The sequence below is a fragment of the Aptenodytes patagonicus genome, chromosome 20, assembly GCF_965638725.1.
Source record: "Aptenodytes patagonicus chromosome 20, bAptPat1.pri.cur, whole genome shotgun sequence".
In the NCBI taxonomy this organism is placed as follows: Eukaryota; Metazoa; Chordata; class Aves; order Sphenisciformes; family Spheniscidae; genus Aptenodytes; species Aptenodytes patagonicus.
Window position 1 is genome coordinate 6,165,727 of NC_134968.1, and position 140,771 is coordinate 6,306,497.

The 140,771-nt window shown below is 52.2% G+C and overlaps 6 protein-coding genes and 6 pseudogenes across 6 annotated transcripts; 5 read left to right on the plus strand and 7 right to left on the minus strand.

Moving 5' to 3' along the window:
* Positions 1-3,998: 3,998 nt before the first annotated feature.
* On the plus strand, positions 3,999-5,117 carry LOC143169305 (feather keratin 1-like). Its single transcript, XM_076356611.1, has 2 exons — positions 3,999-4,016; positions 4,359-5,117. The coding sequence occupies exon 2, from the start codon at positions 4,380-4,382 to the stop codon at positions 4,683-4,685; it is 306 nt and encodes a 101-aa protein (XP_076212726.1). The 5' UTR covers positions 3,999-4,016; positions 4,359-4,379; the 3' UTR covers positions 4,686-5,117.
* Positions 5,118-9,921: 4,804 nt separating this feature from the next.
* On the plus strand, positions 9,922-10,677 carry LOC143169306 (feather keratin 1-like). The gene has a single exon (XM_076356612.1). It carries the CDS (start codon positions 9,940-9,942, stop codon positions 10,243-10,245), a length of 306 nt encoding a protein of 101 aa, XP_076212727.1. The 5' UTR covers positions 9,922-9,939; the 3' UTR covers positions 10,246-10,677.
* Positions 10,678-28,729: 18,052 nt separating this feature from the next.
* LOC143169265 (feather keratin Cos2-3) lies at positions 28,730-29,035 on the minus strand. The gene has a single exon (XM_076356558.1). The coding sequence runs from the start codon at positions 29,033-29,035 to the stop codon at positions 28,730-28,732; it is 306 nt and encodes a 101-aa protein (XP_076212673.1).
* Positions 29,036-33,085: 4,050 nt separating this feature from the next.
* On the plus strand, positions 33,086-33,391 carry LOC143169529 (feather keratin Cos2-3). Its single transcript, XM_076356952.1, has one exon. It carries the CDS (start codon positions 33,086-33,088, stop codon positions 33,389-33,391), a length of 306 nt encoding a protein of 101 aa, XP_076213067.1.
* Positions 33,392-36,526: 3,135 nt separating this feature from the next.
* On the plus strand, positions 36,527-93,197 carry LOC143169211 (feather keratin Cos2-3-like). The gene is made up of 4 exons (XM_076356492.1): positions 36,527-36,562; positions 37,185-37,218; positions 92,415-92,515; positions 92,856-93,197. Exons 1-4 carry the CDS (start codon positions 36,527-36,529, stop codon positions 93,195-93,197), a joined length of 513 nt encoding a protein of 170 aa, XP_076212607.1.
* On the minus strand, positions 49,388-50,334 carry LOC143169179 (olfactory receptor 10A4-like). Its single transcript, XM_076356457.1, is given in 2 exon segments — positions 49,388-49,549; positions 49,552-50,334. Coding segments are annotated over 2 exon segments (945 nt in total).
* LOC143169180 (cyclin-Y-like protein 1) lies at positions 76,365-77,518 on the minus strand (annotated as a pseudogene).
* LOC143169418 (feather keratin Cos2-3-like) lies at positions 79,757-80,529 on the minus strand (annotated as a pseudogene).
* Positions 93,198-97,421: 4,224 nt separating the features above from the next.
* Positions 97,422-98,194, plus strand: LOC143169408 (feather keratin Cos2-3-like; annotated as a pseudogene).
* A 4,275-nt stretch (positions 98,195-102,469) lies between these two features.
* On the minus strand, positions 102,470-103,242 carry LOC143169496 (feather keratin Cos2-3-like; annotated as a pseudogene).
* Positions 103,243-107,466: 4,224 nt separating this feature from the next.
* LOC143169392 (feather keratin Cos2-3 pseudogene) lies at positions 107,467-108,190 on the minus strand (annotated as a pseudogene).
* Positions 108,191-123,372: 15,182 nt separating this feature from the next.
* Positions 123,373-124,202, minus strand: LOC143169394 (feather keratin Cos2-3-like; annotated as a pseudogene).
* Positions 124,203-140,771: the final 16,569 nt, after the last annotated feature.

Consider the following 140,771-nt stretch of genomic DNA (forward strand, 5'->3'; position numbering starts at 1 on the left):
AGAACCGATCCTAACCATAGCATTCTCAAAGGGAGGAACACGGTGCAGAGGGATGCCTTATCATAGAACCATGCTATCATAGAATCATAGAATGGTTTGGGTTGGAAGAGACCTTTAAAGATCATCTAGTCCAACCCTCCTGCCGTGGGCAGGGACATCTGTCACTAGATCATGTTACTCAAAGTTCCGTCAACCCTGACCTTGAACACTTCCAATGAAGGGACATCCCATCAGTCTCTGGGCAACTTTTTGCAGTGTCTCATCACCCTCATCGCAAGAAATTTCTTCCTTATGTCCAATCTACATCTACCCTATTTGAGTTTAAAACTGTTGCTCCTTTTCCTGTCACTACAGACCTTGATAAAAGGTCCCTCTCCGACTTCCTTATAAGCCCCCTTTAAGTACTGAAAGGCTGCAGCAAGGTCTCCCCGGAGCCTTCTCTTCTCCAGGCTGAACAACCCCAACTCGCTCAGCCTGTCCTCACAGGAGATGAGTTCCATCCCTCTGATCATTTTTGTAGCCCTTCTCTGGACCCACTCCAACAGGTCCATGTCCTTCTTGTGCTGCGGACTCTAGAGCGGGATGCAGTACTCCAGGTGGGGTCTAACGAGAGTGGACTAGAAGCGGAGAATCACCTCCCTCGACCTGCTGGACACGCTTCTTTTTATGCAGCCCAGGATGGGGTTGGCTTTCTGGGCTGCGAGCACCTATTGCCGGCTCATGTCCAGCTTTTCATTCACCAGTACCCCCAAGTCCTTCTCGGCAGGGCTGCTCTCAATCCCTTCATCCCCCAGCCAGTATTGATACCGGGGGTTGCCCCGACCCAGGTGCAGGACCTTGCACTTGGCCTTGTTGAACCTCATGAGGTTCACATGGGCCCACTTCTCGAGCTTGTAAATTTGATCCCTCTTCTTGGCTCAGCACTGCTGAGACCACAGCTGCCACAAAGAGTGTCCAGTTCACGGCTCTCCAGTATGACAGAGGCATGGCCGTACTGGTGCGAGTCCAGCAAAGGGCCACGGAGCCCATGAAGCGACTGGAGCCCCTGAGGCAGGAGGGGCTGTGAGAGGTGGTGTTCTTCACCCTGGAGGAGAGAAGGCCCCCTAAGTTCTTAGCGATGGGCAAAAGAGCTGATGGGAGAGAGTCAAGAACGTAGAGCCAGACTCTCCTGAGCCCCATCCAGTGAAGGGCCAAGAGGTAATAGGCACATATTGAAACACGGGAAATTCCACAAAAACATAAGAAAAGACTTTGTTAGTGTGAGGGTGCTCAAGTGCCAGCCGGGGTTGCCACGGACAGGTTGTGGATTCTCCATCCTTGTAGGTATCCAGAGCTTGACAGGACTTGGCCCTGAGCATCCTCCAAAGGCTGACCGCGCTTTGAGCAGGGACGGTTGGACTAGACGATCTCCAGAGGTCCCTGCCAACCTCAAGGATCCTGCGATTCTGTCATGGGCAAAAGAGGGGTGCTGCACAGCTGCCCCTAAGAAGGAAGAACTGGCTGGGAGCACTGGAATGAAGGGCAGCCTTGGTTGTCACACCTGAGAAACACTGGTGTTCAAGACCTGATGGCAGGGAGGAAAGCAAGTAGCAGAGTACAGCCCTGGGCTTCAGGCACGCTGACTTCAGCCTAGTCGGGCAGCTGGTAGGCAGGATGCCATGGAGGCAGCTGTGAAGCTCAAAAGAGCTCAGGAAAGCTGGCAGCGCCTTAGGCACCTCACGGTCGAAGAGCAAGAAGGGTCCAGCCCAACACTCAGGAAATCAAACAGACGTCTCAGCAGTCCGGCTTTGGCTAAGTGGGCTACTCAAGGCAAGAGCAGCAACGTCAAAAGGCAGCATCCGGGAGGTGGAAGGAGGGATGAGCTGCAAAGGAGGAATTTGGAAATAATTCCTAGGCATGTTGGGATGCTGCTAGGAGAGCCAAAGCTCAGCCTGCCTGGAGTCTTCAAGGGGCATCAAGAGCAACAGGCAACAAGCATCAGGAGCAACATCCACCCCTACAAGAGTAGCTGAAGGCTGATGGAGGAAAATGTGGGCCCACTGCTGGCTAGGGCGGCTGATTTCCTGAAAGTGGACAGAGAGCAGGCTGGGGGCAGCCAACGCCTTCTCTCTCTCAGTCTTCACCCACAAGGTCTCCCAGGCTGCTGTGCCCTCTGAAAGAGTTGAAGGAAGGAGGGGGAGCCCTCCCAGCAGTGGGTGGGCATCAAATCAAGGACTGCCTGAGAAAAGTCAACCCGTACAAGCCAGCTGATGTGCTCCAGGGCAGGGCTGCTGTCAAGGGAGACCTCGACCTGCTGGCGGACTGGGCCACAGGAGCCCCGTGGCATTCAGGAATGACAAATGGCGAGTCCTGCAGCTGGAAGGGAGGAACCTCTTGCATCAGTACGGACGGGGGACTGAACTATGCTACGATCTTAGAGCCCTTGAACCTCATCTGGGTAGATCTGCCTGCGGGGGAAGGGTCAGCCTTGGGGAGAGGCATGGAGGGTGGAAGGGAACAGACGCACAGGCCTCATCTTCCCGGCCAAAGAGACCGGGCTGCGGTGAGGAGCTCTCCTGAATGCTGAATGGGTGGAAAGAAAGGGTTGCAGAAAACATCTCCCCACTGGTTGGGACTCATCCCTGGGTCCCAGGCGATATGTCTTCTCCTGGCATCCGTGCTTCAGCATGCCTTCTTTACCACGCCCCAAAGGCCTCCTCAGCTTGGAGCACAACCCAGCACCACTGGGAAAGCAAGGAGGCTTCCCGCAGCTCCCCAGCGAGCGAGGGCTGGCAGGACCCTGCAGCGCCACGTGCCTGGGGATGCTCAGGGAGGGGACGTGGTCAGATACAAAACCAGCTCTCAGACTACATCAAGGAGGTGATGCACTTCCCTGCCTTGCAGACACGGAGGCAGCTGGGACGCGTCCCAGGAGAGCAAGGCAAGCTTTCTGGGATAGACTCTCCCTACCCATGGCGAGTCACACTCTAATTTTGGATTGGCCGTGTGTCAGCCTTTTGGCACGAGGCCAAGCCAGGAGTGGGTGCTGTCTGCAGGCCCGTGTCCCACGCAGGGCTGAATTCCCCTGCAGCTAGGGCAGCTCCATCCCTGACCGGTGAAATCGAGCTCTGAGCACTGGGCTGTACCCGAGTACAGAGCTCCAGGCCAGGCTATTGTGTGTCCTGCAGGTCAGCGTCCAAAGCGTGTGGCCAAAGTGTGCGGTGGTGCGAGGAGAGTGGGAGGAACAAGGCGCTGTCCCGAGCCCCAACACACCCCTCATGTAGTGAGGAGGGACACGACTCCATGGGGCTTGTTGAGGAATCAGAGGTTTTAGGAAGGCAACGTTCTCCTTCCGCAAGCCTGCTGACGGCACTGGCTGGGGACCCCCAGAGACTGCCATGAGAGGGGACGACTTTGCCAAAGAAACCAGCAAATGTCTCCAGCAAGGAGAGGCTTTCCTTGGGCGAAGGCATTTGAAACCAGCACCGCAGCCCACCTGCCTATAGAGGCAATGATCAGTGACTGCTGGAGCGAGCAGGGAGGCGGTCAGGGTGGGAGAAGGATGCGGCATGTCCTCAAGCCACAGGAGCCTTTGGGCACCCAGGAGAGGACTGCACTGGTGGGAAGACATGCCCGTCTTTCTTTCCAGGGAGTTGTAAACAACCTCACCAGATTTCCCCAGACCCATATTCTCTGTCTGCACAGCCACGTCTAGCACTTGGGGTCACATCTTCTGCCCATACTGACACGATCTTGCTCAGGAAAAACCTTGGGCCTCTCATCCCAATACTTCAAAAGAGCCTCTGTGGCGTAATGGTCATGTCAAAAATGAGGAAATGAAATGGCAGCACTGATGGAAACCAAAACACAACCAGTGCCATTAGGTAGCATATTTTGCTTTGGAGGTGAGTCTGCTGGAAAATTACTGCCCGCCTGCAGTGACTGTGGGCCTGGGGCGGTGCAGGAGCCGTATAAAAGCGGGCCCTTCTCCTCATTCTCTCACCCACTCCTCTCGCCTTCATCTCCTTGGGAACAACGTGAGTTTGCAGCCATTTCTTGTCTTCCTCCTCCTCCTCCTCCTCCTCCTCCTCCTCCTCCTCCTCTGCGATTTCTCAGCACATACCTGTCTCTTTGTCCTATGCTGGGTCTTGAGTCTGGTTGCCATGGGAGAGGGAAGGGAGAAGAAGGTGTGGCGTGGAGAGAGGTTGGAGCTTGGCTGGGGTGTCTCCTGAGCTATGGGCTAGGTCAGGACCTCCCTGGGCTTTGTCGCTCTTGGTGGGGCTCCTCTGGGCTGAGGGAAAGGGTCTCCCTCATGGTGGGCTGACGGGCTGCACTCCAACTACCCCTCGTGCTTTATTATCCCCTGCCCTCTCTCCCAGCTGCACCTCCAGCCACAAGACATGTCCTGCTACAACCCGTGCCTGCCATGCCAGCCCTGTGGCCCGACCCCGCTGGCCAACAGCTGCAATGAGCCCTGTGTCAAGCAGTGCCAGGACTCCACCGTCGTCATCCAGCCCTCCCCCGTGGTGGTGACCCTGCCCGGCCCCATCCTCAGCTCCTTCCCGCAGAACACCGCCGTGGGATCCTCCTCCTCCGCTGCCGTTGGCAGCATCCTCAGCTCTCAGGGAGTGCCCATCTCCTCCGGAGGTTTTGGCCTCTCCGGCCTCGGCAGCGGCTACTGCGGCAGGAGGTGCCTCCCCTGCTAAAGCTGCTGGCGATGGCCCTGGGGAAGGCCCCCAGGGACCCACAAGACGGTACCGGACTGGGGACGGACCATCGGCTTGCTGCTTTCAGAGGGGCCGAGCAACCCCAGCACCCCTTGCAAAAGGACGGGGCCAGCCTTGGTCCTCAGAAAGCACGGCCCATGCCTGCCTTTCCCCTCTTCCACTCTCTCCTTTCCCTCTTGCGTCCTGGTTCTCTTGTGCTGCCCTGGGCTGTGAGCCCCACAAAGCCAGCCTAGGGAGGACCTGCTGGCCCTGCTCCCTCTGTGGGGCAGGCAGATGGACACCTGGCGGGACCTCCGCCACAGCCGTGGGGCGCGGACTCCTTTCTGCCCCTGGTGCTCCCCGCACTAGGGACTCCAACTCAGAGCGGCCTCGTTTCCCTCTTTTGACTCATTAAAGTTCTGCTGCATCCCAGCCCATGCCTCTGTGTCATCCTCTCCCCTGAAGATGCTCTCCTAAGATGCCCAGGGGGAGAGGTGTTGCTCAGGGGTGGTTCTGGGAGGGGGTTGCTGGGGACAGTCGTGCAGTGATTGTCAACACAATTGTTGCATTGAGTGTGCTTAGTCATGCATTGAGTGACCCTATGGTTTCTAAGTTTCTCTGCCGATTTGGGTCGGGATAGAGTTACGCTACCTTGTTCAGTCACTACCGTCCACTTTGCTGTGTACACCTTTCCTTTCTCCTCAGTGAGCTCGACACTGTGATGCAAGCAGTCGGGAGGGAATGTGGTATTGACAAGACACAGGCACTAGCTTCCCGGGAGAGGCCAGGAGAACCGATCCTAACCATAGCATTCTCAAAGGGAGGAACACGGTGCAGAGGGATGCCTTATCATAGAACCATGCTATCATAGAATCATAGAATGGTTTGGGTTGGAAGAGACCTTTAAAGATCATCTAGTCCAACCCTCCTGCCGTGGGCAGGGACATCTGTCACTAGATCATGTTACTCAAAGTTCCGTCAACCCTGACCTTGAACACTTCCAATGAAGGGACATCCCATCAGTCTCTGGGCAACTTTTTGCAGTGTCTCATCACCCTCATCGCAAGAAATTTCTTCCTTATGTCCAATCTACATCTACCCTATTTGAGTTTAAAACTGTTGCTCCTTTTCCTGTCACTACAGACCTTGATAAAAGGTCCCTCTCCGACTTCCTTATAAGCCCCCTTTAAGTACTGAAAGGCTGCAGCAAGGTCTCCCCGGAGCCTTCTCTTCTCCAGGCTGAACAACCCCAACTCGCTCAGCCTGTCCTCACAGGAGATGAGTTCCATCCCTCTGATCATTTTTGTAGCCCTTCTCTGGACCCACTCCAACAGGTCCATGTCCTTCTTGTGCTGCGGACTCTAGAGCGGGATGCAGTACTCCAGGTGGGGTCTAACGAGAGTGGACTAGAAGCGGAGAATCACCTCCCTCGACCTGCTGGACACGCTTCTTTTTATGCAGCCCAGGATGGGGTTGGCTTTCTGGGCTGCGAGCACCTATTGCCGGCTCATGTCCAGCTTTTCATTCACCAGTACCCCCAAGTCCTTCTCGGCAGGGCTGCTCTCAGTCCCTTCATCCCCCAGCCAGTATTGATACCGGGGGTTGCCCCGACCCAGGTGCAGGACCTTGCACTTGGCCTTGTTGAACCTCATGAGGTTCACATGGGCCCACTTCTCGAGCTTGTAAATTTGATCCCTCTTCTTGGCTCAGCACTGCTGAGACCACAGCTGCCACAAAGAGTGTCCAGTTCACGGCTCTCCAGTATGACAGAGGCATGGCCGTACTGGTGCGAGTCCAGCAAAGGGCCACGGAGCCCATGAAGCGACTGGAGCCCCTGAGGCAGGAGGGGCTGTGAGAGGTGGTGTTCTTCACCCTGGAGGAGAGAAGGCCCCCTAAGTTCTTAGCGATGGGCAAAAGAGCTGATGGGAGAGAGTCAAGAACGTAGAGCCAGACTCTCCTGAGCCCCATCCAGTGAAGGGCCAAGAGGTAATAGGCACATATTGAAACACGGGAAATTCCACAAAAACATAAGAAAAGACTTTGTTAGTGTGAGGGTGCTCAAGTGCCAGCCGGGGTTGCCACGGACAGGTTGTGGATTCTCCATCCTTGTAGGTATCCAGAGCTTGACAGGACTTGGCCCTGAGCATCCTCCAAAGGCTGACCGCGCTTTGAGCAGGGACGGTTGGACTAGACGATCTCCAGAGGTCCCTGCCAACCTCAAGGATCCTGCGATTCTGTCATGGGCAAAAGAGGGGTGCTGCACAGCTGCCCCTAAGAAGGAAGAACTGGCTGGGAGCACTGGAATGAAGGGCAGCCTTGGTTGTCACACCTGAGAAACACTGGTGTTCAAGACCTGATGGCAGGGAGGAAAGCAAGTAGCAGAGTACAGCCCTGGGCTTCAGGCACGCTGACTTCAGCCTAGTCGGGCAGCTGGTAGGCAGGATGCCATGGAGGCAGCTGTGAAGCTCAAAAGAGCTCAGGAAAGCTGGCAGCGCCTTAGGCACCTCACGGTCGAAGAGCAAGAAGGGTCCAGCCCAACACTCAGGAAATCAAACAGACGTCTCAGCAGTCCGGCTTTGGCTAAGTGGGCTACTCAAGGCAAGAGCAGCAACGTCAAAAGGCAGCATCCGGGAGGTGGAAGGAGGGATGAGCTGCAAAGGAGGAATTTGGAAATAATTCCTAGGCATGTTGGGATGCTGCTAGGAGAGCCAAAGCTCAGCCTGCCTGGAGTCTTCAAGGGGCATCAAGAGCAACAGGCAACAAGCATCAGGAGCAACATCCACCCCTACAAGAGTAGCTGAAGGCTGATGGAGGAAAATGTGGGCCCACTGCTGGCTAGGGCGGCTGATTTCCTGAAAGTGGACAGAGAGCAGGCTGGGGGCAGCCAACGCCTTCTCTCTCTCAGTCTTCACCCACAAGGTCTCCCAGGCTGCTGTGCCCTCTGAAAGAGTTGAAGGAAGGAGGGGGAGCCCTCCCAGCAGTGGGTGGGCATCAAATCAAGGACTGCCTGAGAAAAGTCAACCCGTACAAGCCAGCTGATGTGCTCCAGGGCAGGGCTGCTGTCAAGGGAGACCTCGACCTGCTGGCGGACTGGGCCACAGGAGCCCCGTGGCATTCAGGAATGACAAATGGCGAGTCCTGCAGCTGGAAGGGAGGAACCTCTTGCATCAGTACGGACGGGGGACTGAACTATGCTACGATCTTAGAGCCCTTGAACCTCATCTGGGTAGATCTGCCTGCGGGGGAAGGGTCAGCCTTGGGGAGAGGCATGGAGGGTGGAAGGGAACAGCCGCACAGGCCTCATCTTCCCGGCCAAAGAGACCGGGCTGCGGTGAGGAGCTCTCCTGAATGCTGAATGGGTGGAAAGAAAGGGTTGCAGAAAACATCTCCCCACTGGTTGGGACTCATCCCTGGGTCCCAGGCGATATGTCTTCTCCTGGCATCCGTGCTTCAGCATGCCTTCTTTACCACGCCCCAAAGGCCTCCTCAGCTTGGAGCACAACCCAGCACCACTGGGAAAGCAAGGAGGCTTCCCGCAGCTCCCCAGCGAGCGAGGGCTGGCAGGACCCTGCAGCGCCACGTGCCTGGGGATGCTCAGGGAGGGGACGTGGCAGAAGGGCCCTGGATACAAAACCAGCTCTCAGACTACATCAAGGAGGTGATGCAATTCCCTGCCATGCAAATATGGAGGCAGCTGTGCGTTGTCTCAGGAGGGCAAGCTTTCTGGGATAGACTCTCCCTACCCATGGCGAGTCACACTAATTTTGGATTCACTGTGTGTCAGCCTTTTGGTATGGAGGACAAGCCAGGAGAGCATACTGTCTTCACGCCCATGCCCCACGCAGGGCTGAATTGCCCTGTGGTCAGGGCAGTTCCATCCCCACCCCATGAAAACGTCTCTGTGCAGTGGGCTATGCCCAAGTACACAGCTCCAGGCAGCTCCAGCGGCCATTGCTGTCAGCCTGACCCTCTTACCAGCACTCCCACAGCTCTGGGGTGGACACGTTATGGTCAGCATGTTTTGGAAAAGTGGCCAGGCCTTTGTGTCTCTTGCTCGTCAGCGTCCAAAGTGTGCGGAAAAAATGCGTGGTGGTGTGAGGAGAGTGGGAGGAACAAGGCGCTGTCCCAAGCCCCAACACAACTCTCTGGTAGTGAGGAGGAACACGACTCCACAGGGCTTGTTTAGTAATCAGAGGTTTGGGGAGGGCAATGTTCTCCTTCTGCAAGCCTGCTGACGGCACTGGTTGGGGACCCCCAGAGACTGCCATGAGTGGGGTTGACTTTGCCAAAGAAACCTGCAAATTTGTCCCGAAGAGCAGAAAATTTCCTTGGTTGAAGACCTTTTAAACCAGTGGCACAGCCCATCTGCCTACAGAAGCAATGACCAGTGGCTGCTGGAGCGAGCAGGGAGGCAGGCAGGGAGGGAGAAGGATGCGGTACATGCTCAGGACAGGAGCCTTTGGGCACCCAGGAGGGGACTACATTGGCTGGAAGATAGGTGTACCTTCCTGCACAGGGTGTTGTAAACAACCTCACCAGATTTCCCCACAACCATGTCCGCTGTCTGCACAGGACTCCTCCAGTGCTTGGGGGCACATCTTCTGCCTCTGTTGATGTGTTTCTGCCCAGGAAATGCTTGGACCTCTCATCCTGGTACTTGAAAGGACCCTTCGTGGCCTCATGGTCATGTCAGAAATGAGGAAATGAAATGGCAGTGTTGACAGAAACCAAAACACAACCAGTGCCATTAGGTAGCATGTTTTGCTTTGGAGGTGAGTCTGCTGGAAAATTACTGCCCGCCTGCAGTGACTGTGGGCCTGGGGCGGTGCAGGAGCCGTATAAAAGTGAGTCCTTCTCCTCACTCTCTCATCCGCTTCTCTCTCCTCCATCTCCTGGGGAACAAGGTGAGTTTGGAGCCCTTTTTCCTCTTCCACTTCTCCTCCTCCTCCTCCTCCTCTGCGATTTCTCAGCACATACCTGTCTCTTTGTCCTATGCTGGGTCTTGAGTCTGGTTGCCATGGGAGAGGGAAGGGAGAAGAAGGTGTGGCGTGGAGAGAGGTTGGAGCTTGGCTGGGGTGTCTCCTGAGCTATGGGCTAGGTCAGGACCTCCCTGGGCTTTGTCGCTCTTGGTGGGGCTCCTCTGGGCTGAGGGAAAGGGTCTCCCTCATGGTGGGCTGACGGGCTGCACTCCAACTACCCCTCGTGCTTTATTATCCCCTGCCCTCTCTCCCAGCTGCACCTCCAGCCACAAGACATGTCCTGCTACAACCCGTGCCTGCCATGCCAGCCCTGTGGCCCGACCCCGCTGGCCAACAGCTGCAATGAGCCCTGTGTCAAGCAGTGCCAGGACTCCACCGTCGTCATCCAGCCCTCCCCCGTGGTGGTGACCCTGCCCGGCCCCATCCTCAGCTCCTTCCCGCAGAACACCGCCGTGGGATCCTCCTCCTCCGCTGCCGTTGGCAGCATCCTCAGCTCTCAGGGAGTGCCCATCTCCTCCGGAGGTTTTGGCCTCTCTGGCCTCGGCAGCGGCTACTGCGGCAGGAGGTGCCTCCCCTGCTAAAGCTGCTGGCGATGGCCCTGGGGAAGGCCCCCAGGGACCCACAAGACGGTACCGGACTGGGGACGGACCATCGGCTTGCTGCTTTCAGAGGGGCCGAGCAACCCCAGCACCCCTTGCAAAAGGACGGGGCCAGCCTTGGTCCTCAGAAAGCACGGCCCATGCCTGCCTTTCCCCTCTTCCACTCTCTCCTTTCCCTCTTGCGTCCTGGTTCTCTTGTGCTGCCCTGGGCTGTGAGCCCCACAAAGCCAGCCCAGGGAGGACCTGCTGGCCCTGCTCCCTCTGTGGGGCAGGCAGATGGACACCTGGCGGGACCTCCGCCACAGCCGTGGGGCGCGGACTCCTTTCTGCCCCTGGTGCTCCCCGCACTAGGGACTCCAACTCAGAGCGGCCTCGTTTCCCTCTTTTGACTCATTAAAGTTCTGCTGCATCCCAGCCCATGCCTCTGTGTCATCCTCTCCCCTGCAGATGCTCTCCTAAGATGCCCAGGGGGAGAGGTGTTGCTCAGGGGTGGTTCTGGGAGGAGGCATTTGGGGATGATTGTGCACTGGTTGTTAACCTAGGCTTGCATAGAGTGTGCTTAGTCATGCATTGGGTTACTCTCTGCTTTCTAAACTTATCTGCCTTTTCCAAAACCAGCAGGCTAATAATATTCCTGCTGCAAAAGGATTTTACTCTGAATGACACCCATGGCCAACTTTAAACTCTGTGGAGGGCAAGCGCACACAGAGCGCCGCTGCATTTCTCTACTGCACCAGTATTACTTGCTCCACATCTGGCAACCCTTCCTATGCCACAAAATATGGCATACTGTCTTGTGGCTTGGGTGTCCACTTCCGATTGAAGCTGCATGCCAGGATCCCTTTTGTTCTGCATAAATGCTCCACCTGGGAACAATCCCTCCTTTCTGTGTTGTGGGAAAAATTCCTCTGAAGAGACCAAAAAAGTTTTTGACACAGGACTGCTGGACTTGGAGGAGCCTTTACCAGTTTCTTTCAGCCCTGGGAGCCATGCAGTGAGACCAGGTCAAAATAGCCCTGTGTAGCCTACAGTGAGTGTGGTCCTGACCCGGGATGTGGAGATAGAACGTTTCCACCACAGAGCCTTTCTCACCATTTTTTCCATCCTCTGAAGAGTGGCCACTTTCAGAAAGAGGTTCATTGACTGGACAGGCCTGGCTGTGGAGGTGAAATAGCACAGCCAGGGGAGAGCTGGCCCCAGAGTTCAGCCTTGCACAGAAACACCCCCTCCCTTTCCCAGGTTTTTGCCCAGCCAAGGAAGCTTCCTGCACCAGGGTGTCATGGACAGCAGAGAGGCACAAACCGGCATCAGAGACCTCAAATTCTCCCAGCTGCTGGAGTTTGTATTTCCCCGTGGTGTTCAGCCATGTGGTGAATTGGCTGCTCTGCTTGGGGCCAGCTGCTGTGTGATACAACAGTAAATGCAGGGCTTGGCCTCCCCTCTGCTGGTACCAGAGCATGGTACCGAAGTGGCATATCTAATAAAAGCAGGTGGTCTGGAAGGTGTCTCTTTCCTCCACCATGACTAGTCCCTTCTGCTGACTGACAGTGGTCTTTCCCATGGAATCTGGAAAAAGTGGGAGTCAGTGACTGCACAGGGAAAGGCTTCATGATTCAGATGATCCTGGAGAAGGCAACATGTTCCTGACTCTGCAGCAAGAACTGGAATGCTGGAGACAGCAAGAAGGACAGTTGTTTGGGGCAGGAGCTCAGTATTGTACTGTGGATCCCACAGTACAATAATGCCCATCACCTCTTGTAGGATGGCCTGGTAGGTGAGCTGTGCTGTGCCCTGCTCCAGGTCCCTGGTCTGCTGCTGCCCAGAGCCCCAGGGAACATCCTGAAGTGCCTGGCCCTTGCATGCTGGGACCAGGACACCTCCAGCAGGGTGAGAGAATCAGGAGCTGCTGTGAAAGTTACATCCCACTTCCCATTCCCTGTCATCTTGGGTTTCTCCTGGGTCTCTGAGTACTCACAAAGTGGAGCTGGAAGGGAGGGAATAGCAAGCCCTAGAGGTGTTGACATGCAGGAAGAAAGTGCTAGCCACAGTGTGTTGCATTGCATGTGTCAGCCACGACAGAGACTGGGATATCCTAATACTGTTAACAGGAAAAGAACTTTCAGTTTCCTGCTATCCCTGCAGAAGATTGATGTATCTGTATTGTGAAAGGAAAAATTCACATCTGCAGGACAACAGAGAGCTCCCACAGTGATACACATCTGTAGTGGGTTAACCTCAGCTGGCTGCCAGGTGCCCACCAAGCTGCTCTATCACTCCCCTTACTCAACAGGACAGGGGGAGAAAATATGATGAAAAAGCTCGTGGATTGAGGTAAGGCCAGGGAGATCACTTACCCATTACCATCATGGTCAAAACGGACTCATCTTGGGGAAAATAATTTAATTTAATGCCCATAAATAAGAGTAGGATAGTGAGAAATAAAACAAATCTAAAACCACTTTCCCCTCCACCCTGCTTCTTCTCAGGTTCAGCTTCACTCCTGACTCTTTTACCTCCTCCTTCACTGCCCTGAGCTGTGCAAGGGGGTAGGGAATGTTTGTGGTCATGTCATAACACTTTGTCTCTGCCACGCCTTCCTCCTCACGCTGCTCCCCTGCTCCAGCATGGGGTCCTTCCCCATGGGAGACAGTCCTCCATGAACTTTTCCAATGTTCTCATGGGCTGCAGTTCTTCATGAACTGCTCCAGCATGGGTCCTTTCCAATGGGTACAGTTGTTCAGGAGCAGACTGATCCAGCATGAGTGCCTGCAGCACCAACTCCCCCCTCCTTCTCCACTGACCTTGGTGTTGGTAGGGTTGTTTCTCTCACATTTTCTCACTTCTCTCTCTCAGCTGTTGCACAACATTTTTTTACCCCTTCTTAAATATCATAGAATCATAGAATCATTGAGGTTGGAAAAGACCTCTAGGATCATCGAGTCCAACCAGCAACCCAACACCACCACCCACTAAACTATGTCCCTAAGCGCCTCATCTACGCGTCTTTTAAATACCTCCAGGGATGGGGACTCAACCACCTCCCTGGGCAGCCTGTTCCAATGTTTCACCACTCTTGCAGTAAAGAAATTTTTCCTTACATCCAATCTAAACCTCCCCTGGCACAACTTGAGGCCATTTCCTCTCGTCCTATTGCTAGTTACTTGGGAAAAGAGACCGACACCCACCTCGCTACAACCTCCTTTCAGGGAGTTGTAGAGAGCGATGAGGTCTCCTCTCAGCCTCCTCTTCTCCAGGCTAAACAACCCCAGTTCCCTCAGCCGCTCCTCATCAGACTTGTTCTCCAGACCCTTCACCAGCCTCGTTGCCCTTCTCTGGACACGCTCCAGCACCTCAACATCCTTCTTGCAGTGAGGGGCCCAAAACTGAACACAGTATTTGAGGTGCGGCCTCACCAGTGCCGAGTACAGGGGCACGATCACTTCCCTACTCCTGCTGGCCACACTCTTTCTGATGCAGGCCAGGGTGCCATTGGCCTTCTTGGCCGCCTGGGCACACTGACGGCTCATGTTCAGCTGGCTGTCGACCAGCACCCCCAGGTCCTTTTCCGCCAGGCAGCTTTCCAGCCACTCTTCCCCAAGCCTGTAGCGTTGCATGGGGTTGTTGTGACCCAAGTGCAGGACCCGGCTCTTAGCCTTGTTGAACCTGATACAGTTGGCCTCAGCCCATCAATCCAGACTGTCCAGATCCTTCTGTAGAGCCTTCCTACCCTCGAGCAGATCAACACTCCCGCCCAACTTGGTGTCGTCTGCAAACTTACTGAGGGTGCACTCGATCCCCTCATCCAGATCATTGATAAAGATACTAAACAGAACTAGCTCGAATACTGAGCCTTGGAGAACACAACTTGTAACCGGCCACCAACTGGATTTAACTCCATTCACCACAACTCTCTGGGCCCGGCCGTCCAGCCAGTTTTTGACCCAGCACATAATACACCTGTCTAAGCCGTGAGCCGCCAGCTTGTCTAGGAGAATGCTGTGGGAGACAGTGTCAAAGGCCTTGCTGAAGTCCAGGTAGACCACATCCACAGCCTTTCCCTCATCCACTAGGCGGGTCACCTGGTCATAGAAGGAGATCAGGTTGGTCAAGCAGGACCTGCCTCTCATGAACCCGTGCTGGCTGGGCCGGATCCCCTGGTTGTCCCGCACATGCCTTGTGAGTGCCCTCAAGATGAACCGCTCCATAATCTTCCCCGGCACCGAGGTCAGGCTGACAGGCCTGTAGTTCCCCGGATCCTCCTTCTGGCCTTTCTTGTAGATGGGTGTCACATTGGCAAGCCTCCAGTCGTCCGGGACCTCCCCCGTCAACCAGGACTGCTGATAAATGATGGAGAGCGGCTTGGCGAGCACCTCCGCTAGCTCCCTCAGCACTCTCTGGTGGATCCCATCCGGCCCCATAGACTTGTGAGTGTCCAGGTGGCGTAGCAGGTCATTGACTGCTTCCTCTTGGATTATGGGGGGTTCATCCTGCTCACCATCCCTGTCTTCCAGCTCAGGGGGCCGAGTACCCTGAGGATAACTGGTCTGCCTGTTAAAGACTGAGGCAAAGAAGGCACTGAGTACTTATGTTATCTTATTATTATAAGATATAATAATTATAATATATTATAATATAATATATTATATTATATATTATTTTATATATATTATATATTATTATATATTATATTATAATATAATATATTATAATAATTATATATATTACTTATATATAAGTAAATATGTTATCACAAAGGTGCTACCAATGTCACTGATTGACCTAACTTTGGCCAGTGGCAGGTCCATCTTGGAGCCGGCTGAAACTGGCTTTGTCCAGCATGGGGGCAGCTTCTGGTGTCTTCTCACAAAAGCCTCCCTCCTCCTGCTTCCTTCCTTCCCCCCTCACTACCAAAACCTTTCCACATAAACCCAATACAACATCTATAAACATTGGTCCTGGGCCCACCAGAAGAGACAGTAAGAGAGAGAGGGATAGATCGAGAAAGGAAAAAGGAAGAAGGTTGTTTTGGGGATCAAGAAGGAAATGTCTTTTCTCTCTCCGTCTTCTCTTTTTTCTTTCCAGCAGTAACAGCACCTTGAGAAAACAGGCACAAACCCACACATGATCCAAAGTTTCACAGCATTTTCCCATTATTCAAGAGCAGCTCCCTGCAGACACCTGTAGCAAGCATGTGTGTGCATTTGTAAGAGAGCCTGTGTTGTGGTTTAATTTCAGTCGGCAACTAAGCACCACGCAGCTGCTCGCTCACTCCCCCCCCACCTGGTGGGATGGGGGAGAGAATTGGAAGAGCACAAGTTAGAAAAAACTCGTGGGTTGAGATAAAAACAGTTTAATAATTGAAATAAAATGATAATAATAATAATATAATAATAATAATACACAAAACAAGTGATGCACAGTACAATTGCTCACCACCCGCCGACCAATGCCCAGCCAGTCCCCGAGCAGCGGCCCCCCCGGCCAGCTTTCCCCAGTTTATGTACTGAGCATGACGTCACATGGTATGGAATGTCCCTTTGGCCAGTTTGGCTGTGCCCCCTCCCAGCTTCTTGTGCACCTCCAGCCTTCTCAGTCAGTAGAGCATGGGAAACTGAAAAGTCCTTGACTAGTGTAAGCATTACCTAGCAACAACTAAAACATCGGTGCGTTATCAACTTTGTTCTCATCCTAAATCCAAAACACTGTACCAGCTACTAGGAAGGAAATTAACTCTATCCCTGCCGAAACCAGGACAGCCTGTCACAGAGTGTTTGCCTGTGTCTAGAAGAATTTGGATGTCTTTGTGTCCTTAAACCACGACACTTTGTGATGGCTTTTCTGTTTTGCCTGTGCAGCTTGCAGTCACAAGAGACAAGATAAATCTGCTGTCATAGGTGGTTATGCTGACACAGCCATTGATACATGTGGAGGGAGAGAACAAAATACTCCACCTGGGACAGAAGGTTCTGGCCAGAAAAGAAATCATCCACCTTTTTACTATGCTCTTTTGTCTTGGTAATTCTGTCTTTAATACTAGGGAATAAAACACTGGGGCAGATTGGCAGTATAGGAGCAAATTTCATCCACAAGAAGTCACAGGTGACACATCCCCAACTCCCTATTAAAGTCCTGTTCTATGGGTGGAATCCCATCCTCTGGGCCAATGCATGTCCCTCTTGACCCAGAAGTCACACCCCTCTGCTGGACACATAGCCTGTTTATGCCACCTTTTTTTGCCCCTTAGTTGGAGAGGTCACCATTCTGTAAAACACTATAGTACACATGTTCACAAGATGCACAGAGCCCAGCCTGGCAGCTGTGCTGCTTATCAGGTTGTCAACCCCAGCCTGTACCAGTGAATGGGATTATTTCTGCCTAGGTGCAGGTGCAGGATTTTGCATTTCCCTTTGTTGAACTGCATGACTCTTGTCTGTTCATTTCTCCAGCCTGTTGAGGTCCCTCTGAATGGTAGCACAATGGTACCACCCCTCCCAGTTTTGTGCCATCTGCAAACCTGCTGTGGGTGCACTCTTACCCATTGTCCAGATCACTAATGAAGAGGTTAAACAGTAGAGAGTAGAAATGATGACTAGAATTGTTTTCTTCCAAGAAAATCCTAAAAGAGCTCAAAGGACCAAAATAACAGCAAAACTGTCCACAGATGGGATCTGCATTCTGTGCCATGCCCTGATTGGAGGTCTGTCTAATGCTATAAAACTTGGGGTTCCCAGCATCTGAAAGAATCTAAGATTGACAATCCTCTTTTTCTTTCTTCTGATAGGTCCAATAAACAATATTTTAACCAATACCTTGTAAGGAGGGGGGGCAGCAAAACCACAACCATGGACTTCCGGAGGGCAGACTTTGGCCTGTTCAGGACATTGGTTGAGAGAGTCCCGTGGGAGACGGTCCTGAAGGGCAAAGGGGTCCAGGAAGGCTGGACGATCTTCAAGAAGGAAGTCTTAAAGGCGCAGGAGCAGGCTGTCCCTGTATGCCGTAAGAAGAATGGGCGGGGAAGACGACCGGCCTGGCTGAACGGGGAGCTCTTGCTGGGACTCAGGAAAAAAAGGAGAGTTTACCGCTTGTGGAAGAAGGGGCAGGCGACTCAAGAAGAGTACAGGGATCTCGTTAGGTCGTGCAGAGAAGAAATGAGAAAGGCAAAAGCCCAGCTAGAACGCAATCTGGCCGCTGTCGTTAAAGACAACAAAAAAAGTTTTTACAAATATATTAATGACAAGAAGAGAGCCAAGGAGAATCTCCACCCTTTATTGGATGCAGGGGGGAACATTGTCACTGAGGATGAGGAAAAGGCTGAGGTACTCAATGCCTTCTTTGCCTCAGTCTTTAACAGGCAGACCAGTTATCCTCAGGGTACTCGGCCCCCCGAGCTGGAAGACGGGGACGGTGAGGAGGATGAACCCCCCGTAATCCAAGAGGAAGCAGTCAATGACCTGCTATGCCACCTGGACACTCACAAGTCTATGGGGCCGGATGGGATCCACCCGAGAGTGCTGAGGGAGCTGGCAGAGGTGCTCGCCAAGCCGCTCTCCATCATTTATCAGCAGTCCTGTTAACGGGGGAGGTCCCGGATGACTGGAGGCTTGCCAATGTGACGCCCATCCACAAGAAGGGCCAGAAGGAGGATCCGGGGAACTACAGGCCTGTCAGCCTGACCTCGGTGCCAGGGAAGATTATGGAGCGGTTCATCTTGATGGCGCTCACAAGGCATGAGCGGGACAACCAGGGGATCCGGCCTAGCCAGCACGGGTTCATGAGAGGCAGGTCCTGCTTGACCAACCTGATCTCCTTCTATGACCAGGTGACCCGCCTAGTGGATGAGGGAAAGGCTGTGGATGTGGTCTACCTGGACTTCAGCAAGGCCTTTGACACTGTCTCCCACAGCATTCTCCTAGAGAAGCTGGTGGCTCATGGCTTAGACAGGTGGACTCTGCGCTGGGTCAAAAACTGGCTGGACGGCCGGGCCCAGAGAGTTGTGGTGAATGGAGTTCAATCCAGTTGGCGGCCGGTCACGAGCGGTGTTCCCCAGGGCTCAGTACTGGGGCCGGTCTTGTTTAATATCTTTATTGATGATCTGGATGAGGGGATTGAGTGCACCCTCAGTAAGTTTGCAGATGACACCAAACTGGGCGGGAGTGTTGATCTGCTCGAGGGTAGGAAGGCTCTGCAGAGGGACCTGGACAGGCTGGATCGATGGGCTGAGGCCAACTGTATCAGGTTCAACAAGGCTAAGAGCCGGGTCCTGCACTTCGGCCACAACAACCCCATGCAGCGCTACAGGCTTGGGGAAGAGTGGCTGGAAAGCTGCCCTGCAGAGAAGGACCTGGGGGTGCTCGTTGACAGCCGGCTGAACATGAGCCGGTAGTGTGCCCAGGCGGCCCAGAAGGCCAATGGCATCCTGGCCTGTATCAGAAATAGTGTGGCCAGCAGGAGTAGGGAAGTGATCGTGCCCCTGTACTCGGCACTGGTGAGGCCGCACCTCGAATACTGTGTTCAGTTTTGGGCCCCTCACTGCAAGAAGGACGTTGAGGTGCTGGAGCGTGTCCAGAGAAGGGCAACGAGGCTGGTGAAGGGTCTGGAGAACAAGTCTTATGAGGAGCGGCTGAGGGAACTGGGGTTGTTTAACCTGGAGAAAAGGAGGCTGAGGGGAGACCTCATCGCTCTCTACAACTCCCTGAAAGGAGGTTGTAGCAAGGTGGGTGTTGGTCTTTTCTCCGAAGTAACAAGTGATAGGATGAGAGGAAATGGCCTCAAGTTGCGCCAGGGGAGGTTTAGATTGGATGTAAGGAAAAATTTCTTTACTGCAAGAGTGGTGAAACATTGGAACAGGCTGCCCAGGGAGGTGGTTGAGTCCCCATCCCTGGAGGTATTTAAAAGACGTGTAGATGAGGCGCTTAGGGACATGGTTTAGTGGGCATGGTGGTGTTGGGTTGCTGGTTGGACTCGATGATCTTAGAGGTCTTTTCCAACCTCAATGATTCTATGATTCTATGGTTTAGTGGGCATGGTGGTGTTGGGTCGACGGTTGGACTCGATGATCTTAGAGGTCTTTTCCAACCTCAATGATTCTATGATTCTATGATTCTATGACTCTGAGTGCTTTTCTTACCAGGATTGTAACAAACACTAGCCCTAGTGCCTTATATCAGTACACTGCAGTTGCAAGGAGGTCTGTCTGAAGCAGCAGTGACAGAGTTTTGCTGCACCCTATGGGCTGAGATTCCTGGATGCAACATTTCTGAATTGCCTACTTGGCTACTTCCTTGTAAGGAAAATTATCCCCAAGTCTCATTGGGAAGAGTTTATAATGAATGCTCATGCTGCCTTTTAGCTGTGATGCAAACCCTTGGGTGGGGAATTCCTTGTTGAGAGATTCCTTGCCGCAGCAGATCCTTGGTAAGTGACTAATGCATGCTAAACTTTGAAATCTTAGCTAAGTGATATCAAGGATTAATTGCGCATATATAATCCTATAGACAGAAACCGTTGACCAAGTCTGGGACTAGAATTGGTTCCAGCTGCATCTTGACTCCTCTCCGAGGAGTTTAGAAAGCAAGGTGATCCTTTCTGAACCTCATGACTCAACGGGAGGGTCTCTCTGACAGTTTTGTCTGACCCTGTCCTCTATGAAGTCAATAATCAAGCGTACCTTGCCATCGAATCTTGTTAGACCACTGTTGCATTTACCACTGAACTTTGTTAACTCACTGCTTTCTATCAATAAAGTGTATTGTTGCTTCTCTCTTATGAGTGAAGTGCAGTCTCACTCCATCTGTGACAAATTGGCGTAGTCAGCAGGATGGCAAGTAGTATCACCAATTATTTACTGAGGCATGGAGTGAATCCCAGTCCCAAATTCTCAGAACAATGGGCTTGTGACAATTGGCATAATTGGGAAGCCATTGAAGAGCACCTAAAGGTATGGAGGAATGCTCTAGTCCTAGGCATTCCCAGAGCCGTGATTCAACATCAGCCTACTGGCATTATCTTGAGTCTGATGGAAGGATTCCAGAAATGAGATAACAGTGAAACAAAGTGTATTTCAACTCCTCCGGCGCCAGTGCCCAGAAAGGGAGACAACCTGTTCCTCCCCCTTAGGGAGGAATTGCAGGGCATGAAGCCAAAAAATGAGTAGTGCCTGGAAGGCAATTGGGCCTGCCTGTCCAGGAAGTGGAGGCTTACCAGTGGATAAGTGATGATGGCTCACAGATTATAATTCCAGTTGATCCTCAGGAACAATTGGTGAAGTTTTTAATAGATATGGGAGCACAAATTTCAATGCTAACAAGATGCTGAGAACCTGGGCGTGCAATCTGGATGGCAAAGAGTTAAGATTACTGGTGTGAATGGAGCGAGCGTTGAGTGCCAAACTACCAAGGTCAATTTATGGCTCCCGGGTGAGAAGTGCATGTTGACTACTCGCTTTGCAATTAAAGATCACCATGAAAATATTTTAGGTTTTGATGTTTTAAATGGACGAACCTGGCACTTGCCAAATGGCAGCATGTGGTCCTTCAGCTCAAACACCGATCTCAACCCCAGTAGAAAGCGGGAGGCCACAGTGCGCGTACTTCGCTCAGCCCCTGCCCTCCCTGAGTCAAAAATTACTAATGTACTGAAATATCTGATTTCTGCTGCGGCACGGAATGGAATTTCTGAAGTCATAGCTGATATGGGGAAATGACAAATTATCTCCAGAACCCACTCCCCATATAACTCACCTGTCTGGCCAGTTCAGAAACCAGATGGGAGGTGGCGTTTAACAGTTGATTATGGGTGCCTGAATGCCAACACAGCCCTGCTAACAGCTGCTGTACCAAACGTCGCAAACTTAACGGCTATTTTGCAAGCAGCAATGGATGCCGTGCTAGATGTAAAAGATATGTTCTTTATGGTTTCCTTGAAGGAGGAGGATAAAGAGAAATTTGCTTTCACCTGGGAGGGAGTACAATACACCTTTAACAGATTCCCACAGGGGCATAAACATTCACCTACAATTGCTCATGCCGCACTTGCTGAAGTTTTACAGTCTCACTCCCCCAAGAAGTGAAACTGTACCAATATATAGATGATATTCTGGTTGGAGGAACTTCCACTGAGAAGGTGAGGGAAGTGGCAGTGGCACTATGGCAAGCACTAAATAAAGCAGAAATTGAGATTCCACCTGGAAAATGTCAGGGACCGAGTGAAGAAGTAAAATTTTTAGGTACTTGGTGGATAGCAGGCAGTGCAGCGATTCCTCCAGATACCTCAAGGAAAATCAAAGAGCTGCAAATGCCCCAATCGTGGAAGTGTTGTCCCACAAGCGGGGTCTGGTACCCGGTGTGCAATAAGCCAATCTTACACGCAGAGCCAAGATATTTATTTATCTCATGTTTGCACAAAGATGGGTGCTAGGTGGTAATTCCACAAAGCTAGCACTCCACACAAAAGAACTATAGCGTATTTATATTGTTACATGATTAGCAAAAACCCACCTAAGTTCATGCTCATCGGTTAGTTATGTTCAAATTAGCCTCACTTGCTATGTAAATTAGCACGCATGCTCCTTGCAGGTGTGGGGGGGCAAGTTTTTCCAGTCTTGAATTGAGTCAGTGGTCGTGATCTCCCCCTGCCGCCTTTACCTTTCCCCTAGTTACCGCAGTTTTTTGCTGACTTCTTGTTTTTTGGCAATCATCTAGCCTCCGATGCCTTCTAGGGCAGGATGTTCCCCTTTTATCAGTCTCTTAGTTCTTCTTCAAGGGCATAGTTGTCGTAAGGCATGAATTGTTTATACAAGGTAATCAGACTAGTACAATGAAGACTACAGTCTAGGATAAGTATTAACCCAAACATATGGCTACAGAAGGAGTTACAACAATTAATGGGAACTTTAGGATATTGGAGGAAGCATGTACCTGAATTTTCTATCATTTCCCGTCCATTATACTCACTCTTACAGAAAGGCAAACCCTGGGAGTGGAAATTAGGACATAAAAGGGTGGTCAAAACTTTAACTGAAGAATTAAAACATATCAGTCACTGGGACCAGTACACCCCCGTGACCCTATTATAGCCAAATGGGTTTTCGCTGAACATGCTACTTATTGTAACCTGTTCCAAACTGGCCCCGATGGGCCAAAGAGACCTTTATCGTTTAGCTCAACTGCATTTGAAGAAACAGAACAATGATACTCTGAATGGGAAAAGGGACTTTTATCTTTAGTCTGAGCAGTTAAACAAGTTGAGAAAATACATCAGGGACAACCTGTGCAATCTAGAAGACCATTTAATTTACTAGAAGCAATCCTAAAGGGGACTTCACCCCCAGAAGGAGTTGCACAAAACCCCACTATCAGAAAATGGTATGCCTACCTAACAGGAACTGCAGAAAATATGCAATTAACTAAGGACACGCTAAGGTTTCCAAATTGCAGATGCCCATAAACACAGACCGTTTAGCATTACAACAACCTTTTAAACCTTCACCCATTCTGGATACACCGCCCCTCACTGAAGGTACACCAACACAAAACGTTTGGTTTACAAATGCTTCAGCAAAGAGGGTAAATGGTAAATGGCAATATAAGGCCGTTGCATTAGATATTACCACCAACAAACAAGTAATAGAGGAAGGTGAAGGCAGCGCACAAGTAGGAGAAATAAGAGCAGTTGTTTTGGCAGCACAGAATGGAGCAAAAATCATATATGTAGACCCTTACGGTGTGTGGGCCGGTGCCACACAGTGGCTTTGTCAATGGGAAACCTTGAATTGGGAAGTAAATAGATCCCCAGTTTGGAGAAACAAAGATTGGCAATTATTACTAGATATAGCCAGGAAAACACCTTTCAAGATGGGATGGGTAAAAGCTTCTGCTAAGGATAATCAACCAACCACAAAGTGGAATCAAAAGGTAGATGGGCTAACTAAAATTAGGAAAATTACTTTAAATCCTGAGGGGTATCAATTGGGAGAATGGTTACATCAAAACCTAGGCCACACAGGTAAAGAAGCACTTTACTTTGCCGCACAGAGTAAAGGCTGGCCTATAAACAGAAAAACTTGTGAAACTATTCTTACAGAATGTCCCCAGTGCAGATTGGAATTACAAGCAGATCATCCTGCTAAAGCACCACCGCTACATATCAATGAAGGGAAAACTTTATGGTCTACATGGCAAACTGATTATCTCGGACCATTCAAATCCTCTGCGGGATATCAATACATCCTCACAGGAGTGGAAGCAGTCTCCGGCTTGCTTATGGCGACTAAGTGTTGGAAAGCCAATGGGCGAAATACAGTGCGAGGGCTATTGTTTTGGTTCTCAAATCTGCCTACTCCTGATGTTATCCAAAGTGATAATGGCTCACATTTTTCATGTAAGGAAGTGCAAGATTGGGCAAAACAAGAGGGAATTAAATGGGTGTTCCACACCCCATACTACCCTCAATCAAATGGGATGGTAGAAAGAGCTAATGGCTTATTGAAAAGGAATCTTAAACTACATGAGGCTCAATGGGATATGTGACTCCCCAAAGTATTCCATCAATTAAATAATCGATACGGGCCTATTGGAAGCCCTGTAAGCCGAGCATTCTTTGTAAAAACTGAGTACTCATAAATAAACTAAGCACAACAACAAGTGATTTAAACAAATTAGAACACCCATTGCGGTCTTCTCTATTAGCATTGGAAACTAACCAATGGCTCTTATCTGATATATTACCTCAGTGGGAAAGAATTAATGAAAGGGACCACCATTTGATTGTGGATGCGCTTGGTGCAGCCCAAAATAATGTTTCTCTAGCTTTTAGTTGTATCCAAGTTCAATTGTGGATGCAATCTATGGTAGCAGCAATTATAAGAGAAGGTGAAGAGGGTACCTTACCCACTGAAATTCGAAAGGCAATTTGGGATAATGCAACTAAATTTGAGAAAGAATTCCAATCCTGGTGGTATTTAGTCAATTTCACTTATGACCCCATCAACAATAAGGCCACAGCTTTTGTCTTAACAATACACAATGCTTTGGTATACACCATATACCCAATCATTACATTAGGATTAAATCACAATGGAGCTATACTCTATCCACTAGAACATAGAGTGTGGGCCCAACGAAATGGAAGCAAATGGCAAACCTTTGATGTTAACGCATGTGTTGTATGGGAACAACGAGGATTTATTTGTGAGAGTAACACCATCAAAACCTAAGACATTTGTCTTGACACTGAATAAAATATTTGTCATTTTGGAATACATCCCAATGAAGCCCCTGAAACTGTACTTGTATATATTGGAAAAGGATGTGTTTGTATGAGAACCCTTTGTGATTTTATATTCGTAGATAACATTACTGTAGATACAAGCAATCACTCAAATATTTATGTTTGTAACTTTACTAAAGTTATGGGATGCAACTTTAATTATTCAACTCCTGTTACATCTTATCAATTGTTACAATCTAATTATACATTGAGTGAAGATTTATTGCCTACCCCCATCGGAATGAATCTTACATTAGTGAAGAAACTACTACAACAGGATGACCTGTGTCAACTGCTAGAACGTGTCCGGAAAAATGGACAACTCAAATCACCGTTCATCATGATGCAGAAGAGGTACACCATGTCTTGGAAAGAGTGAAGAAGGATGGAGAACACCATTGGTGGGAAACTGTTCTTGGATGGTCACCAACAGCAAAGGGAATGTTTAATCTTATGCTTCACCCAGTTGTGATTTTACTAACTCTAACTTTAATACATCTATTGCTTATAATTATATTGTGTATAAAGGTTTGGTACATGATAAAACAAATAACCCAACTTCAACCACCCAAAACATACAAATTAATGCATAACAAATAGCAGTGCTTCACTATCTACTTACTGTGGATTTATAAGTGCATAAACTATAAATATATACTATTTATGGCACAGAGGCAAGAGGTGACCGTACCACCACTCTGTGAAGGTAAGACGAATTGACTATAGTCACGGGGTGGAGTGTGGCGGTGTGCTTGCCCCCGCTCCGTGTAAGCAATGACCACCAGTGGGGGTCATTGTGGCTGCATCCAGGTTTGAGGGGGGCTTTGGGGATGGGTGGCAACATAGTAGCCAAGGGCTGCCTGGAGCAGTGACTCAAACGACTTGCTGAAATGCAAATATGACTATAAGTCAACCATCTTACTCCATAAATAGTGGACAGCCCAGGGCCCCTTGAGTTCTCCGGCATGGCAGCGGGCTGCACGGTGGGATCTCTCCTTGAGTAGGGACGCCTCTCACGGTTACTCCTCAAGGTTGAGCGATTCCTTGCCGCAACAGATCCTCGGTAAGTGACTAATAGCACGCTAAACTTTGAAATCTTAGCTAAGTGATATCAAGGATTAATTGCGCATATGTAATCCTTTAGACATAAACCGTTGACCAAGTCTGGGACTAGGATTGGATCCAGCCACACCTAGACTCCTCTCTGGGAAGGAGTTTAGAAAGCAAGGGGGTCCTTTCTGAACCTCATGACTCAATGGGAGGGTCTCCCTGACAGTTTTGTCTGACCCTGTCCTCTATGCAGTCGGTAATCAAGCGTACCTTGCCATCGAATCTTGTTAAACTACTGTCACATTTACCACTGAACTTTGTTAACTCACTGTTTTATATCAACAAAGTATATTTATGCTTTTCTCTTACGAGTGAAGTGCACTCTCACTCCATCCACGACACCTTGGGAACTAAAGATAATGAATTATATATGACTCCCTGCATAGCCTCCACCTCCTCGCACAGCAGGTACTTTGAATCTCTGATTGTGGGATGACAGGCTGCTCCTCACCCAACCCCATGCTCTGCTATTCCCTGCCCTCTCTCCCAGGTGCACCGCCAGCCCCATATTACGTCCTGCTATGATCAGTGCCTGCCATGCCTGCCATGCTGGCCCTGCAGGCAAACCGCAATAGCCAACAGCTGCAATGAGCCCCGTGTCAGGCAGTGCCAGAACTCCACCATTGTCATCCAGCCCTCTGTCATGGTGGTAAGCCTGCCCAGCCCCATCCTCAGCTCCTTCCCATAAAGCACCATTGTGGGACCCTCCACCTCCACTGTCATTGGCAGCATACTTGGGTAGCTCAAACCACAGAAGAGTAAGTGTGCACTGTGAGGGCTCTGTCCTGGGAAAAATGAATGGCTGTGAAAGAAGAGGGGAGAGGAGAGGAGAGGAGAGGAGAGGAGAGGAGAGGAGAGGAGAGGAGAGGAGAGGAGAGGAGAGGAGAGGAGATGAAGAGGAGGGGACAGAAAGGCAAAGCAGGCAAGACCCATGTATAAGAGCCCAATCTGTCATCACGCAGGAGAAAAGCAGCACTGCTCGGAAGGAACGTGTGCTCTGACACAGATGCTGCCCTGTCTCTGGCTGTGCGCTGGGTGGCCAGACAAGTCGACCAGGGAGCCTTTTGCCCTGCTGGAGATGGCTGTGAGGGTTGTGTCCCTGACCGCCTCCTTTGTCTCCTTCTGCCTGAGCACTGCGGTTATCGTTCTGGGAACTGTCAGCAGGTTCCTACCTGCGTATCTTAGGTGTGCGGCTCCCCTTGGGCAGCCTGGCCTGGCGTTTTACAAGAGGCAGCAGTGTTACAAGAGGGTATGAGTGCCTGCAAGGATGTTCAGGGCCCTTGTGACTGAGAGGATTTCAAAAGGTTGCGCTGTGGCCTGGCTGCACCAGCTGGAAGCTCTCAGCACTGGAAAACCTGGTTCTGGCACTGGGGAGCCTGGGGCCCAGCACAGGTGGCAGTTGATTCCCTTAGTTTGGCTGAGCAAGTGGTTTAACCACTAGGCGATGTGAGTAGAAAAGCTCCCTGGGGCAGAGGTGTGAGATCCCAGGCAGCCCTCAGAGTGTGTTGCTCCACCCTTTGGGCTGAGGTTTGGAGGCAGCTTTGAGCTGGCAGAGGGAGGAGAACACAGGAGCTGGCAAGCTTCAGCTCCCACTTCCTGGGAGCTCCCTGGGCACCTTGTTGAGTGGGGAGCGTGACACGGTCCAGGTTTACCTGGCAGCCTTGGTGGGACTGGCAGAGGCTGGTGAGACACGGGTGTCAGGCTGCGGAGGAGCAGGGCAGTGGGTCGGTGGGACTGTCAGCGCTGGAGGGGGAAGAGGGGAGTCCTGACCCTCTGGCAAAACCGGGAGCTATCCTTCTGGGAGAGGGGAGGCTGCAGGTGGCACGTGGCAAAGGATGGGAGACGCGTTGGGAGCAATGGGCGTGAAACGGGGAACAAGACCCTACACATCCCTTTTGCAGATAACGCAAATCCTCCTATGTACTGTTTCTACAGGCATGCCTAGAGAGAGAGAGAGAGAGTGAGCTGCCAGGAAACAGACCACGTCTGCACTTAGAAACTCCGCCTCTTCTAGCTGTGCTGGAGGAAATGCCGGCAGCCTGACTGGGGATAGACAAGATCCCTGCAAGACCTACAAGGAAGGCTAAGTCAACGCAAGGAGAGCTGAAATGCTGCAGAAGCACGGGCTTGTAGTTGGAAGCCACAAAGGGAGGTGGGCGAGGAATAGCCCACCTCTCTTCCTCGGCTGACGGGGAGGGAGGTTGTCACTGGAGATGTCTTGTGGACAGGGGTGCACCGGGGAGAGGTGGCAGGGAGGAGCACAGGGACATGTGAGGAGCAACCTGTCACACAACCACCACCACCACTACCACACCTGCCACAGGGAGAGGCGCCCTCCTGAGGCAAGAGCCGCCAGCTAGGGAGGGCTCACAGGTGCTGCTGGATGCAGAACCAGCTCCCAGTGCCACTGCCACTCGCCACTGTGGCCAGGGAGATGGACTCCTTGCTCGGGCAGTGGTTGGGCTCCCCATCATCTGCAAGGCGTGCTCGAAGGCTGAGGAGGCCATTTGTGTGCAGGGAAGCAGCAAGGCAGGCCTCTGGGAATGCTGATGGTTCTCCTTTATGCCTGCAAGATCTCCCCAGAGCAACACCTTTCTCTCTGGAAGCCAGGGAGAGCATCCGGAGAGAGAAGGACCACACAGAGGCCCAGGCTGGGATGCAGCAGAACTTTAATGAGTTGAAAGAGGAAAAGAGGTCCTCTGAGTGGGGGCCACGGTGCACGGAGCACCAGGGCTAGCTAGGAGTCTTTGACCCTTGGCCAGAGTGGAGTTTGCACTGGGCGCCTGCCTGCCTGCCCCTGAGAGGGAGAGGGGGGGCAGGTCCTTCCTCGCATGGGGCTTAGCAGGTGCTCACAGCCCAGGGGAGCACAAGACAGCAGAGAAAAGAGAGAGAGAACAGAGAGTGAGAAACAGGCAAGTTAGACAAGGGCCATGTTTTCAGAGAGCCCAGGCGCGCCTCTTCCTGCCTTCCCTTGCAGGTGGAGCCGTGGATGTTCAGCCCCTCTGAAAGCAATGGCCAGGATCTCCGTGCTCAGTCCATTACTGTCTTCTGGGTTCCCGGGGGTCCTCCTGTGGGGCCGCCTGCGGCAGCTTTAGCAGGGGAGGCATGTTCTGCCACAGTAGCGGCTGCCGAAGCAGGAGAGGTCACAGCACCCAGAGTTGATGGGCACTCCATCACAGCTGAGGATGCTGCCAACGGCAGCGGAGGTGGAGGATCCCACAACGGTGTTCTGTGGGAACGAGCTGAGGATGGGGCCGGGCAGGGTCACCACCACGGGGGAGGGCTCGATGACGACGGTGGAGTTCTGGCACTGCCTGACACAGGGCTCATTGCAGCTGTTGGCCAGCGGGGTCGGGCCGCAGGGCTGGCATGGCAGGCACTGGTTGTAGCAGGACATGTCTTGGGGCTGGAGGTGCACCTGGGAGAGAGGGCAGGGAGGAGCACGGGGGCACGTGAGGAGCAGCCTGTCCGCCCAGCACGAGGCAGCCAAGGCACGTGCTGGGCGGGGAGCTGGAGGCTGTGCAGGGAGGCCCACGTGCCTCTTTGCCTGCTCCCCCGGGCACCGTGCAAAGAGAGCCAGGCCCACGAAAGCTCTTTCCTAGACCAGAGCCCAAGAGTCCCCTCAGCCCAGCCCCAGCCCCTCTCCGCACCAGACCTTCTCGCCGCTTCCCCTCCCAGGAGTGGCAGCCCCAAGGCCCGGTATAGGACAGAGCTTCCAACTCACTTGCTTCCGAAGGAGAAGAAGGGGAGCGAAGCGGATGAGAGAGTGAAGAGCTGGGGTGGCTTTTATACTGGTCCTGCACTGCCCCAGGTCCAGAGGAAGCCTCTGTGGAAGTAATAATTTTCTGAGAAGCTCGTCTGAAATGCAAAACATTGCAGCTAATGATACGGGATGTGTTTTGGTTTCCTGCACGGCTGCCTTTTCATTTCTTTGTTTGGCCGTACCCGCTCCCCCTTGAAGGCTCCTTTTCAGCGCTGGGGTGGGAGGCCCAAGGATTCCTGGGACAGGAGCGCATCGGTGCCAGCAGAAGATGAGCCCCAAGTGCCGGAGGGGTTGCGTGCAGGCTGTGGACATTGGCCTGGGGCACTCGTGTGGGCTTGGTTGCAGCGCCATTGGCAGGAAGGGCCCTGCTGCTCCCAGCCCTGCAATCCTCACCTGGATGCCAAAGGGCTCCCGAGAGGGATGATGTGCCGCGTCCCCTTTCTCCCACCCTCCAAGCTCTCTCTGATGGTTGTTGGCCATTGCCTCCACAGGCGGGTGGTCAGCGCTGCTGCTTTTGAGACTCTTCCTCCTAAAGCTGCTCTGGGGATGCCTTGGTGCGCCTGTTGGGTCTCCTCCGCTCTCTGGGCTCTCTCTGGGGGTCCCCTACCAACACCAACACCATCAGTGTGTCTGGAGCCTTGTCCTGCCCCAGGGTGCTCCAGCCCTGCCCTGCCAAGGGGCACATGGCTTACCACATGGTAAGTCTGTCTTTCTTACCTGGGAGAAGGCCACTGGGCTGAAGCCGCCACCCATGACACCGGTTGTATTTTGTATGGAGGAGGGGAAGGCAGCACACTGGGAATGGTAGAATGATTGTCAATGGGGTCCCACGGGGAACAGCTGTCCATATCGCATGATCAATCAGCCATGGATTGTAGCGGCAATCCCCCAACAGGATAGCTCCTCCTTTTATTGACTTCTCCATGTCTTTTCATATCATAACTACCCAGTTGCCGTCCCCACAAAGTGAAGGGGCTGCCATGGAAAACTCAGAGCAAATGCCAGCGATTTCAACCAGAGACTCCTGTCTCTGTAGAGCAGCTGGCAAGCCTCTTCACAAATCTCTTCCCCTGTGAGCAGTCCTTTACAGTGGGATGGACTTTGCTCAACAAGTCGTCCCACTGACCGTAGCATGAGATGCCCACAGAGCCCCAACAACAACAACCAAGTCCCAAGGAAGCATGAGCTGAGTTGCACCACCTCACACCTCCAGAGCAGCCATTCATTCACCACAGAAGCCATGTACATGGTGATCAAGGGAATCACACATACTGCCTGCAAATTACTTGTTGTGTCAGAGTAATTCCACATATGGCTGTTACACAGGGGCATTGTGTCAAGAAAAGCCAAGGGATCCCTGCGGATGGAGAACAACTCATGAAAGACACCCATCAAAAGAGATCTACACCCTGTATTGCCCTGCATTGCCTCGCCTCACCTTCCCCTGCATTGCCTCACTTTGCCTCACTTTGCCTTGCCTTGCCTTGCCTTGCCTTCCCTTGCCTTGCCTTTCCTTTCCTCCTCTGTATGTTTCCCGTTCAGCGTGTGTACCCTTCTCCACTGTCGTTGGAACCCCTCCTTCTCCATCCCACCTCCCCTGCTCCAGAAAGAAACTTCCCCAATTGGACACTCCCAGTCCTTCCCTCATCCGTGCATATCATGGCAAATACAACTCTGTTTCCAACTTTCTTACTGCTTCCCACACCTTGTCTCTCTTCGGGTTCTAGATCAGTGGCTTGAGGAGAGGCAGCACCAGCACTGCCAAAGACGGCCACTCCTCTGTCCCGGGAGAGGCTGGTAGTGAGGCAGGTGAAGATCGGGGACCATGGCCCGAAGGACAGCACAGGCACAGCTAAGGGGCAAGTGCCTTGTGTCTCTCTTCTCCTATCTGCTGCCCTGGTGGAGAGCTGAATCACCCCAGAGGAGCCCAACAAGGCCAGGTTGCACACCAGGGATTTGGTGCCACCTTTGGAGACAAGGAGCACACCAGTCCAGCAGCTCTCAGCACAGGCCAGCATGGGTGGCACCTCACAGAAGAAGCAGTCAATGACATTGGGGCTGCAGCTGGGCAAACACAGGGCGAGTGCCACTGGTGCCAACAAGGGGAGAGTGGCCCCAGCCCTCAGGCCTGCCACTGCAATGGCACAGAGCGCTCCTCGCATGACACCGGGGACCCCTGTGTCTGGCACATGGCCACAGATCGGTCATAGGCCATGACTGCGAGCAGGAAGAGCTGGGCCACACAGCTGCCAAAGGAGCTTGTCCTCTCCACAGATAGGAAGTGCAGCGGCATCTTGAGCAACATGACCAGTAAGTGGCCAATGACCAAGGCCCAGAATCCCAGAATTGTTTAGGTTGCAAAGCGCCTCTGGACATGGTCAGGTCCAACCCTCCTGCTCAGAGCAGGGTCAACGAGAGCAGGTTGATCAGGACACTGCCCCGTGTGGTCCTGAACATTTCCACAGGCTGCCTGGGCAACAACTCCTGGGCTTGGCCACCCCCACAGTAAAAGAGTTTTTCCTCATGCCTGCGTGGAATTTCCTGGCTTGCTGCTCTAGTATGCACACATGGGCAAGTAAGCCAGCACCCCTGCCTACACAAGAGCCACTGTGGACTCGCTCGAGGACACGCGGGGAAGCCCCTTGGCAGCGCAGGGCTGGAGCACCCTGGGGCAGGACAAGGCTCCAGACACACTGATGGTGTTGGTGTTGGTAGGGGACCCCCAGAGAGAGCCCAGAGAGCGGAGGAGACCCAACAGGTGCACCAAGGCATCCCCAGAGCAGCTTTAGGAGGAAGAGTCTCAAAAGCAGCAGCGCTGACCACCCGCCTGTGGAGGCAATGGCCAACAACCATCAGAGAGAGCTTGGAGGGTGGGAGAAAGGGGACGCGGCACATCATCCCTCTCGGGAGCCCTTTGGCATCCAGGTGAGGATTGCAGGGCTGGGAGCAGCAGGGCCCTTCCTGCCAATGGCGCTGCAACCAAGCCCACACGAGTGCCCCAGGCCAATGTCCACAGCCTGCACGCAACCCCTCCGGCACTTGGGGCTCATCTTCTGCTGGCACCGATGCGCTCCTGTCCCAGGAATCCTTGGGCCTCCCACCCCAGCGCTGAAAAGGAGCCTTCAAGGGGGAGCGGGTACGGCCAAACAAAGAAATGAAAAGGCAGCCGTGCAGGAAACCAAAACACATCCCGTATCATTAGCTGCGATGTTTTGCATTTCAGACGAGCTTCTCAGAAAATTATTACTTCCACAGAGGCTTCCTCTGGACCTGGGGCAGTGCAGGACCAGTATAAAAGCCACCCCAGCTCTTCACTCTCTCATCCGCTTCGCTCCCCTTCTTCTCCTTCGGAAGCAAGTGAGTTGGAAGCTCTGTCCTATACCGGGCCTTGGGGCTGCCACTCCTGGGAGGGGAAGCGGCGAGAAGGTCTGGTGCGGAGAGGGGCTGGGGCTGGGCTGAGGGGACTCTTGGGCTCTGGTCTAGGAAAGAGCTTTCGTGGGCCTGGCTCTCTTTGCACGGTGCCCGGGGGAGCAGGCAAAGAGGCACGTGGGCCTCCCTGCACAGCCTCCAGCTCCCCGCCCAGCACGTGCCTTGGCTGCCTCGTGCTGGGCGGACAGGCTGCTCCTCACGTGCCCCCGTGCTCCTCCCTGCCCTCTCTCCCAGGTGCACCTCCAGCCCCAAGACATGTCCTGCTACAACCAGTGCCTGCCATGCCAGCCCTGCGGCCCGACCCCGCTGGCCAACAGCTGCAATGAGCCCTGTGTCAGGCAGTGCCAGAACTCCACCGTCGTCATCGAGCCCTCCCCCGTGGTGGTGACCCTGCCCGGCCCCATCCTCAGCTCGTTCCCACAGAACACCGTTGTGGGATCCTCCACCTCCGCTGCCGTTGGCAGCATCCTCAGCTGTGATGGAGTGCCCATCAACTCTGGGTGCTGTGACCTCTCCTGCTTCGGCAGCCGCTACTGTGGCAGAACATGCCTCCCCTGCTAAAGCTGCCGCAGGCGGCCCCACAGGAGGACCCCCGGGAACCCAGAAGACAGTAATGGACTGAGCACGGAGATCCTGGCCATTGCTTTCAGAGGGGCTGAACATCCACGGCTCCACCTGCAAGGGAAGGCAGGAAGAGGCGCGCCTGGGCTCTCTGAAAACATGGCCCTTGTCTAACTTGCCTGTTTCTCACTCTCTGTTCTCTCTCTCTTTTCTCTGCTGTCTTGTGCTCCCCTGGGCTGTGAGCACCTGCTAAGCCCCATGCGAGGAAGGACCTGCCCCCCCTCTCCCTCTCAGGGGCAGGCAGGCAGGCGCCCAGTGCAAACTCCACTCTGGCCAAGGGTCAAAGACTCCTAGCTAGCCCTGGTGCTCCGTGCACCGTGGCCCCCACTCAGAGGACCTCTTTTCCTCTTTCAACTCATTAAAGTTCTGCTGCATCCCAGCCTGGGCCTCTGTGTGGTCCTTCTCTCTCCGGATGCTCTCCCTGGCTTCCAGAGAGAAAGGTGTTGCTCTGGGGAGATCTTGCAGGCATAAAGGAGAACCATCAGCATTCCCAGAGGCCTGCCTTGCTGCTTCCCTGCACACAAATGGCCTCCTCAGCCTTCGAGCACGCCTTGCAGATGATGGGGAGCCCAACCACTGCCCGAGCAAGGAGTCCATCTCCCTGGCCACAGTGGCGAGTGGCAGTGGCACTGGGAGCTGGTTCTGCATCCAGCAGCACCTGTGAGCCCTCCCTAGCTGGCGGCTCTTGCCTCAGGAGGGCGCCTCTCCCTGTGGCAGGTGTGGTAGTGGTGGTGGTGGTTGTGTGACAGGTTGCTCCTCACATGTCCCTGTGCTCCTCCCTGCCACCTCTCCCCGGTGCACCCCTGTCCACAAGACATCTCCAGTGACAACCTCCCTCCCCGTCAGCCGAGGAAGAGAGGTGGGCTATTCCTCGCCCACCTCCCTTTGTGGCTTCCAACTACAAGCCCGTGCTTCTGCAGCATTTCAGCTCTCCTTGCATTGACTTAGCCTTCCTTGTAGGTCTTGCAGGGATCTTGTCTATCCCCAGTCAGGCTGCCGGCATTTCCTCCAGCACAGCTAGAAGAGGCGGAGTTTCTAAGTGCAGACGTGGTCTGTTTCCTGGCAGCTCACTCTCTCTCTCTCTCTCTAGGCATGCCTGTAGAAACAGTACATAGGAGGATTTGCGTTATCTGCAAAAGGGATGTGTAGGGTCTTGTTCCCCGTTTCACGCCCATTGCCCTGCCAAGGGGCTTCCCCGCGTGTCCTCGAGCGAGTCCACAGTGGCTCATGTGTAGGCAGGGGTGCTGGCTTACTTGCCCATGTGTGCATACTAGAGCAGCAAGCCAGGAAATTCCACGCAGGCATGAGGAAAAACTCTTTTACTGTGGGGGTGGCCAAGCCCAGGAGTTGTTGCCCAGGCAGCCTGTGGAAATGTTCAGGACCACACGGGGCAGTGTCCTGATCAACCTGCTCTCGTTGACCCTGCTCTGAGCAGGAGGGTTGGACCTGACCATGTCCAGAGGCGCTTTGCAACCTAAACAATTCTGGGATTCTGGGCCTTGGTCATTGGCCACTTACTGGTCATGTTGCTCAAGATGCCGCTGCACTTCCTATCTGTGGAGAGGACAAGCTCCTTTGGCAGCTGTGTGGCCCAGCTCTTCCTGCTCGCAGTCATGGCCTATGACCGATCTGTGGCCATGTGCCAGACACAGGGGTCCCCGGTGTCATGCGAGGAGCGCTCTGTGCCATTGCAGTGGCAGGCCTGAGGGCTGGGGCCACTCTCCCCTTGTTGGCACCAGTGGCACTCGCCCTGTGTTTGCCCAGCTGCAGCCCCAATGTCATTGACTGCTTCTTCTGTGAGGTGCCACCCATGCTGGCCTGTGCTGAGAGCTGCTGGACTGGTGTGCTCCTTGTCTCCAAAGGTGGCACCAAATCCCTGGTGTGCAACCTGGCCTTGTTGGGCTCCTCTGGGGTGATTCAGCTCTCCACCAGGGCAGCAGATAGGAGAAGAGAGACACAAGGCACTTGCCCCTTAGCTGTGCCTGTGCTGTCCTTCGGGCCATGGTCCCCGATCTTCACCTGCCTCACTACCAGCCTCTCCCGGGACAGAGGAGTGGCCGTCTTTGGCAGTGCTGGTGCTGCCTCTCCTCAAGCCACTGATCTAGAACCCGAAGAGAGACAAGGTGTGGGAAGCAGTAAGAAAGTTGGAAACAGAGTTGTATTTGCCATGATATGCACGGATGAGGGAAGGACTGGGAGTGTCCAATTGGGGAAGTTTCTTTCTGGAGCAGGGGAGGTGGGATGGAGAAGGAGGGGTTCCAACGACAGTGGAGAAGGGTACACACGCTGAACGGGAAACATACAGAGGAGGAAAGGAAAGGCAAGGCAAGGGAAGGCAAGGCAAGGCAAGGCAAGGCAAAGTGAGGCAAAGTGAGGCAATGCAGGGGAAGGTGAGGCGAGGCAATGCAGGGCAATACAGGGTGTAGATCTCTTTTGATGGGTGTCTTTCATGAGTTGTTCTCCATCCGCAGGGATCCCTTGGCTTTTCTTGACACAATGCCCCTGTGTAACAGCCATATGTGGAATTACTCTGACACAACAAGTAATTTGCAGGCAGTATGTGTGATTCCCTTGATCACCATGTACATGGCTTCTGTGGTGAATGAATGGCTGCTCTGGAGGTGTGAGGTGGTGCAACTCAGCTCATGCTTCCTTGGGACTTGGTTGTTGTTGTTGGGGCTCTGTGGGCATCTCATGCTACGGTCAGTGGGACGACTTGTTGAGCAAAGTCCATCCCACTGTAAAGGACTGCTCACAGGGGAAGAGATTTGTGAAGAGGCTTGCCAGCTGCTCTACAGAGACAGGAGTCTCTGGTTGAAATCGCTGGCATTTGCTCTGAGTTTTCCATGGCAGCCCCTTCACTTTGTGGGGACGGCAACTGGGTAGTTATGATATGAAAAGACATGGAGAAGTCAATAAAAGGAGGAGCTATCCTGTTGGGGGATTGCCGCTACAATCCATGGCTGATTGATCATGCGATATGGACAGCTGTTCCCCGTGGGACCCCATTGACAATCATTCTACCATTCCCAGTGTGCTGCCTTCCCCTCCTCCATACAAAATACAACCGGTGTCATGGGTGGCGGCTTCAGCCCAGTGGCCTTCTCCCAGGTAAGAAAGACAGACTTACCATGTGGTAAGCCATGTGCCCCTTGGCAGGGCAGGGCTGGAGCACCCTGGGGCAGGACAAGGCTCCAGACACACTGATGGTGTTGGTGTTGGTAGGGGACCCCCAGAGAGAGCCCAGAGAGCGGAGGAGACCCAACAGGCGCACCAAGGCATCCCCAGAGCAGCTTTAGGAGGAAGAGTCTCAAAAGCAGCAGCGCTGACCACCCGCCTGTGGAGGCAATGGCCAACAACCATCAGAGAGAGCTTGGAGGGTGGGAGAAAGGGGACGCGGCACATCATCCCTCTCGGGAGCCCTTTGGCATCCAGGTGAGGATTGCAGGGCTGGGAGCAGCAGGGCCCTTCCTGCCAATGGCGCTGCAACCAAGCCCACACGAGTGCCCCAGGCCAATGTCCACAGCCTGCACGCAACCCCTCCGGCACTTGGGGCTCATCTTCTGCTGGCACCGATGCGCTCCTGTCCCAGGAATCCTTGGGCCTCCCACCCCAGCGCTGAAAAGGAGCCTTCAAGGGGGAGCGGGTACGGCCAAACAAAGAAATGAAAAGGCAGCCGTGCAGGAAACCAAAACACATCCCGTATCATTAGCTGCAATGTTTTGCATTTCAGACGAGCTTCTCAGAAAATTATTACTTCCACAGAGGCTTCCTCTGGACCTGGGGCAGTGCAGGACCAGTATAAAAGTGTCGTGGTTTAACTTCAGTCGGCAACTAAGCACCACGCAGCCGCTCGCTCACTCCCCCCCACCCGGTGGGATGGGGGAGAGAATTGGAAGAGCACAAGTTAGAAAAACTCGTGGGTTGAGATAAAAACAGTTTAATAATTGAAATAAAATGATAATAATAATAATATGATAATAATAATAATAATACACAAAGCAAGTGATGCACAGTACAATTGCTCACCACCCGCCGACCGATGCCCAGCCAGTCCCCGAGCAGCGGCCCCCCCCGGCCAGCTTTCCCAGTTTATGTACTGAGCATGACGTCACATGGTATGGAATGTCCTTTGGCCAGTTTGGCTGTGCCCCCTCCCAGCTTCTTGTGCACCTTCAGCCTTCTCAGTCGGTAGAACATGGGAAGCTGAAAAGTCCTTGGCTAGTGTAAGCATTACCTAGCAACAACTAAAACATCGGTGCGTTATCAACTTTGTTCTCATCCTAAATCCAAAACACTGTACCAGCTATTAGAAAAGAAATTAACTCTATCCCTGCCGAAACCAGGACAATATCCACCCCTTATTCTATACCATCTGCATCATGCTCAAGTCTCATATTTTCCAGTACATTTTCATTAATCACCACCCCTTTATACATATATATATATATATATATACACACACACACAGATATCATTCCCTTCGTCTGTGGGCCATCCCTCTAAAATGTTCGGTGAGTTCATTTAGTCCATGACTTCGGGCTCCATCTGTCATAATAATCTTTCAGGGCAGGAAAAATGGAGATGGTATGTGGTGTTGGATTGTTCCATGTTGAAGTCAGTTCTGGTACCATCATCACTGTGCTTTGCTTGGTTTCACTGAAGTTATTCTTCATTAGTCTGGGTGATTCTTATTGTAATAACATTAGTATGGCATATAATATTATTAGTATTATTAGTATATCTGTGTATTATTAGTATAACTATTATAACTATAATTAGTACTTAACATCACATAATTCAGATCATTGGCTATTCTCACCCAAAATCAAATCCCCTTGAGGTACACATCGGACTTCCCCATCCTCCCGCATTATCCACCAAGTGCACCCAGGTCCTTGAGCAAAAGCAATCCCATGGATGGGTCTGCCTCTGCCTGAGGCAGGAATAACCCAGACTGTCTTCCCCAGCATATTTTTTATGTGCACTACAGGAACTTTATTCCCATCTACTGTACGTAAAAGTTCTGACTGGGCAGGGCCTGCTCGATTGGCAGATCCCCTAGTGTTGACTAACCAGGTGGCCTTTGCTAAATGCGTATCCCAATGTTTGAACGTCCTGCCACCCATTGCTCTCAGTGTAGTCTTTAACAGTCCATTGTATCGTTCAATTTTCCCAGAGGCTGGTGCATGATAGGGGATGTGATACACCCACTCAATGCCGTGCTCTTTGGCCCAGGTGTCTATGAGGTTGTTTCGGAAATGAGTCCCATTGTCTGACTCAATTCTTTCTGGGGTGCCATGTCGCCATAGGACTTGCTTTTCAAGGCCCAGGATAGTGTTCCGGGCGGTGGCATGGGGCACGGGATATGTTTCCAGCCATCCGGTGGTTGCCTCCACCATTGTAAGCACGTGGCGCTTGCCTTGGCGGGTTTGTGGGAGTGTGATATAATCGATCTGCCAGGCCTCCCCATATTTGTATTTCAACCATCGTCCTCCATACCAAAAAGGCTTTAACCGCTTGGCTTGTTTGATTGCAGCGCATGTTTCGCATTCATGGATAACCTGGGCTATAGTGTCCATGGTCAAGTCCACCCCTCGATCACGAGCCCATCTATATGTTGCATCTCTTCCTTGGTGGCCTGAGGTGTCATGGGCCCACCGAGCTAGAAATAATTCACCCTTATGTTGCCAGTCCAGATCCACCTGAGCCACTTCAATCTTAGCAGCCTGATCCACCTGCTGGTTATTTTGATGTTCTTCAGTGGCCCGACTCTTGGGTACGTGAGCATCTACGTGACGGACTTTTACAACCAGGTTCTCCACCCGGGCAGCAATATCTTGCCACAATGCAGCAGCCCAGATGGGTTTGCCTCTGCGCTGCCAGTTGCTCTGCTTCCATTGCTGCAACCACCCCCACAGGGCATTTGCCACCATCCATGAGTCAGTATAGAGATAGAGCACTGGCCACTTTTCTCGGTCAGCAATGTCTAAAGCCAGCTGGATGGCCTTTACTTCTGCAAATTGGCTCGATTCACCTTCTCCTTCAGCAGTTTCTACAACTTGTCGCATAGGACTCCATACAGCAGCTTTCCACCTCCGATGTTTTCCCACAAGATGACAGGACCCATCAGTGAACAGGGCATATTGCTTCTCATTTTCTGGTAGTTCATTATACATTGGGGCCTCTTCAGCACGCGTTACCTCCTCCTCTGGCAATATTCCAAAATCTTTGCCCTCTGGCCAATCCATGATCACTTCCAGGATTCCTGGGCGACTGGGGTTTCCTATTCGAGCCCGTTGTGTGATCAGTGCGACCCACTTACTCCATGTAGCATCAGTTGCATGATGTGTACAGGGGACCCTCCCTCTGAACATCCAGCCTAGCACCGGCAGTCGGGGTGCCAGGAGGAGCTGTGCTTCAGTGCCGATCACTTCTGAAGCAGCTCGAACCCCTTCATATGCTGCTAATATCTCTTTTTCAGTTGGAGTATAGCGGGCCTCGGATCCTCTGTATCCCCGACTCCAAAACCCTAGGGGTCGACCTCGAGTCTCCCCTGGTGCTTTCTGCCAGAGGCTCCAGGTAGGGCCATTCTCCCCGGCTGCGGTATAGAGCACATTTTTTACCTCTTGCCCTGCCCGGACTGGCCCCAGGGCTACTGCATGAACTATCTCCCGTTTAATTTGTTCAAAAGCTTGTCGTTGCTCAGGGCCCCATTTGAAATCGTTCTTCTTCCGGGTCACTTGATAGAGAGGGTTTACAATCAGACTGTAATTTGGAATGTGCATTCTCCAAAAACCCACGACGCCTAAGAAAGCTTGTGTTTCCTTTTTGCTAGTTGGTGGAGACATGGCTGTTATTTTGTTGATCACATCCATTGGGATCTGACGACGTCCATCTTGCCATTTTATTCCTAAAAATTGGATCTCCTGTGCAGGTCCCTTGACCTTACTTTGTTTTATGGCAAAACCGGCCTTCAGCAGGATTTGGACTATTTCCTTCCCTTTTTCAAAAACTTCTCCTGCTGTGTTGCCCCACACGATGATATCATCAATGTATTGCAGGTGTTCTGGAGCTCCACCCTGTTCTAGTGCAGTCTGGATTAGTCCATGGCAAATGGTAGGGCTGTGTTTCCTCCCCTGGGGCAGTCGGTTCCAGGTGTACTGAACACCCCTCCAAGTGAAAGCAAACTGTGGCCTGCACTCCGCTGCCAAAGGGATTGAGAAAAACGCATTAGCAATATCAACTGTGGCATACCACTTGGCTGCCTTTGACTCCAGTTCGTATTGAAGTTCTAGCATGTCTGGCACAGCAGCACTCAGCGGTGGCGTGACTTCATTTAGGCCACGATAGTCTACTGTTAGTCTCCACTCTCCATTAGACTTCCGCACTGGCCATATGGGACTGTTAAAGGGTGAGCGGGTCTTGCTGATCACTCCTTGGCTCTCCAGTCGACGAATCAGCTTATGGATGGGAATCAGGGAGTCTCGGTTGGTGCGATATTGCCGCCGGTGCACTGTGGTGGTAGCAATTGGCACTTGTTGGTCTTCGACCTTCAGCAACCCCACAACAGAGGGGTCCTCCGAAAGACCAGGCAAGGTGGACAGCTGTTTAATTTCCTCCATCTCCAAGGCAGCTATACCAAAAGCCCACCGGTACCCTTTTGGGTCCTTGAAATACCCTCTCCTGAGGTAGTCTATGCCAAGGATGCACGGAGCATCTGGGCCAGTCACAATGGGGTGCTTTTGCCACCCGTTCCCAGTTAAACTCACTTCGGCTTCCAATACAGTTAGCTGTTGGGATCCCCCCGTCACCCCAGAAATACAGATGGGTTCTGCCCCTATATAGCTTGATGGCATTAGGGTACACTGTGCACCGGTGTCTACCAGAGCCTTATACTTCTGTGGGTCTGACATGCCAGGCCACCGAATCCACACAGTCCAGTAAACCCGGTTGTCCCTTTCCTCCCCCTGGCTGGAGGCAGGGCCCCTCTAATCCTCATCACAGTACTCATTTCTCATTTCTTGTACGTACGGGTCAGAAGTTTCTTCATTAAGATCAAGAATAAGATCAGCCCTTCTACTCTCTCTGGGGAACTGCCCGCTGGAAACTGGAGCAGCAATTTTCCTGGAAGAACCTCTTTCTGTGATTGTTTTCCCTTGCAATTCGCGTACCCGTGCCCCTAGGGCTGCGGTAGGTTTCCCATCCCACTTCCTCATGTCCTCTCCGTGGTCACGCAGATAAAACCATAGGGTGCCCCGTGGTGTGTACCCTTTATATTCTCTCTCTTGAGCAAAAGAACGCTTACTTCTAATAGCCGAGATACTGGTCCGTACAGGTGAGGAGTAGGACCTATCCTCTCTGAGTTGCTGGATCTCCCGGGACAGTTTTTCGGACAGTTTCTCCACAGCCGAGACGATGGAGGAAGAAAGACTTTCCTCGTATTGCCGGAGTTGACTAGCCAATTCATCCACTGTTTGTTCCTCTCCATCTTTCCAGGTCATCACTGCCAATGAATTGGCGTATGACGATGGTGAGCTCCTTATAAACTTCCGCCACATGGGTCGTGTGCACTTGACTTCGTCTGGATCTTTGGATAGTTGTTTATTGTTCAGGTCATCATAAATCACCTCCAGCACAGCTAATTCTCTCAGAAACTGGATACCCTTCTCCATGGTGGCCCACTTGCTTGGGCGACATATGACATCTTCCTTAAAGGGATACCTTTCCTTCACGCTTGACAAGAGTCGCCTCCAAAGGCTGAGGATACGTGTCCCTTTTCCAATTGCTTTATCAATGCCCCCTTCCCTAGAAAGGGATCCCAGCTGCTTGGCTTCCCTACCCTCTAATTCCAGGCTACTGGCCCCATTATCCCAGCATCGGAGCAGCCAGGTGACAATATGCTCACCTGGACGACGGCTGAAATCTTTTCGTATATCTCGCAGCTCACTCAGGGATAGAGATCGGGTGGTCACTGCCTCGTTTATGAGTTCTTCCTCTTCCTCCTCCCCGATCAGCGGCCGGCTCTCCTCCTCCCGTTCTCGTGATGGCCCTTCTCCAGGGTACTCATACAGTTCTTCCTCCGGTTCCCTTTTAGAAGAAGCTTCTTCCTCCCTTACTAAACGAGCCGACTTCCGCTTCCAAAATTTCTTCTTGTGTACAGGGGCGACTGATACCGGTACAGGCTGGTTCTTTGGTTCAGCCACAGGGCCTGTTGCCGGGGTTGGAGTGGTCGCAGTGCATGTCACCGGGGTTGGAGTGGCCGCAGTGCAAGTGCATGTCACCGGAGTCTGAGTAGCCGCAGGGCCTGTTGCCGGGGTCTGAGTGACTGCAGTGCAAGTGCATGTCACCGGAGTCTGAGTGGCCGCAGGGCCTGTTGCCGGGGTTGGAGTGGCCACAGTGCAAGTGCATGTCACCAGAGTCTGAGTGGCCGCAGGGCCTGTTGCCGGGGTTGGAGTGGCCACAGTGCAAGTGCATGTCACCGGGGTCTGAGTGGCCGCAGTGCATGTCGCCGGGGTCTGAGTGGCCGCAGTGCATGTTGCCGGGGTCTGAGTGGCCGCAGTGCATGTCGCCGGGGTCTGAGTGGCTGCAGTGCATGTCGCTGGGGTTGGAGTGGCCGTAGTGCGTGTTGCCCGGGTTTGAGTGGCCGCAGGGCCTGTTGCCGGGGTCTGAGTGGCCGCAGTGCATGTCGCCGGGGTCTGAGTGGCTGCAGTGCATGTCGCTGGGGTTGGAGTGGCCATAGTGCGTGTTGCCCGGGTTTGAGTGGCCGCAGGGCCTGTTGCCGGGGTCTGAGTGGCTGCACGGCCTGTCGCTTGGGTCGGAGTGGCCGCAGGGCGTGTTGCCCGGGTCTGAGTGGCCGCAGTGCGTGTCGTTTTACTGTCAGAGCCAGAGACCTTCCCTTCCCTTTGAGGGCACTGAATGGTGTTGAACAGGGTTCGGTAGGCATGGGCCAGGCCCCAGCACGTTGCAATGAGCTGCATCTCTCTGGAGTTGCCAGGGTGACAGCATACTTTTTCCAAATATTCTACTAACTTTTCAGGATTCTGCACTTGCTCAGGGGTGAAGTTCCAAAACACTGGGGGTGCCCATTGGCCTAGGTACTTGCCCATCTTGTCCCACACACCCTGCCACTCATAATTATTCAGCCTTGGGGCAGATCTCTGGATGATATTCTTAAATTGCTTACCAACTTTAGACAAAACCGAAACAGTATTCCCAAGAAGTATTAATAGAAGTATCTTAACTGCCCAAGGATGTTCAAAATACTGAAAAATTACTGTAATGAAGGAGGAAACATTATAGAAGAAGGTAGTGACCCTGCCATTCTGTATTTCCTCCGTAAAAAAACTCTCAGAAAAGTTACTGCAATTGCTAGTTGTCTCCACGAAATGATCTCCGTGGTACAGTAACGGCTTCATTGCGAAGTTTACATACCACACTAATGTCAAGGTCAATGTTCTAAAAACAAACCTCACAAGCGAGACATTACTATTCACTGCAGACCACAGCAAACTGCAAAACCCAACACCGATCTTTAACATGTACAGCAGGAAAAAGAGCGCGATGCAGATTATACAAATCAATATCGAGAACAGAGAAACCAACATTGTGACCCACAACTACTAACAGATATAAGTTCTTTAATACACTCCGGTTAACCTGTTATTATCTCAAACCCTTCGTGCCCCACGTTGGGCGCCAAAAAGGACTGTCGTGGTTTAACTTCAGTCGGCAACTAAGCACCACGCAGCCGCTCGCTCACTCCCCCCCACCCGGTGGGATGGGGGAGAGAATTGGAAGAGCACAAGTTAGAAAAACTCGTGGGTTGAGATAAAAACAGTTTAATAATTGAAATAAAATGATAATAATAATAATATGATAATAATAATAATAATACACAAAGCAAGTGATGCACAGTACAATTGCTCACCACCCGCCGACCAATGCCCAGCCAGTCCCCGAGCAGCGGCCCCCCCCCGGCCAGCTTTCCCAGTTTATGTACTGAGCATGACGTCACATGGTATGGAATGTCCCTTTGGCCAGTTTGGCTGTGCCCCCTCCCAGCTTCTTGTGCACCTTCAGCCTTCTCAGTCGGTAGAACATGGGAAGCTGAAAAGTCCTTGGCTAGTGTAAGCATTACCTAGCAACAACTAAAACATCGGTGCGTTATCAACTTTGTTCTCATCCTAAATCCAAAACACTGTACCAGCTACTAGAAAAGAAATTAACTCTATCCCTGCCGAAACCAGGACAATGTGAGACCCATCAAGTTAGTGAGATTGGCTCAAATTGAGGGGGATTACTCCTTAGCAATATGGGACACATTATGGGATGCACAATAAAAGCATGTGGGGATTGCTCAAGGCTTATGATGGGATGTTTAGGGGAGGAACCAAAGGTGGGAAAAGGGAAAGATCCAGGTGATTTGGAGAGGAACAAATGTGGCAAAACAGAGGAATAAAGGGATAAAAAGGACCAGTCACATGTGAACAGGTGGATGGTCAGTAAAGTTGTCTGGTCATGCCCTGAGCCTTATAATTGCAGTGTCTCCTATCTTCTTATTAAATTCAATTTCTACTTATTTCTGAGCATGAGGAACTCTCTGTTCTGTGTAAATCTGTATGTATGGAGGTCTAGGTGCCAGCAACTGGAGTGTGACCTTGAGTAAGAAGGCCCATACATCTGGGGTGTTTGTGTCTCCTGGTGGATCCAAAGGACAGCTACTGGGTAGACTGAGTGTCTAAGCCAAGATACTCCAGAGATCTACATTGTATATATGTATACATATATTTCCCACTTAATGACATTCTGAGCAGCCAGAGAGAGGAACAGGATGATGCCCTTAGTACTCTTTTTTTTTCATATGAGTGCTGAGTGTACCTGCCTGTGTTGAGCTGTGTGGTTTGCTTGTGTGTGTGTGCTTACTTGGAATACATTCTGAGCCTTCCTACTGTTTGGCTCTGGACACATGGAACTATGGAAACATTTCTACTGGGCTACCAGATTTGGTACCCCTGGTACCCCTTAACAGGAAGTGCTGCAGCTCTTCAAGGAATCTTAGCCATCTAGGTTATGTTCATCTTGGCCTTCAAGCTAAGCCAGAGGGAAACCTGATCACAGGGATAACTCCTCTGCATGGTACTGTTTGTCTTTGTGTCCCCCATCTGGATTTTTGTGGTCACTAGGGTCACTTGATCTGACAAGGACATCAGCAAACTAAAAGGAGACATCCTGGAAAGGGTCGCAGCTGGGACTTTCCTTTACCTCACCATTTTGGAGATCCTGCCCAAGAAGTGGTCTCAACAATTCCCCATTTTTCATTAGATCCTTTCTAGTAGCAGTCATTACAAGTTGGACCTGATGACTAAGGCACTGCATCTAGGTTGGGGGTGGAAGGAGAACATTTTCCTCCCAGTAACCACCTATTCCAGCCCCCAACTGCAGGAAAGGACTTGTTAGTGGGTGGAGAACACCCTCCAGAGGATGTAACGTGAGGCCTGTATCTTCCTTTGGTCATGTGCAGTGCCTATCAGAGAGAGGTTTCTGTAGCTTGGTTTTTAAGGTGTATTTTCATGTGCTGGGTGAGGAGCAAAGGGGTGGAGGTGTGTGTACTCAGTCTTCTGGGATAGTGGTGGAGGAATGGTCCAGGGGGAGCAAGTCAGACATCCTGAAGGTCCACACCTGGCTTTATTTTCTGAAGTTAAATGGGGATAGAATTGAATGAACACTGTAGAAGCAACTGCAATGGAACCCTGAAGGACGATTAAGCCTTTGGAAACCTGGAAAAATGAAAGGAATCATGAGAGGCCCCACCAGAGGACCTGACCTGTCTCATCTGACTCCAGGTTGTAGAAGGTTATGTAATTACACTCTGAACTGGGTCGCTTCATTTAAATGCATCTCTTTAGTTGGGACAAAGCCAGATCTTGGCTAAAAAGAGCATGAGCAGAAGCCCATCTTTAAAGCTCATAAGAAATCAATGGCATCTGCTACCCACCGGTTTATTCATCCTTCACTTGGGTCTAACATTGGTGTTGAATCTGTGCAGTTCACTGCACCACTGAAGAGATGTTAGACAGAAATGGATCCCCTTGGCACACATGGGTCCACCTAAAGTTCCTAGAGGAACAGCTTTTCCACAGTAGCATGAGAGGAAGACTCAAGGCTCCTGCTGACTAGGTTGCATGCAATGATTTAAAGACGTATGTGCAATCCTCCCAAGGAGACTTAAAGGCTAGCACCACCCAGCCCTGCCCCTACTGAAGTGTGGAATGTTTTTTACCACTCATTAAGATTTGGAAGATAAGTCATTCCCATGTGGCTAATTAGGGAGCTTTTCAAGTTTTGTTGGTTTTTTTTTGGTTTTATGGGCAAGGGAGATGGTAAACAGGAGGATTTTAATAAGCTCTCAAGACAATGCCATTTCTTTCTGTCTTCTTTTGTCTGAGCCTTTGCCTTTTGTTTCTAGTAAAGAAAAGACATTCTGATATTGCAAATTCAGTGGATCAAGGTGCCTTCAAGGGAGATGGAATATTTACCTCTGGTGAGAGTCCTCTGAACCAGATATCTAGTGAATTTTTCACCCACCTTAAACTCCCCTTCTCCAGCTTGTTTGTCCACAATTTGGCTATGTGGATAATCTGGGGGAGAGGGCAGAACGTGTTGGCAAAGCCAATGTGAACAAAATGTCCACTGATCTAGTTGAATGGTGTGAACCAATTGCATGACCAATATACATTGTCATGTGTGCATGTCTTGCTTCATCAGATGATCAGAAGCAAACTCATTACCTGCCATACCAGCCTGTACAAGCACCTCCATCTGATTGCTGAACCTCACACCCATGTCCAAAGTACTCTAGGGAGAGAGAGGTGGCAGGGAGAGGGTTTTTGTGTGCAGGAGAGAAGTTGGGCAGGTTGCTCTAATCAGTTGCATCTGTCACACAAAGCACAAGTAAATCACCCTCCCTTTAACCACATTGAGCCCTTGGACTTGACACAGGAGTTGCAGAAAGTGATTTTGTCATGTCCAGCATCTCTCTGTTTTGGCCCTGGACAGTGTAGACAGTGTCTCTTTGGGTGGAAGTTTTCTCAACAAAACCTGGATGTCTACTGTGAATTTTCTTCTGCCTAGGCCACCTTTAGTCTTTAAACTCTCTTGAGCACCACTGGGAGAAAAATTGATCCTTCTAAAACATGGCTTGCCTGACCTGTACTGTAACTTTTGGAGGAGGTGAACTGAGTTTGCCCATTTCTCTCCACTGAGAGACATTCAAGAGCTTCTGGGAAAGTCTTGGAGGACAGACCAACACGGTGATGTCATGCTGGACACCTACTACAAGCCACCTGATCAAGGAGAGGAAGTAGACAAAGGCTTCTTCAGGCTGCTAGAGGAAGCCTCACAATCACAGGTCCTCATTCTCCTGGGGGACTCTCCCTGCTCCCCCTGATATCTGCTGAAAGGGCAACACAGTGGATCACAAGCAACTCAGGTGATGTCTGCAGTGTATTAAAAATATTTTTTTCATGCAGGTGATCCACTGATCACTGACTGGGGTAAATTATCTGCTCTACCAGTTGCTCACATAAAAGGAAGGACTGGGTGAGAGTATGAAGTCTGAAGGCAGCTTTGGCTGCAGTGAACATGAGATGGTAGAGTTTAAGATCCTGAGAGAAGTGGAAAAGACAAATAGTAGCATCAGAACCATGAAAGCAGACTTCATCTGGTTCAGGGATCTACTTGTCAGCAGATGGGCTACCCAGGAGCAATACAGAGACATTGATTTTACCACATCCCTGAGCCCAGGGCAGAATCTGAATGAAGGAAGCATTACCCACAGAGAAGAATGATTAAGATAGGGAGCACACAACCAAATTGGGCCTACATGAGTCCAGGGAAGCAGATGGGATGTAAGGTCAATTTTTTACCTTATTTAAAAACTGGTCATATCTTAGGATAGGTCTAAAGCATCTTAAATACTTCTCAAATGCTTCCTATAAAAACTAAACCTCTCACCATCCAACACCAACTCCATATGCAGCCTGGATTCCCTGTAACTAAGTAAATGGTGAAACAGAGATTTACAAGCGTCACGACAGTGAAAGGGCCTTCTACATTCCACCTGATTCCCCCATAGGCTCAGGAGACATTGAAGAAAGAATGAGGTGCTCTGAAGGCATACTGTGTGTGACCTGTGTTCAGCACTGATCTCAAGGTGGATTTATGACAGATCTGTTTCCACTGGAGTCTCTGATGTAACAGGTGTGAATGCTGCTGGCCACAGTTAGGGCTAGGAACCCTCTCAGATACCTTCACCTTCCTTTCTGCGTCCATTTGCTCCCCATATCCATACAGGCCACTGCATCATGTCCCCAAATGTTCCTGACAGCAACACCTGGATGTGTGGGATACTCAATGACATCTCAAACCAAAGGAGGACCAGCAGGCATGTGAGCAGCTGTGTTGAGCCAAGGATCTCCACTGAATAGAAGTTACACCAGGGTCATGGTCTGAATGACTTTCTCACTGGAAATGTGCATGGCTAAAGGAAGACAGTTCCCACCCCAGGATCTCACAGTCAGAAAAAATGATGCCACACTTGTTCCAAGACCAAGGTCACATTTCAACCCAGATTGCTTTATTCACTTCCCTGATAAAGAGAAGTTCAGCATTTGGTTTCACTTCCTACATACAGTAGAGTAGCCCCAACCATTCCATTGTCTCTAAGGAAAAAGCAAGCCATAGAAAGATACTACCTTCTCTTCTCAGCTGGGCATGTGTTTCCCTAAGGCCCTCTTCTCCCTCTGCCTCTTGCCATTGCACATCCTAGGTGAAAGCCAGACACTTGCAGAGGTACTCCTGAGATGGAGCACATTCCTTCCTATGTTCCTTTCATCACTTTGCAGGAGAACCAGATTTGTGCTCTGAAATCCACACCTAGTTGGAGCTGTCAGTGCAGGCAGCAGCCCTCCTGAGCACCCTCCCCAGTGCCCCCTTGACGCCTCTGTTCCTCAGACTGTTGATGAGTGGACTGATGAGAGGTCTGAGGACTGAGTAAGAAAAGGAGAACATTTTTTGAGCTGTCTCAGTGGCGCTGTTCTGGGCAGCACGTAGAGAATGATGAGGGTGTCACAGAAAACAATGACTATAGGGAGGTGAGAGGAGCAGGTGGAAAAGGCCTTGTGCCTCCCCATGCTGGATGGGATCCTTATGATGCAGACATAAGATGCCAAAGTGAACAGAAATGGGAAAACTACGTCCAGGAAAGATAATACGATAATAAGAATTCTGATCATCCCAATGTCACTGCAGGAGAGTTCTAGCAATGGAGCTTCTTCACAGAAGAAATGGTCAATTGCACTGGGGCCACAGAACCTTTGGCGACATATGAAAGATGTGATACCTGTAGAAATTAGCAGTCCCACAACCCATGATCCAGCCACCAGCTGGAGACATACTTTCCAGTTCATGAGGCTTGCATAAAGCAGAGGTTGACATGTGGCCAGATACTGATCATAGGACATGGTAGCCAGCAGGTAACTCTCAGAAGCTGCAAAAGTGCCGAAGAAGAAAAACTGTGCCATACATCCCTGCACAGAGATGGTCCTGTCTCCAGTCAGGAAGCTGGCTAGCAGCCTGGGCAGGATGGTGGAGCTGTAGCAGGTCTCTAGGCTGGATAGATTCACCAGGAAGAAGTACATGGGTGTATGGACATGCTGGTCTATGACCACCAGCACAATAATGAGGACGTTCCCAACCATGGTCACTGTGTATATGGTCAGACAGAGGAGAAAGAGAGGTGTCTGGAGCTCATGGGCATCCCCCAGTCTCAGCAAGAGGAACTCCATCAGCAATGTCTGGTTGTCCCATTCCCCTCTCTCCATGCTGTGTTGTAGATCTTTCTTTTTCCCACTTGCCAGGCAGGAGAGCTGCAAGATAGAGCTCTTGTTGATGTGTTGTTTCACAAAGGAATTGTGCAGGCAGCTTCTTCTAGAGAAAGCATGGACATTCACACACACCTGAGGGTTTTCATATTCTCTGTAAGAAAAGGGAAAGGGAAGGGAAGGGAAGGGAAGGGAAGGGAAGGGAAGGGAAGGGAAGGGAAGGGAAGGGAAGGGAAGGGAAGGAAAGGAAAGGAAAGGAAAGGAAAGGAAAGGAAAGGAAAGGAAAGGAAAGGAAAGGAAAGGAAAGGAAAGGAAAGGAAAGGAAAGGAAAGGAAAGGAAAGGAAAGGAAAGGAAAGGAAAGGAAAGGAAAGGAAAGGAAAGGAAAGGAAAGGAAAGGAAAGGAAAGGAAAGGAAAGGAAAGGAAAGGAAAGGAAAGGAAAGGAAAGGAAAGGAGAATGCAAGGAAAGGGACATCTGGATCAATGAGGCAATGTGAAGAAGCAAGACTGTTCTAGAAGGAAGGAAATAGGTCAGAGAAGATCATGAAGATAATGTGCTTCATATCTTTTCCCCTTCAGCTGCAGTCTCTGAATGCATTTGGACTGCCTTCCTGCAGCAGCACAGCACCTGCACCTCCACACTTCAAGATGTGCTCTCAGAGCTCTCTACTCTGATAGGGAAAGGGATGGCGAGTGGGAGCTGAGATGGGGCAGGAGCAGTATCTAGTATGTGATGGAGGTAAACACCCCATAGGCAATGTATATGCGCACAGGGAAGCTCCATGCTGAGAAACAAAGCCCTCTGCCCAATCCTCCTCCTTACATTTCTGCAAAATTGGGGAGGGACACACTGATGTGCCTGTGGTTTCCCATCTTGTAACTTTAGAGCTTTTACAGTGAATTGCAGACAACCATGGCAGGCACCTACACAGAACAGACAGTTGCTGGGAAGGACTGGCACCTCAACATGGGCAATCACACCAGCTCCATGACATCCCTCTCCTGGGCTGGGAAGAGTTGTTCTGTGAGGTAGTCCTGTGGAGAGAGGGCCCCAAAATCAGTGCTGTACCTGGAGAGCAGCGTAGGGTCTAATGTGAGAAACCTGAAGATGGGAGACTGATCCCTGAGACGAGAGAGAGAGAGAGAGAGAGAGAGAGGAACTTCACTGTGAGAGATGAAGTGACATGTGCAGGCACCCTGCACCTGCACACCTGCCCAGACCCTTCCTACAGCCCAGCTGAGTTAAGGGAGTGACCCCGAGCTGGCTCCTGCACAGCAGTGGCACAGATCTAACTGAGCAGTAACAGCCTCACTGCCCTAGAGCTCAGCAATGCCAAGGACACAGAGGCAGTATCTGGAGGAAGGAGTGAGCTCAGGAAGGAAGACACCCAGGAAAGGACAAGACAGAGGCACAGGTCTTGTATAACTGACACCACGCAAACTCCCATGAGCTAAATAACAACAAATTTGCCTGTGCAAATGCAGCACCTATGTGTAACCCTCAGTATGAAGCACTGACTTCTCTGATGGTACCTGTGAACAAAACTTAAGGGCTGGATCTCACACTCAATTTCTTCCTGTCCACTTCCTTCCCTTCCTTCTTATCTCTTCAGACTCCAACTCCTGCCACACAGGCAGCTACACTCCTGTACTCTGCTTCCAGCAGCTCCTGCTGTCAGTCATCAACAGTACCTGAATGTACCCACTCTCCAAACTCTCCTGCTGCTTATAGACGGAATCAGCCTCCTGAAGGGTCTTGCTGCATCTCCTCTCACCTTGGTACTGCAGGGAGCGAGCACTACATAACTAGTCTCTGGGGGAAGGAAGTTCTGAGCTGGTGGAAAGTATGTTAACAACTCCAGCAAGGGCTACTCCTCCCCAGACCTCTGTAGCAATTCAGCCTGCTCTGAGGAAGAGCAAAACTGAGGCAGAATAATAAGCAATGGCTTCTGTAAACACTGCAGCAAAGACAAGGGAGACCTCAGGAAGGGAATTCAGCTATCCCTTGCAGAAGACTACATTGGAAATAACTCCCTCAGAATCAGGCAGCTGTGGCTCATGACAGTCATCTTTCCCATGTCTACCAATGCTCAGTGGGGAGAAAAAGAAACAAACAGAAGGCATTTTCTCCAGTCCATGGTGACCTGCAAGGTGGGATGGGATAAGTCACCTTTGGGGGTGCCAGGCTCTGTCCTCAGAGGAGAGAGGCCACCCAAAGCTCATTTGGGTGCTTAGGGGCTAGACGCATCAGGGCTGAAGTGAGCTGAGCTGCCCATATGTCCCCATAGTTTTGAATCATCTTTTCAAAATGAGAAGCTGTGCTTGTACCTTGACTGGTTTCTCTCTTCACTGGCTGGCAAGGCAGGAAAGGGTGGCCAGTGCAAATGGACTTTTGTGCCTTGGCTCTTCAGGATGGGTGAGATGAATCTTAAAGAAAGGGTGAGTTTCTGCTGGGAGTCACACTCTGAACTGTGAGCATGAACATGGAGATGCCAACATCTGGACTCCACATGTGTGGTCCTCATCTGGTCAGTAGTGGCTGAAGGAGGGAGCCTGTCACTTGCACACTTGTGGTTTAACTTCAGTCGGCAACTGAGCACCACGCAGCCGCTCGCTCACTCCCCCCCCCCCGCCCCGGTGGGATGGGGGAGAGAATTGGAAGAGCACAAGTGAGAAAAACTCGTGGGTTGAGATAAAAACAGTTTAATAATTGAAATAAAGTAATAATAATAATAATAATAATAATAATAATAATAATACACAAAGCAAGTGATGCACAGTACAATTGCTCACCACCCGCCGACCGATGCCCAGCCAGTCCCTGAGCAGCGGCCCCCCTGGCCAGCTTTCCCCAGTTTATGTACTGAGCATGACGTCACATGGTATGGAATGTTTCTTTGGCCAGTTTGGCTGTGCCCCCCCTCCCAGCTTCTTGTGCACCTGCAGCCTTCTCAGTTGGTAGAGCACGGGAAACTAAAAAGCCCTTGACTAGTGTAAGCACTACCTAGCAACAACTAAAACATCGCTGTGTTATCAACATTATTCTCATTCTAAATCCAAAACACAGCACTGTACCAGCTACTAGGAAGGAAATTAACTCTATCCCTCCTGAAACCAGGACAGCACTAGAGCATTTCCACTGCCTAGTGGGTCTCTTTGGCCTCCCACTGCCATTCCAAGAGGGGCAGAGTTGCCTCCAACCCTTGTGTCATAGCTCTCTGCCCCATATGGATGCCTCAAACAGCCCGTGGGCAACAGAACTGCTTCCAGGGTCCTGTGTTCAGGCAATTCCACCCCAGCACTGCATGTGGATGCTCAGCTGGAGGGTCCTGACTTTCCATCTAGATCCAACTCTATGGATTTGGACCTGTGTCTCAGGAGGGATATCCAGATCACTTGAAGGGGCTAGGGTACCTCATTGACACTCCACTGCTGGTCCAGGTCAACCTGCCTTTCCTAGAGATGCTGGGCCCTCACTGCTAGCCCTAAGCAAGGCCTTACATATCGCAGTTTATCTCAGAGGACTACTGGTTGAATTGATTTGGAATTGTCTGCAGCCCTCAGTGTCCTGCACTCATCTGTGCCTCGGGTCCCTTAGACATTTGAGGTCCTGCTTTTGGTTGCTCTCCAGGGCTGAAGAGTACTCTAACACCTAACAGGTAGAATTGACCCCCAAATGAAACATCATCCCAGCCAGGAAAGTAAGCAGTTACAGACACCCCGGAGCAGGTGTGATCCAGCCTCAGTGGGCTTTCTAAGGCATTTCCACAACTACCATCAAGGACAGCAGAGCTGATGAGGGTGGACATTGCCACTTCCTCGGGCACAGGTGGGCCCAGCTGCAGATCTCATATCCAAGTGCCTGAAGCCCTGTCCATGGTGACCCAGCTGGCTTCCTGGCAGCCTGGAGCCAGAGCAGGAGCCAGCTTGGGGAAAGGAGGTGCTGAATGTGGGACCAAGAGAAAATACGGCGGTGCAGACCCCAGCACTACATATGGATGCTCAGCTAGAGGGTGCTGACTCTTCAAATGGACCCCATCCATCGGTTTGAGTCTGTTGTCCAGTAAACATTACCCAGTTCTTTTAAGACAGCCTGGACTACTTTGTTAGTCTTCCCTGTTTCAGTTTTTCAGAGGGGCTGAGAAGGTAAGACTAACTTTTACAGATGTTGTCGTGGTTTAATTTCAGTCGGCAACTAAGCACCACGCAGCTGCTCGCTCACTCCCCCCCACCCGGTGGGATGGGGGAGAGAATTGGAAGAGCACAAGTTAGAAAAACTCGTGGGTTGAGATAAAAACAGTTTAATAATTGAAATAAAATGATAATAATAATATGATAATAATAATAATACACAAAACAAGTGATGCACAGTGCAACTGCTCACCACCCGCCGACCGATGCCCAGCCAGTCCCCGAGCAGCGGCCCCCCCCGGCCAGCTTTCCCCAGTTTATGTACTGAGCATGACGTCACATGGTATGGAATGTCCCTTTGGCCAGTTTGGCTGTGCCCCCTCCCAGCTTCTTGTGCACCTCCAGCCTTCTTAGTCAGTAGAGCATGGGAAGCTGAAAAGTCCTTGACTAGTGTAAGCATTACCTAGCAACAACTAAAACATCGGTGCGTTATCAACTTTGTTCTCATCCTAAATCCAAAACACTGTACCAGCTACTAGGAAGGAAATTAACTCTATCCCTGCCGAAACCAGGACAGATGTTCTCTGCAAGAAGCAAGAACAGGAAGGATAGGATTCACCTTGGAGGCTTGGTTCAATTGCCCCATATTGCTGTTGATATGTAGATGCCCTGGAGTGTCCAGAACGTGCATGAATCAGCATGTGCATGAAAATTGGTACATTTAGAGAGAGATTTCTCCCATTCCAGAGCAAATGTACAGAGGACATACAGGAATCTTCTCCAGAAATACTGTTGCTTCTAGAAGGGAGGACCAGACAATCAGTTCAGACTCAAGTGTATCACTTGGAGACCTCTATGGTTAGGTGAAGTAAAACCTATACTGTTTTTTTTTTTCATCTGCCATGGCTATGCCTCCATCTGAGATGCTCACCTGGACTCCCTTTATCATTCCTGTGCAGAGGGAAGAACTTTGAAAGCATGAGTCATCTTGTCCCGAAATAAAATTCCTAAGAAGAGTGAAATCAACTGCTCTTTCGAAGAGCTAATCTCCTCCCATTGAGTGTAAAGAATGACTTGTTACCCATCTAGCATTTCAGGGGTCTGCATTTGGGGAGAGAAATTCCTTCTTTGGTGACTTTGCCCAATGCCTTGGAGTGTTTCTACAGTGAAGCCAATGGAATAGTTGAATGACAGACAGCTAATGACAGATGCTGCATTTTACATGTGGAAGTGCCCTGACTCATCTAGCATGGAGCATAGTATTTTGAGAATTTTTAATTTTAAGTTTATAAGTATGTTTGGAAACAGGGAGGAGGGAAGGGAGATGTCAGCTTTGTTGACAGTCTTATGTGAGGCATAATGGTTACTGGTAGAGATACTAGCCATTGTCAAGTATATCTTGAATCAGGGTAAGAGCCAATGAGATAGCCGCAAGAATGAGGCACAGATGCACCCAGAAAGTATCAAATTAAAAGAAGAAATATATGTGTTTGTTTCTGTAAAGCATTAAGCCACCTGTTGGAAGTTCGGTCAGAGATTTACATTAAGCCCTTATAAAATTAAGCACTTAGCAAATTGAAATACAAACCTCTAGGGGACACCATCTCCAGCTCTGTCAGACAGCTGGGTGGGTGGGATTTCTCATCACTTACTGTCATAGTCAAATACCCTCTGACCAGGTTCTTCTAGAAATTCCATACAAGGAAGGTTTAATGCTTAATACCAAATTTACTTATCTGAAGATATTTGATGTTACATGGCATTTTGATTAAGCAAAGTGATACAGCGATGTACCGAAATAATAACACAAGCACAATATATCAATTGCAATATTACAGGCTGGATCAATGGGCCGAGGCCAACTGTATGAGATTCAACAAGGCCAAGTGCCGGGTCCTGCACTTCGGCCACAACAACCCCATGCAGCGCTACAGGCTTGGGGAAGAGTGGCTGGAAAGCTGCCTGGCGGAAAAGGACCTGGGGGTGTTGGTCGACAGCTGGCTGACCATGAGCTGTCAGTGTGCCCAGGCGGCCAAGAAGGCCAATGGCACCCTGGCCTGCATCAGAAAGAGTGTGGCCAGCAGGAGTAGGGAAGTGATCGTGCCCCTGTACTCGGCACTGGTGAGGCTGCACCTCGAATACTGTGTTCAGTTTTGGGCCCCTCACTGCAAGAAGGATGTTGAGGTGCAGGAGCGTGTCCAGAGAAGGGCAAGGAAGCTGGTGAGGGGTCTGGAGAGCAAGTCTGATGAGGAGCGGCTGAGGGAACTGGGGTTGTTTAGCCTGGAGAAGAGGAGGCTGAGGGGAGACCTCATCGCTCTCTACAACTCCCTGAAAGGAGGTTGTAGCGAGGTGGGTGTTGGTCTCTTCTCCGAAGTAACAAGTGATAGGATGAGAGGAAATGGCCTCAAGTTGTGCCAGGGGAGGTTTAGATTGGATGTAAGGAAAAATTTCTTTACTGAAAGAGTGGTGAAACATTGGAACAGGCTGCCCAGGGAAGTGGTTGAGTCCCCATTCCTGGAAGTAGATGAGGCGCTTAGAGACATGGTTTAGTGGGCATGGTGGTGTTGGGTTGATGGTTGGACTCGATGATCTTAGAGGTCTTTTCCAACCTTAATGATTCTATGATTCTATGATTCTATATACAATTGGATTACAATACAAATGTGATTCCCTTTACTAGTTCCTGTACACTCACCATCATGATGCTGGGCGTCCCAGTTGCAGGGAACAAATGCATGGGTTGAAGCAAGTTCAAGTTCATTGCTCTCTTCAAAGTTCATTTGTCTGGTTGTTCAGTTTTTATACTCTATGTTGGGCCAAGCCACATATATGCTTCCCCGGTGCTGGCTGGTTCAGACAGATACTACTTTCTATTCATTATTTTAGGGGAGGCCATTTACATAACCAGTTGACCAACTCAACTGATGCAGCACTTTATCTAAAACAAAGGTCACCTTATGGTGACCTTTGTGTTGAGAGAAGTTCAATTTCCTTCAGTGCTATTGTCACTTCCTACTTTCTCTTCTGAGCTTCAGGAGCACATCACCCTTGTCTATCTTCTCTGAGCCTTCTTCCATGGTAGGGTTTCTTTGATCAGTCACAAGTGGTGGCATTATAAATTCATCCTATAATGACCAAAGGGATATGGGAGCATCAGGATTAAGGTTTAACCTGACATAATATGGCTGTAAGGTAGGCGAGAGGAGCTTGCTGTGGACATGGTGCTTTCTCTCCAACAGTGATGCCCAGATGAATTTATACTTTTTTGAGGAACTTTCGGGGAGCAGAAGTTGGGAGGGAATTACTATGTTTGCTTATGCTGAAAAGCTACTCTACTTCTTCTGGGAAGTCCTCCCCAGAGTTTTTGCTTCACTTTCTTGTTTCTGAGTTTGTAAATGAAGGGTTTCAACAAAAGAGTTGAAATTGTGTTAAAGGTGTTGAAAAATTTGTGTAGGTCCAGGAAGTTCTGCACTGACAGCTTGATATAACAGAACATGGTGGAGCTGTACCAGACTGCAATGCAAGTGAGACAGACAGAGCAGTGTGTCAGTGCAGGAGAGGGCAAAGCAGGAGTCTTTATCACAGAGGAAACAATTGATGACTTTTGGACCTGTCCTGGTTTCGGCTGGGATGGAGTTAATTTTCTTCCTAGTAGCTGGTACAGTGCTGTGGTTTGGATTTAGAATGAGAATAATGTTGATAACACAGCGATGTTTTAGTTGTTGCTAGGTAGTGCTTACACTAGTCAAGGACTTTTCAGCTTCCCATGCTCTATTGACTAAGAAGGCCGGAGGTGCACAAGAAGCTGGGAGGGGGCACAGCCAGGACAGCTGACCCCAACTGACCAAAGGGATATTCCATACCATGTGACATCATGCTCAGTATATAAACTGGGAGGAGTTGGCTGGGGGAGGGGTGACTGCTGCTCGGGACTGGCTGGGCATCGGTCGGCGGGTGGTGAACAATTGCATTGTGCATCACTTGCTTTGTATATTCTTCTTATTATTATTACTATTATTATTATTATTAGTATTTTATTTTATTTCAATTATTAAACTGTTTTTATCTCAACCCATGAGTTTTCTCACTTTCACTCTACCAATTCTCTCCCCCATCCCACCGGAGTGGGGGGAGAGTGAGTGAGCGGCTGTGTGGTGCTCAGTTGCCGACTGAGGTTAAACCACGACAGGACCACAGAATGTCATCATGTCTGGATGTCAGAAAGGCCAGCAGAAAGAAAGCCTCCTTGCCAGGAGCTGAGGGCCAGCTGAGCAGAAAAGACACGCTGAGACTGTTAACATCGTGCATCAGCTACACAAAGGAGAAGGTACTCTGTTTAACCTCCCCCCCTCACACCCCGCACCCCCTTCACCACTTTCTACTCCTTGTAATCTCTCTTCTCTGGTACTGGAGAATCACCAGTGTGGCAGGAAGTGGAGCCCCTCTGTTCATGAAGTCCTGGGAAATTCCCATATCTGTGGATTAGCTTTTTCCTCTATGCACAGTGCTTTTGGCCATTTATCTTTGGTGGCCCTGGAGAGCAGCCATGGTGGAAGGTGACAGAAGCAGCCGTGGTGACCAAAAGGGGTAATTAGCTGGATTTTCTTTCCTGAAGGAGTAAACATGCAGGTGTTTGCAGCAAGGTCTTCTGAGGTGACACACAAAGCTCAGTCTTTGTGCCAAGGTGGGAGTAGGTTGGGTCAGAAGGAGAGACAGGAGAAAGAGAATCAGAGGGAGGCAAAGACAATGAAGCATCTGGAGAAAAAAGACGGCCTGTGTCTGTGGGAAACTGGAAGGTGAATGAGTAGCTTCATTTGCACACAAAAACAGGGCAAGAAAATTGTGGTCTGGGTCCCAGTAGGAGGATGATTCTCGTTCTGTTCATGCCTGGTAAAAACTCAAAGGTGTGTGGGAGAGGGTTCAGGGTTTCATGAGAAAAGGGCATCTGAAAGACCAAATAGTGAATATGTCACAATATGTGGGCACTAGCAGCTAATACTAGAATGCATTTTTCTGTCCCTTGTACATCTGATTCTGTTTCTGTTCATGGGACAAATCTTTCCTTGTCCCTTTATATTCATAACCTCCTGGGTGGCCTGTAAAGCAAATGCAATCACTTAGAATTGCTTGAGGTTTTGGAAGAAGACTTTTCCAAGACTGGGCAGTCACTGAGAATTGCAGACAGAAGACATGAGCTCAGTCAACATGCTCACGCCTTTTGTGTCTCTTTGACCACAGTTGGGGCCGGAGCTGGAAAAACATTGTGGCTGTAGGGAGCTCCAGGTCCATCTTCCACATGGCCATGGGCAAGCTTTCTTGTGTTACATCCTGCCATGGATGGCTCATCTTCCATAATGACTGACCCCTTAAGAGCAGAGAAAATTACTGGTCACTTGTTTCCCCTGTCCAGATCCCAGGGCAGGAAGGGAGAGACTGGTCACCAGAAGATTTCTCTCCCTAAGGCTTGACTCAGGAGACATAATTTCCTATGAGGTCAGGAGCCTTTTGGCTTCTTGAGGTACTGTGGGTTTTGTGGTTAATGACCTGCTTGCCCCTGAGAGGCAGAAATGCTCTGTGCTAGGCTTGAGTTGTGCTGGAGTAACTGGATGATCTTTGAAAGTGTCAGGGGCCTGAGCTCTGCCTGTGGAGTAACGGATGGGAGGTGATTTTTTCCACGCTAGGTAAGGGATTCAGTCTTCCCATGGAACTATTCCTGGGCCTGAATGTCTGTCCTCCTCTTGTTGTAGGGCACTGCTTGCTTGCCCCTGAATAAAGGAAGGCAACATAGAAGTCTTCATTTTTGAGCTCTGCTTCTCTAAATGTTGGATCATATACTTCAGGAAAGCAGAGAGGAATGGGGGTGTGAGGGTCTATGAACAATAGACCTCACCCTTCCTTGTGAGACTTGAGAATTTGACCAAGGCACTGTGACTCCCAGCACCACTTGCTCTAACCACCAGGCCACACCATTCCTCCAGATATGGACCCTGAAGTCCAAACCTTTGAACTGGAGCTCAACAGCCACCCCTCCCTACCAAAACCCCAGGACTCTAAACTGCAGTCCTCCAGTGTTCTCTAGACTGTAGGATTCTAGGCTTTGCCCAGATGTGGGATCAAACAACAGAGCTGGATCCACAATGTGCAGTTTCCTCCTCCTCCAGCTCTCAGGAATGTAGACTTTCTTCAGATTGCAATTCTATAGAAAGCAATGTCTTATTCTGCTTTGGCACATCTTTGTCATGCTTAAAGAAAATGACTGCCCAGACGAAAGCAGTTGATCCAAGCAGTGGCAGGGTAAATTCGTTGTCTCTGTTGGCATCAGAGGGCCAAAATAAGTCCACTGTTGTAAACTATGGTAACCAGTTTATCCCAGATGAAGGTCTGATTCTGCTTTGTTTGAAGAACAGGTGGTAGATCAGAATAAAGATGACCTTACAGAGCTCTGACAAACATTTCCTGTCACAAAATGTCAGGCTCCTACGGCAACTCATTATGTACATGGTAATTTCAGAGTGCATTCATTTCTGAATTGCTTAGCTGGCTACGTCCTTGCAAGGTGAATCATCCCCAGGGCTCATTTGGGAGAACTAATAGCACAAACCCATGGTGCCTCTTTGCCATAGTTCAAAACCTTGTGTGGAGAACTCAGAGTGGTTGGAAAGAGGAGAGAAGGCTCCAAGTGCCATCTCGTTCGTTCTCCCAGGATTAGCTGGCTTTGCTCCCACACTGGTGCAGCTACTCATGCTCCAAGGTGTGGGCCATGGACTATGTGCTGGCTGGGGAGAGAGAGTTGATCCTGGTTATCTGGCTGGGACAGCACTGGACTGCTCTTCTGCCCTAGCTAGGAACAGTAGAGAAAACCGTGCTGGGAACCAGGAGTTCTAGGGACAGCTCCCAGCCCCTCCGGGCACTGTTAGCAGGTTGCTGAATGCCCACTGTTACAAAGTGAAAAGAGGCACTCTTCAGCCCTGCCTGGCTGCTCCTAACTGAGGTGTTTTGACAGGTTTAGGGGGTTGTTACCTCCAAAAGGAAAGAAAGAAACTGCATTGGAGTTGAAGCTGCCAGGTCATTTCCAGACACATCTACATGTAGGGAAAAAACATAAGACATGTAGAACAGCCCCTCTTGACAAAGACTCAAGTATTCCTCAAGTTTGCAGAAAATAAAGAAACAAAGAAATGAATACAAGAAACTTTGTAGCTCCCTGGTGACTGTAAACTCCCTAGAGAAAGAGGTGGGGGTCTGGAACCAGCCAGAGCTCCTGTGCAGGAAGTCATGCTGCAGTAGTGGGTTGTGAGTCTAGGACAAGCCTGACTTGTCATAAGCTGCAAATGCTGAAGTGAGGAAATAGAAATGAAGTTGAGCTGATGAAGTTACTTCCAACACTCATTACTGACAAATACATCTCTTCAACATGCAAAAAATTGCTAATTAGCAGGTGGAAATTTTTTATCAGCATTATCAGCGTGTCATTTCATGTCTATCTTAATGTAGTTACCTCCCCTCTCAGCGGGCTTTCCTTTCTTCCCCCTTCACTTTTGTTTGTGAGGGGCTGGAAGGTGTGCTGGGTCACAGCATGGGTTTAGTCTCTGCTGCAAGGATCCTTGAGCAGGATGTTGGGTGGATGCATGTCAGCATGCCCAACGATTGCCTACAAGCAGTTCAGGATCTCGCCTTCCTCAGGTAGATTACATACTCTAATGTCTTCTGCCCGTAAAAACAATAATTTGGAAAGCTTCTTGCTACCCTTGGGACATGTAGGCAACACCCCATCCTCTCTTCCTGCAGTGCAACTCTCTCCCTTTCCTCTCTCACTATACAGGAAAATGTGCCATCCTTAAAGATCATCTTCTGTATGAGCCACCTCCCCAGCACAACTTGATGCAGAGCAAGAGGAACATCCTTCCCCCAAGAGCCTGTGGGGATGCTGCCCTCTAAGGGCCTCCTTCAGGCCCCAGGGTCCTCACCAGAGCCCAGCACTGTCAGGGTCCACATCCACAGGACACGTTCCAACGCTGCAAGGACATTTCTCGGGAGAGACAAAGCAAGGCAGAGCCTCACGGCCACTGGCTGTGGAGAAACCTTCCTTAGCTCCAAGGTACAGGTCCTGAAAGGGGCCTACTCAGCATGTCCCACTCTACCTTTCCTCTGGGAATGGTGAAGGGTCACCATGTGCCACGGCCTTCACTAGCAGGTTTAGGAGGCTGCAGAAGCTGGAGAGGCCACAGCCCTCATGATGAGCTGGAATGACAGACACAAGGATTTCAAGGACAGGAGTGTGTTCATACAGGCAGAAGATGTGGACCAAGTGCCAGAAAGGTCCCATGTAAGCAGGTGATGTTGGCCTGGGCCCAGCTACTTGCACCTGTGCAATCCTCAGCCAGACACCCAAAGACTTCTGTGTGAGAGGGCATGTTACACCCTTCTTTCTTCCTCCATCCCTCCCTCCCAGCTTGCCAGACAGGCATTTGTTGTCGCTTCCTCAGGTGAGTGGGCTGTGTTGCTGGGATTTAATTTAAGAATATTGCCAGCCTGTTTGGCCTCCTGCCCACTCTGGGAAGTCTCTGGGAGTTCTCAGCATACAGTATTGATGTGTCTGTAGCTTTACTCTACCCCAAGGTGCTCCAGACCTTCCTTGTTGGGGTGGGATCCAGCATCTCCTCACTTAAGTCCACAGTTAACTTGTGTGGATGCATGTGTGCTTGCTTGTGTGGACATTTGTGCATGTGGGTCTTTGCGAATACATGTGGATACACAAAGTTGTGCATGACTCCATGCAGATCCGCATGATCATGTCCATTTGTGTGTTCTTGTGTGTCTCTCATCACAAGGGAATGTACTGCTCATGGCACTCTACTGCTTTGTCCATGAGCACTACGGAGCAGCAGATTCTGAAGGTTTCAGTTGGACCCCTTGTTCTCATCATGATCTCACCTATTGACATCACAAGCAAATGGAAGGAATTTCACAACCACATACACACAGATTAATGTAAAAACATGCTCACATGCACACACAAAGGGTGCACATACATGCATGTTTTTTTGGACGCACATGTATGTATTGTTACAAATGTGTACATAGATGTGTGTGCACATCTCACATGCATATATAGGTGAAAACACACACAATGTGTCTACACAAACACAAGCATTTACTCACATGTGAGCACACAGGTACTGGGTCTCTCTGGGATGGAGTTAACTTTCCCCGTATTAGCCCTCATAGTGCTGTGCTTCGTATTTGTAGCTAGAACGGTGCTGATAACACACTAATGTTTTGACTACTGCTGAGCAGTGCTTGCGCAGCAGCAACCCTGTCCCTCCAACTCCCTCTCCCAAAGGTCAGTAGGCTGGGCGTGGGGAAGAGGGGGGGACATAGGCAGAACAGCAGACCCAGACTGACCAAAGGGATATTCCATACCATATGATGTCATGCTCAGCAATAAAACACAAGAGAAAGGAGGAGGATTGGAGGGGCATTTATTATTAAGGTGTTTGCCTTCTGAAGCAACCACTACACAAACTTTGGCCCTGCTTCCCAGGAGTGGCTGGATACTGCCTCCTGATGGGAAGTAGAGAATAAATCATAGAATCATAGAATCATAGAATCATTGAGGTTGGAAAAGACCTCTAAGATCATCGAGTCCAACCGTCAAAGCAAATCCTTTTGCTTTGCTTTGCTTCTGTGTGCAGACTTTGCTTTTCTTCATTAAACTGCCTTTGTCTTGACCCATGAGTTTATAATCTTATTTTCTTCCCTTGTTCCACTGAGGAAGGGCACAGGGGGAGAGACTGAAAGAGCAGCTTGGTGGGCACCTGGTGGCCAGACAAGGTCAACTCACCACAGTCTTTTTGGTGCTCAATGTGGGGCTTGAAACAATGGCAGTTTTGAATTGAGTATGCTATAGCTGTAGTAGTTATTAATCGGCAGGCTTCTGTGCGGGTCAGAGAGTTTCCTTGCTGCACTGCTTATCTCTTTATTTGGCTGAGCTTGGGAACATGTTAATAGAACCAAAGGCTATGTGCTTTTCCCTGGCATTGATGCCCTTACTGTGCTGGGGGAGCTATCTAGTGGAGAGGATGAGGGAATACACCTCCCTCTTCCCATCTGGGACTGATGTGGGTTGTTTTGTTTCATAGGCTCCCAAGGTCCCTGTTCACCCTTAGTGAGCTGTTCAATTAACAGCTGTACTAATTAACACTGCTGGCTCTTTGTCAGGTTTGTGGAATCCAGCGTCATCCTGGTGTAAGAGGAGACAAGTTTTGGGTGAGGCAACAGTGAAACACGCCTTGAGGTGGCCAGTCCCTGGGTGGCAGGGTGTGTGGAAGGATTTGGGCAAGTGCCTGGGGTGGTTATCACCTCCCATTTTACACTTGAACAGGCTAGCAATCCTGGTAAATTGACGTACCACCTGATAGAAGTGTGCTTTGCCTACCCCAGTGAAAATCAGCAGCTTTTAGCACTGTATTGGGGCTTGACCTGTGCCTATCAAGCCACAACTCAGTTCTATCAGAGGACTTGTGGTTAAGACAGGGACCCAAACCACCTCTAAGAATGCCATGATTGAGCCAGGGATTCAAACTATATCTGAGAACATGATGGTTGAGACAGAGACCCAAACAACATCTGAGGACACCATGATTGAGATAGGGACCCAGACACTAACCACAGTAAGCATCCCTTCCAACCCAAACCATTCTATGATTTTAGCATTGTGTTGTCTCCTGTGGAAACATATCAATTTCCATTCCTGGTGGCATTTGGTGTAGACTCAAGGAACAGAATAGGCATTGTCTATGACTATGGAAGACTCTCTGGTGATAGTCCCTTGATATTAATGTATTGACCCCTCCCCCCAACCTTAAAATCTTAACTTAGTATGAAGTACTGTGTCTTGTAAGGCTAGAGAAGCAGTAATTTTTATTCAAAAATGTGTTTCTGAGAAATTAAGCTCATACTGAGATCTAAGAACTGTTGGATCCAAGTCCTTTCTGGGACTGAAATTCCTTTGAGAAATTGACTCTTCAATTAGAATGTCCAGGTGGTCCAGGCTGCACTGTCATCACATCAGAGTACAATGCTCACAGTCCATCAGCCCCCTCCCAGTGGCCTCATTGTTTCACTGCTTAATTTGTGAAACTGCAAGTGCCATTTGCATGAGGTCAAACCAGTCCAGTTGATGACAGCCGAACCACATAATTTCAGTCTTTCTTCTAAGGTGAACTGATAGAGAAGTCAGGTTTCTTTTCCCCACCTGCCAATGGAAGTTTAGCTCTTCTATCACTTTCTGAGCTCTGAAGGCCGGTGATGGCAGCAGAGTGGTGCATTGGATTGTGTTGCTGCTCAGCTGTGGGTATACAGTCTGGCTTGTTCTGTAAGTTGGGAAAAGTTCTGCAGACTCCACAGAAAATGCCATCTGAAAATTGGAAAATGTGCTGAGCTCTGGTTATCAGAGCTACATGCCCTTCCATTGGCTCTGAATGTGGCCAAGGAGCTGATGTCCACCTGCAAAGGCACGTGCTGGTGAGTAGAAATCCCTGTCATCCTGACACAGGGCCCCTAAAAGCAGTTCCCTCCCTGCATGCAGGTAGCATCTATGCCTCACTCCCCTGAGCTCTCATCTTGCACCTGTGTGGCTGGCTATTACACGCACGTGGTCTCATGTACCTGAGGACAGAGTTGGCTGCTGACTTCTGCACCACAAAGATGCCCCTGTTGAATCCCCTCATGTTCACCCTGAGGAATCAGGAGATGAAAGCTGACCTCACCAGCTTGTCTGGTGGGAGGGGGCTGGGCTAGAGTCAGTATGTATTTTCCCTCTACATGAGACACCTGTGGACTTGAGGAAGAGGAGGGAGGATCATGGGCTTGTGAGTCATCATGCCAGCTAGGGAGAGAACTGCCTGAGAAAGTGCTGGAAAGGAGGGTTGGGTTTGTTCTTGTGTTTGAGAGGGAGGAAGGATCCATCTGACTCCAGAAAGATGCTGTTTCTCTCCCAGACTACACCTCTCCCAGCAGCTCTGATTTCTTCTCATATGTTCAGCTTCTCCCCCTTTACTTACTCCACCTCCCCTGCTCCCACAATCTCCTCCCCTGCCCACCCTTCAGCACTTGGTCCTTCCTGCATTTTTGCATGACAGTCAACACCTGCTTTGCATCCCCTGGAGACTTCACCCGATAGCTTACTTTTCCTTTTATATTGATGGATGAGAGCATCCAGCAGAACCCCGTGCCCTTAACTTCCAGATGTAGTTTTAAATGTCCAATTTTCTAATGAGACATTTCAAGAAAATAAGCATACTGTAAAAATAGAAAGTACTTCACTTCAAAAAATTCCTGCCATGCCCTGTTGCTGTCATCCCCACTCCACTTTGAATACATTCAGGGCACTGGGATCCCCGCGGCCCAGGTGCCTTTGCTGGGGGCAACCCCTGCCCACACTCCCATACTACCAGTGTTGCTCCAGGCAGCTCCACTCCTGCTGGTCCCTCCAGTGGCACTGCCTTCAGGCCCTTGAGCTGAGCTGCGGCTCCTGCTCACTCCGTGCTCCCAGCTTCTGTTTCTGGGGCCGCCAGCCCCAGGCCACATTTCTCAGGCCACTTGGCTGGCAATACCGGCTCCAAGGGCAGCACCAGCCTGTGGGGTTCTGGGGTGGAGGTTCAGTGTGTGGTTTTGGAGTGCCGTGTCCCCGGGCAGCAGCACCTGTTCCTGCAATCCAGTAGTGCCAGATGCCCCCACGATGGCAGCTCATCCCACTCCTCTCTGTGCCTGGCAGTGCAGGGGGACTGTGGCTCAGCAGCACCATGCGCCCTGTCCTGTCCCACTTCTGTCCCACTCTGAGCCCTCTGCCTCCATGGGCCACAGCCCTGCTGAGCACCCCACTCCCACCACTCTTGCCTCCCCTCCGTGCCCTGCCAGGGCCCAGGACCGAGTGAGATCCTGTGTGGCACTGCTGCAGGGTACAGCCCCAGAGCATACCATAGCTGGTAGCAGCAGAGGAGAGGACATGGCAGAGAGGAGGCACTGCGGCTGGAGCAGAGACCCAGGGCTGGCGGGGGACAGTGAGGTGTGGGCTGCGGAGCAGCAGGATGTGGCAGTGCTAGGCTGCAGGTCTGGGGAGGCTGGCTGCAGTGCTCCTGGGTGTACAGGGCTGGGGGCAGAGATGAGGGACCAGGCTGGGGGCTGCATGTGGCCAGGACTGGGACTGGGCATGGGGTGACACCACAGTTCCCTCAAGTCTTCTGTGACCTCTGGCTTCTTCACAGACCTCTTTGCTCTGGACTGTCCTCCCGTCCATCTCTCCCTCTGCTCTCATCCCACCTTCCCTCAGCAAACTCATCAGTCTGTTCTTCATCTAACTCTCCCTGTTTCTGTCCTTTCCTCTGTGTCTTCTGTATGATGCTGACATCCTCTGGGAACTCTTCTTATAATCTCTGTTTGTTCCTGACTGCTTCTGCGGGATTTGTCCTGGGATACAGCAGGCAGGGCTGGGCAGAAAGCAGGTTTTGAGATTATTTTCTCCTTTGTCTCCTCAGCACTGGCTGTATACAGAGCCCAGGTGCAGCAGGAGCTGTCGGCAGAGACCACCGAGGGCACCGGCATCAGCATCAACTGCTCATACCCCAACATACAGTCAAATGAGGTCATCTACTGGTACCATCAGTTCCCGGGCCAAGGCCCTGCATTCATCGCGCTCGCTCTTAAAGGGTCCAAAGATCTGCAGGACCCTCCAGGACGGCTGTCGGTGGCAGCAGACCGCTGGTCCAGCGCCCTGTGGCTCACCTGGCCCCAGCGCAGGGACGCGGTAGTGTATGTCCTGGTTTCAGCAGGGATAGAGTTAATTTCTTTTCTAGTAGCTGGTACAGTGCTGTGTTTTGGATTTAGGGTGAGAACAATGTTGAGAACACACCAATGTTTTAGTTGTTGCTAGGTAGTGCTTACACTAGTCAAGGACTTTTCAGCTTCCCATGCTCTACTGACTGAGAAGGCTGCAGGTGCACAAGAAGCTGGGAGGGGGCACAGCCAGGACAGCTGACCCCAACTGGCCAAAGGGATATTCCACACCATATGACGTCATGCTCAGCATATAAAGCTGGGGCAAGAAGAAGGAAGGGGGGGACGTTCGGAGTTTGTCTTCCTAAGCAACTGTTACGCGTGATGGAGCCCTGCTTTCCTGGAGACAGCTGAACACCTGCCTGCCGATGGGGAGTAGTGAATGAATTCCTTGTTTTGCTTTGCTTGTGTGTGCGGCTTTTGCTTTATCTATTAAACTGTCTTTATCTCAACCCACAAATTTTCTCATTTTTACCCTTCCTATTCTCCCCCCATCCCACTGGGGCAGGGGGGGAAGGAGTGAGCGAGTGGCTGTGTGGTGCTCAGTTGCCGACTGAGGTTAAACCACAACAGTATTACTGCGCCCTGGGAGACACGGGGAGAGGAGCTGGGGCTGCGGCCGGGCACAAACTGCCGCGGGCAGGGCTGGGCGCGTGTGTCAGGGGCAGGGGGGTGGGTGGGGTGGGGTGGACAGAGGCCCACCAGGGGGCGCTGTTGCCCTGCCCAATGGGGCTGCCTCGCCCCCACCCGGCCCTGCCTGGCCCCACCCAGCCCTGGGCCCCGCGGTGGTTTGCCCGCCTGCCCAGCACTGGAATCAGCACCAGCATCAGCATCGGGCCCACCAAAGCCCTGCAGCCCTGTGTGGTCCTGTCCCCCCGACACAGCTGTAAAGCCGCCCATCAGGCAGAATACCTCTCCTGCCACTCACACCCCATTGCCCTCCGCACTCCCACCAGGATGGAGACAGAAATCCCCTGCGTTGGCATTGGTGTCAGGAGAGGAAATCATGAAGAGACCAGTGGCAGTGTCTGGCAGTGCCCAGGAAGGAGTGATTGCAGCCGCCGGCCCCACTAGCTCCCAGTGAGGACCAGCGCCTTTCTGCTCTGCACAAGGAGATGGGCAGCAGAGATCCTCCTGCCTTAGGATAGACGGACAGCCCTCAGTCCTGCTGCAGAGACTGGGTATTGCTGCTTCGCAGTGGGTAGGGGCTTCTTCTGGTTTTTTTTGAGTTTTTTTTTTGACACCACTAACATAGCCATGGAAACCCTGAGCAGTGTTTGAACAACTGACCCATCTGACATGTTACTGTTAGCGCCTTCCTTAAAAAAGAAAAAAAAGTGGTTTCTTGTTTGGTTACTTTGTAAACAAGCTCAGATACACAATCCTCCAATTTCATAATCTCCTCCCAAGGCACTCCTGTTTCTGCTAGGACTTAATCTCAAAAAGTTAGGAGTTCAAGTTCAGCATCAGCACGAGAAAGGGAACTTGCGGTTACCAACACCTTCAAGCATTCCTCACAGTGACTGGTTTTGAGATGAAGAGCTTGTTGTTGAGAGCTTTCTCAACCCCAAACACAGAGCCTTTGGTATTGATGTAAGGTCCTGGAGATTGAATGAATGCTTGAACCAGACACTTACTGTAAAGACAATTTGGGGGGCTCAAAGGAAGCTAAGTTCATACCTCAGGAGTCAATCACTATGAAATTTGCTAAGCAGAGATAAGGTGTTGAAGATCTGAGCTTTGTCAAAGCTAAAAGAGGCCTTTGGGAAGAGAATCCTGTGTCCAGCCAGTCCCTGGGGAACTTTTGTCTCTGCCTGGACCTATCTCCATCCAGACAGTACCTATAGACAAGGAGGACATGGGTGGGCTTGAAGGGGACCTTCTCCACTCCCAGGAAGCAGACCTCATGTCCACCTGGGTACTATATGGCCAGAGAAAATCATCATGGACACCTGCCTTGATGGGGAATGGTTGGGCTCACTGAGATCACCATGACACAAGATGCTGGAAGGCTCCCGGTAGCCTTCTGTTGCCTGACAGTGCACTGCATCTGTTCCTTAGTCTACTACATAAATTGCCCAAGGTGCAATTCATGTAGCGCCCAGGTGCCCAAGGCCCCTTTGCCAATGTGACCTGGAGTTTGGAGACAGCAGTTCTACCGCAGGTATGTCTGCCTGAGAGGATGCTCAAACACCTTCTGACTTAGAGGGCTGTGAAAAGCCCAGCTGCTGCCTCACTGCTCCAATAAGAATCTCCAAGTGCTGAAAAACCTGGCCCTGGCCCTCGGGAACCTGTGGCATAGCAAAGATTGCAACTTGATTCCTTTCCTTGGAATGAGCACCAGTCTATCATCTCCCTAGAGAGCCTCCCTGGATCAGCAGTGTGGGGATGTAAGGAGGTCTGTCTGGAGCAGCAGTTAAAGAGATTTTCTCCACCCTCCACAGTGAGGTTTGGAGGCTGCTTTGAGGCAGCAGAAGAAGATGGGAACCTGCAAGCACCAACTCCCTCTTTCTTGGAACTCTGTGGGCAACCTGTGAAAGGGAAAGCATGACATAGTCCTGTTTTTTCTGGCAATCCTGTTGGGACGTGCAGCCTTTGGTAAGATGTGTCTTTCAGGCTAGCAAGGATTGGAGCAAGAGGAGTTGCTGACCCAGGCCTCTCAGATGCTGCTGTGGATGGATAAATCCAAACCTTGGGTAGATTCGAAGAGGTTCTCCTCTGTGCTCTCTGTGGAGCTCGCAGGTGCTTTTCCATGTGCGGGGTGCCAAGCTGCAGGACAGCACCACCTGTCTCTCCACTGAGCCCACATTGGTACCCACAGCATGCAGCATCACACAGAAAGAGGGTGTGTGTGTGTGCGTTCCCTGTGGAGTGTTTCTCTCCCCAGCACTGTTTGCTTGTAGACCTCAGCTTGTCCAGCAGTGGCATGTTGGGGTTGTGGTGAGGCTGGGTCTCTGCCTCCCCAGCCTGTGCAGCAAAGACAAATGTCATTAACAAAATACTGGTGTGATTTTTCTGTCTGAGTTCAGATCCAGAGTCTTGGGAAAAGAGCAGAATAGTCCAATAAAACTGTCAGGTTCAAGGAGTGCCTGAACTTGGGGAAGAGCTATTGAGGGATGCCACATGAACCACACCAGGCTCCATTGAACCCCCTGAGCTGAAACTAACTGCAGCATGGGAATGAGTATTACAAAGATGTATCTGACTGGCTTGTCCTGCTCTCATTCTTCCCTCAAGCCTCCTCTGAAGGACACTGTTGCAGAAGGGAGCCCTTGTTGTGAGATATGACTGCTCTTGTGGTGTTATCTCCTAGACAAAATAGCCCAAGGAAGGAAAATCCCTTCCTAGCCATGCACCTGGGCGTCAGCCAAAACCTCAGCATGTGAAAAAGACCCATCAGCCAGAGACTGGGGAAGATTTTCTGTTCAACCGGATTCCCACCCATGCCCCAAGCTGTTCAGTTGCTTTTCATGTCTCTCCTCCATTTCAGGGGAATCACCGTTGCTTTGCTTGGGGGAATCTCTGTGCCCCAATTTCCTGACAGAAAACAGCTGTTCACTCCATTTCTAGGAATGAGCTTGTCCCTCTGTGCACAGTGTCATGCTAAGTCCATTTGGTGGAGCAAAGAGCTGACTTTGGAGAGCAGCTGTGTTTGAAGCTGACAAAACCAACCGTGGTGGCTCCAAAGAAGTGTTAGCTGAGTTTTCCTTTCTGAGGGAGTAAAAGTGTATGTGTTAGCAGTGAAGCCTTCTGGAGTGACAGACAGAGCTTAGTCTGTATCAAACGGGGGGGTGTTGTGGTTTAACCTGTGCCTGGGAAGATCATGGAACAGATCCTCCTGGAAGCTATGCTAAGGCACATGGAGGACAGGGAGGTGATTCGAGACAGCCAGTGTGGCTTCACCAAGGGCAAGTCCTGCCTGACTAACCTAATGGCCTTTTATGAGGGAGTGACTACATCAGCAGACACAGGAAGGGCTACAGATGTCGTCTATCTGGACCTCTGTAAGGCCTTTGACATGGTCTCCCACAACATCCTTCTCTCTAAACTGGAGAGGGATGGATTTGATGGGTGGACTGTCCAGTGGGGGAGGAATTGGTTAGATGGTTGCATCCAGAGGGTAGTGGTCAATGGCTCAATGTCCAGATGGAGATTGGTGATGAGTGGCATCCCGCAGGGGTCCGTATTGGGACCGGTACTGTTTAATATCTTCATCAGTGACATAGACAATGGGATCGAGTGCACCCTCAGCCAGTTTGCAGATGACACCAGGCTGAGTGGTGTGGTCGACATGCCAGAGGGATGGGATGCCGTCCAGAGGGACCTGGACAAGCTCCTGAAGTGCACCTGTGTGAACCTCATGAGGTTCAACAAGGCCAAGTGCAAGGTCCTGCACCTGGGTTGGGGCAACCCCCGGTATCAATACAGGCTGGGGGATGAAGGGATTGAGAGCAGCCCTGCCGAGAAGGACTTGGGGGTACTGGTGGATGAAAAGCTGGACATGAGCCAGCAATGTGCGATCACAGCCCAGAAGGCCAATCGTATCCTGGGCTGCATCACAAGCAGCGTGGCCAGCAGGTCGAGGGAGGGGATTCTCCACTTCTAGTCCACTCTCATTAGACCCCACCTGGAGCACTGCCTCCAGCTCTGGAGCCCTCAGCATAAGAAAGACACGGTCCTGTTGGACCGGGTCCAGAGGAGGGCCACGAAAATGATCAGGGGGATGGAACACCTCTCTTATGAAGAAAGGCTGAGAGAGTTGGGGTTGTTCAGGCTAGAGAAGAGAAGGCTTCGGGGAGACCTTCTTGCAGCCTATCAGTACTTAAAGGGGGCTTATAAAAAAGATGGCAGCAAACGTTTTAGCAGGGCCTGTTGCAACAGGACAAGGGGGAATGGCTTTAAACTAAAGGGGGGTAGATATAGACTAGATATGAGGAAGACATTTTTTACTGTGAGGGTGGTGAAACACTGGAAGAGGTTGCCCAGAGAGGTGGTGGATGCCCCATGCCTGGAAACATTCAAGGTCAGGTTGGAGGGGGCTCTGAGCAACCTGATCTAGTTGAAGATGTCCTTGCCCATGGCAGGGGGGTTGGACTAGATGACCTTTAGAGGTCCCTTCCAACCCAAACTATTCTATGATTCTATGATTCTAACCCAGCAGACAGCTAAACACCACACAGCCGTTTGCTCACTCCTCCCCACCCAGTGGGATGGGGGAGAGAATCGGAAAAAAAAAAAAAAAGTAAAATTCGTGGGTTGAGATAAAGACAGTTTAATAGGACAGAAAAGGAAGGGAAAATAATAATAATGTAATAATGGCAAAAGAATATACAAAATATGTGATACACAATGCAATTGCTCACTACTCGCCGACAGATGCCCAGATCCCAAGCAGCGGTCACCCCTCCCCTGGCCAACTCCTCCCGGTTTATATACTGAGCATGACATCACATGGTATGGAATATCCCTTTGGCCAGTTTGGGTCAGCTGTGCTGGCAGGGAATGAGAAGCTGAAAAGTCCTTGACTAGTGTAAGCACAGTAGTGTTATCAACATTATTCTCATTCTAAATCCAAACCACAGCACTGTACCAGCTACTAGAAAGAAAATTAACTCTCTTCCAGCCAAAACCAGGACAGGGAGTGTGAGAAGGAGAGGCGGAACAGGGAGAATCAGGAGGCAAAGAGAATGAGGCACCTGAAGAAAAGAGATGTCCTGTGCCTGAGAGGGATGGAAAGGTGCATGGTCACTGAGAAGTGCAGAGGTTCTGCGTTAATGTGCTCAGTTAACATGCTCATGTCTTCTGTGCTTGTCTACACTTACAGCTGGAAAGCTGGATGCATGTTGTGTCAGTGGAGAGCTCAGGGGATGATTCTTCCACACGGCCATTTGCAGGATTACCTGCAGGGTGTCCTCCATGAAGCGGTTCAGTGGGCTGTTGTCTGAGAGACAAAAATGATTCACTGCCAGAGCCGGCAGAACCAGAGAGGGAGTGTTTCAGGGAAGATAAGAACAAATATTTTCTCTTCTTCACTTCTTCCTTCACCTTCGCCACCGAGACATTTCCAGAAGCTCTGCTCTTTGGGCTGGGAGGTGGTTTTCTGACTTTCTCACACACAAACAGGAGCATTGGTCTCAGCATGCACCTCAGCTCAGTGTGGATCCCACTGTACAAAAATGCCTGTCACTTCCTGCCAGGATGCCCCCAGAGGGGAGCTGTGCTGTGTCCCAGCTCCCGGCTTTCCCATTGCCCAAAGGCTCCAGACAACAGTCTGCAGTGCCTGGTCCTCATGTGCTGGGGCCAGGACACCTCCTGGTGTGAGTGTGAGGGACCCAAGGAGCCTCTATGAGAATGTTACATCCCACTTCCAATTCCCTGTCATCTTGGATGGCTCCTGGGTCCCTGAGTACACACTCAGGGACTGTGCCTGCCTTCCACCCAGCCTAGCACTTTGGCCAGCAGAGCTTAACATGAGGAGAGGTTTCCTACGTTGGTGGCACTGATCTGCCCTCTATTATTTTGCTGCAGATCCTGTCAGTATGTGAGGTCTGCTGGAGGACAGATTCCCCCTGAAACAAGGCTCTGGTGTCCCAGGGAGGGTGCCCTGGGAGAGATGGAGATGCTCTGGCACTGGTGAATCACCCAGTGTGCTGGTGAATCACCCAGTGCCACTGCTTGCAGGTCTCAGAGAGGAAGAAATGAGACCTTGGTCTCTGGGCACAGCAAGAAGGTGCCCACTGCCTGGATGATGAATATGGACAGTGAATCTGCCCAGAACTGCAGGCAGGAGGAGAGTGAGGGGAGCATTGCCTGGTCCATGGGACCCTGCATGCCTGAGCCCTTATTTCAAGCCCAGCGGTGCCTTCAGGAGTTCCTCCTCTGCACCTAGGAGATGATGATTGCCTGAGGGTGACAAGTGTTTAAATCACTACCTGGAGCTGAGGGTAGAGGTCAAAGAAATTGTCAAGTATCACTGAAAAGCATACTTAAATACCTAAAACTGGTTTTAGGGTTTTTTGTGTGTGTGTCTTTGTTTCTCACCATCCTATTCTATTTTTAATTAGTAATAATTTGCGTTAATCTTCTCCAAGTTGAGTCTGTTTTGCCTGTGAGGGTAACTGGTATTTGATCTCCCTGTCTTTATCTTGACCGACGAGTTTTTTCACCTTATTTTCTCCCCCTGTCTTGTTGAGGAGTGGGATTGAGAAAGAGTGGGTGGGCGTCTGGCAGCCAGCCAAGGTCAAACCCACCACAGGACATGACAAAGCTACTCCAAACAGGACAATATGATGCCCTCAAAAAACATAAACATAAGCAAGAAATAATAAGGTGGAGGACAGGACCAGGAACACAGCCAGGAAAGAACATGGATAAGACTCCCATTTGACACCTTTCTGAGAATTGGGAAATTGCAATTATTCTTGGAAAGAATAAAATCACAGAAGGGAGAATAGCATGGCTCAGAGTCAAAAGAGAAAATATTTTAAAAAAATTTCTCATTATCTTCTTCAAACTGTCAAGAGCTGCAGGTCAGGAGTAGCTGAACTGGAAAAAAAAACCACCGCACTTTGTTATTTTTATAGCATCCTTAAATTCCATTTACGTTCACTTTTGTTTTAAGAGAATGCATTCTGGGGATAGAATTGGCTTAGTGCGGATGATCATGCAGGTGATTATGTGCAATCCCCAGCTGAAATTTTTACTAGTTAGGGCCTTCCTCCAGGCAGAATTTTTTTTTTCACTTTGAGATAACCTCCTTTCTAATTTTTATAGCCATATCAAAGACACCTGTAACTGATCTCATTCCCCTGGGCTTCCTGACCTCCCTAGGTGGGCACATGGCCCCATGTGCCATTATTTTCTCCATGTATCTTCCAAACCTGGTGGGGAATGACCTCCTCATTGTCACAGCGTGGAGCAATAAGTGCCTGCAGATATTGCTGCATTTAATCCTCATCAGGTTTTCTTCATGGAGACCTGCTACACCACCACCTCTGTGCCAAAAATGGTGAAGACTTTCCATGTCATAAGGAAAACCATTTGTGTTGCCTGCTGCTGACACAGTCACGTTCCCCTTTCTTCCTGGCTATTACTGAGATCATGGTCCTTCAATAAGTCCTTCAATGTTTGGTAATAATCCACATTCCACACAGCCTGATCTTCCCTGCTTTAGAAGCAAGCATTGTAGCTCCTAGGACTATCCTCTTACAGTTACTAGGACATATGTCAATCTCTGCATAGGTTAAAAGCCTTTCCAAATAAACCAAATTGCATATTCAGCTGTCAGCTGTGCAGCACTGAAAAGTGTCCGAAAAAAACAGTAGATGTGCTTGTAATCAGGGCCATGCTTGTAGTAGTCATCTGGAACTTCCTGTGTGAGAGGATGAGGTTTTTCCTCAAAAATACCCAATCATCTATCTGAATCTCTGTTCTTTATATGGTAGAATATTGCTAATGTTGCACTTTATTGTGCTTCTAAGATTAGGTTGACTGACTGTGCAGTCATCTATAAATATTGTTGAGCATGAGCTGTGTGTTTTTGTAAGCTGCCCAGGCGAAACATGGTTGATGTGGTTACTCCTCCTCTTCTCTTGCATATCTATTTGAGACTTGCTCAGGAAAATTGTGCTTGCTCTAGGATGATCAGATGGATTAGATTCCAAGGCTAAATCACCTAGGAAAAACTGGTCACTGATGTGTTGGAGGTGGGGGCTGCCACCGCTGGGATCTGAGTCCCCTGACTCGGCCTCTGCTGATCCTCATCTGCCACCTGCTGCCACCACCTGGTACATGTCAAAGGTGACCAAAGGGCTGGAGAACCTGTCCTATAAGGAAAGACTGAAGGATTTAAGTCTTTTCTCCCTGGAGAACAGAAGGCTCAGGGGGACCGCATCACAGTAGTCCACTACTTAAAGGGCAGCTACAAAGAGGACAGAGGCTCTCTTATCACAAGCCGCCACATGGAGCAGACAAGGGGCAACAGCAGATCTCCAATAGCCAGGGACTGCAGTGCTGGGAAGGCCCTGGCCTGCATGTGAGGAGCATTGGTGGTGTGAGTGGAGCTTGGGCTGGCCCTGCCTCAGAGCACATGGGGAGCCAGGGAAGCTGAGTACAGGCAGGATCATGCCCCAGTGTTTGTGCTATGGTTGGGTTGGTGCCTGTGCTGTACCACCCTGTCCCCGGGGCACGACCAATTCTCGACCTGTGGGGCTACCCATGGGGGTCCTCAGTGAAGAGGAACTGGAGCTGCCTGGGTGCTGACAACTGACCCCAGGGCTTGGGCAACAGGTCTCATTAGGAGAGGGTGAAGCCTTGGTTTCCGGGCACAGAAAGAAGATGCCCAGCACCCAGAGAGATGGACAAAGATGGTGTCTCTGCCCCAAAAGGTAGGCAGAAGGAGCATGAGTGGAATCTCACATGGTTCACGGGGCGCTGTGTGCCTGAGCCATTATTTTGATCCCAGCAGGGCCTTCAGGAGTTCCTTTTCTGCACCCAGGAGACAATGGATACCCGAGGGATACCAGGATTTAGAGCATCACCCAGGGCTGAAGGCCAACATCTAAAAAGAAATTTTCAATTATAATTGAAAAGCATACCTAAATATTGGAATTAAATAGTGAAGCCACAAGTCGTTCACACAGACTCAGGGAAGATGGACACCTGAAAGAAGCCATGAGAAGGCAGGGAGTCACTGGACTGCAGAGAGCCCATGTTGCTGTGGGGACGCTCTGTGTACTGCTGCCATCTGCCCAGTCACCATCTGCCTGTAAATGGTGAGATGATGGCCAGAAAGTGGGGATTTCCTGTAGGGATATGCAGGCAGCAGATGCTTTGTGGCACTTAGGGCCTGCAGAGCTGGGCTTACACATACCCTGACAACAGCGAAGATGGCGTCAGTGCCTCAACACCTTCATCACCTCACTTCACAATTGGGTGGCCAGGAGGCAGATGAAGGCTCTCATATCTGAACCTCCATGCAGAAAGACCCTCTGCCTGAATTTTACCTTTTCCTCTGGGGAAGACACTCTCCAGAGCTCAGATGTGCATGGCCGGCCTTCTGCCTCGGCATCTCCTCCTGGCAAAACCCTCTGATATGCCAAGGTTTTTGGTCCACCCGCTGGCTGAGAATATCAGCCAACACAAGAGGGCTGAGAATGGCCCAGCAGAGACAGATCAGAGAAGCTGCTGAGCACAGAAACATGTCCCACTGTCGGCCACAGTGGCCTGTGGGGATGGAGGGGGTAACTGCTCTTGCACAGAACCTTTCCAGAGCAGAGTTGGGATCTGACAGTGGTGCAGCCTTAGAGGCCCAGAAAAGCTGCCCTAGGGTTGGAGGAGACAAAGTACCACAGAGCAGCCATGGGTGTTTGGGTAGTGGGTGTTCTCTCGCAGCTGCAGTGGCCCATGGGGCTGTTGGGTTCACAGGGAGTGGGGACTCCATTTTGTGGCTGATACCAGTACTAACTTGTGAATTACCTCAGCCCTGCATGTCTGAACAGCAGCTGGGCCCTGCCATGTGCTGAAGGACTGTATGAAGTACCTATCTCATCTGTCTGTGCCTATGTGTGCTGGCCATGGACCCTAGATCAGGTAATGGAGGGGAGGGGAAGGCAGGACATGAGGCTGTGGGCTGTCCCCAGGCATTATTGTCTCCATATGCCCACTCCTGACACCCTTTGGAGCCATCTTTTATTCGAGCCTCCTCCCCCAGCACAGCTCCATTCAGAGCTACAGGAGATCCCATCCCCAAGAGAGGCTGCTAACTTCATCCATTGGCTTCCCGCAGCCATGGGCTCCTCACTCAAGGGTTGGGCTCCCCATTCACAGAACAGGCTCCAGGGCCCAGTGGTCCAGGCCCAGTGCTTCTGGCCCATCTGGGAGGAGATGCAGCAAGGCTGGAAGGACTGATGGACAATGGCTATGGAGTAGCCAGGAATGTATTCCTCACCTCTAAGGGAAAGGACACAAAAGAAAACCCAGGGCAGGGAGTCCTACCCTCTCCTTCCTCTGCAATTGAGGAAGGGTCCTCTTTTGCACCCAACCTAATCCTCTCCGAAAAGCCACCTTTCTTCCTGACCGGACTGGAAGAGTTGCCGCAGAAGGAAGGAGGACTCAGAGGCCCAGGCTTGAATGCAGCACAACTTTAATGAGTCTAAAGAAGAAAAGGAGGTGGCTCACAGGGAGCACCCGGGGCAGCCACTAAGATGCGGTGGAGCTCTGTCTGGGTGTCCACCTGCCTGCCCTGCAGAGGGAGGGAGGCCCACAGGTCCCCGCTAGGCTGGCATTGGGAGGTGGTGACAGCAAAGGAAAGAGAGAGAGAGAGAGAGAGAGAGGAGAGTGGAAGAACGAAGCAATGGCCCGAAGCTCTAAATACAATGCCCCGAAGCTCTGTCTCCTGTCCAGCACCATGTTCTGAGGTCTTGGGAGGTTCTTGCCCAGGGACATTGCCAGCAGCTTTAGCAGGGTTGACATCTGTTGCAACAGTAGCAGCTGGTAATGCAGGAGAGGTCACAGCACCCAGAGTTGATGGGGACTCCATCACAGCTGAGGATGCTGCCCACAGCAGCGGAGGTGGAGGAGCCCACAACGGTGTTCTGCGGGAAGGAGCTGAGGATGGGGCCGGGCAGGGTCACCACCACGGGGGAGGGCTCGATGACGACGGTGGAGTTCTGGCACTGCCTGACACAGGGCTCATTGCAGCTGTTGGCCAGGGGGGTCGGGCCGCAGGGCTGGCAGCAAGGCTGGCAGGGCTGGCGGGACTGGCACTTGTCGGAGCAGGACATGTCTCTGGGCCGGAGGTGCACCTGGGAGAGAGGGCAGGGAGGAAGCAAAGCACAGGGACACATGAGAAGCAGCACTGCACCCGTCCACAGTGGAGCCAAGGCACCTCCTGGCGCAGCATATGCTGCCCAGCTCAAAGCCCAGGAGCCACCTCAACTAAGTCCCAGCCTCTCTCTGCGGAAGACCTTCTCTCCCCTTCCCTCTCCTATGAGAAGCAGCTCCCAGCCCTGGGCTAGGACAGCCCATATCAGCAGAGCCACACGTCAAGGGAAGACCTGATCTTGAAGGAAGAGGAGAAGAGGCTTCACACTCACCTGATTCCCAAGGAGGAGGAGGCGAGAGAAGTGGATGAGAGAGCAGAGAGTTGGGCTGCCTTTTATAGTAGTCCTGCACTGCCTCGGGCCCAGAGGCACCCTTTGTGGAAGCAGTAATTTTCTGACAAGCTCATGTCAAATGCAAAACATCCCAGCTAATGGTATGGGCTGTGTCCTGGTTTCCTGCACTGCTGCCTTTTCATTTCCTGGCTTATGCCACGTGCTTTCCCATATGAAGGCTTCTGTAAGTGCCGGGATGAGAGTCCCGAGGATTTCCAGGGCAGAAACACGTCAGCGCAGGCAGAAGACTCAGCTCAAGTGCTAGTGGTGTCCCGTGCAGGCAGGTGATGTGCACCTGGGTCATTGCTGTGGGCTCGTTTGTGGCAAAGTCGTCAGGAAATGGGCACCGCTCTCATGCTTCTCGTCCAGCTGCCCAAGGACTCCCATGTGAGAGGTCATGTCACATGCGGTCCCCAGGTTCTCCTCAGCAGAGTCCACAGTTGCTGATGTTTTCCTGGCTTTATGCGAGCGTACAGATTTTTGCATGGTTCCATGCAGGCATGCATGAGCACACGTGTGTCAGTCTGTACTTGTGTGACCCTCATCATGAGGGCATGTGCAGGTCATAGCAGGAATGGCAGTTGGAAAGGAATCTACAGCTGGATGGTGGTGGCTTCAACCTGGCAGAGAGGTGCCCAGAGAACTGAGATGCAGTCTCTGCCTCCTGCACCCTCCATTTCTTGCTTTGTGTACAGGGAGAAAGGCCAAGAAAGCCTGCCCGCCTATGCAGGCCGTTGTCCCTGAATCGATCCCCTTATGATGCAGTGTTGCTGGTGCCTGGGACGGGACGCGGGCTCCTCATGTCCATGCCAATGCCACCACTCAGCCTGGTGCTGAGTGAGGCCGGGGCTAGGACCTCGCACCAAATGGGTATTGAACTGAAGGGTCCAGGGTCCAGATGTTGCTCTACTGTGAGATGTAGGACGGACTCTCTGGGTGGCACAGGGAGAGTCAAACAGCTGAGGACTCCTTTGGTGTTCAAGCACCAGGATTTCCATGTCCCCCATGAAAAACTGAACGTGAGTGCCCAGCAGCTGCGTCTAGGAAGGCAGGGATAGGTGATTCAGGGCCAAATCGCACAAACTCTGCTGCTGTTTCATGAGGGAGGTCAGGCAAAGTCCCTCTTTGCGACAGAGGCTGCAGGTATTTTGTAAGGGCCCTAAGTGCATCCTCCATCCTAGTCTGCCTTGTGTCCAATCCAGCTTAGAGGTAGTGTAACTGAGGGCTACCCTCTTCCCTTTGTTGACCTTGCTGAGATCATTCCCAGATGGTGCCGCTGGGAGGCTTCAGCCAGGGCCGACTTCCCCTTCCCATGGGAGCGTCTTTCAAGCTTAAGTTCTACTGCTTGGCCCCAACCAAGGGGCCAGCTGTGACACAGCTGGGCCTGTATCTGGCCATGGACCCCACTGATCCCAGTTTGGACGCTGACATGCGGGCGACTTCCCAGCTTGACCCGAGACCTTCCTTATCTCTAGGAACACACCTGGTGATCGCTGGACATTGTTGAACCCCGATTACTGTCACGAGACCTCATCCTGACCTTGACTCACTCACTGACTGACTTGCCTTTCCAGCTTGACCCCAGACATACGTAAGAGAAGAGCCTGAGCCAGAACACGAGCAGGACAACCGAAAAGTCTGTGCACACTTGCACACCTGTGATCTTATAGGGGTTTTGGAGAAAAGCTGGGATAGCTCTCAAGTCTGGAGTGCGCAGCGGCTCTGCAAAACAGAAGGCAGAAATGCAACCCTGCGCTCCATAAGGGCAGATTTTTGTCCCCTCAGGGACCTGCCAGGCAGAATCCTTTGGGAAAGGGCCCTGGGGGGTCAAAGAGGCCCAGGGAGAATGTAAAATACAGCAGTTAAGATCTGATGATAATAAAAATAAGGAAACCCCCACAAATAGCACCACCCGCTCCACTTGATAAAGGCATCAGAAAGATCTACCAAGGACATTAGATGGCTGTATTTTCAGAGCATTTCTTTCCAAATGTTAAAGCATGACCAATAACACCATTTTTCTTAAGGTTATTCAAAGTTACATCCATCCCTTACTGAAGCCTGCACTGGTTCTTTTCTGTTGAAATTTGTATTCATCCAATTGTGCCTCATACTCCGTTGGACCCACTCTGTTGGGCTTACGTGGCAAGGCTTTGGTAGCTGGGGGAGAAGGTTGCAGGGGTGGCCTCTGTGAGAAGACTCCAGCGGCTACCCCCACGTCTGACGGAGTCAGTTCCAGCCGGCTCCAAAATGGACTCGCTGCTGCCCAACGCTGAGCCCGTTAGCAACGCTGGTGGTGCCTCCATGAAGACATATTTGAGAAAGGGCAAAAGGGCAAAACACTGCACAGGAAATGAGGAATGGAGAAAAAAAAAAGTTTGAGAAACAATCCTGCAAACACCAAGGCCAGAGAAGAGGGGGGAGGAGGAGGAGGAGGAGGTGCTCCAGGCAACGGTGCAGAGATTCCCAGGCAGCCCGTGGGAGAGACCACGGTGGAGCAGATAGCCACACTGCAGCCCACGGAGGATCCCACACCGGACCAAGTGGCTATCCCCTGCAGGAACCGTGGCCTGTGCAGAGCCCATGCTGAAGCAGGCTCCTGGCAGGAAATGTGGCCCCTGGAGGACCTCATTGCCTCTCTTTTCCAGCCCATTCCCTTTCAATGTCTCACAGATAGGTCAGTGCAGAAGATCTCGGCTGTCTTTGTAGTCCCAAATTTCTGAGGTCCAAGCACCAAAGGCTGTTGCCCGTGATCTGTAGGCTTCAGGAGAGGAGGGAGCTAGGAGGAAGGGCACAGTACAGTTCTCCTCTCTTGGCATCCTGGCAGGAGGACCTTCTGTGCAAGGCTGAGCTCTGGGGAAAGGGCCCTCAGTTCTCCCTTGGCAGCCCTATTTCCCTTATGCACCCAGAGACCTGCAGGCGAAGATCCTTTTTCTGTGAGGGGTTGGGGTTAGTGGCCTGAGGGAAAAGGAGAAGGTGGTGAGAGAGCTTCTGCCATGGAACTGTTCTTCCCCTGCCCCCCAGGATGGGATTGCACTTGCCATGAGCTGCAAAGAGGGCTCTTCTGATCGGTGCTCTCTCTAGAGTACCATGGGAGGACCTGTCATAAGCTCATCTGTGTCATCTTGTAGGCCCATGTGAAAAACCTATTTGTCCTGGAGCTGCTCAGTCTGATGGGAGTCGGGGATGTGCACTCTGCAAAGACACCTCAGCCCTGCAAATGTGTGTAACCAACCGCTGGGCTGCACAGGGCACTGTATGGGTGTGACGGAAGAACAGGGGACTTGCCCTAGCTATCCCTGCCCTTGGATGCATGCCGTGCCCCTTCCTTCTGGAGGTGGGTGGGAAGGTGAGGAGGAGGAGGAGGCTCTGGGCTCTAGCCAAGGTGATTTCTCCTACCGTCCCCTCCTTCCATCCTCACGGCCATCTTCTGCCTGAGCCTTCTCCCCCAGCACAGCTCCATCCAGAGCAAGAGGAACCGCCTTGAGTGCTTGTGGGGCTGCTGACCTCCCAGGACCTCCTGCAGCACTGGGGTCGTCCCATGAAGACAGCAGAAGTTGGGATCACCATCTGTAGGACACGCTCTGAGGCCAAGGGGAATATTTCTGGGCAGAGATGCGGCAAGGGAGGGGCTGATGGTCACTGGCTGTGGAGTAGCCAGAGGTGATGTTCTCAGTTCCAAGGGACAGTGACCCAAGGAGGCCCACAGACAGTGTGTCCTGCCCTCCCAGTCCTCTAGGAATGAGAAAGGGTCCACTTGCTCACACATTTGTTCCCTCCCAGCATATCTCCTTTCTCCCTGGACAGCTTTGGAGAGCATCCAGAGAGGAAAGGACCACACAGAGCCAGAGGCTGGGATGCAGCAGAGTTTAATGAGTCCAAAGAGGGAAACAAGATGTCTCTGAGGGGAGGCCACAGTGAAAGGATCACTGTGGGCAGCCAAGAGTCAGTGCCCCATGATCAAGGGAGAGATCCCACAGGGTACTCCTCTGGCTGCCCGACAGAGGAAGAGGGGCAGGCAGGTCCCCCCTAAGCTGGCTTTGGTGGGCCTCATGGCCTGGGGAGCAGAAAACAACAAAGGAAAAGGAGGGAAAGGAGAGAGTGGAGGAAGGAAACGAGAGGCATCGGCCATGTTTTGGGAGAGCCGAGGCTCACCCCTTCCAAAGGGCTGACACCCTTTGCAGGAGGTGCAGGGCATGCTCAGGCCCTCTCAAAGCAATGGCCACGATCTCCGTTGTTCAGTCCGGCATCATCTTCTGGGTACCCGGGGCTCCTTGTCTGGGCTCTCACCAGTGGCCTTAGCAAGGGGGGCACCTTCTGCTGCCACAGTAGCAGCTGGTGATGCAGGAAAGGTCACAGCACCCGGAGTTGATGGGGACTCCATCACAGCTGAGGATGCTGCCAACGGCAGCGGAGGTGGAGGAGCCCACAACGGTGTTCTGCGGGAAGGAGCTGAGGATGGGGCCGGGCAGGGTCACCACCACGGGGGAGGGCTGGATGACGACGGTGGAGTCCTGGCACTGCCTGACACAGGGCTCATTGCAGCTGTTGGCCAGGGGGGTCGGGCCGCAGGGCTGGCAGCAAGGCTGGCAGGGCTGGCACTTGTCGGAGCAGGACATGTCTCTGGGCTGGAGGTGCACCTGGGAGAGAGGGCAGGGAGGAAGCAGAGCACAGGGACACATGAGGAACAGCCTGCAACCCCACCAAAAGGAAGCCAAGGCACCTGCTGGGTGGGGAGGTAGAGGCTGTGCAGGGGGAACACGGGCTTCTTTGCCTGAGCCCAGCGGGGTCCTTCAGGTAGCAGCCAGGCCCAGAGATGCTCCTGCCTAGCGTGTAGCCAAAGATCTACCTCAGCCCAGCGTCAGCCTCCCTCCATGACAGACCGTCTCTCCTCTGCTCTCTCCCACTAACTTAGATGTCCTTGAAGGCTAGACCCCATCTTAGAGGAGGAAGTGGATGAGAAAGGGTGTTCCAACTCACCTGGTTCCCAAGGAGAAGGAGGTGACAGAAGTGGTAGAGAGCGCACAGAGTTGGGCTGGCTTTTATACCAGCCTCACACTGCCTCAGGGCCCAAAGGCATCCTCTGCATATGTGACAATTTCCTACAAGCTCCTAATGAACGGAAACATCCCAGGTAATGACATGGCATGTGTTGCTGATTCCCTCTATGCTGCCTTTGCATTTCCTGGTTATGTCATGCCCATTCCCTCACGGACGCTTGTTTTGAGTGCTGGGATGAGAGGCCCCATGATTTCCAGGGCAAGGATGCGTCAGTGTGGGCAGAAGACACGGACTAAGTGCCAGAGGGGTCCAGTGGAGGCAGGTGATGTCAGCCTGGGGCACTCTGGTGGTTTTTCTTTACGAGCCTGCTGACAGGAAGGGCCCCAGCTGCTCCCAGCCCTGCAAACTGCACTTGGTCTGCTGAGACCTGACATTGTTTACATGTAAGAACCAATGGGCATAAAAGGAGCTCTAGGACTCCACACTTTTTTTTTAATGTCTGCACATTCCTTTTGATGTATTGTTCTTACATAGGTGTTCAGAGGAAGAATGAAAAAGAGGCTAGGTAGACCTTCTCTTCTAGAATTATTGAATAAAGCAAAGTCACGTTGGATGGGGCTTTGAGCAACTGATCTAATGAAAGATGTCCCTGCCCATGGCCATGCTCATGACTCCTGGAAGCCCAGCATCCATTACTACGTGGGTCATGCTGTGCCATCATCCATTCTTGTCTCAAGGTTCTATAATCATTTTTAATCATCAGTCCAAGCACTTCTTCCTTTTTTTCTTCCTTATCCTCTAATATATTCAACATCGCTGTTCTGGCCTCCGAGCAGTCACGGAGCAGTGCAGGCAGAAGACATGAATTAACCTGCTCAGTTAATGCACTAATAGATCCTGAGGGAACAGTGCCTTAGGAAAATAAGGCTCAATGGAGATGTTATGGGTGTTTACAACTACGTGCTCTGAGGATGTGGAAAAGATGGAGCCAGGCTCTTCTCAAAGGTGTGCAGTGGTAGGACAAGAGGCAATGGACACAATTTGGAACCTGGGAAATTCTATTTAGATATTAAAAACTTTTTTTTTTTACTTTTTTTTTTTGACCTTGAAAATTCTCAAGTACTGGAATGGGTTTTCTAGAGATGTTGTGCAGGCTCTGGCCCTGGAAATTTTCAAGACTTGGGCACAGCCCTGAGTAGTTGGATCTAATGAGACCTTCTCTGAGCAAGGACTTGGAATGGGTGATCTGCAGAGGTCCTGTCCAACCTAAATTATTCTATGAATCTATGGAAAAAGTAAAAATAGTTTGGTTTGTTTCTTAAAGGATAGAAGTAAGGAGAGGATAAATGCAGATCAAATGTGTTTTGAAGAAACTGAGAAGGAAGGGTTATTATCAAGTGGAAAGGCTGGTTTTGGTTTTGGTTTGGTTTTGTTTTTTTCCAATGAGCTTTTCAGAACCGATTTATGAGATGTAATGGGACAGTGGGGCAGGAAATTTCGTTTATTAATTCCTGAGATATCTCCTTTTGGACAGAGGGAGAAAGTCCACAGTGCCTCGGGGGCTGAGTGGGACAGCTGGTGCCAGCAGGATTTGTTGTTTATCATTGTGTTTGTATGAGCTGCAGCCTTGCGGTGTGCTGACAGGAGTTTGGGGCTAGACACTGTGCAGGAGCCAGGAGAGGCCAACCCCATCAAGGGCTTGAGGTTGGTGGGAGAGGATACACAAGCATCAAGGAAGCAGAGACTCCCAAGATGTTGTACAGGACGATGTGTCAGAGAGGCTGGTCTATATGTCTTTTACCCCTCACTTTGGAAAGGCAGAAGTCTTAATCTTTCTGCATTTGCTTTTCCTCTGTTGTGTACCCTAAGATGGGAGAGTGTTATGGCCCCTTCCTGTCCAACTTGGACACATGAAAGGACAAGCTGCAGCCAGCTCTGCAATGATGAACTCCCAGAAGACTCCCAAGAGAGAACTGCCTTGTCTGGGTGAGGTTGAGTGCATCCTGGAACCATCTATATCTCCTGGGATCCCCTCTTCTCTCTGAGGGTGTGCAGAGCCCTTATCTCTTAGGAAATAAGGAAAATGCAGATGATGTTGCTGCTGCTGAAGATGATGATGATTACTATTATTATTGCAGAGATTTGATGAAGGCTCTTTTAGACTCTAAAGTTGTTGTTGGAGCCTGGTTCGTCTCTGGGGTTGCAGGTTAACCTGCCATAACAGGGGACACAGCCAGATTCTCGGGGGTGCTGCACAACCGGGTTCCTCATGTATTTCTGGGGATATGGGAGACAGGTGCTGTTCCTAGGTGGCAGAGGAAGGAAAGGGGACAAGTGGTAGAAACATAGGGCCCTTCTGTTCCCAGAAGAAATAGCAGTGTCCCCAGAGAGATGGTGTAAAACCTCAGTGGGGCAAAAATAAAAAACTTAAATGGTCCATCAGGGATGTGCAGAAGAGCAGGCATTTCTCACTGTGGATGTGAGGACTCCACTGGGCTAATCAGACCAGGAAGAGACCTTTCCCACCATGGGGAGTCCAAAGCCACCACGTTCCCTCACTGTAATGATCTTGGCTGCACGAGCAACATATGTTGCTGCTGGAGGAGGGAGGAGCACAGGAGGGCATTTCAGACATGCTAGGAACAGGAACAAGTATTTTCTCCTCCCCCACTTGATTCTTTGTTCCCCTTGCAGAGGGGGAACAGCCGTTCCTGCTGACAGGAAGGGCCCCAGCTGCTCCCAGCCCTGCAATCCTTGACTCGCCCCCCCAAGGGGTCCTGTGAGTATGTGCCCTGTCCTCCTCTTTCCTTCACCCAGCACCTCTTTAGTCACATCCCCTCCTATCGCCTCTGCCCCCATGTGCTTATCTGCAATAACGTGCGTGGGAGTGTGATTCTGTACCAGTCTGTGCAATTATCTGCATGCGCATCTATGCGCTTGTATGCATGTGTGTACACACATCTCTGTGCCTCTGGTGAGATCGTGTTTCTGTGTACATTTGTATTTTACTGCAGAGGTGTGTGTACTTGTATGCAACCAGACGCCTGTGTCCTTGTGCACGTTTGGTTGTGTCTGTGCATCTGTGTATATATTTGTGCACACTTGTTGTCCTCGTTTTGGCTGGGATAGAGTTAATTTTTTTCCTAGTAGCTGGTACAGTGCTGTGTTTTGGATTTAGGATGATAATAATGTTTATAACACACTGATGTTTTAGTTTTTGCTAAGTAGTGCTTACACTAGTCAAGGACTTTTCAGCTTCTCGTGTCCTGGCAGCGAGAAGCTGGGAGGGGGCATGGCCAGGACAGCTGACCCAAACTGGCCAAAGGGCTATTCCATACCATATGACATCATGCTCAGTATATAAACTGAGGAGAGTTAGCCGCGGGGGGTGACCGCTGCTTGGGAACTGGCTGGGCATCGGTCAGCGGCTGGTGAGCAATTGCATTGTGCATCACTTATTTTGTATATTCTTTTATCATTATTATTATTATTACTTTCCCTTCCTTTTCTGTCCTATTAAACTGTCGTCATCTCAACCCATGAATTTTAATTTTTTTTCCCCAGTTCTCTCCCCCATCCCACTGTGAGAGAGGGGAGTGAGCGAACGGCTGTGTGGTGTTTAGCTGCCTGCTGGGTTAAACCAGAACACTTGTGCATGTGGGTATGTGTTAGTGCATGTGTGTTTCCATAGTTGTGACTATTGCCCAATGCCCAGGCCCAACCAGTTCCTAAGGCCTATAGTGACATCCTGCCATGGCAGCCCATAGTGACATCCCTCCATGACAGTGCCAGGCACTGACACAGTCTCAGCCCCTTGTTGTCTGAGGGGACACAGACAGGGCCACAGCACTCAGGTCTCGCTGAGGAGGACCTCAAACACAGGCCAACTCTTTTCATGCTGCCACCAGGCAGCCTCGAGGCGCTGAGCTGCTTCCCAGGGTTCTCACTCGTGACTCATGTAAAAGCTTTGAGGTTACAGGGTTCTGCTGCCTGTGTGGGGATGGGAGAGCCCTCTCCCCCAACTGGCCCCTGTCCAGACCCAGGAGCTATGGGAAATGGAACGAGAGCCTGGGGAAGCTGTGAGGGGGAAGGTGGCAAACATCAGGTTTGGAGCTAATGGCACCAGAAAACAGCACCAACACTGGAAGAGCCGACGGTCCCCGCCACCAGCAGCACTATAGGAATCCAGCCATGGCATAAGCTCCCCCTTAAAGCCTCAAATGAGGGACTGCTTGGAAACAGCAGTTCTCAGCCGTTTGGCTTTGGCTGAGATGCAGGAGACCTAGCTTCAGGGCCCTATGGCCTGGGGAAGGTGAGGGGAACTCCAGTATCACCTGGCATCACCACACAGGGGAAACCACCCACTGGTTCTGCTCTGAAAAGCTTTTCCTTAAAAGCAAGCATCCTGGCAAAATGGCATTTGCCAGATGAAGCCTTTCAGCTGCCTGCTCTGACTCCTCCAGTGTGATTCCTGCCAAGTTGAGTTGGCTGTTGTCAGTGTTTCCAGACTGCCCCAGGCTCCCTTTCCCAGGAGGCTTACTTTCCTGGAGACACCACTTCCCACATTTGTTGCACCCTATCCCTAAGCCAGCTCCCTCAGCCCTGCTGCCTCCCTGCTCTGGCAGCAGTGAGATGTACCCCATCTGGGTACCACTGAGAGGTTCCTGAGGGGTGTAGGGAAGCAGCCGTGTGGCCTCAGCCTGGGGCCGTGTGCATAGGGGATCCTCTTTATCTGCCAGTCAGATTTCTTTTTTCATCAAAGGACAGCATAGTGCGTTCCTAGCTCCAGGGGGACCAGGAAGCAAAAACCTTTTGGCTTGTGTGGCCAAACTCTTCTCAGTAGTGCCCACTGGCAGGACAAGAGGCAATGGGCAAAAATTAAAACCCATAACGTTCCATCTGAACACAAAGAAAAACCTTTTCACTGTGAGGGTGGTCAAACACTGGAACAGGTTGATCAGAGAGGTCGTGGAGTCTTCATCCGCGGAGACAGTCAAAACCTGTCTCTAGACAACGTGCTCTACCTGCCCCTGCTTGAGCAGGGGCACTGGACTAGGTGATCTCCAGAGGTGCCTTCCCACCTCAACAATTCTGCGATTCTATGAAATGCTTACCTCAGGGCACAGCAGCAACACCAGCCCCTGGCCACCAGGAAACTGGGGTTTCCTTCAGGGCCAGCACACAGCAACCCTGAACTCGGTTTCCCCCCCATCACCCCAATGGCCTTGTGCCCATATCCTCCCCAGGGCTGTGCTGCAGTCCAGCGCAACCCCTGTGCCCGCCCCTTCAGGAGGCACTGCTCCAGCACTGCCCAACAGGTGTTTCCAGAGCTGCTCGCACTTCTTAGCCAAGCGCCCTTGATGGGGCACTCTGGCCACTGTGACTTCTGTCCCCTCCTTTCTCCCAAACATGTTTGGGAAATACCTCTCCCCCTCAGAGAGGACAGACACCTGTCTTCTCTGGTGTGTGCCGGACCCAGGTGTCTGTCAGTCTCTCCCCACAGCTGCATCTTCTCTCCCTTCTCCCCGGAAGAGGAGGTCCCTCAAGAGAAAGATGTCTGTGAACAGCACCTGCTGCAGAAACCCCCATCCAGAGACAGACACAATCCCTCACTCCAGCAGGAGGATGACACCCCAACACAACCCTATGCTAGACAAACAGCCCTTCTCTGTCCTTTCACATATGCACATAAACAACCTCTGGCAGCCTGTGCTACCCTGACCTCAACTCTCCATTACCTAGGCAAGCACAATGAAAACCCCTTTTTAATCCCTTCCAATGAATGCCAGGAGTACTCAGCTCGGAGCACTCCTTTACTACGCTGCTAGGGGCCTTTGCTAGCACAGTGAACAGGAGCTGTAAAGTTTCAGTTGTCAGCACAGCAGCTCCCATTCACAGCCCTCCTTCCACATAGCCTTCCGGACCACATTGTTCAGCTGTGGTTGTGGCAGGAGGGATGGGAAGCCCCATCAACATTATTCTCATACTAAATCCAAAACACAGCGCTATACCAGCTACTAAAAAGAAAATTAACTCTATCTCAGCCAAAACGAGGACAACAAGTGTGCACAAATATATATACAGATCCACAGACACAACCAAACATGCACAAGGACACAGGCGTCGGGTTGCATACAAGTACTCACACTTGTGCAATTAAATACACATGTACACAGAAACACGATCTCACCAGAGGCACAGAGATGTGTGTACACACATGCATACAAGCGCATAGATGCGCATGCAGATAATTGCACAGACTGGTACAGAATCACGCTCCCACGCACGTTATTGCAGATAAGCACATGGGGGCAGTGGCAATAGGAAGGGATGTGACTGAGGAGCTGCTGGGGACCTCCCTGCCAGAGCAGGGGCGCGGGACTCTAAGCAGGACAGATGCACAGGCAGCATTGCTAGAGGAGTCTCAGGGACTGCGCAGAGGGAGGAGGCGGCCAAGCAGGTTGGCAACTTCCTCCTGAGGGCAGCTTACGGTGAAAGAGAGTTGAAAACCTGATGTGCAGCACGCCTGCTTGGGAAGACAATAGCCACTGACTGTTGGAGTGAGCATGGAGGGAAGGAAAGAGGGGGACAGGGCATATACTCACAGGACCCCTTGGGGGGGCGAGTCAAGGATTGCAGGACTGGGAGCAGCTGGGGCCCTTCCTGTCAGCAGGCTCGTAAAGAAAAACCGCCAGAGTGCCCCAGGCTGACATCACCTGCCTCCACTGGACCCCTCTGGCACTTAGTCCGTGTCTTCTGCCCACACTGACGCATCCTTGCCCTGGAAATCATGGGGCCTCTCATCCCAGCACTCAAAACAAGCGTCCGTGAGGGAATGGGCATGACATAACCAGGAAATGCAAAGGCAGCATAGAGGGAATCAGCAACACATGCCATGTCATTACCTGGGATGTTTCCGTTCATTAGGAGCTTGTAGGAAATTGTCACATATGCAGAGGATGCCTTTGGGCCCTGAGGCAGTGTGAGGCTGGTATAAAAGCCAGCCCAACTCTGTGCGCTCTCTACCACTTCTGTCACCTCCTTCTCCTTGGGAACCAGGTGAGTTGGAACACCCTTTCTCATCCACTTCCTCCTCTAAGATGGGGTCTAGCCTTCAAGGACATCTAAGTTAGTGGGAGAGAGCAGAGGAGAGACGGTCTGTCATGGAGGGAGGCTGACGCTGGGCTGAGGTAGATCTTTGGCTACACGCTAGGCAGGAGCATCTCTGGGCCTGGCTGCTACCTGAAGGACCCCGCTGGGCTCAGGCAAAGAAGCCCGTGTTCCCCCTGCACAGCCTCTACCTCCCCACCCAGCAGGTGCCTTGGCTTCCTTTTGGTGGGGTTGCAGGCTGTTCCTCATGTGTCCCTGTGCTCTGCTTCCTCCCTGCCCTCTCTCCCAGGTGCACCTCCAGCCCAGAGACATGTCCTGCTCCGACAAGTGCCAGCCCTGCCAGCCTTGCTGCCAGCCCTGCGGCCCGACCCCCCTGGCCAACAGCTGCAATGAGCCCTGTGTCAGGCAGTGCCAGGACTCCACTGTCGTCATCCAGCCCTCCCCCGTGGTGGTGACCCTGCCCGGCCCCATCCTCAGCTCCTTCCCGCAGAACACCGTTGTGGGCTCCTCCACCTCCGCTGCCGTTGGCAGCATCCTCAGCTGTGATGGAGTCCCCATCAACTCCGGGTGCTGTGACCTTTCCTGCATCACCAGCTGCTACTGTGGCAGCAGAAGGTGCCCCCCTTGCTAAGGCCACTGGTGAGAGCCCAGACAAGGAGCCCCGGGTACCCAGAAGATGATGCCGGACTGAACAACGGAGATCGTGGCCATTGCTTTGAGAGGGCCTGAGCATGCCCTGCACCTCCTGCAAAGGGTGTCAGCCCTTTGGAAGGGGTGAGCCTCGGCTCTCCCAAAACATGGCCGATGCCTCTCGTTTCCTTCCTCCACTCTCTCCTTTCCCTCCTTTTCCTTTGTTGTTTTCTGCTCCCCAGGCCATGAGGCCCACCAAAGCCAGCTTAGGGGGGACCTGCCTGCCCCTCTTCCTCTGTCGGGCAGCCAGAGGAGTACCCTGTGGGATCTCTCCCTTGATCATGGGGCACTGACTCTTGGCTGCCCACAGTGATCCTTTCACTGTGGCCTCCCCTCAGAGACATCTTGTTTCCCTCTTTGGACTCATTAAACTCTGCTGCATCCCAGCCTCTGGCTCTGTGTGGTCCTTTCCTCTCTGGATGCTCTCCAAAGCTGTCCAGGGAGAAAGGAGATATGCTGGGAGGGAACAAATGTGTGAGCAAGTGGACCCTTTCTCATTCCTAGAGGACTGGGAGGGCAGGACACACTGTCTGTGGGCCTCCTTGGGTCACTGTCCCTTGGAACTGAGAACATCACCTCTGGCTACTCCACAGCCAGTGACCATCAGCCCCTCCCTTGCCGCATCTCTGCCCAGAAATATTCCCCTTGGCCTCAGAGCGTGTCCTACAGATGGTGATCCCAACTTCTGCTGTCTTCATGGGACGACCCCAGTGCTGCAGGAGGTCCTGGGAGGTCAGCAGCCCCACAAGCACTCAAGGCGGTTCCTCTTGCTCTGGATGGAGCTGTGCTGGGGGAGAAGGCTCAGGCAGAAGATGGCCGTGAGGATGGAAGGAGGGGACGGTAGGAGAAATCACCTTGGCTAGAGCCCAGAGCCTCCTCCTCCTCCTCACCTTCCCACCCACCTCCAGAAGGAAGGGGCACGGCATGCATCCAAGGGCAGGGATAGCTAGGGCAAGTCCCCTGTTCTTCCGTCACACCCATACAGTGCCCTGTGCAGCCCAGCGGTTGGTTACACACATTTGCAGGGCTGAGGTGTCTTTGCAGAGTGCACATCCCCGACTCCCATCAGACTGAGCAGCTCCAGGACAAATAGGTTTTTCACATGGGCCTACAAGATGACACAGATGAGCTTATGACAGGTCCTCCCATGGTACTCTAGAGAGAGCACCGATCAGAAGAGCCCTCTTTGCAGCTCATGGCAAGTGCAATCCCATCCTGGGGGGCAGGGGAAGAACAGTTCCATGGCAGAAGCTCTCTCACCACCTTCTCCTTTTCCCTCAGGCCACTAACCCCAACCCCTCACAGAAAAAGGATCTTCGCCTGCAGGTCTCTGGGTGCATAAGGGAAATAGGGCTGCCAAGGGAGAACTGAGGGCCCTTTCCCCAGAGCTCAGCCTTGCACAGAAGGTCCTCCTGCCAGGATGCCAAGAGAGGAGAACTGTACTGTGCCCTTCCTCCTAGCTCCCTCCTCTCCTGAAGCCTACAGATCACGGGCAACAGCCTTTGGTGCTTGGACCTCAGAAATTTGGGACTACAAAGACAGCCGAGATCTTCTGCACTGACCTATCTGTGAGACATTGAAAGGGAATGGGCTGGAAAAGAGAGGCAATGAGGTCCTCCAGGGGCCACATTTCCTGCCAGGAGCCTGCTTCAGCATGGGCTCTGCACAGGCCACGGTTCCTGCAGGGGATAGCCACTTGGTCCGGTGTGGGATCCTCCGTGGGCTGCAGTGTGGCTATCTGCTCCACCGTGGTCTCTCCCACGGGCTGCCTGGGAATCTCTGCACCGTTGCCTGGAGCACCTCCTCCTCCTCCTCCTCCCCCCTCTTCTCTGGCCTTGGTGTTTGCAGGATTGTTTCTCAAACTTTTTTTTTTCTCCATTCCTCATTTCCTGTGCAGTGTTTTGCCCTTTTGCCCTTTCTCAAATATGTCTTCATGGAGGCACCACCAGCGTTGCTAACGGGCTCAGCGTTGGGCAGCAGCGAGTCCATTTTGGAGCCGGCTGGAACTGACTCCGTCAGACGTGGGGGTAGCCGCTGGAGTCTTCTCACAGAGGCCACCCCTGCAACCTTCTCCCCCAGCTACCAAAGCCTTGCCACGTAAGCCCAACAGAGTGGGTCCAACGGAGTATGAGGCACAATTGGATGAATACAAATTTCAACAGAAAAGAACCAGTGCAGGCTTCAGTAAGGGATGGATGTAACTTTGAATAACCTTAAGAAAAATGGTGTTATTGGTCATGCTTTAACATTTGGAAAGAAATGCTCTGAAAATACAGCCATCTAATGTCCTTGGTAGATCTTTCTGATGCCTTTATCAAGTGGAGCGGGTGGTGCTATTTGTGGGGGTTTCCTTATTTTTATTATCATCAGATCTTAACTGCTGTATTTTACATTCTCCCTGGGCCTCTTTGACCCCCCAGGGCCCTTTCCCAAAGGATTCTGCCTGGCAGGTCCCTGAGGGGACAAAAATCTGCCCTTATGGAGCGCAGGGTTGCATTTCTGCCTTCTGTTTTGCAGAGCCGCTGCGCACTCCAGACTTGAGAGCTATCCCAGCTTTTCTCCAAAACCCCTATAAGATCACAGGTGTGCAAGTGTGCACAGACTTTTCGGTTGTCCTGCTCGTGTTCTGGCTCAGGCTCTTCTCTTACGTATGTCTGGGGTCAAGCTGGAAAGGCAAGTCAGTCAGTGAGTGAGTCAAGGTCAGGATGAGGTCTCGTGACAGTAATCGGGGTTCAACAATGTCCAGCGATCACCAGGTGTGTTCCTAGAGATAAGGAAGGTCTCGGGTCAAGCTGGGAAGTCGCCCGCATGTCAGCGTCCAAACTGGGATCAGTGGGGTCCATGGCCAGATACAGGCCCAGCTGTGTCACAGCTGGCCCCTTGGTTGGGGCCAAGCAGTAGAACTTAAGCTTGAAAGACGCTCCCATGGGAAGGGGAAGTCGGCCCTGGCTGAAGCCTCCCAGCGGCACCATCTGGGAATGATCTCAGCAAGGTCAACAAAGGGAAGAGGGTAGCCCTCAGTTACACTACCTCTAAGCTGGATTGGACACAAGGCAGACTAGGATGGAGGATGCACTTAGGGCCCTTACAAAATACCTGCAGCCTCTGTCGCAAAGAGGGACTTTGCCTGACCTCCCTCATGAAACAGCAGCAGAGTTTGTGCGATTTGGCCCTGAATCACCTATCCCTGCCTTCCTAGACGCAGCTGCTGGGCACTCACGTTCAGTTTTTCATGGGGGACATGGAAATCCTGGTGCTTGAACACCAAAGGAGTCCTCAGCTGTTTGACTCTCCCTGTGCCACCCAGAGAGTCCGTCCTACATCTCACAGTAGAGCAACATCTGGACCCTGGACCCTTCAGTTCAATACCCATTTGGTGCGAGGTCCTAGCCCCGGCCTCACTCAGCACCAGGCTGAGTGGTGGCATTGGCATGGACATGAGGAGCCCGCGTCCCGTCCCAGGCACCAGCAACACTGCATCATAAGGGGATCGATTCAGGGACAACGGCCTGCATAGGCGGGCAGGCTTTCTTGGCCTTTCTCCCTGTACACAAAGCAAGAAATGGAGGGTGCAGGAGGCAGAGACTGCATCTCAGTTCTCTGGGCACCTCTCTGCCAGGTTGAAGCCACCACCATCCAGCTGTAGATTCCTTTCCAACTGCCATTCCTGCTATGACCTGCACATGCCCTCATGATGAGGGTCACACAAGTACAGACTGACACACGTGTGCTCATGCATGCCTGCATGGAACCATGCAAAAATCTGTACGCTCGCATAAAGCCAGGAAAACATCAGCAACTGTGGACTCTGCTGAGGAGAACCTGGGGACCGCATGTGACATGACCTCTCACATGGGAGTCCTTGGGCAGCTGGACGAGAAGCATGAGAGCGGTGCCCATTTCCTGACGACTTTGCCACAAACGAGCCCACAGCAATGACCCAGGTGCACATCACCTGCCTGCACGGGACACCACTAGCACTTGAGCTGAGTCTTCTGCCTGCGCTGACGTGTTTCTGCCCTGGAAATCCTCGGGACTCTCATCCCGGCACTTACAGAAGCCTTCATATGGGAAAGCACGTGGCATAAGCCAGGAAATGAAAAGGCAGCGGTGCAGGAAACCAGGACACAGCCCATACCATTAGCTGGGATGTTTTGCATTTGACATGAGCTTGTCAGAAAATTACTGCTTCCACAAAGGGTGCCTCTGGGCCCGAGGCAGTGCAGGACTACTATAAAAGGCAGCCCAACTCTCTGCTCTCTCATCCACTTCTCTCGCCTCCTCCTCCTTGGGAATCAGGTGAGTGTGAAGCCTCTTCTCCTCTTCCTTCAAGATCAGGTCTTCCCTTGACGTGTGGCTCTGCTGATATGGGCTGTCCTAGCCCAGGGCTGGGAGCTGCTTCTCATAGGAGAGGGAAGGGGAGAGAAGGTCTTCCGCAGAGAGAGGCTGGGACTTAGTTGAGGTGGCTCCTGGGCTTTGAGCTGGGCAGCATATGCTGCGCCAGGAGGTGCCTTGGCTCCACTGTGGACGGGTGCAGTGCTGCTTCTCATGTGTCCCTGTGCTTTGCTTCCTCCCTGCCCTCTCTCCCAGGTGCACCTCCGGCCCAGAGACATGTCCTGCTCCGACAAGTGCCAGTCCCGCCAGCCCTGCCAGCCTTGCTGCCAGCCCTGCGGCCCGACCCCCCTGGCCAACAGCTGCAATGAGCCCTGTGTCAGGCAGTGCCAGAACTCCACCGTCGTCATCGAGCCCTCCCCCGTGGTGGTGACCCTGCCCGGCCCCATCCTCAGCTCCTTCCCGCAGAACACCGTTGTGGGCTCCTCCACCTCCGCTGCTGTGGGCAGCATCCTCAGCTGTGATGGAGTCCCCATCAACTCTGGGTGCTGTGACCTCTCCTGCATTACCAGCTGCTACTGTTGCAACAGATGTCAACCCTGCTAAAGCTGCTGGCAATGTCCCTGGGCAAGAACCTCCCAAGACCTCAGAACATGGTGCTGGACAGGAGACAGAGCTTCGGGGCATTGTATTTAGAGCTTCGGGCCATTGCTTCGTTCTTCCACTCTCCTCTCTCTCTCTCTCTCTCTCTCTTTCCTTTGCTGTCACCACCTCCCAATGCCAGCCTAGCGGGGACCTGTGGGCCTCCCTCCCTCTGCAGGGCAGGCAGGTGGACACCCAGACAGAGCTCCACCGCATCTTAGTGGCTGCCCCGGGTGCTCCCTGTGAGCCACCTCCTTTTCTTCTTTAGACTCATTAAAGTTGTGCTGCATTCAAGCCTGGGCCTCTGAGTCCTCCTTCCTTCTGCGGCAACTCTTCCAGTCCGGTCAGGGAAAAAGGTGGAGGAAGGGGAGGGTGGGACTCCCTGCAGTGGATTTTGTTCCTTGGCAGCATGGTAAATTAATTTCACGTTTTCATGAATAAACTGATTGTAATTGCTTCCAAGGAATTTTGAGCTTCGTGGGTGTCCCACCATAGCTTAGCTCCCTTAGGCAAAGACCACAGCAGCTCTCACCCAGCGTTCTCTCCTCTTCCCAATCACACTTGATGACATCTCCACCGACGGTCTACATTATAGCTAACAGGCACCTTGGGCATTTGAAGTAGGCAATTAAGAATGAGGCAATTAAGAAACCAATGCACCCAGGAATTACCACACAGACAATGAGGTGCAACGGGAGTCAGCCATTTCATGGCAACGGTCAGTTCCAGCAAACCAGAAGTGTGAGTCACAAGTCTGCCAGGTCCCCTGTGCTCTGGTCAACTACCCGCAGCTCAGCCCAGGCATGGTCAGACCTTCATCTGGGGTAAATGGGTTCTGTCAGTCAGCAAGAGGGGCTGGTTTCTCCCTCTGACAGCAAGAGAAATAGTAGATTTAACCCACCCCAGCTTTGTTCCTTCACTCTTGTCTGGGCAGCTGATTCCTGTTGGTCATGCACTGGGCCACAGCAAAGGAGAACAAGACACCTGTAACTGATCTCATTCCCCTGGGCTTCCCAGACCTCCCAAGGTGGGCACATGGCCCCATGTGCCATTATGTTCTCCATGTATCTTCTAACCCGGGAGGATACTGGCCTCCTCGCTGTCACTGCATGGAGAAATCAGCACCTGCAGACCTTGCTGCATTTCTTCTTCCTCATCAGGTTTCCTTTGTGGAGATCTGCTGCACCACCGCCGTTGTGTCAAAAATGATGACGACTTTCCTTGTCACCAGGAAAACCATTTGTGTTGCCTGCTGGCTGGCACAGTCATTTTCCCCCTTCTTCCTGGCTATCACTGAGTTCGTGATCCGCCCTCAGTGATGTCCTTTAATGGTGATGTTGCCATATGCAAACTGCTCCATTACACCATTCTCATGAAAAAGAAAATCTGCTTCCTGCAAGCCCTGGTAGTGTGGGCATTGGGTTTGCGGTCATCTTCACCCAGGTGGCTCTACTGCTGACTGGCATCAAGATGATTTTGCATCAAGAAAGCCACCACTGGGATCCAAGTCCCCAGACTCGGCCTCTGCTGATCCTGATCCAGCACCTGCCGCCACCCCCACCTTGTACATGTCAAAGATGTACAAGGGCTCCAGACCAAAGGGCTGGAGAACCTGTCCTATGAGGAAAGACTGAAGGAGTTAGGTCTGTTCTCCCTGGAGAACAGGAGGCTCGGGGCGGACCTCATCACCGTGTTCCAGTACTTAAAGTATGGCTACAAAGAGGACGGAGGCTCTGTCATCACAAGGGGCCACAAGGAGAAGACAAGGGACGACGAGTACAAGTTGCACCGGGAGAGGTTTCATCTTGACATAAGAAATACATTCTTTACAGTAAGAACAATCATGCACTGGAAAAACCTCCCCAGGGACGTGGTAGAGTCCCCATTGCTGGAAGTTTTCAAGATGCGATTGGACAAGGTGGTAGATAATCTCACCTAGGGTCTCTTTCCCATGAAAGATTGGACCAGACGGTCTTTCGAGGTTGTGAGGGGTTGACCTTGGCTGGCTTCCAGGTGCCCACCAAGCCATTCTATCACTCCCCCTCCTCACCTGGACAACGGGAGAAAATACGACGGAAGGCTCGTGGGTTGAAATAAGGACAGGGAGATCACCCAGCAATTACCGTCATGGGCAAAACAGAGTCGACTTGGGGAAACTAATTTAATTTATTGACAATTAACCACGGAGTAGGATAATGAGAAATAAGAACAAATCTAAAACCACCTTCCCCCCAGCCTTCCCTTCTTCCTGGGCTCACCTTCACTGTTGACGTCTCTACCTTCTCCCGCATGAGTGGCACAGGGGGACGGGGAATGGGGGTTGCGGTCAGTTCATTGCACGTAGTCTCTGCCACTCCTTCCTCCTCACGCTGCTCCCCTGCTCTACTGTTGGGTCCCACCCACGGGAGACAGTCCTTCACAAAATTCTCCAACGTGGGTCCTTCCCATGGGCTGCATTTCTTCATGAACTGCTCCAGCGTGGGTCCTTTCCAAAGGGTGCGGTTGTTCAGGAACAGACTGCTCCAGCCTGGGTCCCCCACGGGGTCACAGGTCCTTCCAGAAGACCTGCTCCAGTGTGGGCTCCTCTCCACAGGACCACAGTTCCTGCCAGGAACTTGTTCCAGTGCAGGATCTTCACAGGGTCACAGCTTCCTTCAGGGTACATCCACCTGCTCCGGGCTGCAGGGTGGATATCTGCTCCACCGTGGTCTTCTGTGGGCCGCAGGGGCACAACATGCATCACCATGGTCTTCACCACAGGCTGCAGGGGAATCTCTGGTCTGGCACCTCTGGAACACCTCCTCCCCCTCCTTCTTCACTGACCTCGGTGTCTGCATAGTTGTTTCTCTCACATGTTCTCACTCCTCTCTCCTGGCTGCTCTTGTGCAGCAGTTTTTACGCCTTCTTAAATATGTTATCACAGAGGCGCTAGCAACATCGCTGACTGGCTCAGCTTTGGCCAGCGAGGGGTCCATCTTGGAGCCAGCTGGGACTGGCTCCATCTGGCATGAGGACAGCTTCTGGCATCTTCTCACAGAAACCACCCCTGCAGACCCCTCCGCAACCAAAACCTTGCCACGTAAACCCAATACAACCTTCCAGCCTGGACTGTTCTATGATTCTATAATCCTCTCAGTGATGTCCTTCAAAGGTGCTGTCGCCCTGTGCAAACCGCTCCACCGCACCACTGTTATGACAAGGAAAATCTGCATTCTAAAAGAGTGTGTTGCTTTGAAGACTAATATTCTTTTAAGAGAAAATGGGATGCCGCATGGCTAATAGCCTCTTCATTTCTTAGACTTGTTCACCTAAAGAGACATACTGTGTAGGCAGGGAATAGCAAAGACTGCAGTGCTGGGAAGGCCCTGGCCTGCATGTGAGGAGCAGTGGTGGTGTGAGCAGAGCTTGGGCTGGCCCTGCCTCAGAGCATGTGGGGAGCCAGGGAAGCTGTGTAGGTGCCAGGTCATGCCCAGCCTTCGTGCTATGGTTGGGTTGGTGCCTGCTGCTGGCATATGTGGAGAGCAGCTGGGCCCTGCCAGGTGCTGAAGGACTGCATGAGGTACCTATCTCATCTGCCTGTGAGGTACCTAACTCATCTGCTTGTGCCCATGTGTGCTGGCCACGGACCCTAGATCAGGTAATGGAGGGGAGGGGAAGGCAGGGGATGAGGCTGTGGGCTGTCCCCAGGCACTATTGCAACCCCATCCCCACTGCTGCCAGGCTTTGGAGCCATCCTCTCACTGATGGCCACTGGCTGTGGAGCAGCCAGGGATGTCTTCCTCAGCTCCAAGGGAAAGGGCACAAAACAAAATCCACTGCAGGGAGTCCCACCCTCCCCTTCCTCCACCTTTTTCCCTGACCGGACTGGAAGAGTTGCCGCAGAAGGAAGGAGGACTCAGAGGCCCAGGCTTGAATGCAGCACAACTTTAATGAGTCTAAAGAAGAAAAGGAGGTGGCTCACAGGGAGCACCCGGGGCAGCCACTAAGATGCGGTGGAGCTCTGTCTGGGTGTCCACCTGCCTGCCCTGCAGAGGGAGGGAGGCCCACAGGTCCCCGCTAGGCTGGCATTGGGAGGTGGTGACAGCAAAGGAAAGAGAGAGAGAGAGAGAGAGAGAGGAGAGTGGAAGAACGAAGCAATGGCCCGAAGCTCTAAATACAATGCCCCGAAGCTCTGTCTCCTGTCCAGCACCATGTTCTGAGGTCTTGGGAGGTTCTTGCCCAGGGACATTGCCAGCAGCTTTAGCAGGGTTGACATCTGTTGCAACAGTAGCAGCTGGTAATGCAGGAGAGGTCACAGCACCCAGAGTTGATGGGGACTCCATCACAGCTGAGGATGCTGCCCACAGCAGCGGAGGTGGAGGAGCCCACAACGGTGTTCTGCGGGAAGGAGCTGAGGATGGGGCCGGGCAGGGTCACCACCACGGGGGAGGGCTCGATGACGACGGTGGAGTTCTGGCACTGCCTGACACAGGGCTCATTGCAGCTGTTGGCCAGGGGGGTCGGGCAGCAGGGCTGGCAGCAAGGCTGGCAGGGCTGGTGGGACTGGCACTTGTCGGAGCAGGACATGTCTCTGGGCCGGAGGTGCACCTGGGAGAGAGGGCAGGGAGGAAGCAAAGCACAGGGACACATGAGAAGCAGCACTGCACCCGTCCACAGTGGAGCCAAGGCACCTCCTGGCGCAGCATATGCTGCCCAGCTCAAAGCCCAGGAGCCACCTCAACTAAGTCCCAGCCTCTCTCTGCGGAAGACCTTCTCTCCCCTTCCCTCTCCTATGAGAAGCAGCTCCCAGCCCTGGGCTAGGACAGCCCATATCAGCAGAGCCACACGTCAAGGGAAGACCTGATCTTGAAGGAAGAGGAGAAGAGGCTTCACACTCACCTGATTCCCAAGGAGGAGGAGGCGAGAGAAGTGGATGAGAGAGCAGAGAGTTGGGCTGCCTTTTATAGTAGTCCTGCACTGCCTCGGGCCCAGAGGCACCCTTTGTGGAAGCAGTAATTTTCTGACAAGCTCATGTCAAATGCAAAACATCCCAGCTAATGGTATGGGCTGTGTCCTGGTTTCCTGCACCGCTGCCTTTTCATTTCCTGGCTTATGCCACGTGCTTTCCCATATGAAGGCTTCTGTAAGTGCCGGGATGAGAGTCCCGAGGATTTCCAGGGCAGAAACACGTCAGCGCAGGCAGAAGACTCAGCTCAAGTGCTAGTGGTGTCCCGTGCAGGCAGGTGATGTGCACCTGGGTCATTGCTGTGGGCTCGTTTGTGGCAAAGTCGTCAGGAAATGGGCACCGCTCTCATGCTTCTCGTCCAGCTGCCCAAGGACTCCCATGTGAGAGGTCATGTCACATGCGGTCCCCAGGTTCTCCTCAGCAGAGTCCACAGTTGCTGATGTTTTCCTGGCTTTATGCGAGCGTACAGATTTTTGCATGGTTCCATGCAGGCATGCATGAGCACACGTGTGTCAGTCTGTACTTGTGTGACCCTCATCATGAGGGCATGTGCAGGTCATAGCAGGAACGGCAGTTGGAAAGGAATCTACAGCTGGATGGTGGTGGCTTCAACCTGGCAGAGAGGTGCCCAGAGAACTGAGATGCAGTCTCTGCCTCCTGCACCCTCCATTTCTTGCTTTGTGTACAGGGAGAAAGGCCAAGAAAGCCTGCCCGCCTATGCAGGCCGTTGTCCCTGAATCGATCCCCTTATGATGCAGTGTTGCTGGTGCCTGGGACGGGACGCGGGCTCCTCATGTCCATGCCAATGCCACCACTCAGCCTGGTGCTGAGTGAGGCCGGGGCTAGGACCTCGCACCAAATGGGTATTGAACTGAAGGGTCCAGGGTCCAGATGTTGCTCTACTGTGAGATGTAGGACGGACTCTCTGGGTGGCACAGGGAGAGTCAAACAGCTGAGGACTCCTTTGGTGTTCAAGCACCAGGATTTCCATGTCCCCCATGAAAAACTGAACGTGAGTGCCCAGCAGCTGCGTCTAGGAAGGCAGGGATAGGTGATTCAGGGCCAAATCGCACAAACTCTGCTGCTGTTTCATGAGGGAGGTCAGGCAAAGTCCCTCTTTGCGACAGAGGCTGCAGGTATTTTGTAAGGGCCCTAAGTGCATCCTCCATCCTAGTCTGCCTTGTGTCCAATCCAGCTTAGAGGTAGTGTAACTGAGGGCTACCCTCTTCCCTTTGTTGACCTTGCTGAGATCATTCCCAGATGGTGCCGCTGGGAGGCTTCAGCCAGGGCCGACTTCCCCTTCCCATGGGAGCGTCTTTCAAGCTTAAGTTCTACTGCTTGGCCCCAACCAAGGGGCCAGCTGTGACACAGCTGGGCCTGTATCTGGCCATGGACCCCACTGATCCCAGTTTGGACGCTGACATGCGGGCGACTTCCCAGCTTGACCCGAGACCTTCCTTATCTCTAGGAACACACCTGGTGATCGCTGGACATTGTTGAACCCCGATTACTGTCACGAGACCTCATCCTGACCTTGACTCACTCACTGACTGACTTGCCTTTCCAGCTTGACCCCAGACATACGTAAGAGAAGAGCCTGAGCCAGAACACGAGCAGGACAACCGAAAAGTCTGTGCACACTTGCACACCTGTGATCTTATAGGGGTTTTGGAGAAAAGCTGGGATAGCTCTCAAGTCTGGAGTGCGCAGCGGCTCTGCAAAACAGAAGGCAGAAATGCAACCCTGCGCTCCATAAGGGCAGATTTTTGTCCCCTCAGGGACCTGCCAGGCAGAATCCTTTGGGAAAGGGCCCTGGGGGGTCAAAGAGGCCCAGGGAGAATGTAAAATACAGCAGTTAAGATCTGATGATAATAAAAATAAGGAAACCCCCACAAATAGCACCACCCGCTCCACTTGATAAAGGCATCAGAAAGATCTACCAAGGACATTAGATGGCTGTATTTTCAGAGCATTTCTTTCCAAATGTTAAAGCATGACCAATAACACCATTTTTCTTAAGGTTATTCAAAGTTACATCCATCCCTTACTGAAGCCTGCACTGGTTCTTTTCTGTTGAAATTTGTATTCATCCAATTGTGCCTCATACTCCGTTGGACCCACTCTGTTGGGCTTACGTGGCAAGGCTTTGGTAGCTGGGGGAGAAGGTTGCAGGGGTGGCCTCTGTGAGAAGACTCCAGCGGCTACCCCCACGTCTGACGGAGTCAGTTCCAGCCGGCTCCAAAATGGACTCGCTGCTGCCCAACGCTGAGCCCGTTAGCAACGCTGGTGGTGCCTCCATGAAGACATATTTGAGAAAGGGCAAAAGGGCAAAACACTGCACAGGAAATGAGGAATGGAGAAAAAAAAAAGTTTGAGAAACAATCCTGCAAACACCAAGGCCAGAGAAGAGGGGGGAGGAGGAGGAGGAGGAGGTGCTCCAGGCAACGGTGCAGAGATTCCCAGGCAGCCCGTGGGAGAGACCACGGTGGAGCAGATAGCCACACTGCAGCCCACGGAGGATCCCACACCGGACCAAGTGGCTATCCCCTGCAGGAACCGTGGCCTGTGCAGAGCCCATGCTGAAGCAGGCTCCTGGCAGGAAATGTGGCCCCTGGAGGACCTCATTGCCTCTCTTTTCCAGCCCATTCCCTTTCAATGTCTCACAGATAGGTCAGTGCAGAAGATCTCGGCTGTCTTTGTAGTCCCAAATTTCTGAGGTCCAAGCACCAAAGGCTGTTGCCCGTGATCTGTAGGCTTCAGGAGAGGAGGGAGCTAGGAGGAAGGGCACAGTACAGTTCTCCTCTCTTGGCATCCTGGCAGGAGGACCTTCTGTGCAAGGCTGAGCTCTGGGGAAAGGGCCCTCAGTTCTCCCTTGGCAGCCCTATTTCCCTTATGCACCCAGAGACCTGCAGGCGAAGATCCTTTTTCTGTGAGGGGTTGGGGTTAGTGGCCTGAGGGAAAAGGAGAAGGTGGTGAGAGAGCTTCTGCCATGGAACTGTTCTTCCCCTGCCCCCCAGGATGGGATTGCACTTGCCATGAGCTGCAAAGAGGGCTCTTCTGATCGGTGCTCTCTCTAGAGTACCATGGGAGGACCTGTCATAAGCTCATCTGTGTCATCTTGTAGGCCCATGTGAAAAACCTATTTGTCCTGGAGCTGCTCAGTCTGATGGGAGTCGGGGATGTGCACTCTGCAAAGACACCTCAGCCCTGCAAATGTGTGTAACCAACCGCTGGGCTGCACAGGGCACTGTATGGGTGTGACGGAAGAACAGGGGACTTGCCCTAGCTATCCCTGCCCTTGGATGCATGCCGTGCCCCTTCCTTCTGGAGGTGGGTGGGAAGGTGAGGAGGAGGAGGAGGCTCTGGGCTCTAGCCAAGGTGATTTCTCCTACCGTCCCCTCCTTCCATCCTCACGGCCATCTTCTGCCTGAGCCTTCTCCCCCAGCACAGCTCCATCCAGAGCAAGAGGAACCGCCTTGAGTGCTTGTGGGGCTGCTGACCTCCCAGGACCTCCTGCAGCACTGGGGTCGTCCCATGAAGACAGCAGAAGTTGGGATCACCATCTGTAGGACACGCTCTGAGGCCAAGGGGAATATTTCTGGGCAGAGATGCGGCAAGGGAGGGGCTGATGGTCACTGGCTGTGGAGTAGCCAGAGGTGATGTTCTCAGTTCCAAGGGACAGTGACCCAAGGAGGCCCACAGACAGTGTGTCCTGCCCTCCCAGTCCTCTAGGAATGAGAAAGGGTCCACTTGCTCACACATTTGTTCCCTCCCAGCATATCTCCTTTCTCCCTGGACAGCTTTGGAGAGCATCCAGAGAGGAAAGGACCACACAGAGCCAGAGGCTGGGATGCAGCAGAGTTTAATGAGTCCAAAGAGGGAAACAAGATGTCTCTGAGGGGAGGCCACAGTGAAAGGATCACTGTGGGCAGCCAAGAGTCAGTGCCCCATGATCAAGGGAGAGATCCCACAGGGTACTCCTCTGGCTGCCCGACAGAGGAAGAGGGGCAGGCAGGTCCCCCCTAAGCTGGCTTTGGTGGGCCTCATGGCCTGGGGAGCAGAAAACAACAAAGGAAAAGGAGGGAAAGGAGAGAGTGGAGGAAGGAAACGAGAGGCATCGGCCATGTTTTGGGAGAGCCGAGGCTCACCCCTTCCAAAGGGCTGACACCCTTTGCAGGAGGTGCAGGGCATGCTCAGGCCCTCTCAAAGCAATGGCCACGATCTCCGTTGTTCAGTCCGGCATCATCTTCTGGGTACCCGGGGCTCCTTGTCTGGGCTCTCACCAGTGGCCTTAGCAAGGGGGGCACCTTCTGCTGCCACAGTAGCAGCTGGTGATGCAGGAAAGGTCACAGCACCCGGAGTTGATGGGGACTCCATCACAGCTGAGGATGCTGCCAACGGCAGCGGAGGTGGAGGAGCCCACAACGGTGTTCTGCGGGAAGGAGCTGAGGATGGGGCCGGGCAGGGTCACCACCACGGGGGAGGGCTGGATGACGACGGTGGAGTCCTGGCACTGCCTGACACAGGGCTCATTGCAGCTGTTGGCCAGGGGGGTCGGGCCGCAGGGCTGGCAGCAAGGCTGGCAGGGCTGGCACTTGTCGGAGCAGGACATGTCTCTGGGCTGGAGGTGCACCTGGGAGAGAGGGCAGGGAGGAAGCAGAGCACAGGGACACATGAGGAACAGCCTGCAACCCCACCAAAAGGAAGCCAAGGCACCTGCTGGGTGGGGAGGTAGAGGCTGTGCAGGGGGAACACGGGCTTCTTTGCCTGAGCCCAGCGGGGTCCTTCAGGTAGCAGCCAGGCCCAGAGATGCTCCTGCCTAGCGTGTAGCCAAAGATCTACCTCAGCCCAGCGTCAGCCTCCCTCCATGACAGACCGTCTCTCCTCTGCTCTCTCCCACTAACTTAGATGTCCTTGAAGGCTAGACCCCATCTTAGAGGAGGAAGTGGATGAGAAAGGGTGTTCCAACTCACCTGGTTCCCAAGGAGAAGGAGGTGACAGAAGTGGTAGAGAGCGCACAGAGTTGGGCTGGCTTTTATACCAGCCTCACACTGCCTCAGGGCCCAAAGGCATCCTCTGCATATGTGACAATTTCCTACAAGCTCCTAATGAACGGAAACATCCCAGGTAATGACATGGCATGTGTTGCTGATTCCCTCTATGCTGCCTTTGCATTTCCTGGTTATGTCATGCCCATTCCCTCACGGACGCTTGTTTTGAGTGCTGGGATGAGAGGCCCCATGATTTCCAGGGCAAGGATGCGTCAGTGTGGGCAGAAGACACGGACTAAGTGCCAGAGGGGTCCAGTGGAGGCAGGTGATGTCAGCCTGGGGCACTCTGGTGGTTTTTCTTTACGAGCCTGCTGACAGGAAGGGCCCCAGCTGCTCCCAGCCCTGCAAACTGCACTTGGTCTGCTGAGACCTGACATTGTTTACATGTAAGAACCAATGGGCATAAAAGGAGCTCTAGGACTCCACACTTTTTTTTTAATGTCTGCACATTCCTTTTGATGTATTGTTCTTACATAGGTGTTCAGAGGAAGAATGAAAAAGAGGCTAGGTAGACCTTCTCTTCTAGAATTATTGAATAAAGCAAAGTCACGTTGGATGGGGCTTTGAGCAACTGATCTAATGAAAGATGTCCCTGCCCATGGCCATGCTCATGACTCCTGGAAGCCCAGCATCCATTACTACGTGGGTCATGCTGTGCCATCATCCATTCTTGTCTCAAGGTTCTATAATCATTTTTAATCATCAGTCCAAGCACTTCTTCCTTTTTTTCTTCCTTATCCTCTAATATATTCAACATCGCTGTTCTGGCCTCCGAGCAGTCACGGAGCAGTGCAGGCAGAAGACATGAATTAACCTGCTCAGTTAATGCACTAATAGATCCTGAGGGAACAGTGCCTTAGGAAAATAAGGCTCAATGGAGATGTTATGGGTGTTTACAACTACGTGCTCTGAGGATGTGGAAAAGATGGAGCCAGGCTCTTCTCAAAGGTGTGCAGTGGTAGGACAAGAGGCAATGGACACAATTTGGAACCTGGGAAATTCTATTTAGATATTAAAAACTTTTTTTTTTTACTTTTTTTTTTTGACCTTGAAAATTCTCAAGTACTGGAATGGGTTTTCTAGAGATGTTGTGCAGGCTCTGGCCCTGGAAATTTTCAAGACTTGGGCACAGCCCTGAGTAGTTGGATCTAATGAGACCTTCTCTGAGCAAGGACTTGGAATGGGTGATCTGCAGAGGTCCTGTCCAACCTAAATTATTCTATGAATCTATGGAAAAAGTAAAAATAGTTTGGTTTGTTTCTTAAAGGATAGAAGTAAGGAGAGGATAAATGCAGATCAAATGTGTTTTGAAGAAACTGAGAAGGAAGGGTTATTATCAAGTGGAAAGGCTGGTTTTGGTTTTGGTTTGGTTTTGTTTTTTTCCAATGAGCTTTTCAGAACCGATTTATGAGATGTAATGGGACAGTGGGGCAGGAAATTTCGTTTATTAATTCCTGAGATATCTCCTTTTGGACAGAGGGAGAAAGTCCACAGTGCCTCGGGGGCTGAGTGGGACAGCTGGTGCCAGCAGGATTTGTTGTTTATCATTGTGTTTGTATGAGCTGCAGCCTTGCGGTGTGCTGACAGGAGTTTGGGGCTAGACACTGTGCAGGAGCCAGGAGAGGCCAACCCCATCAAGGGCTTGAGGTTGGTGGGAGAGGATACACAAGCATCAAGGAAGCAGAGACTCCCAAGATGTTGTACAGGACGATGTGTCAGAGAGGCTGGTCTATATGTCTTTTACCCCTCACTTTGGAAAGGCAGAAGTCTTAATCTTTCTGCATTTGCTTTTCCTCTGTTGTGTACCCTAAGATGGGAGAGTGTTATGGCCCCTTCCTGTCCAACTTGGACACATGAAAGGACAAGCTGCAGCCAGCTCTGCAATGATGAACTCCCAGAAGACTCCCAAGAGAGAACTGCCTTGTCTGGGTGAGGTTGAGTGCATCCTGGAACCATCTATATCTCCTGGGATCCCCTCTTCTCTCTGAGGGTGTGCAGAGCCCTTATCTCTTAGGAAATAAGGAAAATGCAGATGATGTTGCTGCTGCTGAAGATGATGATGATTACTATTATTATTGCAGAGATTTGATGAAGGCTCTTTTAGACTCTAAAGTTGTTGTTGGAGCCTGGTTCGTCTCTGGGGTTGCAGGTTAACCTGCCATAACAGGGGACACAGCCAGATTCTCGGGGGTGCTGCACAACCGGGTTCCTCATGTATTTCTGGGGATATGGGAGACAGGTGCTGTTCCTAGGTGGCAGAGGAAGGAAAGGGGACAAGTGGTAGAAACATAGGGCCCTTCTGTTCCCAGAAGAAATAGCAGTGTCCCCAGAGAGATGGTGTAAAACCTCAGTGGGGCAAAAATAAAAAACTTAAATGGTCCATCAGGGATGTGCAGAAGAGCAGGCATTTCTCACTGTGGATGTGAGGACTCCACTGGGCTAATCAGACCAGGAAGAGACCTTTCCCACCATGGGGAGTCCAAAGCCACCACGTTCCCTCACTGTAATGATCTTGGCTGCACGAGCAACATATGTTGCTGCTGGAGGAGGGAGGAGCACAGGAGGGCATTTCAGACATGCTAGGAACAGGAACAAGTATTTTCTCCTCCCCACTTGATTCTTTGTTCCCCTTGCAGAGTCATTTCTGGCAGCTCTGCTCAGCTCCTGCATCCTTTGGGGCCATCTTCTGACTGAGCTGCTTTTCCCAGCACAGGGCTATCCAGAGCATGAGGAACTCCCTTCTGCACAAGCCTGTGAGCTGCTGACCTCTCAGAGCCTCCAGCAGCACCAGGCTCCTCACTGGGGGATAGCAGTGTTTGGGCTCCCCCTCTCCAGGATGTGCTCTAAGGCCACGGGGCCGTATCTGAGCAGAGATTATAGAATCACAGAATCATAGAATCATAGAATGGTTTGGGTTGGAAGGGACCTCTAAAGGTCATCTAGTCCAACCCCCCTGCAATGAGCAGGGACATTTTAACAGGATCAGGTTGCTCAGAGCCCCGTCCAACCTGACCTTGAATGTTTCCAGGCATGGGGCATCCACCACCTCTCTGGGCAACCTCTTCCAGTGTTTCACCACCCTCAGCGCAAAAAAATTTATTCCTCATATCTAGTCTAAATCTACCCCCCTTTCGTTTAAAGCCATTCCCCCTTGTCCTGTTGCAACAGGCCCTGCTAAAACGTTTGCTGCCATCTTTTTTATAAGCCCCCTTTAAGTACTGATAGGCTGCAAGAAGGTCTCCCCGAAGCCTTCTCTTCTCTAGCCTGAACAACCCCAACTCTCTCAGCCTTTCTTCATAAGAGAGGTGTTCCATCCCCCTGATCATTTTCGTGGCCCTCCTCTGGACCCGGTCCAACAGGACCGTGTCTTTCTTATGCTGAGGGCTCCAGAGCTGGAGGCAGTGCTCCAGGTGGGGTCTCACCAGAGCAGAGTAGAGGGGCAGAATCCCCTCCCTCGACCTGCTGGCCACGCTTCTTTTGATGCAGCCCAGGATACAATTGGCCTTCTGGGCTGTGATCGCACATTGCTGGCTCACGTCCAGCTTTTCATCCACCAGTACCCCCAAGTCCTTCTCGGCAGGGCTGCTCTCAATCCCTTCATCCCCCAGCCTGTATTGATACCGGGGGTTGCCCCAACCCAGGTGCAGGACCTTGCACTTGGCCTTGTTGAACCTCATGAGGTTCACACAGGTGCACTTCAGGAGCTTGTCCAGGTCCCTCTGGATGGCATCCCATCCCTCTGGCATGTCGACCACACCACTCAGCTTGGTGTCATCTGCAAACTGGCTGAGGGTGCACTCAATCCCATTGTCTATGTCATTGATGAAGATATTAAACAGTACCGGTCCCAATACGGACCCCAGTGGTGGTGTGAGCAGAGCTTGGGCTGGCCCTGCCTCAGAGCATGTGGGGAGCCAGGGAAGCTGTGTAGGTGCCAGGTCATGCCCAGCCTTCGTGCTATGGTTGGGTTGGTGCCTGCTGCTGGCATATGTGGAGAGCAGCTGGGCCCTGCCAGGTGCTGAAGGACTGCATGAGGTACCTATCTCATCTGCCTGTGAGGTACCTAACTCATCTGCTTGTGCCCATGTGTGCTGGCCACGGACCCTAGATCAGGTAATGGAGGGGAGGGGAAGGCAGGGGATGAGGCTGTGGGCTGTCCCCAGGCACTATTGCAACCCCATCCCCACTGCTGCCAGGCTTTGGAGCCATCCTCTCACTGATGGCCACTGGCTGTGGAGCAGCCAGGGATGTCTTCCTCAGCTCCAAGGGAAAGGGCACAAAACAAAATCCACTGCAGGGAGTCCCACCCTCCCCTTCCTCCACCTTTTTCCCTGACCGGACTGGAAGAGTTGCCGCAGAAGGAAGGAGGACTCAGAGGCCCAGGCTTGAATGCAGCACAACTTTAATGAGTCTAAAGAAGAAAAGGAGGTGGCTCACAGGGAGCACCCGGGGCAGCCACTAAGATGCGGTGGAGCTCTGTCTGGGTGTCCACCTGCCTGCCCTGCAGAGGGAGGGAGGCCCACAGGTCCCCGCTAGGCTGGCATTGGGAGGTGGTGACAGCAAAGGAAAGAGAGAGAGAGAGAGAGAGAGAGGAGAGTGGAAGAACGAAGCAATGGCCCGAAGCTCTAAATACAATGCCCCGAAGCTCTGTCTCCTGTCCAGCACCATGTTCTGAGGTCTTGGGAGGTTCTTGCCCAGGGACATTGCCAGCAGCTTTAGCAGGGTTGACATCTGTTGCAACAGTAGCAGCTGGTAATGCAGGAGAGGTCACAGCACCCAGAGTTGATGGGGACTCCATCACAGCTGAGGATGCTGCCCACAGCAGCGGAGGTGGAGGAGCCCACAACGGTGTTCTGCGGGAAGGAGCTGAGGATGGGGCCGGGCAGGGTCACCACCACGGGGGAGGGCTCGATGACGACGGTGGAGTTCTGGCACTGCCTGACACAGGGCTCATTGCAGCTGTTGGCCAGGGGGGTCGGGCAGCAGGGCTGGCAGCAAGGCTGGCAGGGCTGGTGGGACTGGCACTTGTCGGAGCAGGACATGTCTCTGGGCCGGAGGTGCACCTGGGAGAGAGGGCAGGGAGGAAGCAAAGCACAGGGACACATGAGAAGCAGCACTGCACCCGTCCACAGTGGAGCCAAGGCACCTCCTGGCGCAGCATATGCTGCCCAGCTCAAAGCCCAGGAGCCACCTCAACTAAGTCCCAGCCTCTCTCTGCGGAAGACCTTCTCTCCCCTTCCCTCTCCTATGAGAAGCAGCTCCCAGCCCTGGGCTAGGACAGCCCATATCAGCAGAGCCACACGTCAAGGGAAGACCTGATCTTGAAGGAAGAGGAGAAGAGGCTTCACACTCACCTGATTCCCAAGGAGGAGGAGGCGAGAGAAGTGGATGAGAGAGCAGAGAGTTGGGCTGCCTTTTATAGTAGTCCTGCACTGCCTCGGGCCCAGAGGCACCCTTTGTGGAAGCAGTAATTTTCTGACAAGCTCATGTCAAATGCAAAACATCCCAGCTAATGGTATGGGCTGTGTCCTGGTTTCCTGCACCGCTGCCTTTTCATTTCCTGGCTTATGCCACGTGCTTTCCCATATGAAGGCTTCTGTAAGTGCCGGGATGAGAGTCCCGAGGATTTCCAGGGCAGAAACACGTCAGCGCAGGCAGAAGACTCAGCTCAAGTGCTAGTGGTGTCCCGTGCAGGCAGGTGATGTGCACCTGGGTCATTGCTGTGGGCTCGTTTGTGGCAAAGTCGTCAGGAAATGGGCACCGCTCTCATGCTTCTCGTCCAGCTGCCCAAGGACTCCCATGTGAGAGGTCATGTCACATGCGGTCCCCAGGTTCTCCTCAGCAGAGTCCACAGTTGCTGATGTTTTCCTGGCTTTATGCGAGCGTACAGATTTTTGCATGGTTCCATGCAGGCATGCATGAGCACACGTGTGTCAGTCTGTACTTGTGTGACCCTCATCATGAGGGCATGTGCAGGTCATAGCAGGAACGGCAGTTGGAAAGGAATCTACAGCTGGATGGTGGTGGCTTCAACCTGGCAGAGAGGTGCCCAGAGAACTGAGATGCAGTCTCTGCCTCCTGCACCCTCCATTTCTTGCTTTGTGTACAGGGAGAAAGGCCAAGAAAGCCTGCCCGCCTATGCAGGCCGTTGTCCCTGAATCGATCCCCTTATGATGCAGTGTTGCTGGTGCCTGGGACGGGACGCGGGCTCCTCATGTCCATGCCAATGCCACCACTCAGCCTGGTGCTGAGTGAGGCCGGGGCTAGGACCTCGCACCAAATGGGTATTGAACTGAAGGGTCCAGGGTCCAGATGTTGCTCTACTGTGAGATGTAGGACGGACTCTCTGGGTGGCACAGGGAGAGTCAAACAGCTGAGGACTCCTTTGGTGTTCAAGCACCAGGATTTCCATGTCCCCCATGAAAAACTGAACGTGAGTGCCCAGCAGCTGCGTCTAGGAAGGCAGGGATAGGTGATTCAGGGCCAAATCGCACAAACTCTGCTGCTGTTTCATGAGGGAGGTCAGGCAAAGTCCCTCTTTGCGACAGAGGCTGCAGGTATTTTGTAAGGGCCCTAAGTGCATCCTCCATCCTAGTCTGCCTTGTGTCCAATCCAGCTTAGAGGTAGTGTAACTGAGGGCTACCCTCTTCCCTTTGTTGACCTTGCTGAGATCATTCCCAGATGGTGCCGCTGGGAGGCTTCAGCCAGGGCCGACTTCCCCTTCCCATGGGAGCGTCTTTCAAGCTTAAGTTCTACTGCTTGGCCCCAACCAAGGGGCCAGCTGTGACACAGCTGGGCCTGTATCTGGCCATGGACCCCACTGATCCCAGTTTGGACGCTGACATGCGGGCGACTTCCCAGCTTGACCCGAGACCTTCCTTATCTCTAGGAACACACCTGGTGATCGCTGGACATTGTTGAACCCCGATTACTGTCACGAGACCTCATCCTGACCTTGACTCACTCACTGACTGACTTGCCTTTCCAGCTTGACCCCAGACATACGTAAGAGAAGAGCCTGAGCCAGAACACGAGCAGGACAACCGAAAAGTCTGTGCACACTTGCACACCTGTGATCTTATAGGGGTTTTGGAGAAAAGCTGGGATAGCTCTCAAGTCTGGAGTGCGCAGCGGCTCTGCAAAACAGAAGGCAGAAATGCAACCCTGCGCTCCATAAGGGCAGATTTTTGTCCCCTCAGGGACCTGCCAGGCAGAATCCTTTGGGAAAGGGCCCTGGGGGGTCAAAGAGGCCCAGGGAGAATGTAAAATACAGCAGTTAAGATCTGATGATAATAAAAATAAGGAAACCCCCACAAATAGCACCACCCGCTCCACTTGATAAAGGCATCAGAAAGATCTACCAAGGACATTAGATGGCTGTATTTTCAGAGCATTTCTTTCCAAATGTTAAAGCATGACCAATAACACCATTTTTCTTAAGGTTATTCAAAGTTACATCCATCCCTTACTGAAGCCTGCACTGGTTCTTTTCTGTTGAAATTTGTATTCATCCAATTGTGCCTCATACTCCGTTGGACCCACTCTGTTGGGCTTACGTGGCAAGGCTTTGGTAGCTGGGGGAGAAGGTTGCAGGGGTGGCCTCTGTGAGAAGACTCCAGCGGCTACCCCCACGTCTGACGGAGTCAGTTCCAGCCGGCTCCAAAATGGACTCGCTGCTGCCCAACGCTGAGCCCGTTAGCAACGCTGGTGGTGCCTCCATGAAGACATATTTGAGAAAGGGCAAAAGGGCAAAACACTGCACAGGAAATGAGGAATGGAGAAAAAAAAAAGTTTGAGAAACAATCCTGCAAACACCAAGGCCAGAGAAGAGGGGGGAGGAGGAGGAGGAGGAGGTGCTCCAGGCAACGGTGCAGAGATTCCCAGGCAGCCCGTGGGAGAGACCACGGTGGAGCAGATAGCCACACTGCAGCCCACGGAGGATCCCACACCGGACCAAGTGGCTATCCCCTGCAGGAACCGTGGCCTGTGCAGAGCCCATGCTGAAGCAGGCTCCTGGCAGGAAATGTGGCCCCTGGAGGACCTCATTGCCTCTCTTTTCCAGCCCATTCCCTTTCAATGTCTCACAGATAGGTCAGTGCAGAAGATCTCGGCTGTCTTTGTAGTCCCAAATTTCTGAGGTCCAAGCACCAAAGGCTGTTGCCCGTGATCTGTAGGCTTCAGGAGAGGAGGGAGCTAGGAGGAAGGGCACAGTACAGTTCTCCTCTCTTGGCATCCTGGCAGGAGGACCTTCTGTGCAAGGCTGAGCTCTGGGGAAAGGGCCCTCAGTTCTCCCTTGGCAGCCCTATTTCCCTTATGCACCCAGAGACCTGCAGGCGAAGATCCTTTTTCTGTGAGGGGTTGGGGTTAGTGGCCTGAGGGAAAAGGAGAAGGTGGTGAGAGAGCTTCTGCCATGGAACTGTTCTTCCCCTGCCCCCCAGGATGGGATTGCACTTGCCATGAGCTGCAAAGAGGGCTCTTCTGATCGGTGCTCTCTCTAGAGTACCATGGGAGGACCTGTCATAAGCTCATCTGTGTCATCTTGTAGGCCCATGTGAAAAACCTATTTGTCCTGGAGCTGCTCAGTCTGATGGGAGTCGGGGATGTGCACTCTGCAAAGACACCTCAGCCCTGCAAATGTGTGTAACCAACCGCTGGGCTGCACAGGGCACTGTATGGGTGTGACGGAAGAACAGGGGACTTGCCCTAGCTATCCCTGCCCTTGGATGCATGCCGTGCCCCTTCCTTCTGGAGGTGGGTGGGAAGGTGAGGAGGAGGAGGAGGCTCTGGGCTCTAGCCAAGGTGATTTCTCCTACCGTCCCCTCCTTCCATCCTCACGGCCATCTTCTGCCTGAGCCTTCTCCCCCAGCACAGCTCCATCCAGAGCAAGAGGAACCGCCTTGAGTGCTTGTGGGGCTGCTGACCTCCCAGGACCTCCTGCAGCACTGGGGTCGTCCCATGAAGACAGCAGAAGTTGGGATCACCATCTGTAGGACACGCTCTGAGGCCAAGGGGAATATTTCTGGGCAGAGATGCGGCAAGGGAGGGGCTGATGGTCACTGGCTGTGGAGTAGCCAGAGGTGATGTTCTCAGTTCCAAGGGACAGTGACCCAAGGAGGCCCACAGACAGTGTGTCCTGCCCTCCCAGTCCTCTAGGAATGAGAAAGGGTCCACTTGCTCACACATTTGTTCCCTCCCAGCATATCTCCTTTCTCCCTGGACAGCTTTGGAGAGCATCCAGAGAGGAAAGGACCACACAGAGCCAGAGGCTGGGATGCAGCAGAGTTTAATGAGTCCAAAGAGGGAAACAAGATGTCTCTGAGGGGAGGCCACAGTGAAAGGATCACTGTGGGCAGCCAAGAGTCAGTGCCCCATGATCAAGGGAGAGATCCCACAGGGTACTCCTCTGGCTGCCCGACAGAGGAAGAGGGGCAGGCAGGTCCCCCCTAAGCTGGCTTTGGTGGGCCTCATGGCCTGGGGAGCAGAAAACAACAAAGGAAAAGGAGGGAAAGGAGAGAGTGGAGGAAGGAAACGAGAGGCATCGGCCATGTTTTGGGAGAGCCGAGGCTCACCCCTTCCAAAGGGCTGACACCCTTTGCAGGAGGTGCAGGGCATGCTCAGGCCCTCTCAAAGCAATGGCCACGATCTCCGTTGTTCAGTCCGGCATCATCTTCTGGGTACCCGGGGCTCCTTGTCTGGGCTCTCACCAGTGGCCTTAGCAAGGGGGGCACCTTCTGCTGCCACAGTAGCAGCTGGTGATGCAGGAAAGGTCACAGCACCCGGAGTTGATGGGGACTCCATCACAGCTGAGGATGCTGCCAACGGCAGCGGAGGTGGAGGAGCCCACAACGGTGTTCTGCGGGAAGGAGCTGAGGATGGGGCCGGGCAGGGTCACCACCACGGGGGAGGGCTGGATGACGACGGTGGAGTCCTGGCACTGCCTGACACAGGGCTCATTGCAGCTGTTGGCCAGGGGGGTCGGGCCGCAGGGCTGGCAGCAAGGCTGGCAGGGCTGGCACTTGTCAGAGCAGGACATGTCTCTGGGCTGGAGGTGCACCTGGGAGAGAGGGCAGGGAGGAAGCAGAGCACAGGGACACATGAGGAACAGCCTGCAACCCCACCAAAAGGAAGCCAAGGCACCTGCTGGGTGGGGAGGTAGAGGCTGTGCAGGGGGAACACGGGCTTCTTTGCCTGAGCCCAGCGGGGTCCTTCAGGTAGCAGCCAGGCCCAGAGATGCTCCTGCCTAGCGTGTAGCCAAAGATCTACCTCAGCCCAGCGTCAGCCTCCCTCCATGACAGACCGTCTCTCCTCTGCTCTCTCCCACTAACTTAGATGTCCTTGAAGGCTAGACCCCATCTTAGAGGAGGAAGTGGATGAGAAAGGGTGTTCCAACTCACCTGGTTCCCAAGGAGAAGGAGGTGACAGAAGTGGTAGAGAGCGCACAGAGTTGGGCTGGCTTTTATACCAGCCTCACACTGCCTCAGGGCCCAAAGGCATCCTCTGCATATGTGACAATTTCCTACAAGCTCCTAATGAACGGAAACATCCCAGGTAATGACATGGCATGTGTTGCTGATTCCCTCTATGCTGCCTTTGCATTTCCTGGTTATGTCATGCCCATTCCCTCACGGACGCTTGTTTTGAGTGCTGGGATGAGAGGCCCCATGATTTCCAGGGCAAGGATGCGTCAGTGTGGGCAGAAGACACGGACTAAGTGCCAGAGGGGTCCAGTGGAGGCAGGTGATGTCAGCCTGGGGCACTCTGGTGGTTTTTCTTTACGAGCCTGCTGACAGGAAGGGCCCCAGCTGCTCCCAGCCCTGCAAACTGCACTTGGTCTGCTGAGACCTGACATTGTTTACATGTAAGAACCAATGGGCATAAAAGGAGCTCTAGGACTCCACACTTTTTTTTTAATGTCTGCACATTCCTTTTGATGTATTGTTCTTACATAGGTGTTCAGAGGAAGAATGAAAAAGAGGCTAGGTAGACCTTCTCTTCTAGAATTATTGAATAAAGCAAAGTCACGTTGGATGGGGCTTTGAGCAACTGATCTAATGAAAGATGTCCCTGCCCATGGCCATGCTCATGACTCCTGGAAGCCCAGCATCCATTACTACGTGGGTCATGCTGTGCCATCATCCATTCTTGTCTCAAGGTTCTATAATCATTTTTAATCATCAGTCCAAGCACTTCTTCCTTTTTTTCTTCCTTATCCTCTAATATATTCAACATCGCTGTTCTGGCCTCCGAGCAGTCACGGAGCAGTGCAGGCAGAAGACATGAATTAACCTGCTCAGTTAATGCACTAATAGATCCTGAGGGAACAGTGCCTTAGGAAAATAAGGCTCAATGGAGATGTTATGGGTGTTTACAACTACGTGCTCTGAGGATGTGGAAAAGATGGAGCCAGGCTCTTCTCAAAGGTGTGCAGTGGTAGGACAAGAGGCAATGGACACAATTTGGAACCTGGGAAATTCTATTTAGATATTAAAAACTTTTTTTTTTTACTTTTTTTTTTTGACCTTGAAAATTCTCAAGTACTGGAATGGGTTTTCTAGAGATGTTGTGCAGGCTCTGGCCCTGGAAATTTTCAAGACTTGGGCACAGCCCTGAGTAGTTGGATCTAATGAGACCTTCTCTGAGCAAGGACTTGGAATGGGTGATCTGCAGAGGTCCTGTCCAACCTAAATTATTCTATGAATCTATGGAAAAAGTAAAAATAGTTTGGTTTGTTTCTTAAAGGATAGAAGTAAGGAGAGGATAAATGCAGATCAAATGTGTTTTGAAGAAACTGAGAAGGAAGGGTTATTATCAAGTGGAAAGGCTGGTTTTGGTTTTGGTTTGGTTTTGTTTTTTTCCAATGAGCTTTTCAGAACCGATTTATGAGATGTAATGGGACAGTGGGGCAGGAAATTTCGTTTATTAATTCCTGAGATATCTCCTTTTGGACAGAGGGAGAAAGTCCACAGTGCCTCGGGGGCTGAGTGGGACAGCTGGTGCCAGCAGGATTTGTTGTTTATCATTGTGTTTGTATGAGCTGCAGCCTTGCGGTGTGCTGACAGGAGTTTGGGGCTAGACACTGTGCAGGAGCCAGGAGAGGCCAACCCCATCAAGGGCTTGAGGTTGGTGGGAGAGGATACACAAGCATCAAGGAAGCAGAGACTCCCAAGATGTTGTACAGGACGATGTGTCAGAGAGGCTGGTCTATATGTCTTTTACCCCTCACTTTGGAAAGGCAGAAGTCTTAATCTTTCTGCATTTGCTTTTCCTCTGTTGTGTACCCTAAGATGGGAGAGTGTTATGGCCCCTTCCTGTCCAACTTGGACACATGAAAGGACAAGCTGCAGCCAGCTCTGCAATGATGAACTCCCAGAAGACTCCCAAGAGAGAACTGCCTTGTCTGGGTGAGGTTGAGTGCATCCTGGAACCATCTATATCTCCTGGGATCCCCTCTTCTCTCTGAGGGTGTGCAGAGCCCTTATCTCTTAGGAAATAAGGAAAATGCAGATGATGTTGCTGCTGCTGAAGATGATGATGATTACTATTATTATTGCAGAGATTTGATGAAGGCTCTTTTAGACTCTAAAGTTGTTGTTGGAGCCTGGTTCGTCTCTGGGGTTGCAGGTTAACCTGCCATAACAGGGGACACAGCCAGATTCTCGGGGGTGCTGCACAACCGGGTTCCTCATGTATTTCTGGGGATATGGGAGACAGGTGCTGTTCCTAGGTGGCAGAGGAAGGAAAGGGGACAAGTGGTAGAAACATAGGGCCCTTCTGTTCCCAGAAGAAATAGCAGTGTCCCCAGAGAGATGGTGTAAAACCTCAGTGGGGCAAAAATAAAAAACTTAAATGGTCCATCAGGGATGTGCAGAAGAGCAGGCATTTCTCACTGTGGATGTGAGGACTCCACTGGGCTAATCAGACCAGGAAGAGACCTTTCCCACCATGGGGAGTCCAAAGCCACCACGTTCCCTCACTGTAATGATCTTGGCTGCACGAGCAACATATGTTGCTGCTGGAGGAGGGAGGAGCACAGGAGGGCATTTCAGACATGCTAGGAACAGGAACAAGTATTTTCTCCTCCCCACTTGATTCTTTGTTCCCCTTGCAGAGTCATTTCTGGCAGCTCTGCTCAGCTCCTGCATCCTTTGGGGCCATCTTCTGACTGAGCTGCTTTTCCCAGCACAGGGCTATCCAGAGCATGAGGAACTCCCTTCTGCACAAGCCTGTGAGCTGCTGACCTCTCAGAGCCTCCAGCAGCACCAGGCTCCTCACTGGGGGATAGCAGTGTTTGGGCTCCCCCTCTCCAGGATGTGCTCTAAGGCCACGGGGCCGTATCTGAGCAGAGATTATAGAATCACAGAATCATAGAATCATAGAATGGTTTGGGTTGGAAGGGACCTCTAAAGGTCATCTAGTCCAACCCCCCTGCAATGAGCAGGGACATTTTAACAGGATCAGGTTGCTCAGAGCCCCGTCCAACCTGACCTTGAATGTTTCCAGGCATGGGGCATCCACCACCTCTCTGGGCAACCTCTTCCAGTGTTTCACCACCCTCAGCGCAAAAAAATTTATTCCTCATATCTAGTCTAAATCTACCCCCCTTTCGTTTAAAGCCATTCCCCCTTGTCCTGTTGCAACAGGCCCTGCTAAAACGTTTGCTGCCATCTTTTTTATAAGCCCCCTTTAAGTACTGATAGGCTGCAAGAAGGTCTCCCCGAAGCCTTCTCTTCTCTAGCCTGAACAACCCCAACTCTCTCAGCCTTTCTTCATAAGAGAGGTGTTCCATCCCCCTGATCATTTTCGTGGCCCTCCTCTGGACCCGGTCCAACAGGACCGTGTCTTTCTTATGCTGAGGGCTCCAGAGCTGGAGGCAGTGCTCCAGGTGGGGTCTCACCAGAGCAGAGTAGAGGGGCAGAATCCCCTCCCTCGACCTGCTGGCCACGCTTCTTTTGATGCAGCCCAGGATACAATTGGCCTTCTGGGCTGTGATCGCACATTGCTGGCTCACGTCCAGCTTTTCATCCACCAGTACCCCCAAGTCCTTCTCGGCAGGGCTGCTCTCAATCCCTTCATCCCCCAGCCTGTATTGATACCGGGGGTTGCCCCAACCCAGGTGCAGGACCTTGCACTTGGCCTTGTTGAACCTCATGAGGTTCACACAGGTGCACTTCAGGAGCTTGTCCAGGTCCCTCTGGATGGCATCCCATCCCTCTGGCATGTCGACCACACCACTCAGCTTGGTGTCATCTGCAAACTGGCTGAGGGTGCACTCAATCCCATTGTCTATGTCATTGATGAAGATATTAAACAGTACCGGTCCCAATACGGACCCCTGCGGGATGTCACTCATCACCAATCTCCATCTGGACATTGAGCTGTTGACCACTACCCTCTAGAAGCAACCATCCAACCAATTCCTCATCCACTGAACAGTCCAGCTATCAAATCCCTATCTCTCCAATTTAGAGAGAAAGATGTTGCGGGGGACCATGTCAAAGGCTTGATGCCAGAATGCAGGGCCTGATCACCACTGGCTGTGGAGGAGCTGAGTATGTCTTCCTTAGCTCCAAGAGACAGTGACTGGAAGGGACCCATTCTCCTGTTTCCCACCCTCCCCTTCCTCTGTGAATGGTGAAAGGTCTGCTTGTGCCCCCACCTTACCTCCTACCGCCCAGGACAATGCCTTTCTTCCTTGACAACTCGAGACGATACCAAAAAAGGATTATGTGGAGGCAGAGGCTGAAATGCGGAAAACTTTAATGACTCTGAAGAGGGAAACGGGTTCACTTGTAGTGGAAGCAGCCAGAGCAGGGAGAGCACTAGCAACTGCCAAAAGTCTGTGCCCATCACCCACAGTGGAGATCCCACAGGGCATCCATCTGCCTGCTACATGGGTCAGCAGATCCCCCAGGTTGGCTCTGGGGGTTTTACAGCCCAGAAGAACAGAAGACAAGAAAGAGATGGGAGAAAGTGGAAGGCAAGGAAGTTAGACTGGTCATGTTTTCAGAAAGCCCCAGGTGCCCTCCTTTGGAAGGGCAGCACTGAATGGTCAGCATCTCTGAAATCGATGGCCAGGAGCTCTGTCCTCAATCCAGAATCTAGGTCTGGATTCCTGGGGGTCCTCATCTGGGCTGTCACCAGTGGCTTTAGCAGGGGGGACATCTGCTGCCACAGTAGCGGCTGGTAATGCAGGAGAGGTCACAGCACCCAGAGGTGATGGGCACTCCATCACAGCTGAGGATGCTGCCAACAGCAGCGGAGGTGGAGGAGCCCACAATGGAGTTCTGCGGGAAGGAGCTGAGGATGGGGCCGGGCAGGGTCACCACCACGGGAGAGGGCTGGATGACGAGGGTGGAGTTCTGGCACTGCGTGACACAGGGCTCATTGCAGCTGTTGGCCAGTGGGGTTGGGCCGCAGGGCTGGCAGGGCAGACACTGGTTGTAGCAGGACATGTCTCTGGGCCAGAGGTGCACCTGGGAGAGAGGGTAGAGAGGAAGCAGAGCACAGAGACATGTGAGGAACAGTTTTCCACGAGTCCATCACCCCACTGCGAGCGTGTCAAAGGCACCTGCTGAGCTGGGAGGTAGAAACTGAGCAGTGAGGCAAAAGGGGTTTTTGGCCTCATCCAGACATAGTATTGTAAAGTGTTGCCAGGCCTAACAAGGCTGCTGACTATTTCTTCAATGAAGAGCGTCCTCAGACGAGTGCGAGACGCTCTATGAGTCAGACCTTCACCCTTCTTCCCTCTCCCATGACAAGCAGCACCACGACTCAGCACAGGATGGAGGAGTACACATCTGCATGATCGGAAAAAGAATGTGAGGAAAGGGCTTCAGACTCACCTGGTTTGCAAGGAGAAAGAGGCAAGAGAAGTGCATGAGAGAGCAAGGAGTTGGGCTGGCTTTTATGGTGGCCCTGCACTGCCCCAGGCCTAGAGGTAGCTTCTATGGAAGTGGCAATTTTCTAAGGTGCTCATGATGAACAGAAAATGACAGCTAATGACATGATCTGGGTGGTTGTTTTTCCCAACACTACCTGTTCATTTCCTGGCTTATGCCATACCCATTCCCTCATGGAGGCTTCTTCTGAGTGCTGGGATCGAGAGACACCAGGATTTCTGGGGCAGGAATGTGTCAGTGCCAGCAGAATACTCAGCTCAAGTGCCGGATGGGTGCAGTGCAGGCAAATGATGTTGGCCTGGGGCACACTGGTGGGGTTTCATATGGCTGTGTTGACAGGAAGGAGCCCAGCTGCTCCTAGCCCTGCAATCCAGTCACCCAAGGGCTTTCCTTGCGTGAGGACATGCTGCATCTTTCTCTTTCCCTCCCTCCCTCCCTCCCTCCCAACACAATGAGGATGTTTCCCTGTGGAGGCTTCCTGATGCACTCCCAAGTCCTGAGGGAGCATTTGAGAGTCCATTTTGGCCCCCACCCTCAAATACAGCAGGGGCAGAGGAAGCAGAAGTCCACCTCATGGCTTCCATTGAGCACATCAGGCAGTGGGACTGGCTGATCCAGAGGTTTGGAGCTAGACAATATCTAGAAGGATACCAAGTTATTAATTTACATCAGGCATTATTCACCACATTAAACTTCTTGAAACTTGAAACTTGACAGGCAGAAAGAAGACGTCATTTTGTGGCCTGAACATAGTAAGAAAAACCCTGTGAAACTCCAAATGGCAAAACTGTTTTTAAATTCTCTGTGGGGAAAATTTGGACAGAGATCCGACCTACTCAACATCAACATTGTAAGACAACCAGATGAGTTGTATGGTTACCTCTTTTCTCCAGCTTATGATATGTCCTCTTCTGCTTTTATTGATGAGGATGTGGCCACTGTCTCATGGAACCACGCCAAAGGGTACATGACCCTGGAGTATAATACTAACATTTCTCTAGCTTACTTCACAACCGCATATGCACACCTAGAGCTTTACAATCTCTCAGGTGCCCTGCAAGACCTTTGCATTTATCTTGACACAGCCTCTGTGATATCTGTGAGTCATCCAGGGGACTGGGACCCCCCTGCTCAGTGAGTTGATGGGCAAGTGTCTGCCAGATGAGCATATCGTGGAGTTTTTATCATCAGGCCCTAAATCCTAGAGCTTCTTGCAGTCTAGAGAAAAGTGTAATTTAGAGGTTAAAAGCATCACTCTAAATGCAACAAGCAGAGGCAAGATCAATTTTGAGGCACTGAGGGATCTCATGTTGGATTACAGTGTAAATCTAGACAGCGACAACCCTAAAAAGATTGTGATAGAGCAGCACTGTATCACCAGGAACAAGCAGAAGTGGGCAATAGAAACCAAGGCCCCTTTGGAAGATGCAGAAGGTGATCTACGACAAAAGAGTACTGACTAAAAATTTAAAAGCCTCCTTTATGCATTTGATCATGGGCATGCACTGGAAGCACCCCTTTTCTGCTATCCTGGAAGAGCATAGCAACTGTGGCAAAAGTTATTTTGTAAAAAGTCTTTTGGAGAATCACAGAATGGTTGAGGTTGGAAGGGACCACTAGAAGTGACCTTGTCCAACCACCCTTCTGAAGCAGGGTCACCTAGAGCAGGTTGCCCAGAACTATGTCCTGATGGCTCTTGAATATCTCCAAGGAAGGAGACTCCACAACCTCTCTGGGCAACCTGTTCCAGTGCTCAGTCACCCTCACAGTAAAAAAGTGTTTCCTGATGTTTCAGACACAGCCTCCTGTGTTTCAGCCTGTGCCCATTGCCTGTGGTCCTGTCATTTGGCACCACTGAGAAGAGTCGTCTTTGCATCTTCCCTGTCTTCTTTGTACCTTCCCTTCAGTCATTTATATATATAGTGTATTTGGTTTATGTGACAAGGTTTTGGTAGTAGAAGGGGTTCTAGGGGTGGCTTCTTGTGAGGAGATGCCAGAAGCTGTCCTCATGTCAGATGGAGCCAGTTCCAGCTGGCTCCAAATGGACCCGACACTGGCCAAAGCTGAGCCAACCAGTGATGTTGGTAGCGCTTCTCTGATAGCATATTTAAGAAGAGGTAAAAAACTGCGGTGCAACAGCAGCTAGGAGAGAAGAATGAGAATATGTGAGAGAAAACAGCTACGCAGACACCAAGGTCAGCGAAGAAGGAGGAGGAGGTGGCACAGGAGCTCCAGGCGCTGGAGCAGAGATTGCCCTGCAGCCTGTGGTGAAGACCATGGTGGTGCAGGTTGTCCCCCTGCAGCCCATGGAGGTTGATGGTGGAGCAGATAGATAACCACTCTGCAGCCCATGGAGGACTCCATGCCGGAGCAGGTAGATGTACCCTGAAGGAAGCTGTGACCCCATGGAGAGCTGGAAGAGATTCCTGGCAGGAACTGTGGTCCCATGGAGAGGAATCCATGCTGGAGCAGGTTTGCTGGCAGGACTTGTGACCCCGTGGGGGACCCACGCTGGAGCAGTCTGTTCCTGAAGGACTGCACCCCATGGAAAAGACCCACACTAGAGCAGTTTGTGAAGAACTGCACCTGTGGGAAGGAAACACGTTGGAGAATTTTGTGAAGGACTGTCTCCAGTGGGAAGGGCCCCACGCTGAAGCAGGGGAAGAGCATGAGGGAGGAAGGAGTGGCAGAGACAACACATGACAAACTCTCACAGAGGCGATCAGCTCCGGTGCAGGTGTGTCCTGCAGTGGAGCGGCGGATCGTGGTGTACAGGAGGTTTCCTGAGGTGGGGAACCCACAGAGGAGCGCAGAGACCAGCTCTTACGAGGGCAGCTGATGAGGTGTGGGCAGGGCCAGGAGCAACGGTGGCCGATTTAAATGAGGTGTAACCACCAACAACCGTCACTCGCACAGGCAATGAGCTCCGGTGCAGGCGCGTCCTGCAGTGGAGCGGCGGATCGTGGCATACAGGGGGGTTTCCTGAGCCAGTGAACCCACAGGGGAGCGCAGAGACCTGCCAGGAGCTGGCAGCTCTCATGGGGGTGGCTGATGAGGCATGGGCGGGGCCAGGAGCAACAGCTGCCATCCCCCACTCCCACTAAAGGCAGCCCCAGGGAGCGCTAGCGACCAGGAGTGCTGTGAACAGGATGGGCAAACAGGGCGTGGCACGTCAGCTAGGGCATGGCACACCAGTTTGCATGGCAGTTCGCGAGGGAGGGCACGCAGGGAGGGCGCCTCTTCGAAGGAGAGGCATTCCACCGGCTGAGTGGGGGACTCAGCATACACATAACCCAACAAATGGGCACAGGTCAAGGGCACTCATCCTACCTGACCCTCAAGGCAGAATGGCGGGCGCTCATCTGAGGGTAAAGGCCGCAGCTCCAGCTGGGGGGTCTGCACCATCTACCCCAGTGGAAGCCGCACATAGCATGGGGAATAAACAAGAGGAGTTAGAGATGTGCACACGCCTGCAGGGCTACAACCTTATTGGCATCACGGAGACGTCATGGGATGGCTCCGATGATTGGAGTGTTGGGATGGAGGGATACAGGCTCTTTAGGAAGGACAGGCAGGGGAGATGAGGAGGGGGTGTTGCCCTCTATGTCAATGACCAGCTGGAGTGCATGGAGCTCTGCCTGGGGATGGATGAGGAGCCGAACAAGAGCTAGTGGGTCAGGATTAAAGGGAAGGCAGGGACAGGTGACATTATGGTGGGGGTCTGCTACAGGACACCTGATGAGGAAGACCGAGTGGATGAGGCCCTCTATAGACAGATTGGCGCAGCCTCACGCTCACAAGCCCCGATCCTCATGGGGGACTTCAACCACCCTGACATCTGTTGGAGGGACATCACAGCAGGGCATAAGCAATCCGGGAGGTTCCTGGAATGCGTCGATGATAACTTCCTTCTCCAAGTGGTAGAGGAGCCAACGAGGAGAGGTGCTATGCTGGACCTTGTTATAACCAACAAGGAGGGGCTGGTGGGGAATGTGAAGCTCAAGGGCAGCCTGGGCTGCAGTGACCACGAAACGGAGTTCAAGATCCTGAGGGCACCGAGGAGGGCACACAGCAAGCTCACTACCCTGGACTTCAGGAGAGTGGACTTTGGCCTCTTCAGGGATCTGCTTGGTAGAGTGCCATGGGACAAAGCCCTGGAGGGAAGAGGGGCCCAAGAAAGCTGGGTAATATTCAAGGATCACCTCCTTCAAGCTCAGGAGTGATGCATCCCAACAAAGAGGAAGTCAGGCAAAAACGCCAGGAGGCCTGCATGGATGAACAAGGAGCTCCTGGACAAACTCAATCACAAAAAGGAAGCCTACAGAGGGTGGAAGCAAGGACAGGTAGCCTGGGAGGAATACAGAGAAATTGTCTGAGCAGCCAGGGATCAGGTTAGGAAAGCTAAAGCGCTGATAGAATTAAATCTGGCCAGGGACATCAAGGGCAACAAGAAAAGATTCTATAGGTACGTCGGGGATAAAAGGAAGACGTGGGAAAATGTGGGTCCTCTCTGGAAAGAAACGGGAGACCTGGACCTGTTGGAGTGGGTCCAGAGGAGGGCCATGAAAATGATCAAGGGGATGGAACACCTCTCCTATGAAGAAAGGCTGAGAGAGTTGGGGTTGTTCAGCCTAGAGAAGAGAAGGCTTCGGGGAGACCTTCTTGCAGCCTATCAGTACTTAAAGGGGGCTTATAAAAAAGATGGCAGCAAACGTTTTAGCAGGGCCTGTTGCAACAGGACAAGGGGGAATGGCTTTAAACGAAAGGGGGGTAGATTTAGACTAGATATGAGGAATAAATTTTTTTGCGCTGAGGGTGGTGAAACACTGGAAGAGGTTGCCCAGAGAGGTGGTGGATGCCCCATGCCTGGAAACATTCAAGGTCAGGTTGGAGGGGGCTCTGAGCAACCTGATCTAGTTGAAGATGTCCTTGCCCATGGCAGGGGGGTTGGACTAGATGACCTTTAAAGGTCACTTCCAACCCAAACTATTCTATGATTCTATGATTCTATGTGGTCTGTCCATCAAGCTCTTCATTGCTGAGGCCTCTGATGATGTGCTTTTGATCAAACCAGTGCTCAAGAACATCAGTCAAAGCAAGAGGAGGGTTCGTGAACAAAAGTTGCCTGCCGTAGACAGCTCACAGATACTGCTGAGTGTGTCACCTCCACATCTCAAAGGGACTAGGGTGATCAGCTCTTGCACAGAGATCTGCTTTTCTGGAGCAGAGCTGGTCCTGATGTAGTAGGGCCTTAGAGGTCCTGGGCCTGAGGAAAGATGCTCTGTCCGTGCTTGGGGCAACAAGGCACCATAGAGCAGTGACGGGGCTGTGGGCACTGGTTGCTGTCCTTGGACTTCCCTGGCCCATGCGGATGTTGGGTTCCCAGGGACTCCAGTGTGTGGCCCAGTGTGGTTAATCCCAGCACTGACTTGTGAACGATGTCAGCCCTGCATGCCTGCCAAAACCTGGGCTCTGCCAAGTACTGTGGGGGTGGTGGTAGGGCTGCATGGGGGACCGATGCCTGCTGCCCATGCCCATGTGTGCTGGCCATGGCGCTAGATTGGGCAATGGTGGGGAGGAGAAGGTGGAGGTGAAGCCATGGACCATCCCTGAGGCTATTCCACCCATCTGCACTCCTGCCATCCTTTGGGGATATCTTCTGTCCTCTCCTCCTTCCCCAGCACAGCACTGACCAGAGCAGGAGGCACCCCAGTCCCATGAGCCTGCAGGGTGGCTTGCCTCCATGGCCTCCCTATGGGTCCTAGCTGTCACTTGAGGACAGCAGAGGTTGTGCTCCTGGTTTTCAGGACCTATGGGGGTATATATGGGCAGAGACACTGCAAGGCAAGAGCTGATTGCCACTTGCTCTGGGGTAGCTAAGGATGCTTTGCATACTGTCACAGGATAGTACGCCAAAGAGGATCTTCTGCAGTGTGTCCCAACCTCCCACTCTTCTGGGATTCGTGAAAGGTCTCCTTATACCCTCATCTTATCCCCTGCCAAGATAAAGTCCATTCTCCCTGAGCAGCTTGGGAGCGCATACATGGAGGGAAGGACCACTCAGAGGCCCAGGCTGGGATGCAGAAATCTTTAATGAGTCTAAGGGAATCAAGATCACTCCAAGCACAGGCCCTTAGTGCATGGATCATGAGGGGCAAGTGAGAAACTGTGCCCCTTGGCCAGGGTGAAGTTCATACAGGGCATCCGTCTGCCTTTCTCACAGAGTGCAGGCTGGCTTTAGAGAGCTTAACAGCCCGGGGGAGGAGAAGAAAAGAATGAGAAGAGAGAAAAAGAGGTAGGTGGAAGAATAGAAGGAGAGTCATGGGCCACGTTTTCAAAGAGCCACGGCTGGCCCCTTCCTGCCAGCATTTTCAGGACGAGCTAAAGATGGTCAATTCCTGTGAAATAATGTCCTGAAGATTCATCCTTGGTCCAGCACCATGTCCAGAGATCTTAGGGAGATTTCCCAAAAGCTACGCCCAGCAGCTTTAGCCGGGAGGACACCTTCTGCCATAGTAGTGGCTGGAAATGCCAGAGAGGTCACAGCACCCAGAGGTGATGGGCACTCCATCACAGCTGAGGATGCTGCCAACAGCAGCCGAGGTGGAGGAGCCCACAACGGCGTTCTGCGGGAAGGAGCTGAGGATGGGGCCAGGCAGGGTCACCACCACGGGAGGGGGCTCGATGGCGACAGTGGAGTTCTGGCACTGCCTGACACAGGGCTCATTGCAGCTGTTGGCCAGTGGGGTGGGGCCACAGGGCCGGCATGGCAGGCACTGGTTGTAGCAGGACATGTCTCTGGGCCGGAGGTGCACCTGGGAGAGAGGGCAGGGAGGAAGCAGAGCACAGGTGTGTGTGAGGAGCAGCCAAGGTCAGTACTTGGTCTTCATTGCCCAACCTGGCCCAGGTTGCTCTCTCCTAGTTCTTAAACCAAGAGCCCCCTCAGCCACATCCCAGCCTCTCTCTAGCACACATTGTCCCCACAACCCTCTGCCATAACAAGGAGCTCCAGAGCCCAGCACAGGACAAAGACAATATCAGCTGAGATGTCCATCGAGACAAGATCTCACTTTGGAAGAGGAGGAGAAGGGGCTTCAGACTCACCTGTTCCCAAGGAGAAGGAGGCAAGAGAAGTGGATGGGAGAGCGGGGACTTTTGCTGGCTTTTATACCTGCCCTTCATTGCCGCAGGACCAGAGGCACCCTTTGCAGAGGTAACAATTTTCTGACAAGCTCATCTTGAATGCAAACCATTGCAGCTAATGATATGGGCTGTGCTTTGCTTTCCCGCACTGCTGCTTTTTCATGTCCAGGTTTGTGCCATGCCCATTCCCCAGTGAAGGCTTCTTCTGAGCACTGGGATGAAAGGCCCCAGGATTTCGAGGGCAGGAATGCCACGGTGCTAGCAGAAGACTCAGCTCAAGTACTGGACAGATCCAGGGCAGGCAAGTGACATTAGTCTGGGTCAGTCTGGTGGGGCTGTTTCATGTGCTGTTCTCAGGAAGAAGCTCCATCCATCCTCAACTGGATACCATAGACTACTGTGCATGAGGACGTGCCATGTCCTTGTCTTTCCCTCCCTCTTCAGCTCATCCCGATGGTCACTTGTTGTTGCCTCCCCAGATGTGTGTGTTGTGCTACTAGGTTTTGACCTCATCTTTCCTAATACTGCCCAGTCCTCAGGGGTTTTCAGCAGAGTCCATGGTTCATGGTGTTCCTATGTTTGTTCTTGTCTTGTGTATACTTGTAAACATCCAGTTTTGTGTGAATGCATGTGGAAGCAAAAATTTTTGTATAATTCCAAGCCTGTGTGCATGAGCCTGCGTGTGTGTCTCCTTGTGTGTCCCTCATCATGAGGGAATGTGCTGCTCATGGCAGGGACACTCTCCACTGCTCTCTCCGTGAGCACCACACAGCAGCAGGTTCCCAGGGTCAGAAGGAGCCCGAGTGCAGCTGAATGGTGGTGGTTCCAGCCTGATAGATCTGTCCAGGGAAGAGGCACTGAAATGCAGCCTCTGTCTCCTGAGCCCTCCTTTTCCTGCCCCTCCAAAGCTCACACTCCGCTGCTGCCCATTTCAGGCCCCAACAAGGATGGTTTCACTCCAGCTTGGATCCTCAGTTTAATTCAGTGTAACAATATTGGGAGTGCCTCAGCATGGCTGGCAGTCCCCCCTGCCTGCCTCTCCAGGCCAGGACACAGCTGCTCTCCCCAGTGCTAGAGAGTTCAAAAGGATGGGGATGGCTTTATGGGCAGGGAGAAAGGCTGAGGAATCCTGCTGACCATGTGCTGGCCATCCCTGAGTGGATCTGCTTCCAATGCAGTGTCGGTGGTGTCTGGGGTGGGACACAGCCCTCCCTCGTGTCCAAGCCAATGCCAAATGTACTTGTGCAGCTCATCGACCTGGTGTCATGTCGAGCAGGGGCTGAGACCTTGGATCAAACAGGTACTGAATGAAAGGAACATGAAGCCTGACATAGCTGTGCTGTGAGTGGAAGGACAGACCCTGTGGCTTGCACAGAAGGCCAAAGAACTGATGACTGCTTTAGACTTCAACCCACAAGGAACTTCACGTCCCACATTGGAATCTCAGTTTGAATGCCCAGCAACTGTCCCTGGGAGGGAAGGGATGTTGGATTCCAGACTGCATCCCCTGAAGCCAGCCACCCACAGGAGTGTCCAGTATAGACCTTCTTTCTGACAAGGACTGTACACAGTGGGTAAATTTTCTAAGCCCATCTCCCTGCCTGAATATCTGCCTGACTGGGCTCAGATCTAACTTGGAGGCAGCGCAGTCAAGGGCTGTCCCCCTTCCCTTTAGTGTCCTTGGTGAGATCACTGCCAGGGAGCTCTTCTGGGAGGACTCAGCCAGGGCTGATTCCCCATTTTGTGGGTCTGCTTTTGAGCTGAGGCTCTAGTGTAGCTGAGGGCCAACTTCATTGCTTTCTCAAGAGGTAACAGGCACTGTGGAGAAGGGAAGGGCAAAGGATGTCTGTGCCTAGAATTTAGCAAGACCTTTGACAGCCTCTTCATACTTCCTTTATGACCAAATTGGAGATGAATGGTTTCAGTTAGAGAATGACAAGGGGGGTGGAAAACTGGCTGGGCTACCAGGCTCAGAGATTTGCGACCATGGTGCAACATCCAGCTAGCTGGCATTTATTACTGGGGTCTAGTAGTAGGGATCACTAGTAGGACCAATACTGTTTAATGTTTTCATGAATGCCACGAGTACAGGACAGTGGGGAACTCCCAGCAAGTCTCTGGATAACACCCACTGAGGAGAACGGGCCATAACTGTCAGACACTGCTCCTATTCAGAGGACCTGGACAGGCTGGAGAAATGGGCTGACTTCATGAAGGACAGAAAAAGAGCAAGGGCAAGATTTTGCATCTGATGGAGGAACCAGCCCATGCAGTCATGCAGGCTGGGCGGTGGCTGTCTAGGAAGCAGATCCACAGAAATACATGTGTGGTTTTAGGAGACACCCAGCTGAACATGAGACCACAGTATACCCTTGCAGCAAACAGGACCAACCGCATCCTGAGCTGTGTTAGTCAAAGTGTTGCCAGCAGGTCCAGGAAAGTGACCCTGCCCCTCTGCCCCATTCGAGACCGCATCTGGTGTACTGCATCGAGGCTGGGGCTCCTCAGTCCAAGAAGAATATCGACATACTGAAGTGAGTCCAACAAAGGCCACCAAGTCGATTAGGGGGCTGACAAACATGACATGCGAGGAGAGGCTGAGAGAAGTGGGCCTGCCCGTCTTGAAGAAGAGAAGGCTCAGGGGAGACCTTCTTGCTTTCTACAACTTTTTCAGAGGAGACAGAGAAGATGGACCTAGTCTCTGGAAGTGCCCAGGAGATAGAATATGGGGAGTTCTGATTAAGCAATAGGCTAGAAAAAATAATGAAAAAAGGAACATGTTTCCCAGGGACGTTGTGCAATCTCCATCCTGGGAGATGTTCAAGGATGGACTGTATGTGACCTTGAGCAACCTGATCTAATGGGATCTGTTCTGAGCAGGGGGTTGATCTAGATGACCTCTGGAGGTCCCTTCTCACCTACATTCTACCTCTGTGATTCTCCCTCACCCCTGCCCTCCCTGACCCCTGCATGCCCATGGGCATATTTGCCCTCAGGTACACTTTACCACAACACAGCTTTTAGGCATTATGCTCTGATTGCAGAGAGGCAGCTGAAGGGAGGCTCTCAGCCTCCTCGCTGCCATCCGCAGGGAATCAGTGGCTGCTGTTTCCAGCCCCTGAGCTGGGAGACAGCTCTGGGAAGCTGGTCCATCTCCTGGGTCAGGGCCCTGCAGCTGTCCCATCTGCAGCGGGCACTGTGCAGGCTTATTCTTGCTGAGGTGTCCTTGCTGTAGGACGGGGAGAGTCCAGTTCCCAGGAGACAATGATCTGCCCATGCAGAGCCACTGAGCACTCAGCCTGGGTGAGACCCTGAGCGGCAGCGGCAGAGCAGTGGTATATGACAGTGCCAGGGTGCAGGGCCAGCAGGGTTGGCCGTGGTGCTCCTGGGTGCATGGGGCTGGCTCTGGGCTTCTTTGGTGATCAAGGGGAGACCTATTTAATTTGGGGAGGGAGTCTGGGTGGCTTGGCACAGCTAAACCCACTGCAATGGCAGGTACCTCTTGTCACAGAGATCTCAGTTACCGTCTGCCCATACACAACCTTGAACACTCCTGCAGCTCTTGTGGAGTGCAAGGGACAATCCAAGGGAAAGGACTTGATGCATCTCTCCCTGGCTGGGGCACAGGGCTAGCCAAGCTCTGGCCTTTGTGTCCATGGAGGTATGCCAAGTAGCCTGGAAATCTCTGCTCTGGGGAGCTCTGGACACTTCCCCACCCTGGCCATGGTCCCAGAGCTGAGATGCTAAACACTGAACAGCAGCCCCATCCCTCCTTCCACAGATTCCTTGTGTGGATCCCTACCTCTTTCTCCATGTATTTCTGAATGAATAGAGTGAACATTAGCTTTTGCTCCATCCACCTCCCATGATATCCAAACTGTCCTAAGGCCAGTTGGTGGGGGCACCAACCTCAACGAGAGGGTGGTGATCTTCCTTGACATGGGGGTCATCACTATGACCCGTTTCACCCCCATCCTCACCTCCTATGTGTGCATCACCTCACCCATCCTGAGGGTCCACTCTGCCTTAGGCAAGTGTCATACCTTCTCCATCTGCACTGCCTACCTCAATGTGGTGGCCGAGGTCTCACATACCTGAGGACAGGATCCCAGAACCCTGTGCACAGCACTGCTGCTGACTTCTGCACCACAACGATATCCCTGTTGAATCCCCTCATGTTCACCCTGAAGAATCAGGAGATGAAAGCTAACCTCACCAGGTTGTGTGGTGGGAGGGGGTTGGGCTAGAGTCAGTAGGTATTTTCCCTCTACATGAGACACCTGTGGACCGAGGAGGAGGAGGGAGGATCATGGGCTTGTGAGTCATGCCAGCTGGGGAGAGAAACTGCTTGAGAAAGTGCTGGAAAGGAGGGTTGGGTTTGTTCTTGTGCTTGAGAGGGAGGAAGGATCCATCTGATCTCTCCTCTTATAGGTTCACTTCTCTCCCTTCACTCGTTCCACCTCCCCTGCTCCCACAACCTCCTCCCCTGCCCGCCCTCCTTGCCCCGAGAACTGCCCTTCAGCACTCGGTTCTTCCTGCATCTTTGCCTGACAGTCGACACCTGCATTGCATCCCCTGGAGACTTCACCCGATAGCTTACTTTTCCTTTCGTGTAGATGGATGAGAGCATCCAGCAGAACCCCGTGCCCTTTCCTTCCAGAGCCAGTTTTAAATGTCCAATTTCCCAACGAGACATTTCGGGAAAATAAGAGTACTCTAAAAATAGCAAGTGCTTAACTTCCAAAACTTCCTGCCACGCCCCCTTGCTGTGCCGTTCCCCCTCCCCTTTGGCTCCTTCCAAGGCACCGGCGTCCCCGTGGCCGAGGTGCCCGTGCCGGGGACAGCCTCTGCCGGACTCCCGCACTCCCAGTGTCGCTGCGGGCAGCTCCGCTCCCGCCGCTCTCTCCCGCGGCGCCGCCTTCCTGCTCGCTCCGCGCCCCCAGCCGCTGGTCCCGGGGCCGCGGCCGGCCTTTCACGGGCCACTCGGCCGGCGATACCGGCTCCAAGGGCGGCACCAGCCTGAGGGGCCCCGGGGCGGGGTCGGTGTGGTTTTGGAGTGCCTCGTCCCCGGGCAGCAGCAACACCCGGCCCGTTCCCGCTGCCGCGTTTCACGAGCTACGGCGGCGCCGGGTGCCCCCGCGACGGCGGCTCGTCCCGCCCCAGTCTGCGCCAGGCAGTGTGGGGGGACCCGGGCTCGGCAGCACCGCGCTCCCCGGCCCGCTCTCGTCCCGGCCCGCCCCGGCCCCGGCCCCGCCGCCGGCGCAGGGCTCAGCGCCGGGGCGGAGCTGCCGGCGGCGGAGAGGAGGCGGCGCGGCCGGAGCAGAGAGCCGGGGCTGGCGGGGGGCAGCGAGGCGCGGGCGGCGGAGCGGCGGCATGCGGCGGTGCCGGGGCGCAGGGCTGGCGGGGCTGGCCGCGGTGCTCCTGGGTGCGCGGGGCTGGCAGCGGGGGCCGGGGCTGGGCCCGGGGTGGCCCCCGCAGCTCCCTCCAGCCTGCCGTCCCCTCTGGCTTCTTCACGGACCTCTGCCCCCGAACCATCCTCCCGTCCAGCCCTCCCTCTGCTGCCATCCCACGTTCCCCCAGAAAACTCATCGCTCTAGCCTTTCTCCAGGCCTCCCTGTTTCCTTCCTTTCCTCTGTGTCTTGCCGTATAACGCATGCCGTCATCCCTTCCCCCTTGCTACTTTATTTCTGTCTTTCGTTCCCTTATCCCCCCTTTTTTTCTTCAACGCCTCCACCCTTCCAGCTATCCTTCATGCATTCATCTCGCCACCACCTATTAATGGACACTTCCATTAGTGCACATAGAATCATAGAATCATAGAATTGTTTGGGTTGGAAGGGACCTCTAAAGGTCATCTAGCCTTCTTTTCTCTAGGCTGAACAACACCAACTCTCTCAGCCTTTCTTCATAGGAGAGGTGTTCCATCCCCCTGATCATTTTCGTGGCCCTCTTCTGGACCCGGTCCAACAGGACCGTGTCTTTCTTATGCTGAGGGCTCCAGAGCTGGAGGCAGTGCTCCAGGTGGGGTCTCACCAGAGCGGAGTAGAGGGGCAGAATCACCTCCCTCAACCTGCTGGCCACGCTTCTTTTGATGCAGCCCAGGATACGATTGGCCTTCTGGGCTGTGATCGCACATTGCTGGCTCACGTCCAGCTTTTCATCCACCAGTACCCCCAAGTCCTTCTCGGCAGGGCTGCTCTCAATCCCTTCATCCCCCAGCCTGTATTGATACCGGGGGTTGCCCCAACCCAGGTGCAGGACCTTGCACTTGGCCTTGTTGAACCTCATGAGGTTCACAAAGGTGCACTTCAGGAGCTTGTCCAGGTCCCTCTGGATGGCATCCTGTCCCTCAGGCATGTCAACTGCACGACTCAGCTTGGTGTCATCTGCAAACTGGCTGAGGGTGCACTCGCTCCCACCGTCATTGATGAAGATATTAAACAGTACCGGTCCCAATACGGACCCCTGCGGGATGCCACTCGTCACCAGTCTCCATCTGGACATTGAGCCGTTGACCACTACCCTCTGGATGCGACCATCTAACCAATTCCTCCCCCACTGGACAGTCCACCCATCAAATCCATCCCTCTCCAGTTTAGAGAGAAGGATGTTGTGGGAGACCATGTCAAAGGCCTTACAGAGGTCCAGATAGACGACATCTGTAGCCCTTCCCATGGTTTAGTGTTTTTGCAAGGTGTTGCAGGGAGACACTTGAAAGGCTGAGCTCAACATGGGGTTTGCCCCCAGAGCCTTGACTCAAGAGACCCCACTTTCTCTGGGGACAGGAGCCTTTCAGCGTAGTGAGGAACTCACACACGTGAGCAAGTTCAGCAGAGGCCACTGTCAGGGCATGTGGAATGTGAGAGTGGCTGCTTCACTAAGGCTGTCAGATCAAGTCCCTTTTCCTTTCAAAGGGGAGAAGAAGTAAAAGGGAAAGTGATAAGCCAAGCACACAATGACAGCAATCTCTGAGTAAGTGATAAGGGAGACAAGGAGGGAGAGCAGAGCTCTGCAGCCTCTAATGGATGGGCCATGAGGAAACTGCAGGCGTAGCTTTGAAGTGGGTCAGGCTGAGCTTTGTAGGTGACAAGAAGTGACAAGAGGAACATGAGGATTATGGAGGTTTGAGGGGGGTGGGGGTGGGGGGCTGCGGGACTAGGCAGCACTTATTGAGGCATGCTTAGGGGAAAGCTCAAAGGTGGAGGGAAAAAGGGGACTGGGGAGGAGCAAGGGGAGGCAATAGAGAGGAGGAAGGAAAAAAGGAGGTACCTGCATCTAAGCAGGGGCTGGTCATGCACTTGTTGGGATGAGCCATGCGCCTGATCACCACAGTCTCCCCTGCCTTCTTATTAAATCCTTTCTTAACCATCCTTCTGTGTATCTTCATGCCTTTTCCCATGTGCGAGTGCTGCAAGGTCTGAGTGCCCGTACATAAGAGAGACTGGTGTGAAAGAGAGATCTGGGTGCCAGTAAGTGGGCAAACAACCAATGGCCATAGGGATTGTAGGTCTGGGTGCCAGCAACTGGATGGACCAGGGGGTGTGCTGCAAGGTCTAAGTGGCAGCAACGGGAGAAGGGGTCACTGGTCACAGGACCTGTCGATCTCTGTGCCAGCAGCTGGAGGGACTGGGGTGTAAGCAAGGTCTGTGTGCCAGCAACTAGAGCAGGAAAAACATGTCACAGGCTGATACTACCAAGCCATGGCAGTGCTTGAGGGATCTGCAGTTGTGGGGGTGATTGTGAGAGGAGTGGGTGATTTCACGCATCTGTTTGCTAGTGAACTTCAGGTTGGCCTAGCTAGAGAGAAGGAGGAGACCCAGGTGCTGGGCAAGAGGGCCCAGGCTCCAGGCAGGGCTATTAGAGGGGCTGAGGGCCTGTGCTGATATTTGAGGGATGCACAAATGTGGGTGTGCTGGTGACTGCAGAGGGTGAGGGTGCACGTGTTTTCACTAGGGAACTGTATGTCACAGACATACTGGAGACAGTCAGACGAAGGGCCACTCTGGATGATGAAGAGACCGGAGCAACTCTCATTTGGAGAAAGGCTGAGCGAGCTGGGACTGTTCAGCACAGGGAAGAGAAGTCTCAGGGGAGATCTCATCCATGTGTGCAAACATCTGAAGGGAGGCTGTGAAGAAGGTGGAGCCAGGCTCTTCTCCATGGTGTCCAGTGACAGGCCAAGAGGCATTTGGCACAAACTGAAACATAGGAGGCTCTGTCTGAACATCAGGAAACCCTTTGTCACTGTGAGGGTGAGGGAGCACTGGCACAGGATGCCCAGGGAGGTTGTGGAGTGTCCATCCTTGGAGGTACTCAAAATCCGTCTGGACATGGTCCTTTGCAACCAGCTCTAGGTCACCCTTCCCGAGGCAGGGTTTGGACCCGCTGACCTCCGGAGGTCCCTTCCAAATTTAACAATTCTGTGTTTCTGTAACGCAAGACATGAGGAGGGTCTGAGAGAACTGGCCTTCTTCAGCCTTCGAAAGAGAAGCTTAAGAGAGAGCGTGTTGATGCTTCTAACGCTTGACTGGAGGATGAAGGGCCAGATGGAGCCAAACTCTTCTTCAGCACAGTGATAGAGCAAAGGGCAATGAACACGTTCTGGAAGAGGGGAAAATCCTACTAGAAATTTGGAATTGTGTTTTTTTAACGTTGAGGGTGGAGCATGGGTGTAGATAGACCCCCGTAAGAATGGGACTCTGGCTCCACAGAGTGTTCATTAAAATACCATTAATTGGAGGTAACACAAGAAGGTAAAAGGGGATAGCACCGGTGACGTTATACCCCTTCAGATGCTGGGAACCCTGAGTCACGGAGCATGAGGTGGAGCTCGAGCTGGGGTTTAGCACATAGTGCAAATCCTGCCCATGCTAAGACTCTCTGGCATTGTCGACTTTTAAGTTTTCATGGGATATTCTTGGAAATAAACCGCTCCTAATTCCTACTGTGGAGAAAAAGGACATTTATATGAAAACACGGTGCTTCACTCCTAGATCAAGACAAGGATGTGCTCATGGCAACATTGCCAAGTTTGCCAAGTGATATATACAGCTCAGCACAGCACAGGTCTGTGCCTACTCGGGTCAGGTTAACTTAACAATAATGAACGGTTTGTTATCTCTGCCATGACTGGTGCATGGGATCACTCTGGAGTTAATGCGGAAAGGGCATGGGAGTAGGGGTCCCCACCTGACCATCCCCCACCCCTTCACATGCCCTTTCAGCTCTGGGGTGCAGGGCTGCCCTATCCCCACCCCTTGCAGTGCAGCACTCCAATGGGTGCCCTATGTGCTCCCTGGGAGTAGGGGGTGACCCACTGATCCCTCACCCTGTTTCCTGCTGACCCCTCACCCCTTTCCCTATGGAATGAGTTGTCCTTGCCACCTCTGGGTTTGTGGCATCCAGCAGCCCCACTGGAGCCAGGTTCCTCTCTCGCTCTGTGGGTTGTCCCACTGGAACAGGACACAGCCAGAGACCCTGGGCTGCTGCACAGCAAGGTTAAT

What these genes read in the sequence shown, in the direction of transcription:
- LOC143169265 (XM_076356558.1), bottom strand. Translation starts at nt 29,035, where the DNA reads ATGTCCTGCTACAACCAGTGCCTGCCATGCCAGCCCTGCGGCCCGACC.
- LOC143169306 (XM_076356612.1), top strand. Translation starts at nt 9,940, where the DNA reads ATGTCCTGCTACAACCCGTGCCTGCCATGCCAGCCCTGTGGCCCGACC.
- LOC143169529 (XM_076356952.1), top strand. Translation starts at nt 33,086, where the DNA reads ATGTCCTGCTACAACCAGTGCCTGCCATGCCAGCCCTGCGGCCCGACC.
- LOC143169211 (XM_076356492.1), top strand. Translation starts at nt 36,527, where the DNA reads ATGGGTGGCGGCTTCAGCCCAGTGGCCTTCTCCCAG. An exon ending in GCCCAGTGGCCTTCTCCCAG is followed by an intron (nt 36,563 to 37,184) that starts GTAAGAAAGACA and finishes TTTGCATTTCAG; the next exon opens with ACGAGCTTCTCAGAAAATTA. An exon ending in AAATTATTACTTCCACAGAG is followed by an intron (nt 37,219 to 92,414) that starts GCTTCCTCTGGA and finishes ACATATGCAGAG; the next exon opens with GATGCCTTTGGGCCCTGAGG.
- LOC143169305 (XM_076356611.1), top strand. Translation starts at nt 4,380, where the DNA reads ATGTCCTGCTACAACCCGTGCCTGCCATGCCAGCCCTGTGGCCCGACC.